Source organism: Mustela nigripes, chromosome 14 (assembly GCF_022355385.1).
Source record: "Mustela nigripes isolate SB6536 chromosome 14, MUSNIG.SB6536, whole genome shotgun sequence".
Classification (NCBI taxonomy): Eukaryota; Metazoa; Chordata; class Mammalia; order Carnivora; family Mustelidae; genus Mustela; species Mustela nigripes.
The window spans coordinates 53212591-53356769 of NC_081570.1; the positions used below are offsets into that span (position 1 = coordinate 53212591).

Genomic DNA, 144179 nt, shown 5'->3' on the forward strand with positions numbered 1-144179 from the left:
ATATGGAGGTGCAGGGGTGCAAAGGGTCAGAAGGGAGAGCAACCGCCAAGGGTTGATGGTATGCAGGATGGACAAGAAGAATCAAACTAGTGTCAGGGAGGCCAAGTGAGCCATACAAGGAGACTTCCAGCTACTCTTTTAGGATGAGCAAGTCCCCAAAAGTCTCAGAGAGGTGCTGGATTTCCCACACAGTTCTGAGAACAGGGGCCCAGAATTTTTTAAATGGATATATATGATATATATTTACAGTATGTGATATACAATATAAGATACTATATAAAGATATAATGTATAACATAATAAATAAATGTATATAAAATGCTAGGAGTTCCCGCATACTTAGATACTTCTGCTTCAAAGATACAATTCAGGCCCTTTTATAAGTGATTCAGAAACCTAATATGGGACTCAACTTCTACCTTGCTGTGAACTCCCCCAGTGTGGCAACAAATCCGTTCAGAGTTTCTTAGAACAGAGAAAATCCAACTGCGATGCTACGGAATGTTGGCTCCTCTGGTGTGTTCTTGGTTCCCCTCTCAGCAGTCTCTTGCTGTGGTTTCTCAGGTTACAGGTACAATTAGTGAGTTAAGGCTTTAATGTATGGGTAGATTCTTATTATTGTTATTGGCTTTAATGTGACTATGGCTTAAGTCTTATTATTTCTGGACTTTAGTCATTACTGTCATCATTAGATCTGCTGCTTAACAGTCATTCCAGGGCCAAAACCAACAAAACACCAGCAACTGGAATACTAAGGACAATATAATCAACTCTGTTATTCAGGAACTCATTAATTCAAATCCCAACTTAGAATTTATTAGAATTTCCCAATTGGATGTGCATTCAAATTTAACTTTGTTTTGTCAGAAGTAAAAGACTTTGCAACGCAAAATAAGAAACAAGAAGATCGTAGGAGGATGTTCACCCAACTAAAGAAAACAGTAGGATGAGAACATTGGGAACTCATTAGAAGTTTCCATTTACTTCAACAATTAGAAGCATGCATGTATACACAAAGATAGCACACTGTATTTTGCTGGCTTATTTTCCTCTCTGTCTTCCTCGTTAGACAGGGCTTGGGTTGAAGGATAGGAACAATGTTCCTGCACAGAGTGGACACTTAGCCTCTGCTAGCTAACTGGTAGATCTTTCCATGTTGCATGGAGGGCTTAGGTATTAGTCATACCTATGGGTTCTTTACCTAGATCTGTGTGTGTGTGTGTGTGTGTGTGTGTGTGTGTGTAACCTCTGTCAGTAGGATCCACTGAACCAGAGTTACTAGTGCAAGAGTTTTGCTGGGGATAATGTCTGTAAAAGATACAAGCAAGGAAGAGAAGGATTGTGCTAGAAGGGGCTCAGGCCATGATTTAAATCTGAGGAAGTCTTGGACAACCTAGAGGGAATCTCTGGAACAAAGATTGTCCATTAGAAGAGTCCCCCATTGGGCAAAAACAATGAGACCCTACTATCCCCACCATGCCTTGGTCATTGTCTGGGATCGCTGAAAACAAGAGCATGTACACATACTGTAATGGGCCGTATTATATCCTCCCCAAATCACTGAAGCCCAGTATCTCAGAATGTGACTGTAATTGGAAATAAGGCCTTGAAGGAAAGAGGTGATTAAGTTAAAATAGGCAAATAGAATGGGCCATAATCGAACCTGACTTGTGTCCTCATAAGAAAAGGAAATTTGGATGCACCAAGAGACAGCAAGGGCCTGCACAAAGGAAGGACCATGTGAGGACCCAGCCAGAAGGCAGTCGTCTGCAAGCCAAGGAGAGGGGCCTCAGCAGAAACCAGCCCTGCTGACAACTTTGATTTGGTTTCTAGCCTCTAGAACTATAAGAAAACACATTTCTGTTGTCTAAGCCCCCCAGTCTGTGGTATTTTGTTATGGAAGCCCTAGCAAACTGATAGAATCCTGTCGCTTTGCAGGAGTTTCCATGTTAGTGGAGGGTAGGAAGACAGCCACCAGCAACGAAGGGGAGTGCAGGGAAACTTGGGCACGCGAAGGAGGGACATGCTACTCAGACTGAAGAGGATGGTGTCAGGAAAGAATGCCCAGGGGTGCCTGGGTGGCTCAGTCAGTTAAGCCTCAGACTCTTGATCTCAGCTCAGATCTTGACCTCAGGGGCATGAGTTCAAGCCCCGTGCTGGGCTCCGCACTGGATGTGGAGCCGGCTTTAAAAAGGAATGCCTGGAAGAAGTGTAGCAGAGGAGTCCTAGGAGTTGAGTAGGGAGGAACTAGGAGGAGAGGAGCACAGGCGGAGGGACTGTCTGGCAGGCCAGCCTGGAGACAGGAAAGAACACGGCGCCCATCGTGGGCGAGTCATCTGAAATGCAGGGATGGAGAAAGCGGAAGCGCTATTGTGTGGTTCTGACACAAGCACACCAGGGGCTACAGGAAGGAGATGTTATTCATGACAACACTGATAATATTTTGCATAGCCCTTTACAGTCTGACAAAACACCTTCTTGTGCCTTATCTGTCCGTGTCAACAGGAGGGTTGAATCATTTCATATGGCAGGCAAATGAGGGTCGAGAGGCTACATAGTTTGTCTGTGGCCTTCCAGGAAGTTAGTGCTAAGGGCCTAACGCTCAGGCCCTTTCCTGCCCAACTCTGCGTGCGATGGAGTGTTAGGGCTGCGCTTCTGTGCCTCAGACCTTGCTCAGAGCCACACACGGGGCAGTGTGGGGACAGGAGTGGCTTAAGTGTGGTGAGTCCTACTGGACAGGAAGGACCTGGAGGAATAGAGCCCCTTGCATAACAAGACCACAATATCCTAAACACAGCACCTCCAGGAGAAGAGTTCTGGCCTCTGTGGAAGTGTGTATCTCCTTAGTCGTTCTGTCCCTAATTACTGTCCAAGGTCTCTTAGTATCAGTCAAATGGATACAGGGTAATACACCCCCACAATCAGCACTGGGGCCTTCCTGCCGCTCAGGCAGGACACCTCCTAATTCCAGGAACCTCATCCAGGGATCGGCATTGCGACCCCCTCTGGAGCTGTGCAACATTGCAGGGGTATCCCCTTTGGGTTGATGCCTCTGAGAGGTGAAAGAAGAATTTAAAAATTCAAGCTGTCATACATAAGAGAGTCTTTCTATCAGGTTGGGACAGATAGTGCTTAAGATCTGGAGAGGGGGAGAAAAGAAAGGTTGAAGCAGACCTTCTCCCTCCTCGCTGTAATCCTATAACAGATGCTGTCAGTCCCCCCATATCCCGGGGCTTTAACTGATGGTCTCTGGCCTAAAAAGAGCTGTCAGTGCCCAGAGGGCATTGCTAGAGGGCATTCTCTAGATGCCAGAGACCAAATGCCCTCCTCTGCTCTAGGCTGGAGCTGCCATGGAGTTAGTGTCCCCAGGAACAGCTCTCAAACATTGTCTAATGGAAATTAGTGGAAAAGTACCCCAACTCCTTCCTTTCTTGTGAGGTAAGTACACTGCTTCCCAGAATTCTCCAGTCAAATTAAGCTCTGGTTGTCTAGAGTGGTGACTTGCTTAATATCACAACTTTTTTTTGGTATCTGTTCCTTCCTGATCTCACATCTGCACTCCCCTACCAGTGTTTCCCAGGGTCACCTCCCAAATACACAACTCACATCTCTGATCCTTGTCTCGTGGTTTGCCTCTGGAGAAACCCAAACTACAGAAACCTTCCCTGTCCAGTAATTTGTTGTTGTTATGTGTATGTGTGTTTTGGTTTGATTTCTTTTTTCCTGCCACTTTGAACATTATGCATAGTGATGGAGAGGAGAAAAGAGAATGATACAGAAATATAATTCATTCACTCATGCATTCATACATTTTTCACTCAGTAAATACCTATTAAGTGTCTATTTCATGCCAAGCACCATGCTGGGGGGCAGTCAAGAAATCTCATTTCCTAGGACTCTCAGAAACCATCCGTCATTCAAATCCCAGCTCACACAGCCCCGCCAGCACTGCCGGGGAGGGGACTGTGTTATGAGAGGAGACAGCGTGTCAAAGAGGTAGAGCCTCAAAAGGGGAGGAGAAGACAGAAGTTCTGGGATTGTGGAGGAGGGGAACAACAAGAGTAAATAAAGGCCGGCCGGCGGTGGGATGGGGATTCACCCATGAAGGGCAAAGGCTCTGGGTGGGCACATGCGTCACCTTGTGAACACCTGATTTTGGGGGACATCTAGTCAGGGCTGAAAAGGGCGTCAGAGGTCATGAGTAGATCTCCTTCACTTTTCTCCGTAGGAAACCTAGAACCAAAGGAAAGACAAAATAATTTCCTCAAATCATTATGCTGTGAGTGTTCTTTCTCTTGAGAGAAATAAGTCTTGATCAGTGTTTCTTAAAGTTTTATTCATTATTGCCCAAGACCCTTTTAAGAATTTTTTCTTAATTACTTCTCCCTAGTGAAAACTTAATACCACAGACACAGTGTGCATCCGTTGTGTACTGTGGGTCTGTGTGCTGTAGACATAAAAAGAGTAAGATGTTCTTTTCAATCCCCAAGAACAAATATTTGCTCCCCTGGGGGCGATATTGCTCTTGTTGAGAATGCATGGGATAGAGAGGCCAGATGCGGACAGGTTACTGAGGCCTTGAAGTTCCTGGATTTGGTGCAGTGTGCAATAGGGACCCATAAGAGCTTCTTTTTTTTTTTTTTTTAAAGATTTTATTTATTTATTTATTTGACAGAGAGAGAGATCACAAGTAGGTGGAGAGACAGGCAGAGAGGAGGAAGCAGGCTCTCTGCTCAGCAGGGAGCCTGATGCGGGGCTCGATCCCAGGACCCTGAGATCATGACCTGAGCTGAAGGCAGAGGCTTTAACCCACTGAGCCACCCAGGCGCCCCCCCCCATAAGAGCTTCTTGAGCAGAGGGATGCAGTGAGGAAAGAGGCGGAGAGCCTATCCCACATAAGAGTGTCCATGAAGCACTCTGTCCTAGCTGCTCTCCCCGCACTGTCAATGTCATTATGAAAAAGGCCAACCTGGCTCTCCTATATCCTTATGGACAGTTTCAGTGTGTGTTCAAACAACTATTATTATAGTTGTAATGTGCCATAACCAGCTTTATTTTTTTTTGTTTTAATTAAACAAGCATTTATATAGAGCTTGTTATGTTCCAGGTATTATGCTAAGCACCATATAAATTATGAGTTCTTTAATCTTATGAGAGAGGTGTAATTATTATACCCATTTTACAGATAGGAAAACTGAGGCACAAAAAGTCTCTTGTCTGAAGGCACATGGCTTGTAATGATAGAGCTGAGATTCCAACCCAAGCCGTCTGGCTCCAGAGTCAGTATTCTGAACCACTGCACTATGATTTGTTAAAGTAGAACCTCTTTGGGCAAGGTGTAACCATAATTCAGTCTACACCCAGTGTAGGGTACCAATATGGATTCATGGACCTCTTGCAATAACTCTAATAGAGCCAAGGACTGCAAGTTGGAAACTGGGGAGCTAGAAGACTTTTAATGTCTGTTTGACTCTTAAGTTCATAATTTTGGTAGAATTTTTAAAAGGGGGTGGGAGTTAAGTCCTCTCAATTTTAGCTCATGTAACTGGAACAAACCAGCCAACCTCAGACTCCCTTCTCAGTAATGAGCGGAAGAGGCATCTTCCTCTGTGCTATCTACAGAAGAAATGTAACACAGGGGCTGTAACTAAGTCATGTATATGAGTCTCTGGTGAAGGACATATGTGCCCTTGAACTTGAAACTGGAGAAGCAATGAAACCAAAATCATATGCTCATGTTTTACTATTTGACCACACTTGAACTTTCTTCTCTCCACGCTTTTGATTGTTACCAATGAATGAGATAAATTTTTTAAATATTTATTTTAGTTCACAGAGGACTCATTTACCTGCTATAATTTATAATTTTTCCCATTAATTTAAAAAATCTGTTCTTTTTTAAAATTTAAACCAAAACCTGTTTTCTCCATGTGATCTTATCCTACTTCTCTAGAAGGGAGTCCAAGATGATGAACCACGAACTAACTCCAGAAGAAATTCCTCTCCAAACCTATCTTCCTGTTGCTTTCCTGTCCATATATTTATTGAACATCTGCTATATGCCAGGCATTCTGGTAGGTGCTGGAAATATCGGGGTCAACAAGTCATAACTCCTATCCTTATGGAACTCACAGATGAGTAGGGTGGAGACAGATATATACAGAAATCATGACAATGTGGGGATATATTAATATACATACCATATGCTCCATGATCTTATCAGCCTGCAGACTTTTGCACATGTTGTTCCAAGACTGGGGATGTACATCCTTGGCATTTTGGCAGGCTGATTCTTGTGGGATGGAGCGTAGAGCACCTGGTAGGGGGATATCAGAGAAAGCTTCCTGGAGGAGGAATGTGTAGGTTGAAACTTAAAGGATTAGAGAGCTTGGATGTCAATGCTGATCTCACTGGCTAAATGGGGTGCCCCCCGCTTTGTGGATCTAGCCTTCTGTCCAAACTGTTATCCTAGCAAAAAGTAAATATTTGTGAATGATGTACAAATAGTACGTCTCATTATCTTGTAATCATCTATAAACTAGCTACCTTGTCCACAAGACTGGAGCTCTCTGAGGGAAAGGAGCATGTACGATTGGTTTATCTCTTCATCTTTATCAGTAAGGAGAGTGTCTTGCCATAATAAGCTCTCACTGTGCTTGCAGATTCAAGGACAGTTGGAGGCATGCGTGGGTGGAGGCATGGGTGGATGGATGGGGAGTGGCTGGGTAGATGGAAGCACAGGAGAAAGTAAGTAACAGTGTCAGATGAAAGTAAGGGGAACAGGTTGGATAACAGGATCAGTGGCACCTTCATGGAGGTGATGACTTTGAGTTGAACCCCAACAAATGATCTAGTGAAGTGCTTTTCAAATTGCAGTGCATTCAGGAATCACCTGGGGATCTTGTTATGGGCCTCCGTGGTGCGGGCTGGGAAGGAAGATGAAGGCAGAGGGGCTGGAAGACACCTAAGACTGTCTGTGAAGGTGTGGGAAACCCAGGCTCTCATGGAGACTCAAGGATGCTTAAAGCAATGGACATGGCACCCGAAGCTGAGATGAGTGAAAGGCAGGCAGAGAAGAGAACTAATATTTCTTGAATAATCTATGTCCACGCCTGTATCTGCCCATCACACTCAATTATTTCCACTCAACAGCCCTGAGGAGGTGCAGAAAATAGAGATTCTTCCTCCTGTCCCTCTCTCCTTCCTTTCTTCCTTTCCACTTTCCTTTTTTTTTTTTTTTTTAAGTTGGTTTGTTCACTATGGTAGCGTTCTTTTAATGCAGCATGGTTGCAGGTTCGATCCCTGATGAAAACACACAGAAAAACATGGTTTTGGGCATCTCAGTTTATGCCATTGATCATAGAGAAAGAGAAGCATAAATCATGAGTACTCGAAAATGAATAAAATATATTGACCTGAAGAAGGAGGAGGAGGAGGAGGGGGAGAAGGAGAAGAAGAAGAAGAAGAAGAAGAAGAAGAAGAAGAAGAAGAAGAAGTAGTAGTAGTAGTAGTAGAAGGAGAAGAAAAAGGAGGAAGAGGAGGAGATTCAGAAAACTAAAGTGACTTGTCCCAGGCCTCACAACTTTGTGGCAGTTGGGACTCCAGCAAGGGATAAGCAGATGTGAAGACCCAAATATGTTGACGGAGGTTCAAAGAAAAGCTTTCATCCCAGTGAAGAATTCAAGTATCAGTGAGAAATTTGGAGTCCTCCTGCACTTACAGAGTCTGAGTCAGTAGATCAGGATTCTGGAAAGGCTAGAATCTGAGAGTGAGCCAGAGCAGGGTCCCAAGGCTCCCCAGGATCCCTGCTGATTCAGGGAGGAGCCCAATCCCATAAAGCGAGGGCTGAAGATAAAGGAGCCCCTTCTGTCCAGGTGCCCAGAGGACTCCATGGTGATACTCACAGGGGAAGAAGCTCATGATGAAGAGTAAGGAGAGCTGGTGAGACAGGAAGAAGGAGTAGAGGAATATTTAGAAAAAAATTAGAATAGAATTTATTTAGAATATTTTAGAAGTGAAGACTGGGCCTTACTTCAATTTTAACAGATTTTCTGTCTCTTGACGTAATAAAGTCTTGACATACATAGATTCTTTTTACACAACTCAATACAAAGGCTCTCCCCAACTCTATCCATTCATTTAATGTTAGAGACTACCTGCTTCATCTCCTAGGACTATAACTTTTTTTTTTTAAGATTTTACTTATTTATTTGACAGAGAGAGATCACAGGTAGGCAGAGAGGCAGGCAGAGAGAGGAGGAAGCAGGCTCCCCACTGTGCAGAGAGCCCGATGCGGGGCTCAATCCCAGGACCCTGAGATCATGACATGAGCCGAAGGCATAGGCTTTAACCCACTGAGCCACCCAGGCGCCCTGGACTATAACTTTCAACCAAGAAATGGTTGAAATAAAAATTTGTCTGTTCTAGGAATGGAATTGATTTATTGAATTTGTCATTAGCAGTATTATTCCAGTCCATTACCTTATGACTCATTTAGTCCCTTTATCAGAAAAACTAGGGACCTACTTAACACTCTTGTTTTATTCAGAGCTCTGTACAAACTAGGGATCAGTGGGAACTCTTTAAGAAAGCATAAAAATAAACCGTATTCTGCCCAAAGTCAAAATGGCAGTGTTGAGAGCATGACCCATGGGCAGGAGCTCTTCAGGTAGGCTAGAGAACATGACAAGTCAGTGGATGGAGAGAGAGCAGGACCTGGAAGACCCACGGTGAAGAGATCACAGGGATTGTGATGGGCATGGGCCCACATGAGGAGAAGCTACCACACAGGCCCAAGGGTTGTAGATGCTGACAGCAAGAAGCGTGGTGGGCAGCATGGTCTGATGATACAAGACCGACCCCTGGGGCTTGTAGGGTCCCGAAGGTGTCTCCTAAGAGAAGAGGTTTTCACTAAGAAGTTTACAGTGCGGACCTGGTGACCCACCATTAGGATAGATATATTTGTTTTGTTTAAGCTTATGTGAATCAGGCATTGTTCTGGGTACTTTTACAAATATGAAGCCATTTCATCCTTGGAGGGAAGTATTGTTACTATCCCCATTTTACAGGCAAGGACATGGAGATGTACAGAGAGCTTAGGTCCCTGCCTGAACCTTAAGAAACATATAGTCCGGTTGAGACACGAAGGTCCAGAGAGTTGAAAATATCTGTGCAAAGCCCAAGAGAAGGAGGAAGGGTTTAGAAGGGCTGTCTCCAGAATCTCAGCCCAGTCCTTTTTAAGCAGAACATCGTGCCCCTTGCTCAAGTGCAAGATTTGAGAAACGAGAGGGTCATTTTTTGATGTCTTCTCTGGTCCTTTGTGCCTCCACTAAACTTGGCCCAAACCATTGGTGCACGTACCCTACTGTCCTGAGAAGACTTGTTCTTGTCTTCCTGGCTAGACCACGAGCTGTCACTGGGCAGTGACCGTGTCTTCCTCTTTCCTCCAAGGGCAGCGGCCATTCATTGCATCTATCACATACTAAGTGTTCTATAATGTCTATTGAGTAAATGAATGGATTACATGCTCAAAAACCCACCCTCATTCTTTCCTGATGGCTGGTGCTGTGAATTTTTCTTTCCCATGCTCTGGAAGCCTGGTCTGGGAGGCATCACCTGTGCTAACGGTAGGCTGGCCATCTCATCAAAGTTTCATGACCGCAGGCTGTGTGGCGCTTGTTCTGGGCTTGGCACTGTGCCTGGGAGTTATCTGGCTCAGTGGTCTTCTGCAGAGCGACCTTGATCTTCTATTTCTCCAGTTCTTTTAATTCTTGGGTCTTGTTTTCCTCACAGAAGCACCAGAAGTTTCAGATTCTTCTTTGTCACTGCTTTTCAGATGGAATGCAATGTCTTGCATCATTATGCTGCATATATGGTGTAAGGAGTTAAGACAGAAATGTATTTTGAGTAAATTAGCAATTTATCAAGCATTTGTTGATAACACAATAAGATGATGCTATATGCTTTGCATCCATGATCTCATTTAATCCTCAAAAACCTTCTGTGAGCTTAGCAGCTTAGAGCTTCTCCCTCTCCCTCTGCTGCTCCCCCTGCTTGTGTTCTCTCTCTCTGTCAAATAAAAAAATAAAATCTTTAAAAAAAAATTCTGTGAAAGAGGTGTTGTCATCCCCATTTTAGAGAGGCTAAAAATGGAGGCTCACAGGGGCTAAATGACACAGCCAGAAACTCTTTCCCAGGGATGTCATGAGGATTATAAGAAATGACAGAACACATTTTGCACTTAGTCTAATGATGTCCACATATGGCACTTCTCTCGAACTTTTGCATTTTAGGGAGCAACACCTGCAAACTTAAGACAAGAAAAAAAAACAGCAAAGAAAAAAATAAGAGAAGGGAGGAAAAAGAGAAAAGATTTCCCATGGTGTAAATCAAGGCAGGACCCAGCGAGCATGCTCCTGATATGAATAGCGAGGGCCCCGAGATCTTCCTGAACAAATAGGGCTCTGCCTGTAGGAAATGTGATCTGATTTTTCCTCTTCCCCTGCCATGGAAAAATTCCACTCCCACCACGAGCAACTCCTTTGGCTAAGAGCCAAGAGGCAATCAGGAGGCCTTTTTTTTTTTTTTTTTTTCTACTCTTCTCCTTCCCTTAGAACACAGAGTTCTGATGGACAATTCCAAAGCTTGGGCTTCCACAGCCCTCCATGCTGTACTCAGCAGGCTGGTCAATTTAAGGAAAGATTCTGTAGTCTGGCCAGAGGGTGTTGGCCTCTGGGTCTCCGTTCTTTCTCCAGGTATATTGCTGTAACAAGCAGACCAGGGGAGCCTTTCAGAGGAGCCAAAAGATTCTCACTTGTTAGAATGGTTTTGAGACTAAAAGCATCACTGGAAGACTTTTATCTTTAAAGTGTGTGTGTGTGTGTACTTTTAAAGTCAGGGATTTCACTCTGAAGTACAAATGTAATGCTAGTTTGCGGCAACAAACTAGATAATACCATTATGCAACAGAGTCAACAACAGTCCTCTTCTGCTTAATCTCTCGCCCTCCTTCCCCCAACAAACGTGAACTTTTGGATTTGTATCTTTTCGCAACCTTATCTATGTGTGTGGGTTTAAATATATCTTTGTACGCATGCACCAGATATATGTACACACATATATGTATTTTCACATATTTAGAGATTTTTGTTGTATTCTTTTGAGATGAAACTATATAAACTCATAAAATAACTTGCTGTTTTTCACCTATATTTCACTGACATTTCTCCATGTAAATACATCTAGTTTTAACTTATTATTTGTATGCATAATATCCATAGTTTAGGATATACTATATTTTATTTCCATATTCCCCCTGTAATACATATCCAAGTGGCTTCCGGTATTTTTGTCTTTCGCCCCTTCAAATAATATTGCATACAAGGGTCATGTATCAATTTTCTCTTTTATTCATACTTTTTGTTCAGTAGAAGATTAGTTCTACAAGTTGAATTTCTGGGTTCACCTGAGGATTTTAGATATTGCCAAAGAGAAAGATTCAGTGCCTAGCAAAACACATAGCCCTTTGGTGATAGCTTTTTCCTCTTTGTTGGACGAGAGGCCTGGAAAAATAATGTCCTTTTCTCTTCCTTCCCCACACCATTATTCTCCTGCAGTAGAACGGGATAATATGTCCTTTGTAATACAGCAAGGAATAAGAATTACCAGTTTGCTGGGTTATTAGAGGATACAAGAGAGGCCCAAATTAAACAACCACATATTCCTCCAATGAGTCTTTTATTTCATTTTCCCCCCTCTTCATGAAAAGGCAGGTAATAGGGGAGAGGGTGCACAGAAGGAAGGATCGTGCGTTGCAGGGCTTCACCAGGCGAATAATTAAATGATGGCACTTCTAAAACCATTGGCTTACAGAGTCTGAATATATCTTCCTTCTCTTTGTAGAACAGAGAAAAGAGGGAGCAAGGCGAATGAGATGAATCACAATGTAAGTCTTCTTTCATTATTAATTTTCAGTATTCTCATACTAGAGACTCATCAGAGTTCAAGGTTGGAAGGGGCCCTAGAACATCTGGTCTGTTTGCCCCATTGTCCCACTGTGTCAGGCCTCATCCTCCTCCGAGTTTCTGCATTCCTCCTTAACATACTTGTATTTGGATAATTCTTTATTCCCTTCATGCCTTCAAAAGAACATTTAAAGTAAAATCCCAAGCTAGACTCTGGGGACAAAGAGGAAAGACACAGGTCCTGGCCTCAAAGAGGTTACAAATAAGGGGAAGAAAATCAGTAGACTTAAAATTACAAGGGAGGGGTGCCTCAGTGGCTCAGTTGGTCAAGCATCCGAGTCTTGATTTTGGCTCTGGTCATGATCTCAAGATTGTGAGATGGAGCCCTGAATCAGTCTCCACACTGGCCAAGACGCCCGTTTAAGATTCTCTCTCTTAGGGCGCCTGGGTGGCTTAGTGGGTTAAGCCTCTGCCTTTGGCTCCGCTCATGATCTAAGGGTCCTGGGATCAACCCTCATATCGGACTCTCTGCTCAGCAGGGAGCCTGCTTTCCTCCCTCTCTCTGCCTGCCTCTCTGCCTACTTGTGATCTCTGTCTGTCAAATAAATAAATAAAATCTTAAAAAAAAAAAAAAAGATTCTCTCTCTTGGGGGTGCCTGCGGTGGCTCAGTTAAGCATTTGTCTTTGCCTCAGGTCTAAGACTGAGCCCTGCATCAGGCTCCCTGCTCAAGGTGGGGCAGGGCGCGGAGTCTGCTTCTCTGTCTGCCCTTTGCCCCACTTATGTTCTCTCTCTCTTGATCTCGCTGTCTCTCAAATAGATAAGTAAAATCTTTTTGTTTTAAGATCCTCACTCTCTTCTTCTGCTCCTTTCCTCCCCTTCTCTCTTTCTCCCCCTCTAAAAAAAATAATAAAATAATGTCAAATAAAATTACAAGAAAATGACCAACATGTATGCAAGTATTAAGGCAACAAGAAACACAGAGAACAAACACCCAACATAGCCACAGCTGGGAGTACAGGCAGTAAGAACAGGCTGGTAAGATTAAGCTGTGACTTTAAGATTGACTAGAATTTTGCCAGCATTGACTGTACAGTACATGAAGCATATACAAAGGCATGGAGATCGGTGAGAACATGACAGATTAAAGTCGTGATTGTGATTGATTTAGAGTAGCAGAAATAAGGTGCCTGGGTGGCTCAGTCAGTTAAGTGACTGCCTTTGGCTCAGGTCATGATCCTGGAGTCCTGGGGTTGTGTCCCATGTTGGACTCCCAGCTCCATGGTGAGTCTGCTTCTCTCTTTGACCTTCTCCCCTCTTATGTTCTTTCTCACTCTCTATCTCAAATAAATAAAATCTTAAAAAAAAAAAAAAGAGTAGCAGAAATATATTTTGCTTGCATGGAGTAATGGAATATGAAGTTGGATAGGTAGGTAGGGTCTAATCTTGAAAGACTGCTATGTTCCTTGCAAAGAAGTGGAGGTTTTATTCTAATGGAAATGAGGAGAATTTTAAGTATAAAGCGACAAGACTGGATACATATTTCATAAAGATCCTTCTAGAATCAGTGCAGAAAACAAGGTCGGGGGGAAGAGACTGGAAGCAAGGAGACCAGTTGGGAAACTGGCAAGCTGGTAAGAAATGGCAAGAAATGGGGGAGTATCTGCATTCAGCAGTGACACTCGACATGGGGAGCCGGACAGTAGATAGAATAGACTGGTCCTATGACTCTTCAGAAAGGGAGGGAAAGGAAGTGGTACAAATTTGGGAGGTATTAAGGTTTCTGGCTTAAGCAACTAGGTAGATGGTGCTTCCCCCCAATTTAGATAAGGAATACTATCCCAGAAGCTTCTTTAAGTGGAAAGGTGATGAGCTCATCTGTGGACATATTGAGTTTGAAGTTCCTAGGATATATCCTGTAGAGGTGTGCATAACGATTGGATACGTGAGTCTAGAGTTCAGAAAAGAAGTTTGGGTTAGAAATATGAACCTTGACATCATCAACTTGGGAGCGGTTGCTAACACCCAAATCATGGCTGAGATCATTCAATGAAATAATAGAGAGTGATCTGAAAAGCAGAGCAGAGATAAAGCTGTAGGAAAATAGTAATACCCCTGTTTAAGAATTAGGTGCCATTCGCTATAACAGGACAAAACTGGAGATATTATACTAAGTGAAATAAGCTGGACAGAGAAAGATGAGTAATGTATGGTATCACTTAAACGTGGAATCTTAGAAAAAAAAAAAGGCAGATTTCATAGAAATAAAGAATAGAATGATGGTTGCCAGAGGCTAGGAGAGAGGGAAATGGGATGATATGAGTCAAATGGTACAAATTTTCAATTATAAGAAGAATAAATGGGGCTCCTTTGGGGCCCAGTCATTAGGTATCTGCCTTCGGCTCAGGTCATGGGATCTAGCCCTGTGTCAGGCTCCCTGCTCCACAGAGAGCCTGCTTCTCCCTCTACCACTCCCCCTGCTTGCCTGGGTAGTTCTGAAATTTTCTATTTATATGGCGACCATTTATTGATCACTTATTATATGCCAGGCGTTATGCTGTCATTTTATTTAATCCAAACTGCAGCTATGCAAGATTACCATTTTACCTTCTAGAAAACTGGGGGTGAGAAGTTAGTTTATGCAGACTATAAGTAGGTTGCAGAGATGTGACTCAAATTGCAGACTTCTTTTTTTTTTTTTTTAGTATTTTAATTATTTATTTGAAAGAGAGAAAACACAAGCAGGGGGAGGGGCAGAGGAAAAGCGAGAAGCAGACAACCTGCTAGGTAGGGAGCCAGACTTGGGGCTTGATCCCAGAATCCTAGGATCATGACCTGAGCTGAAAGTAGATGCTTAATGGACTGAGCCACCCAGGTACCCCTCAAGTTGCAATCTTCTGGTTAAGATTTTATTTCATGTTCACCATGGTTTTGGTAAACCTTTTCAAGGTTGACTACCATCATTCCAGAGTCTCCTTCTTTATTCCCTTCTCATCCATTGGGACACCTGCCTTTGTGTCAAACCAGGTTTGGTTTTGACTGTGTCCCTATTTTTTTTTTTAAGATTTTATTTATTTATTTGACAGAGAGAGATCACAAGTAGGCAGAGAGGCAGGCAGAGAGAGGGGGAAGCAGGCTCCCTGCTGAGCAGATTGCCCGACGAGGGGCTCAATTCCAGGACCCTGGGATCGTGACTTGAGCTGAAGGCAGAGGCTTTAACCCACTAAGCCACCCAGGTGCCCCTGTGTCCCTATTTTTGTTCATTCTTGTGGACACCATCTTTATGACCAGACCTCATTCCTTACATCTGAATCTGCATTTGCACTCATTCCCCCAAGGTCTGGTCCTTCTCACTGGATAGATCTAGGTCCAGCTCACTGCTCTGAATAAAGTACATTATTTTTAAAAATAATAATAACTGTATTTTATATTGTGTCCAGTTTAGGCACTAAGCCCCTATTATTTCTAATCTGGACAACTCTAGGTAGAGTATAGGGAGACAACAATCTTCCAACTTGGTTATGTTGTACCCTACAAATCAGCAAGACTTGCAAGGGGGACATAGGTATGTGTAGTTTTTTAAAAAATCAATTTTCAGGGATGCCTGGGTGGCTCAGTTGGTTAAGCAGCTGCCTTCGGCTCAGGTCATGATCCCAGTGTCCTGGGATTGAGTCCCACATCAGGCTCTTTGCTCAGCAGGGAGCCTGCTTCTCCCTCTGCCTCTGCCTGCCTGTGCTCGCTTTCTCGCTCTCCCTCTCTCTGACAAATAAATAAATAAAATCTTTAAAAAAAAAACCAATTTTCAGATCCTAAGCTTCCACATGTTGGTGCCAAATTAATCTGCCTAACAAGTGACCTGGAGAAGGTGCATGTCCTCTTTTCCCATACCGTTTTTCTCAATCAGTCCTCTTCCCAATTCAAGAAAATAAAGGTGTACGTTCAACTCACCTCAAATTTTTTGGTGCATTACTCTCGGGATATTTGGAAAAATATCAGAACAAAGAGGCAATTCAAAATATTGGTGAAGGTATTGGTAACTGAATGACTCTAATAACTGGATATTGATTCCTTTTTCCAGTCAGATGACTTTGATTTTTTGTTTTTAACAAAACTGAAGGAACACCTAATCAAGTTGATAGTCGATAGATCATTAAAATTATTTTTGATGACATGTAATTGTGTTTCTTGACATACCACTCAGAAGTAGTTCTAAGAACTGAGCGACATTTTTCTAACAAAATGTCCTTTCCTTTCTACTTAATTATATAAACAGGTTTCTCTGTTCTTACTTCTCTAAAACTGAAAAATAGGAATAGAATTGAAATCCAATCTTCTCTATTCTAACAATAGTTGATATTGATCCATGGATTCATGAACTAATTGAAAAAGCAAAAAAACACAAAACATAACAAAACCCAAAACAAAGCAAAACAAAACAAAAAACAAAGCACAACCAGCTCACTGAGAAATGGATTTCCAACAAAATTCGCTTTTGATATGTAATAATTATTTATCCAAATTTCAATAGATGTATTTTTAAAAGAGGTATGTGCAAGGATGATCAACAAATGATCACCTTCACACATAAAACAAATCACAGTAGAAAATAATTTTGAGGAAGAGGTGAAAGAGAAATGGAAAAATTTCCATCCTGCTCACGTGTTTTTAAAATAGGTAATGCAGGGGCTCCTGGGTGGCTCAGTGGGTTAAAGCCTCTGCCTTCGGCTTGGGTCATGATCCCAGGGTCCTAGGATCAGGCCCTGCATCAGGCTCTCTGCTCAGCAGGGAATCTGCTTCCCTTCCTCTCTCTCTGCCTGCCTCTCTGCTTACTTGTGATCTCTGTCAAATAAATAAATAAAATCTTCTAAAAAAGTAAAATAAAATAGGTAATGCAGATATACACTCAGTTTTAATTTTAATTTCCACTGGATACATCTTGAAATGTAGTTTTAATTTTAATTTCCACTGGATACATCTTAAAAAGTGATGCAGCTCTTTTTTTTTTTTTTTTTTTTTTTTTTTTTCAGTCCCAGATTGAATGCAGATAGAAGTGATAAGATATTAGTCTGGTCTCAAAATGGAGGTAAAACCTCTACCTGCTGGCCCCCAGCCAGACTCCAGCTACCACCAGGACAGAAGGAACCAGAGCAGTTGTGAAAACTCTCTGTAGGTATTTATGAGGTTTGAAATTACAGATGATAGTTTGAGAGAACTTTTAGAGAGATGAGGCACACACATACATTGTGTGATGAGACCTCCAATCAAAATGTCCCACGGGCTCTGGTTTTGTGAGTACTTTTGACTTCTGTTCAAGAGGTGAATGCTTCAGGACATCTAGACCAGGTTGTTGGGCAGGTAGTGGAACCCAAGAGATTGTTTCTAGAGAGGATACCCTGAAGGCTGCTGCCCATATAACAGTGACAAAAAAATTGTGTTGGTGGTGTGAAAGAAGGTACAGAAGTCTATAATTTGAGAAACTACTTTGAAAAGTTTAGTAAGATCAAAACCACAGAAGTTATGGAAGACAAGCATAGTAGAAGGAAAAGAGGATTTGCTTTTACAATTTTTGATCACATAGTTGATAAAATTGTTGTTCAGGGATATTACACTATTCATGGGCCTAACTGAAGTGAAGACTCACATGCCCTCCATGAAAGCTCAAGCAGTTCCAATGACTTTTCTTGTCACCGAAATAGTCTCTTTCGAAATGACAAGTGTAGTCTGCTGGATCACAGGAGGTCATGGGGGAGATCCGGCAATTTTAGGTGTCGTGGGGAACTTCTGCCATGTTGGAGGGTGCTTTGCGCAGGGTAGTAACTTCCGTGGAAGAGGGGGATATGGTGCTGGAGGTGACAGCAGCAGAGATAATTATGGACGACATAAAGGTGGGTATAGTGGATTCGGAGGTGAGGGTGGCAATGAAGGCAGATGGGGTCCTGGTGATAGTAGCTGAGGGGGTGATGAGCTAGGATATGCAAACCAAGGTAAAGGATATGCTGGCAGTGGTGGAGGATATAATAGTTATGATGAAGGAGAAAATTTTGGCCGTGATAACTATGCTGGTGGTGGGAACTATAATGGTTTTGGAAATTCTAGTAGACAACAGCAATTGAAGTATGGTCCAACGAAAGGAGGGGCAGTTGGTGAGGAAGCTCAAGCAGTCCCTAGGGGTTATGGATACGGTGGTAGGAGTGGTGGCTATGATGGTGGAAGGTTCTAAAAGCTCAGCAAAAAAGGGCTACAGTGCTTAGCAAGAGAGAATGAGGAGCTATCGGGAAAGTTACAGGTTACTTTGGATTAGTTGTCCCAAATGCATTAGGGGAACTACAAAAATCTGTCATGAAAGGAAGGATGACCATCCATAGCCAGAAGAGTTACTTGGATAGGAAACTTAAACTTAATAGCAGCTTAAATGAGAAAGTTTTTATCAGGTCTGTCATAGCTACAGTTTGCAAAAAGTACAATTAATGATTAACATGCCGTCAGCTAATTAGATGTACCTTCCTGAGATTTTTTTTTTTTTTAATATTTTATTTATTTGACAGAGAGAGAGATCACAAGTAAGCAGAGAGGAAGGCAGAGAGAGAGAGGAGGAAACAGGCTCCCTGCTGAGTAGAGAGCCCGATGCGGGACTCGATCCCAGGACCCCGGGATCATGACCCGAGCCGAAGGCAGCGGCCCATCCCACTGAGCCACCCAGGTGCCCCCCTTCCTGAGATTTTTTAATATGTCGTAGATTTGCCTATTTTTTAAATTGCATCATGCATATTGCCCTTATTTGTAAATTGTGCTAGTCATAAAGGAATAAAAACTTAAGGAATTTTTAAATAACCTCCCCCCAAAGATGATGCCATCTTTTCAAGATGTCAGTATTTACAATATGTGGGAACTTATAGCTCTTGCAATTACTTAAACTAATAATAAAAAATTCTAGGTGTCAGCATCAATGTTATAATGTAAGCAAAAACATCGGAAGACCACGGGTAGAGAGGAAAGAGCACGGGCTTTGTGAATGTCAGTTGTGTGTCCTTGGGCAAGTGACTTTATCTCTCTCGGTTCGGTTTCCTTCTCTGTGCATGCTGTCACGAAAATGGATTTAATAATTAATAATTTATTAATATTTATAATAATTAATAATCCGGGGGGGGCATAAGCCAGATAAGACACATAAATGAGCCTGAAACATGGTAGGTAAGTACTTCATAAATATTATTGCTCTGCTCCTTTTATCAGTGCTGCAAGAAGGTATTGATTGATTCATTCAAAAGTTATTTTTAGCATCATGTATCAGTTGCTATTCTAAGACCTAGAGATACAGGGTGAATAAGGCAAGCAAGGGCTCTAGGACACAGATAAGAGTGAGCTCTCGGAGCCAGATGGTCTGGATTTGAATCTGCCCTTTGCTAGCTGTCTAATCATTGACAATTCACTTAATGTGTCTCTGTTTCATGATCTGTGAAATAGGGACAAGAGTCCCTTAAAGGTTCGCGTATTGAATTATAAAGGAGTTAGGAATATGCCCAGCAGTAAAAGTTAGCTAGGAGTGTTATTCTTCATGAAGCTTGGGGTCTGATGTGGAGAAGGGGGAGAGAATATTTTTCTGTATTTTGCAGGTAAAGACACTGGGGTTCAGAAAGGTTAAGTAAACCATCTAAGTCAAATAGACAGTGGGGGTAGAGAAGAGACTTCGTCCTCTGCTCTATCTGACTTCAAAGCCTACACAATTTCTGTCAAGCTGGGCAGACTCTTTCATGAAGTGTCTTCTCTAGGACATTCCCCGCTACTAAATTCTATTGGTGGGGGAAGGAATTTTAGAATTTCCATTTAGAGGACTTAGAAAAATCCAAGAGCATAATTTGTAAATCTCCCAAGCCCTTCATTATTTTGGGTCCATCTGCTGTAAAGCCTAGCTTCAGTCCCTTTGGGTATAAAAGATTATCCCTCAATCCACCAGACAAGTCATCTGGAAGGAACTCGGAAGGAGACGCAGAAAACTCATTGCTTAGAGGTGGTGATGGCCTTACCTTCAAGATAGTATCAACTATTTGATTTGGTTTACATTTTGAAATGGTGCCATGTTCCAGGCACTTTCCTGCATGAGGAGGCTACCAGATCACAGACCCTTCACAGTTCGTGGAGTCCCACACAGGAAACCAGAAACTCTGGCACAAGGCGGTGCAGCCTACGGTCACGATGAGGAGAAAACCAGCAGTAGAACTCCTCAGAAGGAAGCGATTAACTGAGTAGAAGGGCCAGGTGAGAAGAATACTCTGGGGCCTGAGCCAGGTTCTGGAAGTCTGAGAGGGAAGGACAGTGAGAGGGAAGGGGCTGGAATACACTGTGCAGGAAGGAATTCTGAGGTGAGGCAAGAGGGCAGAGCTCCGTGAGGGCAGGGACTTCCCTTAACCACTTCCCTTATCCACCCTGATGCCTGAAGAGGTGCCTGACACTGAGTGGTACTCATTAATTACTTGTTGGCTAATTGGATGCTAAAATCCTTTGTCTACGCCTAGAGATTCTGACTCAGTCCATCTGGGAAAGGGCCAGTGCCCTGGTAGATTTTTAAAATGCCTCAGCTGGGACGCGTGGGTGGCTCAGTTGGTTAAATGTCTGACTCTTGATTTCTGCTCAGGTCATGATCTCAGGGGCATGGGATGGAGCTCCGCTTTGGGCTCTGCGTTCTGCGCTCAGTGTGGCGTTGGTTTGTCCCTCTCCTTCTGCTCCTCCTCCTTTCTCTCTCTAAAAACAAACAAACAAAGAAACCCACAAGAAACAAAACTCTTCACGTGATTCTACTGGGCCTCCAGGTTTGGTACCACCGAACTAAATGAATGACCTGAACCAAAGTAGATGAGAAAATTTATAGTTTTCCGTGGGCCAAAAGCCACACTCTTTGAAAGCAGCTTGGATGAAGGTGCAAGAGTACTTTCCCGTTTTATGGAAGCCCCCTTCCATAAAATGTAGGAGAAATGTAGGCTTCCAAAAATTTAAAAAAAAAAAAGCCTTGGCAGGTACAGTAAAAATTAATAGTAGAACCTAAGCGATGAGTATGTAGGTGGATATAAAACCTTTTTTTCAATTTAGATTCCTCTCAACTTTTTTTCTTAATAAAATGTTGAAAAAAATTCGCTTGAGCCAGAGATAAAACATGCTAACTGAGTCTCAATGAGAAACTGCCAGAAACCTGAGTTTCATTTAGCCCAGCTTTCTATGAGGAGGCAGAGAGGAGAAGCCGAGGCCTTGCAGATAGCAAGGGAAATGGTGCTGGGTTGGTGTGCTGGCGGTCTCCTTGGCTGGAGCAGAAATAGAGGGCTCTGCTGAAAGTGTCCAGGATGTCAACTCAACTGGAGTCAAGTGACCTTGGGTAATTGATGTGATGTCTCTACATCTTAGATTACTAATAAAGTAGTCAAGTGAATAGCAGGTTTGTTTTATTTTTTAAGAATTTATTTATTTATTTGACAGACAGAGATCACAAGTAGGTGGAGAGGCAGGCAGAGAGAGAGGAGGAAGCTGGCTCCCTGCCAAGTAGAGAGCCCGATGCAGGGCTTGATTCCAGGATCCTGGGATCATGACCCGAGCCCAAAGCAGAGGCTTTAACTCACCGAGCCTCTCAGGCGCTCCATGAATAGCGGTTTTGAGTACCAAACTCACAGAGCTGTTGTGAGGATCAGATGATATAAAAGATAAAAATCAAATGGTTTTCAAAGGCAGATACAGAGACTTTCCAAGAGATATGGTAGGGAACCAGTTTCTGGATCTTAATTTCCTTATGTGATTCTGCTAGAAGGGATTTCTCTGAGGAAATGTTGAGTGATGGGGTGTTATGCTAAGTTTTCCTTTCTCAACTGCCTTTCATAATCCCCGTTATCTCCTTTGATAAAATAAAAAGGTACAACTTGCCTCCATCTTACCATATACCTTGCACTGGGTGTAATCGCCCCCGCCAAGGGCTCCAGGGAGAACTTTCAAAGTACTAGGGTAGGCTAGACTCTTCTAATCTAGGCAGCATGCACCCAAAGCAGGGCTTGTGTTTTTCCTTGATTTATCCACATCCTGTGAAGAATGAAATGTGGCATCTGGAATGGGCTCTTCTGGCCCCTGTTGGGATGTTTTGAATCTGGCTCCACTCCAAAATAAGTAGGGCATGATGACAGTTTTTACTTAACGTCCTCAGCCTTTCCATCCTCTGACTACTGTCAAGGAATCTACCACTTCTGACTGAGAGTCTTGTGACAGCAAACAAACAAAAGGGGGGGGGGGTTGTTGATAAAAAAATTTCAGACAGAATGGCACCTTATATACTTGATTTCATTCAGGAACAAATTCTCAGCAAGGTTCTTCTCTTTCTCACTCTCTGAATTCAGAAGTGAGCTGGTTGTCATGGGGATGTGTCTTAACATGTTTATTTGAATAGAAAACATGTAGTCAGATCTTTTGTGACAGAGAAAAAAATCTGATTTGGCCGGTTGGTTTGACAGTGAAGGGTGACTTTGCTAGTTAGGCAGTAGATGGGTATTTTCCATAAATTGAATGAGCTAAAAATACTGCACCAAGGTTTTTGAATAAAATATGTTTAAATCACGGGACGCCTGGGTGGCTCAGTTGGTTAAGCAGCTGCCTTCGGCTCAGGTCATGATCCCAGCATCCTGGGATCGAGTCCCACATCGGGCTCCTTGCTCTGCAGGGAGCCTGCTTCTCCCTCTGACTCTGCCTTCCACTCTGTCTGCCTGTGCTCGCTCTCGCTCGCTCTCTCTCTGACAAATAAATTTAAAAATATATATATGTTTAAATCACATGATTTAAGAGAGAAGAATTCCTTGTTAAAATTTTTATTACTCAAGGTATTTTGAAATTAATAGTATCTTCATCTTCTAATCCTTTCTGTACATGTTACTTTAATTAAAATACCTCTAGATGGAAAAGTAACAGGTATGATTTTAATAATCATTTGATAATTCTTGAGAAAGCCTTTTTGATACACTTTTCAGAAATCCAAAAGGTGAATAATTGTCATGTCCGGGCTAACAAACACTTTTGCAAGTCAGGTGCTTTCTAATTCTTTGCAGCAGACTTGAGGCAAAAATCAAGTTTCAGGCAACAGATGACTAAAAAATGCATTTTAATGATAGATCACTCTGTGGTTTTTGGAAAATAACTTGGAAGGTGTTCAAATAAATGAATGATGTTGCTGTAGCTAAACTCCTCCAATTCTCATCCCCTGATTTTTGCGAACAAGTTTTCTCAACACCTAACATCTATAAAAATGGAAAACAGAGTGAAATTAATGCTGAATACTGTTTCAGTTTAGCAATAATATTTTTATGAACTAGTTTTTAAAATTATACTTTATCTTAGTAAAAGACATTTATAATAATATATTTTTGTGTCATAATTTTGATCAAAATTAGTAATGCATTGGTCATTTTGATTAGTGATATATGACTAATAATAATAATGATAACTTAATTCCTATAATTGAGTTTTTGAAAAAGGAGTTTAAAAATCACAGGGAATTATCAAAATTAATTTCCGGCTGTGTATTTTTGTTGCCAAATATATTAGGGTAATCGAGAAAATACTTCTAAAAATGAAAAAATATCACCTTGCAATTAAATGGAGGGAAAGCAGGGTGAGCATGTTGGTTCAAGGTGCAGAAGAACTGATGTAAAAATTTGACTGAGTAGAAGAGCTTGTTCATGTAATTTTCAAGAGGATGATGGTGGTTTTTTGATTTGCTATGGTCTTTAAATTTCAATACATTTAAAAGAGTAGTTATAAGTTTTATTTTGAAATTTCAGTCTTATAATATGACTAGAAATTATACCCCTTGCCACTTTTGCATTTATGATGTACAATTTTAATAGTTGATGTCAAAACATGTTAGGATTACATGTTTCAAATTTATTTAGGAGATACTGGGGCATAAAGGTTCAAAGGTCCTTGATATGATGTATGTGAAAAGAATCCCTCCCCCGTCACCTGTTCCTCCTCCTCCTGTGCTTCCTGGCCTAATAAAAGCCAGAAACCCAAATAGCATCCTTACTTTTCTCTCTTCTGCTACATCTGAACAATTTATGCTATTTCTTAGATAATTCTCAGACTCCTCTCTTCTATCTCCCCTGCCACTGTCTCTCCTAGAATATCGTTAACATCTCCTTAATTAGTTGGCCTGACATTCTACCAGGGTATCTGCAAGCAGGACAAATTTATCTTACTAAAATTCAAAATCAATTATGCCACTCTTGTATAACTCAGTGGTTTTCCATTCCCTTAAAGTAAAATCTAACTCCTTAGGACTGTATAGAAATCTTCTCTGATCTGACTCCTACCACCTCTGTTGGCTTTTCTACTCCTAATCCTTCATTCCCTAACCTCTGGTAAATCTGGGTCTTATTCTCCCTCCATATCTCATATCCTTGATGCCATTCCTTTTGCCTGAGATACTTTTGTGCTTTTGTTCTCTTAGCTGATGCATCCTCCAAACCTAACCTCAAGAATTACTAGCCTCAGGGCACCTGCGTGGCTCCATTGTCTGAGCCTCTGACTTCAGCTCAGGTCCTGATCTCAGGGTCCTGGAGTGGAGCCCCGCCTCAGTCTCCATGCTCAGTGGGGAGTCTGCTTGTCCCTCCCCACCCCCTATTGTTCTCTCTCTCTCTCTCAAATAAATAAAAATCCTTAATTTAAAAAAAAGAAATTATTCATCCCTCTGGATAGGTTTCCTTGTCTCTCTTAGACAAGACTTAATAATTTCCCCTTTTCTTTTCTTTTATGTATTTATCCAGTGTGTACCACATGCCTGGCACTCTGCCAGTGTAACAGAGCTGTGGTTCCTCATCCTTAGCCCCTTACCTCCTCTGTGAATCACCTACAGACAATTCCTATGTGTGCAGATCACTTCCCTCATCTTTCTGCCTCCAGGGCAACCTTCTACCAATGAAAAACAAGTTGGTGGGCTAATGCTCCAGGACAATTCCGAAGTGTGTTCCATGCAGTCATTCAGAATGAGCTCCATTTTCCCCACAGAGATGATCCACTCATCCATCTACACTCTGTTAGTTTTTCATTCTTTCCTTTCCCACTTTTCCTCTCCCTCACCATGCTTTCAAAGATCACCCCTCAAAGAAATAACGTGCCTTCAACTCCTTTTCTCAAAATTCTCCTTCATCTGAGAATATAACCCCTATCTCTTTCTTTCACTTAAATGGTTCCTGACAGGGCACCTGGGTGGCTCAGTCAGTTGAGCACCTGCCTTCGGCTCAGGTCATGATCCAGGGGTCCTGGGATTGAGCCCTACATCGAGCTCCCTGCTGAGTGGGGAGTCTGTTTCTCCCTTTCCCTCTGTCTACTGCTCCCCCTACTTGTGCTTGTTCTTTGTCAAATAAATAAAATCTTAAAAAAAAAAAAAAAAGTTTCCTGAAAGAGGCATTTAAGCCTTCTGAACCTGAATTCCTTGTATCTGGTACTTTGTAAGTCAATGAAAATAGGATTCTTTTAACCACCATTGTGTTATCAGAGGTGATTCACAGCCTGGCATGCAGTGGGTACTCTATAAATACTGTTACCTGAATGATTAAGGCAGAATGAGAGAGTAGGAACTGTCTAGTTGCCTGTGATTATCCATAAACAATTATGAAACATATCTTTGGAGTTTTATGTCAGTATGAAATAATACTGGGTTTGCCCAAAAAAGCAACAATTTCCATTTTAGATTATATGAAATTTCAACAAAAAGAATTGTGGTCTTTCAACCACAATGTGAAAACTTGTAACTTTAAAATTTTTCTATGGCTGGGGTGCCTGGGTGGCTCAGTCTGTTGTTTCTGACTCTTGATTTCAGCTTCGGTCATGATCTCAGGGCTGTAAGATGGAGTACCACCACGGGCTCCACACTTAATGGGGGGTCTGCTTGAGATTCTTTCCCTCTGCATCCCCGCATGCATGTGCATGCACTTTCTCTTTCTCTCTCAAATAAATAAATAAATCTTTTTAAAGTCTTAAAATTTTTCTATGACTGAAATGAATTTTTATTATGAGCCTATGTCAGGATGCCTTAACTGCAGGCAATAGGAAATCCAACTCACTCTGGCTGAAATAATAAAGAATTTATTTGTTAATGTAAGAGGAAGTCCAAAAGTAGTTCACGGTTAGTATAGAGGCTAAATTATGTCATCAATGACCAAGTTCTTTTTATCTTTCTGTTCTGCCATCCACACTATTGGCCTCAAACTGATGCTAGTCCCCCTCAAGACTGTAGGGTGGCTGTCCAAAACAATGGGGCTACAAAGACATCTTGTCTGAAAGAACAAATGATTGATTCCCATTGGCTGTTGTGAACCTTCCCAGAAACTTCCACGCAGTTGTTTCCTCATAATTGCTCAGATTTGGGTCACTTATCCATTCCTGAATTATAATTAATAGCAAGGGGTAATTGAAATTCTCTTGGTCTAATCAGGTATGTCAATTGGAGTCTGGGTCAGTTGCTCGAGCTTCATTGCTGGCACTCAGTGAGAGAAAAGGAACAGATACTGAGGAGCCCACAATAGAATCAAAATCAAGGCTTTGGGTAGGTGGTAAACACTTCCTTTCAGTCAATTCGGTATCACGTTGCTTTGCCCCAGTCTTGGTGGAGAATGGGATTTTGGAAATGCCATAACTTTGAGGAAGCATCCTGGTCTGGTTGTTGCCCATCCCCATCAGCGTTCACCGAGACACCGTTGTTTACATCTGGCTTTCAGTCACAGGAGACCTGTCCCTCTCTCTCCTCATGCCACTCTCTTGAGCAAATGGAATTACTCTGCTGAGGCACATGGGGAATCAGGTGAGAATTTTTCATGTCCACTTGGGATTTTAAATTCAAATGCCTTTAGAGGCAAGTCGGTATAGTAGACCAGGTATAACATAATAGGGGTAAGGACAGAAGAAACTAGAGGGCATGCTCCACTCAAAGTCATTCAAAATCAGATTGTTTAAAAATTCTGTGTTTGCTTTCATCCTCCAAGCTGGGACTCAGTCCTGGGAAGTAAACAGGTGTGCATGTCCTTTTTTCCCAACGAATCATTTCCACTTAAATTCTCCTCTGAAAGCAACTGGGTGGCTTAGTCAGTTAAGCATCTGCCTTCAGCTCAGGTCACAATCTCCGGGCTCTTGGATTGAGTCCTACATTAGGCTTCTTGCTGAGTGGGGAGCCTACTTCTCCCTTTACCTGCCACTCCCCCTGTTTGTGTTCTGTCTCTGACAAATAATTAAATAAAATCTTTAAAAAATAAGAAATAGGGACACCTGAGTGGCTCAGTCATTAAACATCTGCCTTCAGCTCAGATCATGATCCCAGGGTCCTAGGATCAAGTCCCACATTTGGGCTCCCTGCTCAGCAGGAAGCCTGCTTCTCCCTCTCCTACTTCCCCTGCTTGTGTTCTTTCTGTGGCTATCTCTCTCTGTCAAATAAATAAAATCCTTAAAAAATAAAATAAAATAAAATAAACAATAAATAATAAATAAATAAATCCTCCTCTGACTCTCCCCTCTCTCCAGCCCAGGAGATTTTTCTTCTCTTTTTAAAGATTTTAATTAATTAATTAATTAATATTAGAGTAAGCAAGAGCACAGTAATGGGTGGGGGAGGAGGGGAAGAGTGGGGGGAGAGGAAGAAGAAAAGAATCCCAAGCAGCTTCTGTGCATTGAGTGTGGGGCTCAATTCCGTGACCCTGAGATCGAGACCCAAACTGAAACCAAGAGTCAGACCCTTAACCAACTAACTAACCCACCCAAGTACACCCCTAGGAGATTTTTCCAGGGTATGGAGAGTAGGAAGTCTTCAACCATTTGCAGACTCCCAAATCAGTTGTATTATATAAACACAAGCATGTTTTCCACTTCTGGGGGCTTAGCCCCCCAAAAAGCCAAGAAAAGCCTTGGTTTCTCTCTTCTGCTGCAATATTTCTTTCTAAGATGATGGGCATAAAATTCCTTAGCTATTACATGAAGAGGGAGAAGGATCATGGGTTGAAATATGGGAAAATATTATTTTGCTGTATTAACTAACACTGCTGTGTGCTATATTTGAAACTTGTCAAAGCAGTAGATCCTAAAAGTTCTCATCACAAGGAAAAATACATATTTTGTACTTATATGAAATGATGGATGTTAGCTAAACTTATTGCAATAATCATTTTGTAATATATGTAAGTAAAGTCTATATGCTCTATGCCTTACACTTACATAGTGCTGTATGTCTGTTATAGCTCAATAAAGCTAAAAGAAAAAAAGTAAAAATATGCTATCCTGTTAGAGAAGAAACAGTGTCCAGAAGAAGAGACTGCTTATCAGACTACATCTGGAATGCTTATTGCATTGCTGTGTATGTCACCTTAGAAGAACATAATCATCCAAAGAATACCCAGTGTGTGAAGGGATTCTGAATCATATTATACGAATATAATCAATAGGAATTCTGCACAACATTTAGCTTTGAAGACTGAAAATGGAAGAGTCAATATAGGCTAACTTATGCTGGGATAATAACTGACCTTAAAAATCTTGGTGGTTTACAATAATGAACATTTGTTTTTTGCTCATGATACATGTCCATCATGGTTCAGACTTTTGTAGGGAGGTGAGGTCATCTTTACTGTGGGAATTAAGCCATTTGCTGGCCATTGTTCAAAGAGAAAAAGGTCAACGGGAACCCCAGCTCTTAAAGTCTCTGCTTTCCTTTGCCCAAATAAGTCACGTGGCCACTCCTGAGATACCAGGGTTGCAGGGGTGGAGGGTGGGGGGAAGGGAGTGCTGTTTCATGAAGGGAAATCAGAACATTTCATGGACAAAAATATAATCTATGTGGAAAGTCCCATGTAATCCTGTTTGGGGATCTCCTGTGGCTCATCTGAACTCCTGGAAATTTGCATAGTGCAAATGAAATCTATTAGATGGCATGGTAATATTCAGTACATAGTAGTTATTATTGTTGTTATTATATTCCATTAAGAAGGGAAATTTTTTTAACCCACTGAGCCACCCAGCCTGCTTCCTCCTCTCTCTGATTGCCTCTCTGCCTACTTGTAATCTCTGTCTGTCAAATAAATAAATAAAATTAAAAAAAAAAAAAAAGAAGGGAAATTTCTTTTTTTTTTTTTTTTAAGATTTTATTTATTTATTTGACAGACAGAGATCACAAGTAGGCAGAGAGGCAGGCAGAGGGAGAGGAGGAAGCAGGCTCCCTGCTGAACAGAGAGCCTGATGTGGGGCTCGATCCCAGGTACCTGAGATCATGACCTGAGCTGAAGGCAGAGGCTTTAACTCACTGAGCTACCCAGGCACCCCAAGAAGGGAAAATTCTTTCCATATGTTCTTCTGAGGCTGAACAGGAGAACTTTCTGGTATTTCTTATATAAGCAGAAAAAACACACTGTTGTGCTAGTTTCTAGCAGGATACCATATTACTTAAGGAATGCCAGGGTAATTCAGAATATTTAGCATAAAGAAGAGATGCTTTGGTGTTCCTGGATGGCTCAGTTGGTAGAGCATGTGGCTCTTGATCTCAGGATCATGAATTCGAGTCCCACATTGGGTGTAAAAATTGCTTAAATAAATAAACTTAAAAAAAAAGAGAGGGCTGGGGCACCTGGGTGGCTCAGTGGGTTAAGCCGCTGCCTTCGGCTCAGGTCATGATCTCAGGGTCCTGGGATCGAGTCCCGCATCGGGCTCTCTGCTCGGCAGGGAGCCTGCTTCCCTCCCTCTCTCTCTCTGCCTGCCTCTCCATCTACTTGTGATTTCTCTCTGTCAAATAAATAAATAAATAAAATCTTTAAAAAAAAAAAAAAGAGAGGGCTTCAGATACGACAAAACAGATGTTTTTAAATTTTTATTCATTTATTTTTAAGATTTTATTTATTCATTTTGAGTGAGAGAGAGGGGGCTAACAGGAGGGAGAGGTAGAGGGAGAAGCAGACTCCTTGCAGAGCCGGGAGCCCCTAGCATGGGGCTGGATCTCAGGACCTGGAGATGACGATCTGAGCCAAAGGCAGATGCTTAACCATCTGAGCCACCCAGGTACCCCAAGACAGCTGTTTTTTTAATATATGAAATTCTATGTGAAAACAAATTACACACACATATAACATGAGGGTAGCCCTAGTAGTAGAATAAATCTGTCTGGACAGGCTTAATTCTTCCAAGAACCTGGCTCTAGTGCCATGAAGTACGTTGTGCTTTGTGGGGGTTGAAGAACCAATAATAGTGAAACTGACACTTATATAATGCATATCACAGGCCAAGCATCGTTCCAAGCCTTGCATGTACTAATTCATGTAGGCACAACAACCCTATGAGATGGGAACTGCCTCTATTCCCATTTTTCAGGTGGAACAAATGAAGCATGGATGAAGGAACTGCTGGTCACATATCTGGTAAGAGGTTGAGCTAAAGCTGACCTTGTCACTCTGTCTCTAGAGCCCATCCTCTTAACCCTTGTGTCAACTTGCCTTTCCATGCTTAGAATTCTCTCGGAAACCCTTATTGAATCAGTCTATCTTAAAACTGGTGACTGCCTTTTTGACCTTTGTTCCTCCTCTGGGTCTTCTGTTCGGCTCTCCAACAAGTGGTATCTTTAAAATGATACTCTGTTTCTACCTTTTTGGTTTGTCTCTCAGAATGACTTGTTCCTAGTGACCTCTCCAACGAGTGGGATCTATGATCTGGATTGGGGATCTAGGAGCCACGTTTGGGACTTGCAGGTTGGGGACTAGCCACATTTGTGGTAGAAAGGTGATGGTGGTGGCAGGCGAGGACAGTTGGAACTTGACCCTAGAGCTGGCAGGCTGGCCTGTGGCCATGTGAAGAACAGAGTGAGGATGCTATTTGAGAGCCAGATCAACAGCGAGCCAAGCATCAGATCCAACGGGTCTGTCAGCAAGACCAAAACCTGGGACACAGCAATGATTTGGCTCTTGGTTGGCGGCAGGATGCTGACAGATGAACTGGCAGGTTCAGGAAGGGAAGCTGTAAGTTAAAAACCTGTGGAGATTCCTGAGAGGGAAGTCCTAGTGAGATGAGCCTTTTATAGCTATCTGGCAGCTGATGGAGCCCACTGGTCTGCACACGAGTGACTTTCTCTTTGTTAGTATTTCTCTGTAGACCAGCAGTCTGGTTCAGAAACCCCCCTTCTGACACTCTTTGGAGCCTCTTCACTCAAGTACTAGGAAGACTGAGTAGGGTTTGTGGGTATGTGGTTTGACCCTGACATGTACGTTCAGATCCCAGCTATGCCACTTATTGGCTCAGGACCCTGAGGGACAAAATACCCAACCTGATCGTGTGTTAATTTCTTTATCTATAAAATAAAAAGATAACAATGTTACTCCAGAGGTCTCTGAATCAGCATAGCACAGTGATTAAAGAGTAGCGGCTCTGAAGTCCAGACGCTGGATTTATGTCCTTAATCTTCCACTAATGGGTCTAGGATCTCAGACAAGTTTCTTGCTTCAGGTTTGAGGTCTGTGAAACGGACACACAATATTAGGCTACCTATGACATAGGACTATTGTAAGAATTAGTATTATATATAATGTACAATATAAATATTCTTTATTGCCCTTACCAGAAGATCAAACTTAAAAGGCTCCCACAAGTGGGACCCAATTCGAATAAACTCAGTATTCAGTTCTAGTCTCTCCAACCAGCTGGAACAGGAAGAACATGCATTCCCTCTGGCAGTTGATTTAGCACAGAGGAAAGACACACCCAAAGGCATTTCGTCTCCAGAAATGCCTACTAACTCCAAGGCAACTTCCAGAAGGAACTCTGCCATTGATTGTGGTTAGGAAGGTGGAGGGAGGAAGGAATGATACAGGCTGGTCCATGCCTACTACCAAATGTATCAATCACAGAGCAAAGTTCTGAGCAAGACATCATCGTTGTATCATTCTATATGGAGGGTAGAGCATAACTGATTGTTATTTTGCTTGTGGGGATTTCACAGGGAGAAAATCAAAGGGGGTAGTTTGACCTCTTCAGCTCTTGAGAGAGGCCCTCTATGATAGACTGTTATTCCAGGAGTGATTTGTAAATTGTTGCTTATGGAGAATAATGGGTCATGCCAGGTAGATAGGAAGAATGTTCATTCCATTCATCCCAGTTCCTTCTGTAAACGCTTGCCCTGGGAACCTGTGTGTCTGAGAGAGCAGGCTTGTCAAACACACGTTAGTGCCTCTTTTCAGCAGCTGGTGAGATGTTACAGGTTAATAACTCGGTGAACTAGTAAAATTGGGGGATGATTCTTTCACTTGTAAGAATTTACCATTGTCACAAACAATGCCATGTTTAGTGCCACCATTTCTTCTCTCAGTGCAAACTTTTGACTTCTTGAGTCTTGAAGGAGTGCCTGCAGGGAGAAGGCAGCAGGCACACAGGGCTGGGTATTTCCCCCCTGCTTCCCATCATTCTCCAGCTTTCTTTTCTGAATCTTGATGTGTTGGAGTAACTAGCCTTCCTTCTGTCTGCCCAGAGAAGCTCCACAGAGGGCAAAGAGAAGTCACTTTGTCCATTCATTAATTCAGCAGTGAGTCAGCTGTACAATAATGTCTGCCCCTCGTGTCTGGTTTCTATGCCTAACTATGTGGAGGCCGTGAGGAAAAGACGAAGGTGCTATGTTAAAGGAGCCTACAGTCTCCAACAAATAGAACAGAAGTCAGCCTGCAAGATAGTGGTGAAGAATTGATAGCTGGAAGAACAGTGGGGGAGTGGGGCACTTAATTTTTGAAGTGGGATCAGTATACTATCTGTGAACTATGGTTGGGGTGATGGCATCCTTTAAAAAATCCTGGTGAGTTATATTTTACAGGTACACTTACAAATACATTAGAGTATGTGACATGCATCCTTGATGATGCAAAAGATAATTTCACATGGGACCAAAGATGATTCTAGGTGGCATGTGGATCTGGCTTTAGATACTATTAAACTGAATGTTACAAAAGGGGTGCCTGGGTGGCTCAGTCATTAGGTGTCTGCCTTTGGCTCCAGTCATGATTCCAGGGTCTTGGGGGTAGAGCCCCATATCGGGCTCCCTGCTCAGCAGGAAGCCTGCTTCTTTCTCTCTCACTCCCCCTGCTTGTGTTCTCTCTCTCACTGTGTGTGCCTCTCTCCCCGCCAAATAAAGAAATAAAATCTTAAAAAAAAAAAAAAAGTATTCCCTTTCTAATTCTATTTTGAGCTATGTGATTACAGATAGAACATTTCATTTAGATGCTATCTGTCTCAAACACCTCTCTATGAGTTGGTAAACACCCTCCCCTCGACCTTTTTAAATAAAGACTAAGTTCAGAAACTCCACAGGCGGACTGTAGAGTCCAGCTAGAACTTGGTAGCCTTGTTTTCCTTTTCTCCTATTTATTTTAGTGTGTCCTTTTACTTATGGTGAGTTGCATTCAGTTTTTTTTAATAAATTATTTAAGCAAACTGAGTTGATACTTAAAGAAACATGATAAGTGGATAAGAACCAAGGTGGTACAAGGTTATGGTAAAACTGTGACAGTAATACGGAAATGACAAATGTTTCCTAAGCAGGGGCACTGCAGTCCAGATAGGAGAATTTGATGAAGGGATGTGTAAGTGAGATCAAACGTGGACTGTGGACTTCACATTACCATCCGGTTAAGTTGCAGGGAGGCACCTGGGCTTGATGTCCATGTGTTAGGAGGGGGAGGGAGATTTGCCAACATTAACAGAGCACTTATTACAGGCAGACTGCTGTATGTTTTTGAAGCTAGATAGATGAATAAAATAGGGCCCCTTCTCTCAGAGTGAGTTTCCAGTTTGTCTCTAGGGGAGATAAACACAGAGATGTACATTCCTCTGTACACTATGATAAATATTACCAACAGCTTAAAACCCCAGGCAAAGGAAATAGGAAGAAATTGATTGTATGAGTGTATATGTGATAAGAATAGCTGCCATTTGTGGAGTATCTTCCAAGGGCTAGGGGATCTGCTAAATACTTTGTCACATTAGCTCATTTATTCCTTACAGTTAAGGAACTGAGATTGAAGAAGGTAAATAATTGTCCCATGGTTAATAATAGTGTTGATGTGCGGGGTGCCTGGGTGGCTCAGTGGGTTAAGCCTCTGCTGATCAAGCCCTGCATCAGGCTCTCTACTCAGCAGGGAGTCTGTTTTCGCCTCTCCCCGGCCTGCCTCCCTGCCTACTTGTGATCTCTCTCTCTCTCTGTCAAATAAATAAATAAAATATTTAAAGAAAGTAATAGTGATGATGTTCACCACTGAGTACTTAATAAATGTCCAGCACTGTGCTACATCCTATATGCACCTTAGCTCATTTAAGACTCCCTACTAGCCTAAGAAATAAATATTATCAGGAAACCAAGACTCAGAGATCAGGAGACTTGCAGAGTTAGTGAATGGTGCTGTTGCAATTTAATCCCAGAGGTGTTTGACTCCCAAACCCATTTCTTCCAGTTCTACTGCTTCCAATCAGCTGCCAGACTATAGGAACCTGATTTGGCTGTGCAGGGGGAAGGTTCACGAAGGGCTCGAGCTTCCAGGCTCGACTAGGTTTCTTTATTCAGTTTAGTACGTCACAACTCTTTCTGTTTCATAACATAAGCTCCTAAACTCCTCAAGCACTAAGTCTTATGACGGTGTGAGTGGCTAATGCTGTTCCCTGAAATTATAAGGTGATGTTGACAAATACATTTCAAAAGCAGGTAAAAGAACTGGGTGATAGGGAAGGTGGATAGTTCCTCTAGTTTGTGAGGGCTAGAAACTATTTCCAGTGGGAACTCACAGAATCAATGCTTGATAGAGACAAAGGGACCTTTGGGAATATTAAATCCAATGTCTGCATTTTAGAACAAGAAGAGGTTAAGGGCCAAAGTTCCCACAGCAGAGAGAGGAGCCGCGAGGCCACACAGCTCCCCATGTCTCCGTGCTCAGTGTGGTAGAGCAGTGGTTTTCAGAGTGTGGAAACCACACCTTCCAAGTGCTGATTTCCAGATTGGCAGCCTCAGCATTAACCCAGGAACTTATCAGAAATGCCCACCTCAGACCCCCAGATTCAGAAACTGCTGAGGAGGGGCTCAGCAAATCTGTTTTAAACAAGCCCTGGGAGGGATTCTGATGCATGCTGAGGTCTGAGGAGGACTGCAAAGTATCCACTATATATGATACAGTGTATGGAGGGAAAGGGAAGGGAGATTTAAGTCACCCCACACCCCCTGGAGCTCTTCTCTTTCTGTTTGTTCCCAGGTGAAGGGCTGGAAGGGCTCAGTGGAAACAAGCTCTTCATGTCTACATCAGACTCCTGAGACATCTGAGACGAGGGGATGAGCCTATTGAACAAATGCTGGGTGGAGGTTGGGGGCCTCCGGTGCTCTCAGGTAGACGGAGGCTAGGCCTTGTCTGGCTGGCTGTCTATGGAGGCGATGCTGGAGGAGGGGGCTTGGGCTGCCAGAGGCAGAGAGAAAGAAATACTCCGCCAGGCTCTTGCTTACTCAGGCCCTCTTCCACCCCTCAGAGGATGCAGCCAGGACTCTAGAAGAGTCTCTTCTCCAGGCTGTCCCTCCCCATTTGTGGTTCCATTCAAAACCTTGCAATGCATTTCCCCAAAGCTCAGCCTGTAGAAGGAGGGGAGGGGGAAGGTTGCAAAGATGTATGAAAGGCTAAAGATTTTTTTTTTTAAGATTTTATTTACTTATTTGACAGACAGATCACTAGGAGGCAGAGAGGCAGGCAGAGAGAGAGGAGGAAGCAGGCTCCCTGCTGAGCAGAGAGCCCGATGTGACTGGGGGTTCAATCCCAGGACCCTGGGATCATGACCTGAGCCGAATCCAGAGGCTTTAACCCACTGAGCCACCCAGGCGCCCCAAGGCTGAAGATATTTTATTCTGAAGGGACGATTTTTATCTGAGGTGGGGAAATAATAGAAACTGATGTGCACTGAGGATGGACTAGAGATTTAGGGGCTGGCAGTTATCACACTTTCGCCAGTAGGAAATGAAGGCTGTGAGGAACGACTGGGTGAGTAGGAACAGATTTAAGAGAATATGGAGTGGGACTGCATGTGGGGCTGGATCCCAGGACTCGATCATGACCTGAGCTGAAGGCAGACGCTCAACGGCTAAGCCACCCAGGCGCCACTTTCCCTGCTTGTATTGCCTCTCTCTCTCTGTCTCTGTCAAATAAATAAATAAAATCTTAGAGAGAGAGAGGGACTATAGAGTGAGATATGCAGGGGAGGGGAGGGAAGATAGCACCCTTTGGACTTGGTGAGTTGTAACTGTAGTGCCAACATCCTGGGCCCTGCCTGAGGTCCTGAAATCAGCTGGCTCTAAGAACTTGAGCACAGGTGAGTGATCACCCCCTCCTTTCTTCTTCGTTAAGGAGTTTGGGCTTTGGAGTCAGGCCCGTGAGGGTTCAAACCGCCGTCTGAACTGTGTGTTCCACCAGGGCAAGACTCCGCCTCTTCGGTTTACAGCTATATGCCAAGCGCCTAAAACAGTGTCTGGAACATGGTAGGCGCTCAACAAACATTTGTTGAATGAATGGCGACACGCCAAGCCTCCTTTCCTCATCTGTGAATACTCTATCTGGACCGGTTGTTGCACAAGGAAATCGCCTAGCCCCGAACTTGACGCACAGTAGGCGATCAACAAGTTGTATTTTTCCTTCCCCTCACCAGCAGACAGGGTCCGCAGGCGATGGCAAGAGAAGGGTGTGTGTCCCCGCGCTCCTGCAGCCCCCGCTGGGTGGTGCGGGGCACGCGAGCCCAGAGGGCGGGGTGGGAACGGAGCGGCGGGGAGGGGAGGGGGCGCCGGCCGGCGACTCGCGCCGAGCGGGTCTCCCCGGCTTACGTAAGGCGCGAGTCCCGCGCGGCCGGCTGGGGCTCGGAGTGGGGGCGGGCGGAGGCGGCGCCGCCCAGCGGGATCCGGGCTGGAAGCCTCGCGGAGCGCCGCGTCCCAGCCGAGGTGCGTGTTTATTTGATTGCTTCGGGTGGAGAGGCGACAGGACTCAGGCTTCCCGTGGCGGGGAGCGCCTCGGCCCAATCTCGGCGGAGGTGGGCGCTGGGCGGTCCGTGCGGGCGGCGGGCGGCGGCGACTCCGGAGGGCTGACAGCCGCTGGGGAGGGGCCGCGGCGCAGACTCCGCGCTGCCCACGTGCGAGGGCCGGGGCAGGGGCTCAGCCCCCAGGCCGCCCGGTGCGTGGGGCGACGGGGCGCGCGCGTGGAGTCACCGCCCCTCCCGGCTTCCCCCTCGGTGGAGCCTGGCGCTGGGATGCCAGGCCGCCTAGCCCCTTCCTCGAACGCCGCGTGGGGAGCGAAAGAGGAAAGGCTGGAGGTGGGCCTGGCTGGGCGGCCCTCTGAGCCCCCGAGGTCGACCCCGCCTGGGGCGGGGACTCGGGACTCCTACGGAATCGCGGCGTGGGGGCGAGGAGGGCGGGGATGGGTAGCGTGGCGCCTTTCTCCGCCTTCGAGCCGGCCCCAGCGCGCGGCTGAAGGGAGGGGTTGTCTTCAAAAGTCACTCCTTCCCCCTGCAGGGGCGCCCGGCGAGTCCCCGCGCGAGCGGAGAGTGTCGGAGGCAGAAGGAGCAGCAGCCGCAACAAAGTTCCCGGGGCTTCTGCGAGGCTGCTGTCCGGGTTGCCTGTTTGCCCGCCCCCTCCCTGCCTGGCGAAGGCAATGGCTTCCAAACTCCTGCGCGCGGTCATCCTTGGGCCGCCTGGCTCGGGCAAAGGCACCGTGTGCCAGAGGATCGCTCAGAGCTTTGGCCTCCAGCATCTCTCCAGCGGCCACTTCTTGCGGGAGAACATCAAAGCGAACACCGGTGAGGGGTGGGGGTGCGGGGGCGAGGGGCGGGGGTGAGCCGTAGCGGGGTCGGGTTAGGTCGGGTCTCCTAGGTCCCCGGGCGCCCTTCCCCCGCCCGCGTGCGGTCGTGCAGGCTCGTACGTGCCTGGGAGCATGCAAACGGTGGCCCACGGCCGTGCGGCTTAACCGCGCCCCTGGAGGAGGCCAAGGCCAGCTGGGAGGAGGTTGGGAGGTGCTCGGGGCTCCTCCCGTCTTGGGGAAAAGCCGGTAACCACTCAGACAGCCGAAAAACCCGAGCTTCCCGCTCGCCTTGCCTCTTTAAGGCAAAGCTCTCTGTGCCCACACCTTCCCCGCGCCCCCGGGGAACTGGCGCGCCCCCTGCTCTGGCCGCCCACCTGTGGGAGTCGGGTCCCGCTGCGCGCTGGGGAACCTGTGGCGTTGCGGGTCTCGCAGCCGCGCGCTATTCCTGCCCCTCCGCGCTGCCCGGGGCCTCCGGACAGAGCCATGGTGGCTTTGCAAGGCCTGTCTGTCCGCGGACGCCTTCTAAGGTAAACTCTCACCACGAACTCCCCCTCCTTCCCAAGCCGGGGCCTGGTGGTTGGGAGACTACGTAGTAGAGGCTCGATCTGATAAATTACCTTTTAAATCCTGCTTCCCTGGAAATGGCTTCTTGAGAAAGTCTCCCTTGGCTGGCGTCAAGGGAGGATTTGGGGATGCAGATCGCCTGATCCTTTCGTCTTTCTGTAGGACCCTTCACCCCTCTCCTTCCACCCCACGTCCACCCCAGTTCCTGATGAACTGGCATTAAAAGGCGCGAGGTGACAGCGCGCTAGTGCGTAACCCTTCCGGGATGCATGTGCTCATAATTAGCAACTTCTTTACGGAAACTTGTTAAACGCAGACGGGGTGCTGAACCTTCGCTGCTGTCCTTGGAGGTGACCAGGGTGGTTATTGCCCATCGGTGGGCTAATTATCCAGAGATCTTCATTACAGAAGCACATATTAGTTTGAAGAGGTGGGCGGAGGACTGTGCTGGAAAACGGCATAGAAGCTAGAAATTAAGAAACATCTCCAAGGCAGAGTTTATTCATTATCTCTTAAGCTATTGCAAAAAGCAAGCTTTTATTTTGATTCTCAGAAAGACTGGGCGTCCTGTCCTTCCCCTCCCCAGCCTCTAACGGTGTAGAGTTTTGTGTACCTGGTCGTAGCTTGAATTTTTTCTCACCTCGGATGGGTCTATTTTAATTTTAATACCGCCTTTAGCTGCATTTTACTCTTTTTGTTTTGGAATGCAGTTTGGGGGAAGAGCAATGTGAGCGGGAAGGCTGGCTCTCAGCCGGAGGGTTTTGTGATTGGCTCCGGTTTCTCTGTGGTAGGGAGCCAGAGGCAAGGTGAGGGGAGGAAATGCAATGGCTTTGAGCCCCTTCCTTAACATTTTGTATACCTGCCTTGGGAACTGGTTTCCTTCTGGCATGAAGGACTGCACCTTGTCCATCCCAGACTGGATTAGTGGTGCCCTTCCCATTTTTAAAGAGAATGTGATGGGAAGTAGCTTACTTCTGAACTTTCTTAGAGGTTTTTGAAGGCTTTCCAGATGTTTTCCCTTATTCTCACTTAAAAAAAAAATTTTTTTTTAACTTGCCTTGTTTTTTTGGATTTTAGTTTCTGTTCCCTTTCACATGCCTTCATATTTCCCAGTTTCTCTCTGCTGTAAGACTGTGACTGTTTAGATTTTGTTTTTCTCTTGGGAGCTAAGTAGGTTTTGCATAAACCAATTTAAAAACCGCTTTATCTGCTAAAGAGAAGAAAAACGGAGGGCAACAATTTCTTTTCAAAGTGGCGTGTGTCTGGTGGACTTGGAGGGTGTTCTCAGATTATTTTTCTCACAGAAGGTTGGTTCTAAGAGTCTTCAGGCTCAGTGCATGGTAAATAAAACATTCCACAGTTTATTTTTCCGTTACCTGCTGTTAGCTTTTAGCTAATTTTCTGGTAGAGAAATACAATAGCCCCTCTCTAGGTGCCCCTTTATTAGAGTTGAAGGTTTGAAGGAGCACATGAAGCACAACAAAACCCCAGGAAGTAAAACGTTGGTGGGAACTTGAGTTGGAAATTACCTCAGGCCATCTGCTCCAACCTTGCTTCCAGCATACTCTTGTCCACACAGCCTTCCTGCAGCCACTGCCTTCTGAAAAGCTGCTCATCCAGGGAAGGAAGGGCTACTCACCACGTTCTAGAAGTCTTCCCTTATCTGCCCTGACAGAATTCATTTCTTTACCCTGCACCTAGCTTGATGATGCTGTCACATGCCGTGTGGCAAAAGTCTGTCTGATTCATCCTGTAGATAACTTAAACCAACCATCTGTTATGTGTGGGACAGTGTTCAAGGTACTGAGGACTGTAGCAGTATTTAAGATAATCCTGTGCCCCTTGTTGTCCCTTCTACCTTCACTATGTTCAGTTCCCACTAAAAGAGACTTCGAGGTCAGGGATATGGATGGCGAAGTACCTGGTGCCTAAAGAGAGTTCAGCAAGTCTGTGTTGAAGGTGTAGGAAAGTCAGATAACCTCCAGTAATTGAGTCCATTCTGTTTAATTAGCCTTGACTTATGGTAAAAGTTTGTGTTTACTGTGGATCTGAGATTAGCCCAAGATAGTTGTCACTCATTGGCTCTGCCTCATCTGCCTGGAGCAGTACTACTAAGACTTAATCAAAGACTTTATTTTATTTGAAGGGTGTTGACCCGGATGCCTGGATGGCTCCGTCAGTTAAGTGTCTGCCTTCGGCTCAGGTCATGATCCCAGGGTCCGGGGATCAAGCCCCACATCGGGCTCCCTGCCCAAGAGGGAGTCTGCTGCTCCCTCTCATTTTCCCTCCACATGTGTGCTTGCAGGCGCTCTCTTTCTCAAATAAAATCTTTAAAAAGAAAAAGTGAAGACCCACACCCAAATCTTTGGTTCTCTTTGGTTTTCTTTAGTACTTTGCTGATGTAAATAGAAGGGATAGTTTTCATAGATTGCCAGGAGGGGGATCCTACACTGTGTCACAAGGAATGTTAGCTTTTCAGTGTATGCGCGTACGTGTGTATAAGCATGTGCATGTACACATGACCCACACTTAGTAGTGAGTCCTAGTAAAACTCCTTATCTCTTCTGTTGAGTGATGGTGATGGAAGCCTCCCTCTGAAAGGATGTGAGAATCCTGCTTTAGGGGTTGGACAAAAAATCACATTATTCTGTACTGGATCTACTCTCTCAAGTGCAGGAAAATTGGCAGATTTCCATTTGGAAGCATCCTGGACTTGATTGGGAGAAACAATGTTCAAGAACAAACCTGTTTCTGCTCTTAATATTAACTGCCGCTCTTGCTGGGGTTTGCAGATGGGACCAGCATTTCAAATTAGACTATGGCCTGAGCCTCTTTTCTTTGAAAAGATGACCTAGTTCAGAGGGCTCAGGTTTTTGTTTTGGGTTTTTTTTTTTTTAATTATTTGTTAAGTATAAATGTGTCTTTTCTTATGTAAGAGTGAAAACTTCCAAGCGTTGAAAGATAGAAAGGTTGTATTCAAGATACTTGACAGAGTTGAACAAGGTATCTAAAATAACTTCAAATAGTTAACCTTTGTGTGGATCGTAGAGTGTCTTGGCGTATTACAGGATTTCTAGAATATTCTCTGTTCATTTTTTTTTTTAAGGTTGGTATAGCCCAGGTCAAGGCATTGAGGGAGCAGAAGTCTAACTGAAGACAAAGCACTTGCTGGCACCTAGACACCCCCTCCCAACCTGGGTGGGACAAGTGTGACATTCTTCCAGGAATTTCCCAACTGTCTTAATACCTTGCTAGAGGGAAAACAACCTTCACTTGACAACGCTAGGCTTCTGGGGTCTTGTAGGTATCTTATGGAGGTCCGTCCTCTTTAGCATATGAAAGTTCTTTTAAAACCCAACTCCTGAGAGTATAAGATCCTGGTGCAATAGCTCTTTGTGCCCAGGGCTCCTGTCCTGCCCTCATGCTTTAATAAACAAATGACCCTTTTGCACCAAAGGCATCTCAAGAATTCTTCAAGAATTCTTGGTGGTTGGTTCGAACCTCACCTGTATTCCAAAACCATATCAAAGGGTCTGACCACTTAGGGGCGTCTCTTGTTTCTACAGGTCCGCTCTACAACTTACTTTGTTCTGGCTTCTTTGAGGGTTTTTATGGGCGTTGGAAGAGAACTATTTGTAACTTTTTTTTTTTTTTTAAGATTTTTATTTATTTGAGAGAGAGCATAAGCAGGGAGGGAGGCAGAGGGAAAAGCAGACTCCCTGCTGAGCAGGAAGCCCGGATGTGATGTCCCCTGAGGATATATTTGCATTGGCCACATGCTCAGCCGAATCTGAGCATACTTCCAGTGTGGTCATTTCTCTTTTTTTTTTCTTTTAAGATTATTTGAGAGAGAGTGAGTCCGTGCACCCACCACAGGTACTGGTGTGAGCACAAACAGGAGGGGGCAGAGGGAGAGACAGAAGCAGACTCCCTGCTTAGCAGGGAGTCCTCTGCAGGGCTCAGTCCCAGCACCCTGGGATCATGACCTGAGCTGAAGGCAGACACTTAACTGACTGAGCCACCCAGGTGCTGCCAGTGTGGTCATTGTTTAAATGACCTATATTGGAGTCCTGCCTTGTAGAAAATTTGGAAAGTGTGAATTGGATTGGATTTTAGGGCACTGAAAAGTTATTCAAGGTTTTGAATAGAGTACTGACATGAATGGATTTACTTTCTAAAAGTTGACATTTGGGATGCTGTGTGAAATGACTCCTGTTAAACAGGAGTAGTACCAATAAGACCAGTATAGACTAGAAGAGTGGACCATGGCTGGGTTGGGCAGTAGTGGTGAAGGCAGAAATGAAGGACTTTAGGAAGTGTATGAAAGCCAAGCTGACTGGACAGAGTGAGTTGCTTGGGAGGGGTGATGGAGAGAAAGCAGCCCACAATCAGCCCTAGGATTTTGGCCTGAGCACCTTGGGTGAATGTACCTTTAGGGTTGGACTGGAGCATGCCTAACCAGTCTGGTGTGAAACATTTGAGTGACTTGCTGTTTAGTATGCTCTTATGAACACCACTGTATGTGATTCATTGGGCAAATATACCTTCTGTGACACCAGTTACTAGAAGTAGTAACTACTTCTACTACTACCAGAGTAGTTTTTAAACTGTAGAAGAAGAAGGGAATTTCAAGCTTAGCTTATGAATACCCAGTCAAGGTCTTGGTATAAAAGTTGATAAGATTTGTTCATGCACCACTTTGCTTACTAAATATTCCGTGTAAATACAGATACAGATATGTATACATTGGTAGACATGTATTTAAATTCTTTTGTATGTTTTTGTGTTTTTTTAAAAAAGATTTTATTTATTTATTTGACAGAGAGAGATCCCAAGTAGGCAGAGAGGCAGGCAGAGAGAGAGGGAGGAAAGCAGGCTCCCTGCTGAGCAGAGACCCTGCGATCATGACCTGAGCCAAAAGCAGAGGCTTAACCCACTAAGCCACCCAGGTGCCCCATTTTAATATAGTTTTTATCCCATCTTTTATTTTTCAAGAAAGTAACACGTGCAGATGGCAAAATTTTCTTAAGGACTTATTTATTTGAGGAGTGCGCACACACACGCGCGCACACACACACACACACACACACAACTGGATGGAGTGGGGAGGAGTAGAGGGGTAGGGAGAGAATCCTCAAGTAGACTCCTTGCTGACCATTGAGCCCAACATGGGGCAGGATCCCAGGACCCTGAGATTATTACCTGAGCTGAGATCAAGGGTAGGATGTTTAACAGATTGAGCTATCCAAGGCCCTGAGGGTAAAATTCTCAATTAATACACTAGGAATGGTGTGGAAAGTCTCTTTCCCCTCCTTGACCCCTCCTTCCCCAGTTACTCTCTATAGGGATAGCTACTAGTTACTTTTCTTGGATATTCATCCAGAGAATTTGCATATATACATACAGTATGTATAGGCAGAGCAGAAGCCTCTTTTTTTAAAAGGTACAAATTTGGGGCACCTGAGTGGCTCAGTGGGTTTATCTTCTGCCTTCAGCTCAGGTCATGATCTCAGGGTGCTGGGATTAAGCCCTGCATTGGGCTCTCTGCTGGGTGGGGAAGCTGTGCGCCGTGCCCCCACCCCCGCCCCCGCCGCAGCCTGCCTCTCTACCTGCTTGTGATCTCCGTCAAATAAATAAAAATCTTAAAAAAAAAAATTAAAAGGTACAGATTTATACTTTGTTTTTCAGGTCTTTGTTTAAACTTAGCAGTATAGATTAGATATTGGTTTCTACTAGCAGATTATCAGTTTACCTCATTCGTTTCGAAAAATGGCCACATGCTCTTATTGTATAGCTGTACTGTAGTTCTTCGAACCAGCCATTCTCAGACATTTTATTTTTTTAAATTTTATTTATTTTTTAAATTATTTTTTTAAAAGTATTTATTTATTTATTTATTTGTCAGAGAGAGAGAGAGAGAGCACGTGAGCGCACGTGAGAGAGCGAGCACAGGCAGAGAGGCTGGCAGAGGCAGAGGGAGAAGCAGGCTCCCTGCTGAGCAAGGAGCCCGATGTGGGACTTGATCCTTGGACGCTGGGATCATGACCTGAGCCGAAGGCAGCCACCCAGGCCTCCCCATTCTCAGACATTTTAGTCCCACATTTAAAACTCATTGAGAACTCTGTGGAGTCTTAGATGCAGATTTCTAGATGCTAACTGTATTAGAAGTTACAAAACTGAGAAAGCTAAAAATTACTATGGATTCATTAAAAGTAATAATAAACCCATATTAACATGTTTCTACGAAAAATAACTTTTCCAAAACAAAATCTGAGAAGGGTAATGTTTTTTTCACATATGCACAAATCTCTTCAATGACTGGCTTTGTCATTTTTTTTTTTTTTTAAGCTTTAGTTTGAGAGAGAGAGGGAGTGTGTGCAAGCATGTGCTCACGTACAAGGGAGAGGGAGAGAATGTCAGGCAGACTCTGGGTTGAGTGTGAGCCCTGCATAGGGTTGGATCTCACAACCCTGAGATCATGGCCTGAGCCGAAACCAACGCTCAACTCACTGAGCCACCCAGCTGTTCTGAAAGCTGGATTTTTATAAATTCAGTTTGTATGCTGCATTGTGTTGGTTAAAGTACTAAAACAATATTTGGCTTTACACAGATGTGTAGTTAGACTTTGAAAAAGGGAACTCACCCCTGAAGGGGTGTTTGTGGACCCTTGGTGTCCTTGGACCACACTTGGAGAACTGCTGATTTAACTAGTCTTCTGTTGATAGAATTTAGGGTATCTACAGTCTTTTGGTATACAAAGCATGCTTCTCCGAACATTCTAGAAAATAGGTCTTGTCAACAAATGTGTAAGTGCCAAGCACTGTTGGCTTGTGGGATATGAAGAAGTCAGACAAGGTCTGTGTCCTTTTTTTTTTTTTTAATGATTTTATTTATTTATTTATTTATTTATTTATTTATTTGACAGAGGGAACAGAAGCAGGGGGAATGGGAGAGGGAGAAGCAGGCTTCCTGCTGACCAGGGAGCCCAATGTGGGGCTCAATCCCAGGACCTTGGGATTGTGATCTGAGCTGAAGGCAGATGCTTAATGACTGAGCCACCCAGGTTCCCCAAGACAGGGTCTATTTCCTGAAGGAGCTTCTAAGTTGATAGGCAGAGGCAGGCAAACTAGGAGAAAGGAATAGAGGCTGAAAAGATGTGCATGTGTAGGTCCTGTAGCACATGGGGAAGTGTGACCCACCCAGCACTGAGGAGGCCGTGGGATTAGGGAATGCTTTCTAGATATGACTGCTGAGCTGAGTTTTGACAGATGAGTTCCGCTACCAGGTCAAAAGATAGGATGGTCGTTGCCACCACATAGCTGCACACTTTCTAGAGCTTTCTTGTGGCCCACAAGAGAGCATTGCTTCTGTGTCTTGATCACATCTTTTATGTTACCATTTTGGTCTTTATTCACCTCTTTACTGTCAAATGAAAGGGTAATTATACCTGCTCTGTATTACGTTTTCCAGCTTTCATTACTTGGGCTTGCCTTTGAGATGCACACATACAGCCACATCATAGTTTATGAAGCTTTTAAACTACTGGTTCAGACTCCTCGAACTCAAGTGGCTGCACCTGATCGTGAACCTAGTAGATTGGGTACCAGACTATTAGCTGCACATCCACCTGTTCCAACGGACATACCGAATTGCCTCGTCCCTTAAAATCTACTGAGTAAATTGTGAAATGGTATTATATTAGGCTAGTGTGCTCTTTAACACTCTTGTGTGTAATCCATGTTGTGAGAAGATTTAGGGACTTGGAAATTGGCTTTTCTTAGTATTTTTTTATGATGGGTTGGATGGCTCGATCATGTATCATGTTTCAGCAAACTAGTTTTTTTTTTTTTAAGATTTTATTTATTTATTTGACAGAGAGAGATCACAAGTAGGCAGAGAGGGCAGGCAGAGAGAGAGAGAGGAGGAAGCAGGCTCCCTGCTGAGCAGAGATCCTGATGTGGGACTCGATTCTGGGACCCCGAGATCATGACCTGAGCTGAAGGCAGAGGCCCAACCCACTGAGCCACCCAGGTGCCCCAGCAAACTAGTTTTTTAAAGCATGAGCAGGTAGTAGAGGCTTTGAATTACTCTGTGCTCCCCCTACCTGCCTCACTTTAGTGTTTAGTTCTCGGGTTAGCCTTTAAGACATGGTATGAAAGGTCTCACTTGTCCAGTTTCTCGAAGTGCAGTTAGATGGCTGATGTTATATTTTAACAGTCTGATCTCCAAGTTCCAAGAGTTCTTGTACTGGTTAAATGACAGGCCTGGCAGCAAATATCCCCTTATTTAGCCAGAAAGGCTGATAGTATTGAAATAATGCAAAGTCATTCCTGCTCATCAAATTCCCCAAAGGCTAGAAATCAGTTATTTTCTGTTCTTCAGCATTTTCTTACTGACCAGCCGCCTGTGACTTTGGCACTTTGTAGTTCTTGTGACTTGGTCATTGTAACTGACATTTGCTGTGGGGGTCGGGGAGGTCGAGCGTGTGCTAGGCCCTGCGCTGGCTAATGTATGAATATTGTCCTCTCGTTCACGCACACATCTACAGAGCAGTTGTTAACGCCGTCATGTTACAAGTGAAGAAATGGCCTCAGAGAGGTCGCCGCACTTGCTTTAGGTCAAATAGCTAGTTAAATAGAGAAGCTGGTATTCAAACTTGGGACTCCCTAGGTAGGGTTAAACTGCCCATTAGGTCATGCAGGGTCTCCAATACCTAGTGAAATATCCCCTTCCTGCCTTACAAATAGCACGGGGTGTGGGGGTGCGTACTACAGCTCATCGGTCCACAAGGACACTGAGCTTCAGAAGGCTCTTCAAGGCTAGGCAAGAGGTATGTGGTTTGTTGTTGTTCTGTTCCTAAAACATTTTTATTTAAATCTAAATAAGGAAACCCTGACTTCCTCCCTCCCCCCAAAAAGAGCTCCGAAAGTTCTAAAATAGAAACTTGACGTAATTGTGAGGAGGTAGAAGTTGCCTTTCATTCTAATTGTTAAGACTTCTAGCATAATACCTGAACCCGCTCTTCTGTTAGTCATTTGGCAGATGCTTCTGTGCCTGCAATAGGTAGGAGGAGGATGCAGAAGTACCCTTGAGGCACTTACTCGGGTTCAAGTTCTAGGTTTCACATGATGTTCCTGTGAGTCACGGTGGGATGTGTGTGTGGGTGAAGTGTTGAGGTCATGGACAAGGTGGGGAGGGCATTGTTCAGGGGTGCCTTTCTCCTGGAATGCCTTTCACACTTCCCTAATCTCTCAATTTTCAGTCTCATTGCTTCCGTGAAGATTTTCCACAGCTGTTGCAGCTACACATCGTTTTCTTCCTGAAATTTGTTAGATGCATCTGTACGTCTAATATGGCATTCCTAACCACCTCCCTGGCAGGTGGTCTGTTCTGTAACATCAGTTACAGTCTCTCAGCACCAGAATCGTAAACTTCTTCGTGTCAGTTCAGTTCAGCAAATGTTGCGATAGCCTATTAAGGCAGGAGGGGAGATGTGCTATAAACAAGGGAAAAATAATGAGGGTAACCCTGTGTATGTTATGCCTTATATCCTGTATACTTCTACCACAAAAATATGGTAGTGCAGTGATGGAGGGTGATTGGGAAAACCACTTCAGCCTGTGATGTGAAGTCGGAGAAGGCCTCTCTGAGGAAGTGATGTTTAAGCTGAGCCCTGAGAAAGGGTAGGAGCCAGGTGTGTGAAGATTTGGGGGCAGACGGGACGGCGTGTGGTGAGACTTCATATAGGAGTGAGCTTTTTCCATGGAGGAAAAGAGACAGGTGTTTCTGGAGTGCTGTGAGTCAGGAGAAGGTAGAAGGGAGGCTGGGAGGATTGGCATAGGGGCTTGAGGGATGATTGGGGGAGTTTGGCCTTGCACGGCTAGTGGATGAGAAGTGGCTGGGGTTTTGTTGTTACTGTTAACTAGTTTTTAATGTCTTAACAGCTTTACTGAGAGATAACTTGAATATAGGAGCATTTATCCTTATAAAGCATAAAAACCTAAAGCATAAGTGTCCTTAGAGAATCCTGCAACCATCATCACATCACTGCTGTCTAATTGGAGAACATTTTCATTACCCCAGAAAGAAACCCTGTGTCCATTAGTAGTCGTTCCCCATTTTCCCCCTCCCTCCAGCCCCTGGTAATCACTAATTGACTTTCCCTTTGTATGGATTTGCCTACTCTGGATATTTCTTGTAAATGGACTCATACAAGATGTGACTTTGTATCTCGCTTCTTTCACTGAGCATGTTTTCAAGGTTCAACTTTGTTCATCGGTGTAGTTATGTATCAGTATTTCATTCCTTTTTATCCCTAGATAATCTCCTGTCATATGGGCATACCACATTTTGTTTCTTGATTCATTATTTAAAGGACACTTGGGTTGTTAACTGCTATGAACATTAGTATACAAATTTTTGTGTGCATATATGTTTTCATCTCTCCTAGGTGTATATACACATAGGAGTGGAGTTGCTGAGTCATATGGTAACACCATGTTTAACATTTTGAGGAACTGCCAGCTGTTTTCCAAAGCAGCTCAACCATTTTATATTCCCACCAACAATGAATGAGGGTTCCAATGTCTTTACATTCTTGCCAGCACTTGTTAATGTATGTCTTTTTGGTTTTCACCACCCTAGTGAATGTGAAGTGGTATCTCTCTGTGATTTCAGTTTATATTTCCCTAAGGACTAATGACACTGAACATCTCATTTGCTGTTGACTATCTGTATATCTTCTTTGGAGAATGTCTATTGCAGATGTGGCTCATTTGTTCCTTCATTGTTGGGTTCTTTATATATTCTGGATACTAGGTATATGATTTGTAGATATTTTCTTCTTTTCTCTTTTTTTTTTAACCTTTTTTTTTTTTAAAGATTTTATTTATTTATTTGACAGGTAGAGATCACAAGTAGGCAGAGAGACAGGCAGAGAAAGAGGAGGAAGCAGGCTCCCCACTGAGCAGAGAGCCCGATGCAGGGCTTGATCCCAGGACCCTGAGATCATGACCAGGGCTGAAGGCAGAGGCTTAATCCACTGAGCCACCCAGGCGCTCCTTTTTTTTTAACCTTTCTTGATGTTTTCCTTAGAAACACACAGGTCTTTAAATTTGATGAAGTCCAATTTATCTTTTTTTGTTTGTTTGTTTCATTGCCTAATCCAAGGTAAAGCCCTTGTTTCAAAATTTGGGACTGGCAATCAGATTACCATTTAAATAGATCATCCAGGCTATTTGGAAACTGGATTGGAAGGTTCTAGAGTGAAAGTAGGGAGAACAAACCAAAAAAAACATCCATAAGTTCTTGTTATATCGGTGTATTCCAGTACACTTGTTAATAGGAGTAAAAAGTGGTCTCTACTTTTAAGGAATTCATAAGGTAAAACATACACCCAATTAATTGTTTTATAAGGCAGATTATCCTGAGTGCTATTTAAAAAAGAATGAATTTTTTTTTAAAGGAACACTGAAGTTACTTGTATAAACTTACTGATTTCTTTTTGTATCTCCAATATCTAACATACAGTTAGTGCTTAATAGTTGTTTTATGAACTTCTGGATGACACAACACATCAGTGAAAGCTGAGGGAGAGATTGCATTAGAACTGAGCCTTGAGGGGATGTGGGAAAGGTACTGGCAGGTCGAAAGTGGGAACAGGATGTTATTGTTGGAGGGATCATATCTGAGAGGAGGTGATTCAAATTAAGGGTATTTTGACTGAAACCTAGAGGTGGTAGAATTATGTAGGCATGGAAATTAGAATAGTCCTTTGCGGGGCACCTGGGTGGCTCAGTGGGTTAAAGCCTCTGCCTTCAGCCCAGGTCATAATCTCAGGGTCCTGGAGCCCCGCATCGGGCTCTCTGCTCAGCAGGGAGCCTGCTTCCTCCCTGCCTCTCTGCCCACCTGTGATCTCTGTCTGCCGAACAAATAAATAAAATCTTAAAAAAAAAAAAAAAAGAATTGTCCTTTGGGACTTAGATGTAATTCCAGATTGAGTTTATAAATAGGAAGGTGCCTGGGAGTCAGTGCCTTCCTCAAACTCCTTTAGTGGCACGATTGTCATTTCTCGTAGGGAAGTATAGTGTGGGTTGTAGTGGAGAGAAAGTGGAGTATACCTAAGATGGTGGCCAACAGTTTTGATCAGGTATAGGGTAGAAGTAATGGAAACGGGGATTTGGGAGATGCTGAGGTAGTGACAGTAGCACGTAGCACCTAATAGAATTGATTGTGCCTGCGAATGCTGGGAAGGGCAGAGCCAAATGCAACCCTTCAAAGGGTTGAGCTTCAACGATGGTCGGGAAAAGTGGCCCCATTTAACGAAGGAGGGCAGTCGGGTGTTGGGGTGATGACAAGTTTAACACACCTGCAGGAAGTTCCAGGTGGAAGTTCTCTGGTGGGTTTTGGTGCAGCAAGTGATAGGCTCCGGCAGTTGGCTGTGAGGCATAGAGGAAATAAGGTTGGGCTTTGGAGTCTGTCATACCTCTGGCTCCATCTCTTCCTGGCTTGGTAAACTTTGGGGAAGTTATTTAACTTGATTTCCTCCTTTGTATGAACCGCCCCCTCACAGGACTGTTGGGAGGATCAGACGGGGTCGTCTCTGTAAAATGCCCGACAAGTAGGAAGGTTCTCTCTTCGGTTTGTTTCCTTCTTCCATGGAGTCATAATACTTTGATTTCTTTGAAAATCTTCTTCAGTAAATGTGGTGCTTTGAATGGAATCACTGGCATAATCCAGTGGGATTTAGGCAGTATATAGGGTGTGTGTGTGTGTGTGTGTGTGTGTGTTGTGTGTGTATATATTATGTGTGTGTATGTGTACCAGTGGAGCCTACAAGCACTGTTTTTAAACTATTAATTGTCTTGTCCTCCTATTTTTTTTAAACTAGTCTTGTTTCCATTCTTGTCCAAACAAAAATACTTACCCTAAAGTTATGTGTGTATGTCTTTTGGAAGCCTTCCTGGACCCAAAATTGCTTTTTAGAAATTGTGCCATCCTCTTTTTTTTTTTTTTTTTTTAAAGATTTTATTTATGTATTTGAAAGAGAAAGCACAGAGACAGGGGAAGAAGCAAGACTCCCAGCTGACTGAGCACGAGCCTGATGTGGGACTTGATCTCAGGGCCCTGGGATCATGTCCTGAGCCAAAAGCAGATGCTTAACTGACTGAGCCACACAAGCGTCCCAAAATTGTGTCATTAAGATGAGCATTTTTCTACCTTTACCTGTTTGTCTGATTGGTTAGATTTTCTCAGGGTCTTTTAATGTTCTGGACTGCTGATACGTCTGATTCGGCTTTTGGTTTGCTTTGTTTAAATCCTAAATTCTAACTCAACTGCTTATGTATTTTTTCTTCTGTGGACTTCTGTAGATCTTGGTAAAAATAGCCAATGTAGTTTGTGGGAGAACTATAAAATATCGATTGCGTATATGAGTACAGCTTCCTAATTTTCTTAAAATGCTAACTATAAATACTGTCTCAGGACACAATTTAGTTTTTCCATGAGGGACATTGATTTTTAACTTGCGTTATTTCAGTGGCTTAGTTTTAAAAAAATCAAGAATCTAGCTTGGAATACAGTGAAAGTGCAAGACTTCCTTCCTGTTGAGCTCAGAGTTTTGTTTTAGTTTTCTGTGGTTTTTAGGAGCTAAACACTATGCATAACAATGAATGTGCTAAGTTTAATTATTCCATTTCTTAATGTCTTAGAATTGGAAGGGATTTGAGTCCTTCTGTCCAAGTGGCCATTCTCTACTGGGTCCCTTCTGTAGCCGCTGACAGCCAGCTCACCTCCTCTGGAGGCAGATTTTTTTATTGCTGGCAGGTCTGGTTGTTGGAAGATCTTTTTCTTTGTACTGAGATGAAAGCCAGTCCTTGAAACGTCATCCGTAAACTGTGGTCCACTTGTCCACCTTCACTCTTTTGGTGTCACACACATTAAATCCAGTAACTCTGCAGACAATTGGAAATAGTTGCTAGGTACCACTTCACTGAATGAAGTCCTCTTTTTCACCACCCTCAAAAGAATAGTCCTCCATGATGACTTTTCTAGATTCTTTTCAGCCTGGTTTCATTTTGATCCTTTTAAACTGTGATGGCCTCCATCAGTAACAACTGGCCAAATATGGTAGGACCATTGTAGCTGTCATGGCTTGACTTCTAAATTCTCAGTGTTTCTGAATAGTGTCCTGCGCTGAGCACGGTAGCTCAGTTAGCCTTGGAGAGCCCGCGGTACGTGAGGCTGTCTCCAAACCTATGGGCAGACACCAGCTACTCAAGGCTACTGCATGCAGTCTGTAGTCCTGTCCTTTGAGTGATCTTCCATCTCCCCCTTGGTTCGTTCTGAGGATGGCTAAAAGTATTAGGGACAAATTAGATAAATACTGGGGGTTTGGTGGAATGGCCACTTAGCCTAAATATCATAGGACATTGATCCATGTGATGAACAAATCATGAGTAAATTGGCCCAGGTTGTCATTAATTATGATTTATTTGAATAATTTTCACGTATTATTTATTTCCTAAAATCGAGGACTCTGATTTTATGCTGAATGCCTTTGTTCATTCAAAGCTCTGAGAGGTGGTGTTTGTCTTTAAGAGTGTGGGCTCTGAGCTACATAGCTGGCTGGGTTTGGAATCTGACTTGGCGACCCTTGCACCGCAATCTTGGGCGAAGTAGGTAACCTTTTTGTGTTGACTCATTTATGAAGGAGAGTAACGGTGTGGCTACCTCACAGGATCTTTTCGTGAGTATTAAGTTAATATGTGCTGGCAGAGCTGAGGCCATGGTCAGGTGAGTGAAGCACTGTCCTTGGATGAAATTTTAAGGGGGTGCCCAGAAAACTCAGTAAGTGAGAGAAGTGGGGTTGTTCAGTGCACTAAAAGGAACAAAACGCAACATTTTAAAAAGATAAAAGACCAGACCTGACAGATTGAGGCAGGACTAAAATGCGTGAGAGTGAGTTGTATAAATGAGTTGGATCGATTTTCATTGTGGATTTTTTTTTTTTGGACTATTTTTGATACTTTAAAATATGACACTAAAGGGGCGCCTGGGTGGCTCAGTGGGTTAAAGCCGCTGCCTTCGGCTCGGGTCATGATCCCAGGGTCCTGGGATGGAGCCCCACATCAGGCTCTCTGCTCAGCAGGGAGCCTGCTTCTTCCTCTCTCTCTGCCTGCCTCTCTGCCTACTTGTGATCTCTGCCTGTCAAATAAATAAATAAAATCTTAAAAAAAAAATATGGCACTAAAATATTAGTTATCTTGATTCCTGGAGTTCGGCGTTTTTGAGTGTCTCAGCCTCTGATCTTAGTTGGCCAGTGTGTGGTGTTAGTTATTAGTGGTTGATTGCAGTGATGTTAGTTTTGTAGAGGAAATGCATTTAAGAGCCTTGTGGAAAGATTCCCCCCCTCCCCCATGACTGCTCTATTAGGTTGTCTCAGGGCCAGTCCAGATCTCCTTGTCAAGGTCAGTTTTACATTTTGAATGACATGTTATGAACACTGCTGGAGCTCAAACCCTGGAGAATAAAAAATGCATGCACTTAGCTTATGTCTAGAGGAATGCAGCCAAGCCAAACAGCCCTGAAACATTGCATTTCCTTCAGGGCCAGGATCAGGAAAGACAGCCACAGATGGTTGGCTGAGCCGGAGCTGGAACTGCTGTTGGGCGGCGTGAGATGTTCGAAGTGGCAGAAACCAGGAACCCTTTGCGGGGTGGGAAGTGGTGTTTCTAGAAGTTAAATTAAGATGCTAGAATCTTTCTCTAATTCTGGTTCTGCTCTAGTTTGCCTTTGGTTATACAGACCCGATACAAACATGTTTTGGAAATCTGTTTCATGGTTACTGGCCAGTGAAAGGCAAAAAAAAAAAAAAAGTTGCAGGATCCATTTTTAAAGCTTTGTTCTTGACAGTTGAAGTGTTACACAAGGCAAGGCAAAGCTGTCTGTTAGGACATGATCCCTATTAAGGTGCCTGCCCGCCTGCTTGCTTTCCTTCTTCCCTGCCTTCCTTCCTTCATTCCTTCCTTTGTCTTTTTTCTTTTTGATACAGATTCATCCCATGTTGCTTTTTTACACAAAGTAGAAGGAGTTGCTCTTAAAAGGTCACATGAACTGGATCTTGCTGATATTTTGCATAAAATCTGTGGAGCCGGATAATAGCACTATAGCAGTTACCATGGACTTGTTCATGTTTAAATTTGCCTGAAGATATTTTATCAATTTTGTTTTGAGATTGCAAAGAAGTGGAATCCAGTGATACACTTAAGAAGTGGAATGAGTTTAAAACCCAACTTTCCGGGACGCCTGGGTGGCTCAGTGGGTTAAAGCCTTTGCCTTCGGTTCAGGTCATGATCCTGGGATCGAGCCCGCATCTGGCTCTCTGCTCAGCAGGGAGCCTGCTTCTTCCTCCACACTCTCTCTCTCTGCCTACTTGTGATCTCTGTCTGTCAAATAAATAAATAAAATCTAAAAAAAAAAAACAACTTTCTTTTGTTGGCTGCCGCCTGACTTTGATGCCTTGCTCTGAAACCGCTCTGCTGTGTGAGTCTGATCATTTGTGGAGACTCCCGGTATCTTCTGGCTTTGCATTGGGAAGAAAAAAAAAAAGAGTTGGAAAATTCTTGTCTCAGAAGAATGTATGTCACCGCTGTACCAATTTTTAGAGAACAGCTGTGGCAGCTGCTTTGTTGTCCTCCATTCATTTGGCAGGTGGAGAAAGTGGGAAAGTTTTAAAGTGAGTTCTAAAATTAGTGTGTCTGGTGGAGCATTCAGTTTCTTGTATATGCTGCTTGGAATAACATTGTGAGCCGATGCAGAGACTTGACAGTAAACTTAGGGGTTGAAACCAAGCGGCCGGTACCTTGGTGGCCGTTGGGTTTATAAGCCAAACATCCTTAGATGTCTAGGAACTTAACGCTTGGAGTAGGGACAGCTGCGGCAGTCAGTCATCGTGAGCTGACAGCAATCCTTGGTTTAATGGGCGGAGTTTAATGTTTCCTGTCCGGTGACTTACCGAGGCAGGCTGGCGGCGGTCTGAGGGTCCTTGGCTTTGCGCAGGATGGAAATCAAACAGGGAAGTGAGAGCAGAGTTTATTGAAGATATAGAGAGAGGACAGATACGGACAGAGCATTGGGGAGACTATGACAGGAGAGAGAGTCTTGTCTTGGCTGGGCCTGGGGGTTTTATTGAGGACTGCGGTCTGGTGTGTGTGCCCTCACAGACATCCAGGAAATGGTCTCCATCAGTCACTTATATCTTGAGCCCCGGGGGTCTTGGTGTCAGGGTGTCTGGAGTCAGTGCTCTTGGAGAACCTTCTTGACAGCCTCTAGATGTTATCTGTCATGCTGGAAGATTCCAAAGAAATCGTTAACTCCTTGACCTTTACAAGGAGGACATGCGTTATCAGTACCATAAGCCTGTGTAGGGAGAGGGTGGAGGTCCCAGCAAGAACAGAGGCAGGAGAATGAGCAGATTCCTGCATGATGAGGTACCTTCAGGTTCTCTTATCTCATGACCAGCTTGTACTTGGATTAGTTAGGCCCAAGGTGAAATGCCATGTCTTCTTCTCTTCCTCCTCACTGTTTCTTTTCTGCTTCTGGGCCAGCTTGCACTTCGTTGTAAAGCGATTTGTCCACCGTAAATCCTGGTTGTTGGTGTTGAATCATGATGTGTGGCATGGGAGTGACTGCACAGCATGGGACAGGCGTTCTCTCTGGTGGGGGTGATCTGTAACTATGGGAAATGGTCCGTGGTGCTTGACGGGTCCTCTAGCATTACCCATTGAATCAGAAAGACCTGGATCCTCACCACTTATGTGGTGGGCACACAGTGGTCTACTCCACCATTTACAGTGCCGCCCACACCCCTATAACCTCTTCTTAGATGTCATGCTTCTCTAGGGGTCTTCACTTCCTTTTCAGTCTTGTAAGGGCCACCCTTTTTCTGCATTCCTTCGTCCCCTGTTGGCCATTACCTATATTTTCTTCTCCCAAAGGACCCCTCATATGAGATGGTCATATTGAGTTTTGGGCATGATGTTTGGAGTGAGTTGATGGGGCATGTTGGATGCCACTATCCTAACACCTGTCAGCCGTTCTTCACACACACCCCCTAGTTCTGTCAGCCCGTCCCCTAGTTCAGAGTTAATGTGTTACTTTCTTGCTCTTTTTCTTTCTGGAGTATTTGCTTGCTCTCTCTCTCCATCTATCTATCCCCCAGCTTTCAGTCCTCCAATACCTGTTACTTTCTTTCGTTCTTTCTTTCTTTTTTTTTTTTTTTTTAAGATTTTATTTATTCATTTGACAGACAGAGATCACAAGTAGGCAGAGAGGCAGGCAGAGAGAGAGGAAGGGAAGCAGGCTCCCTGCTGAGAAGAAAGCCCGATGATGTGGGGCTCAATCCCAGGATCCTGGGATCATGACCTGAGCAGAAGGCAGAGACTTTAACCCACTGAGCAACCCAGGCGCCCCCATAGGAAGGTTTTATAGGATAAAAACAAGAAAGAAAAAGGAAACTATCTGACTGGGTGGGGCCACAGAGTCAACCTTCTTTCTGGTGAGAAGGCCCAGAGCTGGCCTGGCCTCTTTGGATACTGGCTGACAAAATACACTGCTTTTCTGGTCACAGGGAGCAGTTACAGAGGCACAAAAATTATCTTAAGTTTCAGTTTGCTGACATAGGACAGTGTGCACAAGTGGTTCCATCTTGGGCCTAGAAACTTACATCAACGCTATCGTCAGGCACATTTTTTTTCTTATATTTTATTTCTTTGACAGAGAGAAAGAGAGAGGACAGCAGAGGGGAGCAGAAGGCAGAAGAGAGAGGGAGAAGTAGGCTCCCCACTGAGCAAGGAGCCCAACAAGGGGCTCAGTCCCAGGACCCTGGGATCATGACCTGAGCCAAAGGCACATGCTTAAGTCACTGAGCCATCCCATCACCTAAGGGGCACATTTTAAAAAATTAAGTATTGGACCAAACATTATTCTAATCCCATATATGCATTACCTCATTTAATTCTTACCACATTCGGAGGCCGTACCATTATTATTCTTGCTTTGCAGCTGAAGAAATGGATCTACAAAGTGACTGAGCCACGTGCCGGCTGGCTTCCGGCTGGCTTCCCAGGAAGTGGGATCAGAGCCCACACTCAGCCGAAGGTCCAGCAAACCTGCAGCTTCCCACGCCCACCAAGCCTACTTCCACTTCCTCAAGCCATTGATCTCTTCCAGTTCTTCCCACTCTTGAATCCTCTGTTCAACCATCTACCCTCCCCTCTGAAGGAGACCACCACAAGGGCAGGTCTTGTTCAGCTGAGTGACTTAAACTAAGCCTCAAGGTGCAAAGGATTCCTTCAATATTTTTAAGCTGAATAAGTAAATAAATAAAGATGGGATTTTTTAAAAAGAGAAGAAAGAGGGACAGCTGGGTGGCTCAGTGGGTTAAGCCTCTGCCTACACCTCACGTCATGATCCTAGGGTGCTGGGATCGAGCCCCGCATCGGGCTCTCTGCTTGGCGGGGAGCCTGCTTCCCTCTGTCTCTCTCTGCCTACTTGTGATCTCTGCCTGACAAATAAACAAAATCTTTAAAACAACAAAAAAAGCCTTCCTACCTTCTGCCTCATTTTGTAGTTCTCTGAAAGACTGTCCAGTTCATGTAGTGTTAAATGAAACTTGTTTGTACAACCTAAGTTGTCCTCTTTAATCCTTTTTTCTTTAACAAAAAAAGTTTTTTTAGTTTAAGCTCGCAATTGAGAATATACTTACAAATACATAAAACTGACACACCCATCCAAAAATGTACAATATTCTCCCTTTTTGTGTACAAAACACTTCTGTGCATATAATACTTTTTTTAGTTTTAAGAAAGCAAAATAGTGGTCTTGACAGCAGTGTGCTTGGCTCTCTTCCAGCACCTCATATGTGTTAAGTTACGTGCTTCTGGTATTATTTTCCTGTTAACACTCTAGTTAGTTCGTTGGTCATTGATTTTATTCAAGTTCCAGTTAGCTCACATACAGTGGTTTCAGGTGTACAATATAGCGATTGAATACTTCCATACAAGTGTGCTCCTTAATCCCCGTCACCTACTTCTCCTGTGCTCCCACCCACCTCCCCTCTGGTAACTGTCAGGTTGTTCTCTAGAGTGAAGAATCTGTTTCTAGGTTTCTCTCTCTCTTTTTTTTCCTTTTGCTCCTTTGTTTTGTTTTTTAAATAACACATATGAGTGAAATCACATGGTAATTAGTTTTTCTCTGACTTATTTCACTTCGCATAATACTAACTCCATCCAAGCTGTTGTAAATGGCAAGATTTCCTTCTTTTTTATGGCTGAGTAATATTCCATTGACTGACCGACTTCACTTAGCATGATACTCACTAACTCCATCCAAGCTGTACATGGCAAGGTTTCTTCCCTTTTTACGGCTGAGTAATATTCCATTGCACACTTGCACGTTTGTGCACGTATGGTATATATAGAGAGACACCATATTTTCTTTATTATTTTATTTATTTTTTTTTCTAAAGATTTTATTTATTTATTTGACAGAGAGAGAAATCACAAGTAGATGGAGAGGCAGGCAGAGAGAGAGAGGGAAGCAGGCTCCCTGCCGAGCAGAGAGCCCACTGCGGGACTCGATCCCAGGACCCTGAGATCATGACCTGAGCCGAAGGCAGCGGCTTAACCCACTGAGCCACCCAGGCGCCCTATTATTTTAATACCCTGTGTTCTTTATCCCTTCATCCATTGCTGGACACTTAGATTGTTTCCATATTTTGGCTATCATAGAGAATGCTACAGTGAACGTGGAGGTGCAGATATCTTTTTAAGTTAGCATTTTCATTTTCTTCAGATAAACACCCAGAAGTGACATTGTTGGATTATGTGGTAATTCGACTTTGAATTTCTTGAGGAACCTGGATACTGGTTTTTGCAAGTGCTGCGCTCTGGTATTACCTGTCATTCTTCCTGCTGGATGTCACAGGGTGATTGCCTGTCCACCTGCTTCGTGGACCTTTTGCCCCCGCTGGGAGCCATGTGCTACTAGAGCATTAGGAGCGGCTTTGCCCTGCTCCCCTTTCCACCTGCGGGACTGTCTGCTGGAGGCTGGCCAGCGGGGCTCATCTTAGGTATTTGGCTGTAGTTCTCCACCAGAGCATGGCCAGAAAGCCATGAGATAGAAGTGGGGTGGAGGGTGGGGGAAAGGGAGGGAGAGAGGGAAGGAGGGAAGACGCCCTCTCGGGCAGCAGTAGCCACGCACCCTGTGGGAGCAGATGGCAGCAGAGGAGACGGCAGCTTCCCTCACGCTGGTCCGCTGCCAGGATCCCGCATACAGGCAGCCGGCGGGGTGCCTGGCACGGCTGGATCCATACTCAGGGCCTCGTGCGAGACGAAGGAGTTCCTTTTTCTGTTGCTTATTTAAAAGTGAATTTCCTCCCTGTCCTCTGAAAGTACCGAGTAATGGAGTCGTGCCGAGGTCCCAGGTGGGGCGGCGAGTCTGAAGGTCAGTCCTGCTCCTCAGGCTGCAAGTGCCCAGTGTGCTGGCCACCGAGGCCCGCTGGCAGAACAGGAGCCTGAGACGGGAAACGCTGTGGCTCTAAAACTCATTTGGGATTTTGGCACACCTCACAGATGACTTGCCTTTTCCCATGTGTTCCCTTGGCCAGCTTCTGTTGCTTCCATCCCGATCTGCTTATATAAGGCAGCATGTGGTACTGGGCCAGATGTTCATGGTATGTTTATAAATGCATGTGTTCCCCTTCGGGGCCAAAAAAATGCTCCTGACATAAGACATCCAAAATTTTTTGGCTTCTAAGACTCCTGGTATCTTTTTCTTTCATGATCTATTTAAATTCTTAAAATGAGGTTACTGCACTGTTTTATTCTTTGAATCCCTGTGCAGTGTCAAATAATAATTGATCTGTTGGTGTGGGCAGAAAGCTTCAGGATAAAGAATCTGCTGGACTTCCCTTATACTTAGATATTGGATCACCTGCTCTTCCAGTAATGCGAACCCCTTCCCTACGCAGAATCTTGGCTTTTGTCCATATATATTTTTAATCTTGGCTATTATAACAACATACCCCCTGGACCCAGGGGGTACAAAATGAGACTGAGTGAATGTACAGATGCCGCCTGACCAGAGAGAAAAGAGCAGAGAGGCCAAGCAAAACGCTGGCCCTTATTTGCAGGAGGTCTGGCAGGCCAGGTGTGAGGAAGCACCAAGGTGGTGCAGGCCTGGGGTCTGGTCGGACCGCACCCCTCTATCTAGCATGGGTGTGGGGACCCATGCGGGGACTGCCTCTGAAAGCAGGGAGCTGCTCCTTCTCCTCAGCTCCAGTGGAATCTTGGTGGTTGGAAGCAGACTGATGTGATTCTACACATACTGGGCAAGCTGGATCCCCTGGCTCCCACACGTGGCCACAAAACCAGGTGAAGGAAGTTGAAATTCCACCTCAGAGATGACAGAGCTGGTGGGGCCCCTCCATGCAGATGAGGATACCCGAAGCCATGATGTGTGAGGCACGTTGCTGTATTCCATCCTGTGGACAGTGACTTAGAAGCAGAGCTCTAAGAGCCAAGAGGCCTGATTTTCAGCCTGCTGGTAATTCCTTGAATCATCTTGGTGCTCTGCCTCATTATGGAGCCATTCTGATGTGTTTAAAAGGGTATCATCCCATGATAAAAATGCAGATGGCGGGGCACCTGGGTGGCTCAGTGGATTAAGCCGCTGCCTTTGGCTCAGGTCATGATCTCAGTGTCCTGGGATCGAGCCCCACATCGGGCTCTTTGCTCAGCGGGAGCCTGCTTCTCTCTCTCTCTCTCTCTCTGCTTGACTCTCCGCCTACTTGTGATTTCTCTCTCTGTCAAATAAATAAATAAAATCTTTAAAAAAAAATGCAGATGGCAAGAATAAATCAAATGTATGATCTCACATATATGTGGACTATACAAGCAAACAGAACAAAATGGTCCTGAGCTCATAGACGCAGAGAACAAATCGGCGGGTGCCGGATGTGGGGATGGGGAGGGAGGTGCAAAATAGGCGAATGCAGTCAGAAGGTCCAAGTTTCCAGTTATAAAATAAGTAAGTCATGGAGGTATATTGTTCAACATGTTGATTCTAATTAATAATACTGTACTGTATATTTGAAACTTGCTAACAGAATAGATCTTAAAAGTTACCATCAGGAGAAGAAAAGTTTGTAACTGTGTCTAGTGACAGAAGTGAACTAGACTTACTGTGGTAATCATTCCCTAATATCTACAGATATCAGGTTATTTTGTTGTACTCCTGAAACTAATGTTATATGTCAGTTTTAACCTCAATTAAAAAAAACACATTATAGGCTTTTTCATTTCTAATCATAATTAGTGGTAAAGAAGTGCACATTTATACTTTACATAGATTTGAATTCAAATCTAGGTTATAAGAAAGATCTTTTTTTGCTGTGAACCTTCTTTTGACTTAGAGAGTGATTGATTATATAGATCACAGATTCAAATAATGTTAGCTGCAATTTGCTGTGGTTGACACCAATAATAATTGTTCCCAGGATGAGGTAGGTACTGGACCCTAAGGCCAAATAGCAAAGGTCAGGCTTAGAAGATCAGCACTCCATGTAAAGTCACTGCTCCTCAGGAGAGACCTGTGGTCAGCGACTTGATCCCCTGGAGGGGGAGTTCTTCATCCAAAGGAGTAAAGGACAAACGGGATGAAAGTCTTCCTTTATGGTTTCAAAGTTTTGTATTATTTTATATAAAATGAAATATAAAGCCATCTTTGTTACCTTCTTTGGAAATAGTTTACAATCTTTAATGTCTTGTGATTTATCAAGAAGGTTTTTAGGTAAAGCTTATCTTTGTCACACAGACACCCAGAAGAAGATTCAGCTCAAAAAGAGGGAGAGCAGATTTTTGGCAATATAGCCTAGTATAACCTCTCACTTGGGATGACTTCCATGTATATACCTGTTAGTGTGAAAATAAGTTCTTCTCTTCACATCAAACTTTCTGCCTCTTCTGTTAGAGAATATTTTGGAATCTTAATCTCAGAAATCTGTAAGAGTTGACTCATACACATTTTGTGGGTGTTTAAGAATGTCAGCTTTAGGAGGAGCAAACATGCACTTGTAGGAACAGATCCTTGCTTGTTCAGAGGTCAGGCTAGGGATCCAAGTACAACCTGTGCTAAGGATCTTTCTGCACCAGCTTGAATAGGCTGAAGCAAGAAGTGTGAGAACCACTGGCCAAAGGTATGAAATGTCCATTTATATAGTTAAATCAAATAACAATGTTTTGCTTAATTTAGTAATTTATTTTATGCAGTTATTCAATGCCAAAGAATTAAGATAACATTTAAAGGAAACATTGCTGCCTGTAATTCTTACTGTGTGATCGAGCAGGTTTTTCTGAGTCTTAATGCCTTGAAGTCATGACTGTGGTTACTAGGATTGTACAGTATAATACATGTAAGGTAAAGCAGGGGGTTTAATGAGGTGAAAGTTCATCTAATAATCTGTAGGATGTTGGAGACCGGAGGATGAGAGTTTAAAGATGGGATAGTTTTACATCTCAAGTGAAGTGGTATTTATTGATGGTTAAAATAAGATGGTCTCTAGCCTCAAAGGCATTATAACCTGGTGTGAAGGATTTGTAAACAGTCCCGGCTCAGTGGGTTAAGCCTCTGCCTTCAGCTCAGGTCATGATCTCAGGGTCCTGGGATCGAGTCCCGCAGTGGGCTCTCTGCTCCGCAGGGAGCTTGCTTTCCCCTCTCTCTCTGTCTGCCTGCCTCTATGCCTACTTGTGATCTCTCTGTGTCAAATAAATAAATAAATACTCTTAAAAATAAAAAAAAATTTAAAAAAAGAAGAAGAGTGAACTGTAGATAGAAATATAACCACATCTGGTCATGCATACTGTGATGTGCATGGGGTATGCAGCACAGACCCTGTCTTAGAGCTTGGAAGTGTCAGTGCTAGGATTTGAACCTAGGCAGTCTGGCTCTGAAGTGTAAGCTCTTGACCATTACAGGAGGTTCAGACGTTTCTTCTTCATAGCTATCAATCACAAGTGTTAGGGAGTGATTAAAAACCATGTCTTTTTGTACTAAAGGAAAAGAAAGCCTGGCTTTGAACAAGGCCATTTGAAGGGTGGACACCAGCCATCTGTAATGAGTCATTTGAGTTAGGTGCCAAAATGCCTTTCTTCCATAATTTCTGCCTTTAAAGGACTTTGATATCTATTCACAGTGATTTTTTTGGTAAAGCTTACTTTCTTACTAAAAGATTCATCAAAGTGATATCAATGATAAGTAGTTTATCAAATGAAAATTTTCTTCATTTTGTGACAAGTTTGGTGCCAAAATGTTCTTGGGGGGGCAGGCTGGGGGAGTAGAGAACCTGTAGTTTGCAGAATCCTAAAACTGCAGTTCATTTCTCACCATGCCTTTAGGGGTGTGTGTGTGTGTGTGTGTGTGTGTGTTGGCATTCTCATGACAAAACTTTTGGAGAGGGGATGATACTGGAAGTGGGCAGTGGTTTCTACTGGTTTTAGGTAGTGTTATGAGGAAATCAAGTTCTGTTACAGGGGCCTTTCACTCAGCATTTCTAGCTTGAACAATGAAAAGAAGTACATTGAGTATTTACTTGTTTCTGGAGCCTTAGCCAGGCATCTTGGGAATTTGCTGCTTTGTGGACATTTGTCCATCTCTGTCTTCTGTATCCAGTTTGCCCTCACATTATGGGCAGTCAGAAGAAAAAGAGGGTGTGCAGCATGTATATGTTCCAGAGGATAACAGTTGTGTCTCTACCACTCAGCAAGAGGGATAAGGACACCCCCCAGATGTCCTTTCTCCATTACTCCCAACTGCTATCCTGTATCTCATCGTTGTTATTCTCTTGCTTCACTGTATGTGGGTTTGTTTTGTTTTGTTTTTGCCATATATGCCTGTATCCCTTAGCAGTACTTTGAGGAATACACAAGTTTAATTTTGTGACTTTTTGACTTTTATAAAAATGGGCAGATTCTTTAGGCAAGAAGACATAAAACTAAACTTTATTTTTATTTCTGGTTGTGCCAGTGAAAGATAGGACACCATTCCTAAACCTCAGCTTTGTTTTGAAATAGGCCTGTTTGTCAACAGTTCGATGCCTGGCCAAGCCATTAGGAGCATACTAGGGGACGACTGCTGATGCTCCCTTGTTTCCCTGATATGGGGGGCGGGGTGCTATAGCATGGCACGGAGCATCGTTGCTTCGTAAATATTTTTGAGCAAACGGCTGACTTAGAATAGCAAGATCAGTGAACTTCACTTACGATAACTTGCATGTAGTTGTTTTTGATACCTCTTTGTGCAACGGAACTGAACATGTTAAGTCCTCACTGGGAAAGATACATTCCAGTGAAGTGTTTGTACCTCCATCTGATTGTTCTGTGAGGAGTAGCTACCTCTGTTGCAAGAAATTCCGTTAGCCCTGGCCCTCTGGGCGTTGAATGGAGTTGGAATGACCAGTCAGTCTCAAGTGCTTGTTGAGTGTCTGTTTTGAATAGGTGCGGCAGAAACACTGGTGTACCAGATGGATGTGATTACCAGCTGTATGGTGGGGAAGACTGGCAAGATAAATGAAATACGAACCTGAGTGCTACAGAGTGGGAGAACAGGAGCGCGCGCGCGCGTGTGTGTGTGTGTGTGTGTGTGTGTGTGTAGGGCTAATGTCATTTGGGGAAGTTGAAGAGGGAAGAGAGACCTGGGGCTGGAGAATAGAGGTAGAGTGGGGTGTTGCACATGGGTGAAGGGAGAAAGGCTACCAGGCTATAGACGTAGGCACAGGTCAGGTCTCGGAAGGACTTAGAAGCCACCAAATGGACAGTAGTAGATCAAACCCCACTGATGCCTGTTAAGAAGGGTTGCAACATGGTCAGCTGTGCAAGTTGGTCCCCTCTGGCTGCAGGTGGGAAATGGTGGCATGAGGGTGTGGGATATGGGAGAAGAGTAATGTTAGGTGGGAGCTACTGATTATTAAATCCTGTCTTTTGATCAAAGCCTAGCCTTACAGGGAAATAAAATCAGTTTGAGATTTATACCGGAGGCAAAGTGACATTTAGAATCTCAGTAACCACGGCCGTGGGTGGCTCAGTGGATTAAAGCCTCTGCCTTTGGCTCAGGTCACAATCCCAGTGTCTTGGGATTGAGCCCTGCGTTGGGCTCTCTGCTCAGCAAGGAGCCTGTTTCCCTCCTCTCACTCTGCCTGACCCTCTGCCTACCTGTGATTTCTGTCAAATAAATAAATAAAATCTTTAAAAAAAAAAAAAAGAATTTCAGTAACCTAATTATGAGCTATCTCTTTATAGCTGTTTATTTTCCAAGGTTAATATGGAGTCCTGTGGTTAAACCTCTTCGTTCTATCTCCATCTCTGCATGTATCGTGCACGGATTGCTAAGAACAGAGTGCTCTGGCTATTGCAGAATGGTTCCTTTCCCCTCCAGTGGAAGCTTGAGGGGATTTTTCTCCAGTATTGATGACTGTGGGATCCTGGTGGAGCTCCTGGATGTAAATCTCACAATCTTGTGGGGGCCCCTTAGGTTTTCCTGCCTAGCTCTGGTTCCCGAGGTGGCTTCCATTTGTGGGTCTCTGCTCGGGTAATATGTGGCTCCTGTATCTGTCTGTCTGCCCCTCAAATCTGGGAGCAGTGGTTTGCCTTGTGTCCTCCCTTTTCTTCCTCCATCCAAGAAGAGTGGCTTATTTTTCAGTCTATTCAATTTTTTCTTCTTTTGAGGACAGAGCGGCTGTTTCCAAGCTCCTTACATGCACTCCAGCACACACACTTGTTAAATAATGATTTCTCTGTGACTCTTCCACTTCTCTCCTAATCAGTAAGCTTCTCGAAGTTATTGTTATATCTGTATCTGTAGTGCCTCCCATGGTGCCTGGCACGTAGTGGACGCACAGAAAATTTTGGTTGGTGACTGGTGTGTGTTCCTGAGGAGGAGAATCTTGGCTTGTGGTTCTGAGTGATTGGAGTGACTGGGGTGGACTTTGGTAAACTGGGGGGTCTCTTATAGGGTGCTGGCAGGCTTACTGCACAGCTGATTGGGTGTCTTTGACACCAAACACACGTGATATAATTGTCCTTGTGTTGGCACTTTATGGGTTGGTTATTGAAAAAGTACATGCTAAAGAGAGAGAAGACATATTCAGATGAAATTAAAAAGACCTCATTTGCTTTTGCTTAAAGTATTAATAGCAGTTGAGGTATGGTCCCATAAGACTTCATTCCAGTGGTGGACTAAAGTTGATTATTGGACTAAAGTTGGACTAAAGTTGGTTATCTTGAAATTTTAATCCTTGCCTTTGTTAAAACAAACCTCTTTGTCTCCAGTGTCTAGAACTAGGGGAGTCTTACTGGCTTTCTGCAGTTCTGGGCTAGTATTTTCAGGGATAACCTTTCAGCGTTCAGTGGTGAATTAGCTGGCAGATTCTGCCTTTGAACAGCTTCATTTAGTTTGTGACCCATCACCCATTTCTGTTTCATAATTTCATACATTTGTATGGAATGTTACTGGCAAAGTCAGAGGCTGTATAACTTAATTGTGATAACTGTTACTTAATTTTTCTGCCCAACAGAGTGAAATTCTATAAAATTTGGCTGTTGGAATAAATAAAAATCTCGAAATTGAAAATATATATATTTGAATATATATATGAATATACATATATATTTGAAATTAAAAATATATATTTCTTAAAGTTACCAAGATTATTTTACTTTAATTTATATTTAGTAGTAATTGAGTGAAATAGGTTAAGGTGCCCAAAATTTATATTGTTGCAAAATAGGTGGAATGTTGATTTTTCTAATGTATTTAATATAGAAGATGATCATATGTATCTATACATATACACATAATTTTGTAATATATACCATCTTGTAATCTGATGCTTTGTCTTTTCCTTTCTGAGGAAAATTCTTCCAAATGTGGCCTTAATTACTTCTATTCTATTCAGTCTTACAAAATACATGATGGATTTTCTTTTTGGTTGTTATGAAGCCTATAAAACTCAAAGCTGTTGGCCTGTTTTTGGCACTCTCGATGTATTGTTTATTTTTGCAAACGTCCTGGTGGTTTATGACTTAGTGTGTATGCACACTAAGGATTCAGAAGCTCTGTAAGACTATGTGTGTCCACAGCCTTTCTTTGGAATACTGCTTGACAAATTGGAGTGGGTATGTGTGTTATCCAAACATGCTAGCATTAGCATTTAACCATACTGCTTTCTCTTCCAAGCAAACTGGACAAGGGCAGATGAAGGTCCCGGTTTTTGGATGGGAGCCCCTGTCTTCTGACCAAGTGCTTTATCTAGTTTGCTGTCCTAGTGAGTTCTTCATAGTGAGGTCTTCATTCAGATGCAGATAGACCCTTAGGTCAGTCTTGCTTTGGCTTTTGACCTTTCCAGGTTTTCATTCAGATGGGGATTAAGAGGTGGGGTAGAAATTTGACTTTGTATCAGATTAGTTGAAGTGTCCTCGGTCCTGCTCCAGAGAAGATCTACGGTTGCCAAAAATAGTTGGAACAGTATTTTGCACTTAGCGCTTTCTCTTACTTAGTAAATTGGATTCAGATGACCCTGGAAGTCTTCCGCAGACTTATTTTAAACTTGTGTTTGTTGGGTTAACTCAAGGTAATGTGGGTAGGCTGGGTCTGAGGGCCCAAAGGGGGTCCTGCCAGAGCAGCCAAGAGGGTTTTGGACTTAGTGCAGCAGAGAAACCAAAGGGGAGCTGGTAGGAAGTGAGAGAGCAGAGTTTACTGAGGATTTAGAGAGTGTCTGAGAGACTCCGAAAGGAAAAAGAGAATGAGTCTCCTCTTTGCTTGGGGTCTCGGGTTTCTGTTGAGGATGGTGGTCTTGGTCCTCTCAGGCATCTGGGACCTGGATGAAACAAAGGTTGAGTGCTTAGGTGACCTCTGTAAGTCACTTTCTCCCTGGAGCCAGGAGTCTTGAGGTCAAGGGGTCTAGAGTCAGGGATCTTGGAAAACCTTCGTGACAGTCCTGCCCAGTCTGCCCAGTCACTCTGTAGATGTTATGTTAAACCTACTGTGCTGAACGACTTCAGAGAAGTAATTAACTCCTCGACCTTTACAAGGAGCACATACCTTAAGACCTGTGTAAGGCAGTGGTCTCTTGGAGGTCCTAGGAAGAATAGAGGTAGCGAAAAAGCAGTCCTTTCTGGGGTCCTTTCAGTTTCCCTGTCTCAAAGGTGCTCTCTCAAGTGGCAGAATGCTGTCGAATGTCACTTCTGCTTTAGTGTGGTCCCTTGTCTCCTGCTTGGATTATGGTCATAGGCGCCTTTGCTTTCACCATGCCAGCCCAGTCCAGGTGTCACACCGTTGTAGGCATGTCACCTGTGTCCTCACGTAAGGACTTGTATTTAATTTAATGCTCTGCTTTTGCCATTTAGAGATTTTAAATGTTTTAACAGGGAGGCTCCATATTTTCATTTTGCACTGGGCCCTGTAGATGAAGTAGCTGGTTTTGGCTGTGGGAATGGCATTTCTAAAACTATGTACTAGGAAAAAAAAAAAAATCTTTCAGAGTCCATACTCCTTATCCTGCTTGTCTAGCGCGTGCTCTCTCTCTCTCTCCTGCTATGCTAAGTCCCTCCAGGTCCACCAGGCAGCCCTTTGCTTCTGCATTATTGGCTCCTAGTGTTTCCTTCTCCTCATTTCCCATACTCGACCCGGTTCATCTCTGTACATAGTTTAAAATACTGATGAAATAAGATTGAACTGTGAAACCTGATGTGGCCATCTCAAGTAATACAGAGTCATACCTTGTCTCCTGTCTCCCTTGAAAAAGTTGATACCTAGCAAAGTAGAGCCGTATTTGATCTTGGGATCATGTTTCTGTAATAGATGTATGGAAAGATGGGATCGATTTGTGGGGGGGGGGGGTTCACCCATCAACTTCAAAGTGTTTGTTCATTCATTCATTCATGCAACAAATTGTGATGAAGTATCTCATACATACCAGACTATATACTAAGTACTGAGTATATGGTATTGAATAGAGTATTTCATTTTTTCTAAATGAGTTAATAATATTCTGGTTGGGGGAGATAGAATTTAAAAATACATCAATATATAATAGGTATGATGTGGAGTTCTAGAAAACGGTGCAAAGTAGGGTAAGAGACTAGAGGATGATGGGGGAATATCTTTGTCCCTGTGCTGTTTAGATAGGGTGGAAGGCCTGTTTGAGGTGATGCTTAGAGATCTGAATGAAGTGAGGTGTTGATCGATGTGAAATTCTGGGGGAAGGGTTTGAAAAGTCCCTACGTAAGCACATACTTGTGATCATCCAAAAACTAGGAGGAGGCTGGTGTGGCTGGAGTAGAATGGGCAATGGAGAGAGAAGTAGGAGGTGGGGTCAGTGAATGAGGGCCTGATTACCCCGGGCCCTGTGGATCAAGGTGAGGATTTAGGCTTATACTCCCAATGAGAGGGGAAGCCACTGGAGTATTTCAGTTCGTCTGCATTTTAAAAGGCTCACTGTAGGGGGCGCCTGGCTGACACATTTGGTGAAATATCCAAGTTTTGATCTCGGGGTTGTCAGTTCCAGCCCCACACTGGGTGTAGAGATTACTATAAAATAATAATTTAAAAAAAATTTTTTTAAAGGCTCACTCTAGCTGTCATATTTACGCCAAAGATCCATTTCAGATGCTACTGAGAAGTGAACCAAGCTAAGAATTGAGAATTGACTGTTGAAGTAATATGATTCTTTTGGTTGACTTATATGCAAAAGACCACAAAAGCAGTCTTTTAGTTTTGTAGCAGGTTGAGGATTGCTATAAGTTAAAGGACCTACTTTGATCTTAGCTATGAGATCCTTTGTCTATTGAATCTTTGGCCAGTTGTCTGTTCTTCATTATGTAAAGGACACTATGTGTCGTCGCTTTGTTCTTTGAGCTCTGATTTTTCTTTTTTTTTTTAATTTTTAAAAATTAATGTGTTTATTTTTAGATTTTATTTATTTATTTGACAGAGAGAGAGAGAGTACAAGTAGAGGGAGAAGAAGGAGCAGACTCTCTGCTGAGCAGGGAGCCAGATGTGGGGTCTATCCCAGGACTCTGGGAACATGGCCTGAGCTCAAGGTAGACACTAACCGACTGAGCCACTCAGGCACCCTTTTTAATTTTTTATTCCTTAAAGATTTTTTTTATTTGCTTTGAGAGAGAGAGAGTGAGAGGGAGAGAGAATCTGAAGCAATCTCTGCACTGAGCGTAAAGACCAATGCAGGGCACCATCCCACAGCTGTGAGATCCTGATCTGAGCTGAAACCAAGAGTCAGACACTTAACAATCTGAGCCCCTCAGGCGCCTCTGAGCTCTGATTTTGACTAAGCTTTGCCCTCCTGTTAACCACCATGGCCATCTGGGGCCGTTGTTGACCTTTCTTTCCTCTCAGTGACCTCGTGTGGTCTGCCGCCCTCCTCAGAGTTGGCGCATTTGTTCCCAGCAGTGACTGTTGCACTTTTATGTTTTAGTCTTTGTCTTGGAAGTGACAGATGCTGGAGAACTGTACTGGCAGGAACTTCCCGTTCAGTTTAGAAGGGAGAAGTCAAGAAAACCAACACAACTGGTGTTTGCTCTAAGATGACATCTGAGGAGGGTAGCGTTACTGCCGGAGGCAAGAAATACCAGGGCAGGAGCAGGGTAGGAAGGGAAAGGACGATTTGGACACCTTGAGGTGTCAGAGGGAGTATGTTTGGAGCCCTCTAGCAGACGTGGAGAGGCGTGAAGGGCACCTCTGGCATACAGTTCACTTGGTCTGTCACCCTGGAAGATGTATATTTTTTTTATTAAAATCAATCTTAAAGTTTGACAGGTGGGACTAGGAGCCGGCCTCTGGGGCTGGCCTGCCCATTGCAGAGTAGAACAGCACCAGACATTCTAGTTCCTCCAAGCATACGGTCTCACAGTGATTTTTCAGATACAAAGCATACATACCATACAGGTATAGCCAAGAGAAAAAGCGTATGTTCACACAAAAACCTGCGCATGAACAGTTGTTGTAGCACTGTTAATATTAGACAAAGGTGGGAATAGTGCCAGTGCCCGTTAAACAAAATATGGTATATCTATACAATGGAACAATAATGTCCTTGAAAACATTATGCTAAGTGAAGGAAACCAGACACACAATACCACATATTATATGATTCCATTTATATGAAATGTGCAGAATAGGCAAATCTGTAAAGGCAGAAAGTAGATTAGTTGCTGCTGTTGGGCTAGATAGAGGGAGGGGGAAATGGGGAGTGCTTGCTAATGGGTACAGGGTTTCTTTCTGGGGTGATAAAAAATGTTTTGAAATTAGGTAGTGGTGATGGTTGCACATTGAGAATGTATTAAAAATCACTGAGTTGTAGCTTTAAGGCAGTGAGTGTTTTGGTGTGTGAATTGTATCTCAGTAAAGCTGTCCTAAAAAAGATGGGTATTACTTCCTATCCGAAGGTGAAGATCTTAGGAGGATTTAAGGAAAAAACAGATAGAAAGTGCTAAAGCCCAGTGCCTGGTATAGCAGCTTACCTAGTATGCTGAGGTAGTATGTTACTTGGTTAATGATTGTTACTGTTACTCTGCATGAAAGTAACACTGTTTAAATATCAGTAGGGGGCAACTTTTATTCACTGCTCTTCTTGTACGATATTATCTATAACCCAGTATAGAGTCAATAAATAGTTGTTGAATGGATGTAAACATAGGCATGTTTAGCCACATTCCCCAATGTGGTTGTCTCCTGGCGTTTGTTTCCTTCAACATTCCTGAATCAGTGTCATTGGATCTGACTTTGAGATACTTTGTCCAGTAATCCAGTGCTATGGAGCTCTTCGCAGCCCATGTTTCAGTGCTGAAGTTGGAGTTAGGAGTGTAGACTCAGCCTGGGGAAGGAAAGGTTCTACTTTAAATTCACGGTGAAGGTGGGGACAGTGATTTTTGAGCTTTTTCCCCAGTAACATAATTGTGCTTTATGTCTTTACAAAAACATAACTGGCCTGTCAAGAATGTGATTCTTAGTGGTTTATTCTCTTTTCCAGTTCTCTGGAGAGTAGAGGACTTCATCTTGGTTTTTAAAAAAAAAAAAAATCAATTCTTAGAAATTTAACAGGTTTAAACTGATCATTTGTTCTGCTGAACCAACTCACGATTTCCTCATACAAAAAATGGTTATTTTAAAATATGATAGAAGCATTTTTTCTCTAATTTAAAAAAATTCATATCCTTTTATGAACTTGGCCCTCTAATAATAATGAGTTGCTTTTACAACTGTGTCAGCAAGGTGCCATTTATTTATATTGAGGTTCATGAAAAGAAGTAAACCTGCTTGTTATCCAGCATTCTTTCTAGAAGACCAGTGGGAATGTTTTCTTTGGTCCCTAAGGAATGGTTGTGCTTCCCAATGCTCCTTTAGTCTTCCATAAACCATGGCCCATGTCATGGGTCACATTTCCTTGTTGTCTGAGACTGTTAGGGAGCTCTTTGTCCACTTCGGGGCTCTCCTCTGGGAAGGTACCAGGACTTCTGGACTCCATCTTTCATTTCCTGCTTATATCTTCTCTGCTTCATTTATGCTCTTTTATCTGTATGTATCTTCAAAAACCACTTTTATAATCCTTTGGGAGACAAATGGGAGACAGGGCTGCTATTATTGAAACTAGTATTTTAAAAATTACCTCCAGAGCTTCTGCCTATAACTTTCCCTGCATTCTCACAGGGAAGAATGGGAGAGGAGGCAAAACTGTCAGAAAGGAGTCTGTAAGCTTTTTTTTTTTTTTTTTTTTTGCTAGAAGTTGGTGATATGGCAAAGCAGTCCATAGAGAAGGGTCTTTTGGTTCCCGATCATGTGATCACACGCCTCATGATGTCGGAGCTGGAGAGTAGACGCGGCCAGCACTGGCTACTAGACGGTGAGTTGAGCCCGCGGGTAAGCTGGACCTCTGCGGATAGCGGGTTACGCACACTCCCTTAACTTCTTAAGGGAGCGCTGCAAAATACTTTTTCTTCTCAATTTGCAGTCACTTACTTAAGCGTCTTCCAATTTGGTGACATGCTAGAATCCCACTGTGGTGAAGCTGTTCTGCTTCTGTGTCTCCAGACCGCCATCCCTAGAGCCACTGACCTGGAAGCAAATCATATAGAATTCCCATCATTCCCATTGTTCCAGTTTCGATGGTGCTGGTTGTTTCCGTCACTAAGTTGTCATAAGTCTAACTCCTCTTAAATCCAAGGTTCCCATGTTCATAATAGGCCACACAAATTAAAACCACGAGTTACCATTTTTTATTCGTTGGATTAAGAGAGATAGAAGATTTGAAAGTCTTTTATTGAGTGTGTAGGAAATAAATACTTTGAGAGTATGTAACGGGCAACCGTTGGAGGACAGTTGAGCAGTCTTTGTACTTCCTGACTCAGCAGTTCCGTGCCGTCTTTCTTCCTAAAGATGTATCATCAGAGTTGTGTATTTTCAGCATTATTTGTAAACAGCAAGACACTGGTAACAACCTAAGTATCCCATCATAGGAATGCCTCAAACGTTGGTATGTCTGTTAACCAAATAATGCATACCTCTTCATGGGCATGAATAGACCTGTAAGGTGCTGTTGCGTGAAGACGGCTGGCTGCAGGAGAGTGTATGTCATGTCCTCTGTTTATGTAAACACGGGAGGATGTTATGATGTTATTGTATACACAGAGAAATGCATGCATAGGCAGTCTTTGAAAGGATATAAAAATACCTGATACATCCTTTGATACTGTTTGATTTTTTTTTTTTTTTTTTTAACAGTAATACCTGGGGGCGCCTGGGTGGCTCAGTGGGTTAAGCCTCTGCCTTTGACTCAAGTCATGATCTCAGGGTCCTGGGAGTGAGTCCCGCATCAGGCTCTCTGCTCAGCAGGGAGTCTGCTTCCTCCTCTCTCTCTGCCTGCCTCTCTACCTACTTGTGATCTCTCTCTGTCAAATAAATAAATAAAATCTTTAAAAAAAAAAATAAAAAACAGTAATACCTGGACCTGATTTAAAGACTCAGTTTAGTGGTTCCTGAGCTTTTTAGGCGTCTGGGCCTCTAGATGACAGCTGTGATATTTCCCCTAGGAAAGGCGTGCGGACATTCACACATAACACATTGCACAGTTTTATTCTTCGTGAAGCTGAAATTAAGAATCTCCTACTTTAAGTTTGCCCATTATTAAAGGAGAAAAAATGGATTGGATGGATTATTTGTCTTGTTCTTAAATAGCAAGATTCCTTGATATGATGAAAATAGAAACTTGATGAACATGCTATTTCCTAGGAGCACAGAATGGCAGATAGTGAGGTTTATCTGTAAGCATCTTCTTTCCATTGCAGAGCAGTTGTTTTTAATTCCCACAAGGCACTCAATCCTATCTTAATTTGGTGAAACTGAAGCTTCAGCAAGTTGCGACAGGTGAAACCTTGGTGTTTGCCAGCCCCAGGGAAGCCAGAGGCATTATCCTTAAACTGATTGCCTCTGTTTCTCTTAAAGTCTGGAGCCATGAATGTTCACAATGACTAAAATGGTAGGAGGTAGGTTTTTTATATCAGTGTTTCTCAAAGTATGTAATGTGGAGTGTTAGTAATTTCTAGATAAGAAAACAGACCTTGTGTCAAATTGAATATTAAAAATGGCTAGCATTTATTGAGTATTTGCTGTGTGCAGGCATTGTTCTGAACATCTGATACTTCTTGTTTATTCAGTCCCTACAATAACCATATGAAGTAGATACCATTAATCCCCATTTCATAGATGAGAAAACAGAGGCTTTAGGTAACTGCCCAAAGGTAGTAAGTGTCAAAGTTAGACACATTTTTTTTTTACTTAACTGTAAGATGACAGTGCTGTTTAGCTCTTCACAGAGGGAGACATCATGAGGCATCTTCCGCATTGATTTGATCTTAGAATCCTCCCCCTTATTCCCAACACCCACCAAGACCCTGCAGGATTTGCTCTGTGGAACGTTCTTTGTGAAAAGTGTTTTTTAACATATATTCCTCACTTTGTAGGTATTCTGAAAAGTTGGCTATAACGTGGATCGTATCTTTCTATAATTCGAATTTATTTTTTTAAAAGATTTTATTTATTTATTTGACAGAGAGAGAGCGATCACAAGTAGGCAGAGAGGCAGGCAGAGCGAGGGTTGGAAGCAGGCTCCCTGCTGAGCACGGAGCCTGATGCAGGGCTCAATCCCAGGACCCTAAGACCATGACCTGAGCCGAAGGCAGATGCTCTACCCACTGAGCCACCCAGGTGCCCCTAGAATTTGGATTTAGAAGTTTGGAACTTTGTTCTCATGGGACTGGAGGGAACCAGAAGAGAAAAGCTATTATGGCATATGGAGGGTCTGCTCTTAGTCGTTAGGCAGTAATGAATAAAGCTCCTGTTCTGTGTCAGAAACTGTTAGGTGCTATTGATACAATATGGATACATTGCTAGGACACTGTCCCCATTCCTCAAGGGGATTCTATCAGGTGTGTAAAATAGTAGTTACTGATAGCATAATGGAAGCATATATATGTGGTACCCTGCAGACTCAGAGAAGAAAATTCTATTCTAGCAGTGGGGGGAGGGATTGGAACAACTTTACAGAAGAGGAGAAGGAATAGAGGTTCCATAGGTTGATGAATGGGGTTGGAGGGCAGATACTCTCTGCCGAGGGGCAGGTGGACTGGGGAAGAGGAGAAGGATTACGTAGCTTAGTATTTTCCTGGGCCTGTAAGCAGAGACCGGCAGGGTTGAGAAGTCCCTGAGCGGATGGTGTTTGATTCCGTACAAAGATGCTAGAACTGGAAACTCTTGAAACTTTGAGAAGTTGTTGGGAGTTGGTGAGATTTGTTTTTCAGAAAGACTGTTCTGTTAGCCTTGAGGAGGGAGTAGGTGCTGGGACAGGGAGGAGCTGGAGACTAGAAGCCAAGTAAGAGACTTTTGGAATATTTGGACCAAGGGCAGGTTGAAAGCCTGGATTTGAGCAATGGCAGTGGGATGGAAAGGAGAGAATGGATTGAAGGGGAAGAACTGACAGGAGCTCTAATGATTGAGGTTAGCTGCTGCAGCCCTGGTGTTTTCTTTTATTGCCTTCAGATCTTTGAGCTTTTTGTGTCTTTCTTTTTTCTTTTTCTTTTTCTTGGTAAGATTTTATTTATTTATTTGACAGGCAGAGATCACAAGTAGGCAGAGAGAGAGGAGAGAGGAGGAAGCAGGCTCCCTGCTAAGCAGAGAGCCCAATGTGGGGCTCCATCCCAGGACCCCAGGATCATGACCTGAGCTGAAAGCAGAGGCTTTAACCCACTGAGCCACCTAAGTGCCCCTTTTTGTGTCTTTCTTGGCTGTCATCATCTTCCCTGCACTTCTCTAGGCCGAGTTAAATTCTCTACGTACTACACGTGGACTCCCACAAGGTAGTCCTACAATACTCGTTCTGTAGGGACCTGCCAGGATGCGTGAGCTTTGATGCTGCCACGTCTTGACTGGTTTAAATTCTTTCATTGTGAAGCTTGTCACCTTGTGAAGCAGACTTGGTATAAACTGAGAAATCTGTTTTTAAAAAGGATCATCTATGTGAAACTTCTTTGGCAAAGCAGTTAGTGTCTCATCACCATGAACCCGAGTTGGGTGGCAGACTGCCCGCTTGAATCCCATCTCTGCCATTTACTGCCGGTCAGTGACTTTGGGCAAATTTTCTTACCTCGGTGGGCCTGTCATTCCTCATTCTCTAACCAGCCTTAGAAAAGAGTCTGTAAGGATGACGTAAGTGAATATAATGTGATGTCCTTAGAAGAATGCCTGCCATAAAATAAGAGCTCTATAGACAAGATATTTTTTAATTATTATTTGTTCCACTTGATATACAGGTCCTGAATGTTTTTTCTTTTTGTAACTACATGAAGTGTCAAGTTCAGAAATAGTTTAAAAAAATACTGGGTGTGTGTGAAGTTGGAAGTCAGTGTCAGTTATGGAATGCTCCCTGTGCTCTGCTTTTGCCGTAACTTTCCTTCTCAGGGTGAAGAAGTGAATTTCTTTACATCACAGACCTGTTTTTAGCGAAGTGCGTCAGTATCCTTGCTGATTTCGTTTGTATCTTTCTCCTTGAGGCCCCATCTGGTCACTTTTTTCAGTTGTGATTTTCCTTTAAAGCTCTGGAATAAATCCACTTGGCAAAGTGAGGAGTGTTAGGAATGCCTCGTTCTGTGTTCAGCCTTCAACTCCTTATGCTACAGGCCACATGCTCCGCGGAGGACGTGCCTGTTGAGTGTACTAAAGGTGATTGAATGTGAAAAGGTCAAGAAAGGAATTCTGGATAACAGATGACTCATCATCTTGGTCCATATGTCTGTAGAGAGGCATCTGCAAATGGTGGGTGGAAACAAATAGAGCGGATGCAAGCCAAGGGAAGGCCGGAGGGTGGGGTGGGTGGATGGGGTGGCTGAGTGCTCTGTGGTTTGGTCAGCTATGGCCTTGCTAAAAATAGTTCCGCACTACTTTACCTTTGCAGTGTACCTTCCATCTGGGGAAGAAGCACTGCTTTATGTGTCCATACATACATACACACACACACACACACACACACACACACATACATACATATACGTGTGTGTGTGTGTGTGTGTGTGTTTTCTTTTTTTCCTCTTTTCCCCCTCTTTCTTTTATTTTTATTTTTTTTTATAATTTTTTTTTAATTTTTTTTTCAGTGTACCAGAATTCATGTTCCACACCCAGCGCTGCATGCAATCCGTGCCCTCCACAATACCCACTGCCAGGTTCACCCAACCTCCCACCCCCTGCCCCTTCAAAACCCTCAGATTGTTTTTCAGAGTCCATAGTCTCTCATGGTTCACCTCCCCTTCCAATTTCCCTCAACTCCCTTCTCCTCTCTATCTCCCCTTGTCCTCCATGCTATTTGTTATGCTCCACAAATAAGTGCAACCATATGATAATTGACTCTCTCTGCTTGACTTATTTCACTCAGCATAATCTCTTCCAGTCCCGTCCATGTTGCTACAAAAGTTGGGTATTCATCCTTTCTGATGGAGGCATAATACTCCATAGTGTATATGCACCACATCTTCCTTATCCATTCTTCCGTTGAAGGGCATCTAGGTTCTTTACACAGTTTGGCAACCGTGGCCATTGCTGCTATGAACATTTCTCCCCCTCTTTCTTTAATTTCCTTGGAAGTTTAATGTGTGAGAACAGTTCTAAAAAATAGTTTTCTTTAATTTCTAAGACAAATATTCTACTAGAAGAATGGAATGTGCTGTAAACCTTGTAATTTTATTATAAAACCATAGTTTTTGGTTTTGGGTTTTTTTTAAGTCTCACATAAAGAGAGTATTTACTGCTTACTAGGTGATCTTGAGATGAAATCATAGGTAGAAAACAGTAACCATCTCTTTAAAACATATATAAATTCTTCACTTTTTAAAAAAAGGACTGGCAGCTGGGTGGGGCTAGTGGGTAGAGGTGTTAGTAATAGAGTTTTTCATTTCTAAATGTGCCTGCCAACCTGTGTATTTAAACAGTAAACCTGCAAGTTCTCAGACTCAGTCCCAATTTATCTCCAGGTAACAAAATGTAACAGTTGTCTACCATATGATTTTAGGTGAGGTGTCAAAATATTTTAGATTTGCTGTCAGAGTTTGGTTTCATAAAAAGAAGCATTCAGTGTTGGCATTTTGAGTGGAATATAATTTAAACCCTTCATTGGAATAAAGGTCCCTTTGGAAGGAGAGTCGTCCTTTGGTCCATGGTGGTATGTTCCTGCTTGTGGTTCTGTGCAGCTTCCAACACGGACTGACTGCTGCTCTCTGTAGATAATTCCGGGATTTTTACATCTTATTTATTTATTTATCTTAAGCAGAGGGTCAGAGCTGCTTGAATGTGTGTAGTGTTTGTGTGTGTGTGTTTGTTTTCCCTGAGGGTTAAATGATCTCTGACCCATGCTGTTTCCAAGGTATGTCCTTATTCAGTCTTGGGTAAGCAAGTAAAAGGTGGGTGCTAGGGGACCAGACTATTGGTGGCCGTGTAGCCATAATAATCTTCTCCAAGATGAACATCCGTCAGGTTCTGTTTTAAAACAGACTTCACCTTTTTTTCTTTTTTATCATGTTCTTAGAAGAAGGAGTTACAATACCTGAGACCTATGTTTGGTTATACTTTCTAACATGCTTATTAAATATTCAGATATTCTTAAATGATACTAAACAGAATCGTCATATGGGTTGAGTAGCACAGGAAGAGACAATTGCTCAGCAAGGTTAGGTTATGCAGAGTCATGTTGGTGACACCTGACTTGAAATAGAGGACACTCTCCTCTTGTCATAGATACACCCTTACCCAAAGTAAAGCCTGTTCAGACTTCATGTCTAGCTATTGATTCCATTAAAGCTACTGTGTCCTCTTTGTTAATGATCGCAGGCGATTGTGCCAGCTGCTTTTGGTTCTAAGCATTCATAATTCTTCCTACAACTGAGCGTTTCTTGAGCGCCATCCTTGTGCGGGGCACTAACCAAGACCCCACAGCAGAGGAGCATAGTGGGCGGGACCTGCCATCATGGCATTTAGGATATGGTGGTGATCCTTCCCGGGCAGCGAGGATTGTCTTTGGTTTCTATGATTTACCTCCAGACTTTAAGAACTGTGTTTTTATCCTATGACTTCCTACGTTCAAAGGGTCTGACTGAAGAACATGGCAAAGCCTTGGGTCTCTTTTCTTGTTCATTTGGTTGGATTCTTTCCTGAGACCTTGTCCGATCCATGGTGGCTTTCTTCTGATTGATCCCGCTGCTGCTTTGGGATGAGAAACAATTTTAATGTAGTAGGCAACCCTGGCTGTGTTTATTCACTCTGTGATTTTGGAGACTGACTAGATTTTAACAGGGGCCGTATGGAAAACATGTGTATACAGAGATATTTGAACACACCCTAGAAATACTTGGTTCAGAGATCAAAACACAGATCGAGCATACATTTTTTGTGTGTCCCAGTGAGCTTGGCGTTGGTCTAAGGCGGGTATAGCTTGCTTTCTGAGCTTACTCCAGGAAGAGCAAATGCCCCATAAACACTTGCAGTCTAGGACCCTGGGAGCCCCCGTGGAGGGGGTGAAAAGTGAGAGGTAGCACTGAGGAGGAAGGAACTGACTCTAACTTAGAGGTGAGATAGGCAGCTCTTAGGAAGGCTTCCTGGAGAAGGTGACACCAAGAGCTAAATTTTGAAAGAGAATAAATGCACCTTATAGATGCAGGGAACATGTATGCAAAAGGTATAGAGGTTTTAAACAACAGCAGATAATTGGACAGCCCTAGAGCTTGAAAATATGATCATATACAACGTCAGAAAAGTGGGTGAGGGCAAAAGTTAATAAATATGTCGCGAAATTCAAAAGGAGGGCATTGAATAAACATCAAAGTTAATATTAGATATGAGTTAGAAGAAGTTTAAAATGTAAGACCGAGCTGGAAAGAATAACTTATTTTTTAACTTTCTAACCAACAATTTAAAATTAACTAGACTTTTGTTTGTTTTGCTTTGTTTTTAAGTGGGATCTCCATCCAACGTGGGGCTTGAACTCATGACCTCGAGATCAAGAGGCAGTGCGCTTACTTATGATCTCTGTCTGTCAAATAAATAAATTAAATTAAAAAAAAAAAAAAAGGCAGTGCGCTACTGACTGAGCCACCCAGGCAAATTAAATTAAGTAGATTAAGTAGATTAAACCCGTAAATTAAGTAGATTTTTTAACATCATAAATTTAGACCTACTTTAGTTATTAAATTAGGATTTCTCTCTATTTGGGCGTGTCTCATACACTTAGAGATACGCTTAACCCATTTGCTATTGCCACTGAATTAGAAGTCTAGTCTGTGGCCAAACCACCCTGAACGCGCCCGATCTCGTCTGATCTCGGAAGCTAAACAGGGTCAGGCCTGGTTCGTACTTGGATGGGAGAAGTCTATAAAGTAAGGCACCAGGATGAAACTATCTCCTACTTTTAGATGGTAGGGGAGCTTGCTTCCCTAATTCATAAAACCAGTATCTCGGGAATTGGATGAATTACGAATATTCACCCATAGCATCTGAGGCATCCTTTGCTAGTTGAAGTATGAAGCAATTACTGGGCATTTAGTACACACAAAGCAGCATACCGAGAACGCAGTAATGTGGTGGGAAAATCATGGACTTGTAACTATTACTTGAACATCGTTAATGTAGTTTATTAACTGTGTAGTCTTGAGCAAGCATACTTAACCTTTTTTGGATTCTTTCTCCTCATCTGTAAAATAGTGCATATGGCATAGGTTTGCGAGGATCAGCTGACCAATGCAGAACTCTTAGTGGAATCCTGAAACACAGTAGGTGGTCAGATGGTAGTTACGGGTTATTACCAATGTTGTATATACATACAAACACATACTGACAAGGGCATAGATGTCAGAACTTAGAATTTCATTAGTAAATGGCTGAGAAACTTGAAGGGTCATTTTAATAAATAAAGATCATCCTGTTCATCCCTCACTAAGTACACCTGAGGAAACTATAGCTAAACAAAATTCCCCAGCTTCCATTCAACTTTACCCAATAATACAAAACAATGATCTAAAACCTGTTAATTGTCCCATCACTAGTAAGAGAAACGCAGATTTTGGAAAGATGAAAAAATTGATTAGGGTAAGGAGAAGCGTTAGATGTGACAAAGTGCCGGGAATTTTATCTTTTTTACACTGTCCTTATAAAAGTGATACATGAGATTACTGTAAAACATTCAAGCCATATGGGAAAATGTGAGGAAAAGCAACTGGTCACCTGAAACTCCACTAGCCAGAATGAATCAGGGTTAACAGTTGAAAACCATCATTCTAGATGCTGCACATACGCACCTAGAAGTGTGTAAGGATGGCACCATACTTTGTGTACTTTCATTAAAAGTATTTAACTTTACTCAAAATTTTAATAGTAGCAAAGCTAAAGTGAACCTGGAGGAATTCTTACTGAATGGGAGATAAATCTTTCTTCATCACCAGGGATGTTAATTCTTGCAGAGACTCTTGAAGATTAGGAAAGCCATTAAGAGATTGACATACTTGTTTTTTTTATTTCACATTTCAGATTGAGACAGAGAGATACTGTCTTTCTGCAGTGAACAGTAAGAGGATTAATAGACTTATACTTCCTCCCACCTCTTCTCCCCTCCCTCTGTCTCAATTTTCATTGGTTTTTGTTGCAAAAATTTATTAAAAAATTTCTGCTGTACCTTGAATTTCCTAGTTTGTTCGTTTGTTTGTCCTACATCTAAAAGATGTAGGGCTCTGATTTTCTTACCCATTGCCATGTCTCTGTTCCTTTTATTTTGATTAATCTTTTGGTTATATCTCTGAATAGATAAGAAACCATCAAATTATACACTTTAAATGAGCGAATTGTTCTGCATGTGAATTGCATCTGAATTTAACCACGGCTTTTCCCTTCATCATTACCTTGGCTGGGTTTTTGTTTGTTTGTTTGTTTGTTTTTTTAAAGATAGGGAGGTTTTGTTTTGTTTTGTTTTTTAGATTTTATTTATATATTTGACAGAGAGATCACAAGTAGGCAGAGAGAGGGTGGGGGGTCGGGGGGGGGGGGGGGAAGCAGGCTCCTCGCCGAGCAGAGAGCCCAATGCAGGGCTCGATCCCAGGACCCTGAGATCATGACCTGAGCCGAAGGCAGAGGCTTAACCCACTGAGCCACCCAGGTGCCCCTTGGCTGGGTTTTGTTGGATGTTTTCTTCCCTCCTAGCAGAGGGCTCAGAGGTATGGTGTTCCCTGAGTTCTCATGTTTGAAAATGCTCATCAGTCCGCAGTTCAGCCGGCCGTCATACTCCCCGGGTGGTCCTTGTGCCCTTTGGAACTTTGTAGCCATTGTTCCATCTTCTTCAGGCCTGGGTTATTGCTCTGGAAAGCCCTAAGGCCTGTCTGACTTTTTTGAAGATGATTTTTTTTTTCTGTATAGACTTCCTGAGAAATTAGAGTAAATAGACTATTTACTGGAGTAAATAGACTGCCTCCCTGTTGTCTTCTGTCCTCCCCCCTGTAGGTAGTGTGTCCTTTTGATCTCCAGCTCTTGCCTTTGAAGGAGCTGGGCCTGTATGACATCTTTTTCATCCTTTTGTTCAATTTTTCTATTTCAAGGATGCCAGTTCTATCGGATGTTATATTGAATAGTCCTTGTCTTTACTTTATCATATTTCATTTAAAATTTTCACACTTTTGTGTTTCCTTTTGTCTTCATATATGTTCAGACCTCTTTTCTTTCTCGAGGGAAGGGGAGAGCAGAACTGTGTTTCTATCCCATAGCCACTTGAGAATCTCTTTACTTTTTTATACGCTGTGTGTGCTGATGATGCAGGACCTTCGCAGTTACTGTTCCCTCTACTTGCCGTGCTATACCTCTACACTGTCCTGGGGATCGCTTCATTAGATCTCTACACCCATATCCTCTCCTCTCTGGGTCCTAGCTGTACCGTCCTAACTGCCTGTTTCATTTGTTCTTCCTACCTTAAAATGTGACTTATGGATTTACCTGCGTATTTGATATTTTGTACCTTCCTATACCTACAAGTGTGTTTGACACGTAGAAAAAGCTTATAAATACATGCCTGTAGCTGAGCCATGTCAGGGATACTGGGCTTCTCTTCTTTTATTTGGGATAAAAACATGGGCCTCTGACGGAGTCATTTGCAAATTCCTTTTGTCTCAACTGAGATACAGTGGGACCCATTTTCCCCTAATTTATTTATATGGAAACTTTTCTTTTTCAAAGAAAAAGTAAACAGGAGGGGCCTTTCAGCAAAGGATTTACAGTGAACTGCACCTTCCAGCATCTTCCTTTACTGGGAAAGGGTTCCATGGTTCTAGTATATTTTATTTAAGAACAGAGATGATAAGCCACAAGTTTCATCTATATCCTTAAACAGGAAAAATCATTACGTGGATGCCAGAGAATCTCAAAACCACTTGATTTCCCCAAGAATCCCTACCTAATAGGAATTCATTTTCTATTTTCCTAAGCCAGTTTGAAAATCCCAGTTTATGATTTAAAACCAAATTTTCTGTAGTATCTATCTTCTATCACTGGATCCCTCAGTAGTGATGATAGCATATCTAAGTTTTTAAATCATTGACTGCTCCTTGGGAGCAGGACCTGCTTATTGCCGATCTAGGATAAACTCTAGGATATGTAATAGAAGAGTTCCAGGTGTCCCTAGAAGATCGCAGTAAGGAGGAAGTAGGTCCAAAGCTTTCAGCTCAGCAGGAACTGTGGAACTCACCCAGTGATACAATGTAGCTTCATTTCTCTTTGCCAGCATCTGGAGCCCAGCTGTGTCTTATTCTTTTTACCATCTGTTAATAAAAACCGGATGAAGTGGAATATGGAGGTCTTGGATACACGTACAAATAAATATTGTGCCAAAAGATAAGGTAATTATAAGATGTAAGCCAGGAAAGGCCCTCATAAAACAGGTTTTGACGGTAATTAACTTTAAGTTGCTACTGAGGCTTCTAGCCAGTGGTATAAATAGTTTGAACACCTCTGGGTTAGGGAAGACTGTGGAAGAATAACTGCCTGCTTTCATCTTTAATCATTCAGTGATTAATTGTGATGGACAATGACTTGCATATTTGTAACTTGGTTCTTGCTTTCCCACCAGCTAGGAAGAGATGGATGGTCAGAAGCAACCGTGTTGGCCCCAGGTCCTAATAGACGTAGGAAGGGGGCCTGGTGTTGTGTGGCCTTTTCACAAGCTGCCAATCCCAGGCGGAATTTGGAAGTTGCCCTTCAAAACTGCCCTTTTATTTTCATCACACGGAGAGGGCTTGCTTTTCTGCCTGGGAATGTGGTGGTGGACTCTGGCTCTGCGCCCTTCCTCTGGAGGAAAGGCACTCCAAATTAGAAAAACAGAAGTGTCCTAGTTCCCTCTTCCCTTGTTGCTGTGGCACCTCCTGCTTCGGCTGCCCTCCCTTAGGTTCTTGGCATGGCTCAGAGGAGTAGGTGCCAAGGCCCAGTGGCCAGCACTGCTGGGAACATACCATGTCAGGGATTTAACGACATCTTCCTGCATATGGTGAATCTTTTTTTGGTTGGGGGAGTGTCTAAAAAATAACCTCTAGGCACTCTAATTAGTGATGTATAACACGAATTTGGGGAGAAATTTAACTATATAAAATTTCAACTTTCTACATGGATTGACTATTTGATTCATCAGGACATAGCAACCTTTCTAGGCCAGATTAAGAGACAAGGGTGGGGGGTGGATAGCTTGGTCTGGAAGCTCGAAGTAGGTTTTCTATACTCCTGGAGAGAAACCGTGTGATAAGCAGCGTCATGTGTAAAGGGAGGAACACAAACTCTGTGCTTAAGTGGGTTCTTTATTTTACTTTACTGATTGGATTTTCTGGTTTCCTCAACAATTAATGGAATCTTAGGTTCACTTGGATTGGGTTATCTAAGGAAGCTGGAATTCTGCTTTAGTCATTTAGAAAACATGTCTTTGAGGATTACTTTTAGTAAAAATAAAAGCATACCAAAAATTTATTGCAGCTCTCTCTAAATTGAAGAATTATTCTTGCTGCCACCTGTTGACAGAATTTGGGTGTGCATCTAGTCCACTTGGTCAGTAATCCCTGCCCACCAGGAACACCATATCCGCATGGGAATCCGACTGTGTCCCAGGGCACATCAGGAATAAGCACAGCCCCAGCCCTCAGGGAGCTTGAAAAAAAAATTTTTTTTTTTTTAAGATTTTATTTATTTAACAGAGAGAGACACAGCGAGAGGGGGAACACAAGCAGGGGGTAGTGGGAGAGGGAGAAGCAGGTTTCCTGCAGAGCAGGGAGCCCGACATGGGGCTGGATCCCAGGACCCTGGGATCATGACCTGAGCCAAAGGCAAACGATTAACAGCTGAGCCACTCAGTCATCCGGGCGCTCGAAGTTTTTAATAGGGGCTATTAAGCAAGTGTGTTTAAAGATGAATACACACCCACAGCTAGAATGGCAGATTCTCTTGGGTCCACCAATGCAACCATAGCTTATCTAGTCCAAATCACTTCGAATGTACTTAATGTATGTCATCTAAGTACTTTGATGTTGAGAATGTCTATTCTTATTTAGATGCAGATTTTCGGAGCACCTGGGTAGCTCAGTTGGATAAGCATCCGACTCTTGATTTCAACTCAGGTCATTCATGATCTCAGGTTGTGAGATGGAGCCCCATGTTCGCTCTCTGTCTCCATCTGCCCCCCCCCCCGTCCCCGCCAGCCCAGGACATGCGCACATGCTTTCTCTCTCTCTCTCTCTCAAAAAAAAAAACAAAAAACAGATTTTCTATTAAAATATTTCCATGGATCATGCTTTAAGTTCCATATCTACTAATTATTTGTTTCTTTTCAAATCCCGGTATCCTGGCAATTTGAGGTACCAAGGAATTGAATCTCATACCCTGAGTAGATCTTTAGAAGAGAAGGCGGATCAGTGTTAACCAGATGTTAACTAAATGTATAAAAGAGGAACATACCCATATTTTCCCTCACCAGAGTCAAAATGAACATCTCATGCCCTGATACAGGGATATTCTTGGTTGATAATCAGTGGCCAGGGTGGTGGAGAGCCCCTCTCCAGGACCTGTGATCCCCCAGGCCTGGGACTCTGCATCCCATACTTCAGTGAGAGCCCCAGCCCATTGCCAGGGCCCGCTTGTGAGGCCTTTGTGATACCTTCGGAGACTAGGATGCCTGCCACACCTGCCCTGGAAATGACACTGTCTGAAGCTCGTCACTTCTAACTGTGCCTTTTATGTCTGTGATCCTTGGTTATTAAGGGAAAGGTACGTCATCCCTCGGCGTCCTTTTTTCTTCTTTATCTTCTTTTCTTTTTCTATTACTGATTCTCCTCTTCCTTCCCCCTCATTCTTCACTTTTCCACCGTACCCTCTGGACTCCTTTCCTTACAGCCTTCTCCACCGTCCCCCTACACTTCCTCTGACTCCTGGCAGATACTCTCTCTACTTCTGCCTTAAAGAAAACTCGGGTCTCTCCTTGGAGAGGAGGAGGAGACTTACTCTCCGATGTGAACGCAGTCGTGAGCCAAGACTTGCGGGAGCCGAGGGCGAATGTAGATACCTGAAGCAGGGGTGGGTCACGCCAAGGGTCCATAAACTGAGCGTTTAAGGTGGGGATGGACCTGCAGATGCGAGAACAGCAAGGATGTCAGTGTGGCCGGCACAGAGTGATGGAAGGGGACGTGAGTGAGACGTGATAGGACCGAGAGTTGGCCTTCTAGGGGCGCTTGGGTGGCTCAGTGGGTTAAAGCCTCTGCCTTTGGCTCCAGTCATGATCCCGGGGTGCTGGGATCGAGCCCTTCATCGGGCTCTTTGCTCGACAGGGATCCTGCTTCCTCCTCTCTCTCTGCCTGCTTGTGATTTCTCTCTCTGTCCAATAAATAAATAAAAATCTTTAAAAAAAAAAAAAAAAAAAGAGTAGGCCTTCTAGGTGCACAGTTTGGGCTCTTCTTGGGAATGAAGTTGTTCCAGCATGTCAGGGGTGCAGGGCAGCTAGAGGCTGGGTGGTGAGGGTGCTATCTGGATGCTTTGATCTTTCGGTTGAGGCGAGGTGTGTGGGGGGACATTGAGGATCCTGTAGTAATCCTTTTTTATACTCGTGGAGGAGGAGCGTTGTAGAGTGGGCACTGGCAAGACCCGAGACCTGAGTCGTGTTCTGCCGCTGTCCCCCCCCCCCCCCCTCTGCCCCCCCCCCCCCCCCTACTCCCCCTACCCCACCGGCATGCAGGCTCCCTGGTCAGTTACACCGCGGGTGGTGTGTGTTCCTGCTGCACACACCTCACAGGCTTGGTGTGAAGAAATGTCTGTACATGCCTGTAAACAGTAGACTACAACACACAGCTGCATTTGTGCCGTGGCCTGAGAAGCCATGAGTCCACGTTCTTCCCAAGCAGGGTGGCCTTGTCTGGGAATGTTTCCCAAAAGGAGGTGCTCTCTTGGTGGGAAAGACAGCACACGGCTGTCCCCTTTCCTAACTTGGATTCTGTGTAACAGTTAATATAGCCTGCGTGTGGGTTAGTTGCTGAGAACTTTCCTCTGGCTGCTGCCTCAGGATACACTTGGACTGTCAGCTGCTTAAGGCTGAGCCTTTGTACCAGATTGGCCAGTCTGTTTACCTTGAACTCTGATGAAAGCTTACCATGATAAGGTATTGAACTGGATCAGGAAAGTCGGCTTCCGGTGCTTTCCTGTTAAACAGGAGTAGGTGATGACGGGGGCAGTCAGGAGAGTGGGAAACTTGTGGCAGAAGCTGGCCTGGATCAAGCTTCCTTTTGAGTGGGGTGGGGACCAGAATGTGCGGGCTGTGTGGCTCATCACTGGAAGGGCTGAGGTGTCCTTGTGTGGCAGAGAGCCCAGAGCACCAGGGACTCCCTAAACCAGCAAATTAAATAGAGGCAAGTCGTGCTTGTGCACAAGCACAGGGCAGCAGTGCTGTCTTGTGACATGGGGCTCCCAGGAGTGCTCTAGCAAGAGCGACAGCTGCCATTTATTGAGTGCTCACTATGTGCCTAACACTTTATATCTCAAAGATTTTATAAAGATTGCCTCTTTTAATCCTCAAAACAGTCCCATGCAGTAGGCATTACCTTCTGTTATGGGCTGAGTTGTGCCCCCCTAAGTTCATCTGTTCCAGTCCTAACTCTTAGTACCTCATAATTCAGCTCTTTTTTGGAGGTAGGGTCACTAAAGAGGTGATTAAGTTAAATAAGGTCTTGAGGGTGGGCACCAGTGTAATATGAGTACTGTAGTGTGCTTATAAGAAAAGGATTTGGATACAGACACCCACAGAGGAAGAGCCCTGTGGAAGACACAGGGAGAAGGCAGCCATCTGCAAGCCAAGGAGAGAGGCCTCAGAGGAGACCACCTGTCCGGACACCTCAATCTCAGACTTCTGGCCTCCAGGACTATGAGAAAACAAATTTCTGTTGTTCAAGCCATCTGTTCAGTGAGAAAACTAAGGACCAGAGAGAGATTACAAAGTCTTGTGGAAGTTCATGCTGTCAGGGCTGGGTAGAGCTGGGATTGATGTCTGCTTCCAGAGCTTGTGCCCATAACTAACATGTTCCACTGAGCCCTGAGTTTCCTGGCTTACACCGTGGCTTCTCCTCACTTCTGGAAATGCAGCTGGTGCCCGGATCTTTGACTAGGCTACTGTTCTCACTGTTTTCCTGTACTTTTTTTGCCTGCCAAACCACTCTCTTTAGAGGTAAGATCTAGGCTAGGAATGGCATAAACAGGTGGCTTGAGATAGGTAGGGGCTTAGTGAATCTAGAAGCCTTTGGGAATTTTCTTCCCAATTCTCTTGCCATGAAACCGAGGTCAAGAAGACTCTCATCAAAGTGGTTTGGACCTGCTTAGAAGTGCTGTTAGACCTTCCCCCAAATGGGGTAGGTACACGTAGTTAATTAATACTGCACTTGCGGTGTTGCTGTCACTGGGAAGTTTGGCCAGAGTCACCTGGATAACTTTCAGAAAAATACCTAATTCCTGCTCCTAGATGTTCCCTTATAGGAAGAATGGTACAAAATCTGGGCAGTAATAAGCTCTCCCCATCCCACCCCAAGTCTTCCCTGATAATGTTGATGTGTGCCATCAGAGGGAGAACCTTGAAGTTGAGGAATGACTTATTCCTCTTGTTAGTACTTCTAAACCATTAAAATAGTTGCATTTCAACAACATTAACGTCTTAAACCATAACTCTCCCATTTTTGCTTTCATTGTAGGCTTCTGTGTTTTCCTTCGTCTTTCAACTTAAACCTGTTTTGAGGATGGAAGGATATGATGAGAGCCACTGTCTTAAAAGAAGACCTCTAAGCCACCAGAATTAATGATTCTCTGGTCGTTAGCAGGTCTGAATGTGAGCCCTAACTAAGGTAGACACCACCTGACATTTTTGAAACAGGTTCCTTCTGAGTTCAGCTTTTTTCATACAGTTGCATTTTCCACCCATTCCTCCAGAGGGCGCCAGAGTTCAGAAACAATTGTGGGGCTCTTGGGCCAACTGGACTACGAAAGTCCAGGAAAGACCAGGAAACTTTAGCCATAAGGATTTGAGGTTTTATTTGTTGGAGGAACTGTCATGTTCTTGTTCAGAGCATCCTGTTCTTTCCTAGTGCTTTATTCACCTTTCAGCCTCTATCCAAAGGATAAAGAACAGTGTTTTCTTGTCAGGATAGTGGCCCTAGAACCCAAGTCCAGGGTCTGAGGCTGGGAACTTGGGTCTTTAGAGGAGTGAACCCTTAAATTCTTTTGCACACTTATCAGTGTTGACTGCATCTTCAAAACAGGGATTTGTGTGAATTATATGCACATACGATTTTATTAATATATACCTTATAAAATGTACCATCCAAAATGGAAGCTAAAAAGAATGAACATAACAATGCAGCATAGGTTCTCTTCTTTCTGTACTCAGAGTTACTTTGGAAGCCACTGCTTTTGAAACAGTTTTTCTTTAAAAAGGGATTTGGAGGGAAGAACATAGAGATTGATCTTGGGGTGGTTTGGGCCACAGTATCTAACTCAAGTTGTTAATTTGAAGCCTTCAGGAGGAGTTGGTTATACAGGGAAAAGGCAGGACATGACAGTCAGTGAGAGTTCCTTCTGTGGAAGGCTCACTGCCCTCTTTGCTGGGATTCTATATAGAATGTGCGAGGCACAGTACCTGAGGATGACAGAGGGGGTAACGTGTATCTTAAATCCCATTTCAGGAAGCTCGTCTTCTGGAGCAGACTGTGGTGTACAGTGCAAGGGAAGGTGGGCTACCCTTGACTAATAGACTTAGCAGAGGTCCCGGACTTGCCAGCAAACTTCTCTACAGCATCTCCAGTCTGACCTGCAGTGAGCTGTTGGGAGGGAGATGGAGAAAAGGACCTGGTTGAGGGGATCCAGTATTCAGTAAGGAATTTGGTGGAAAAAATAAAGGAGGCAGGCATGGTTTTATCTGGACTCTTCTGAAACTCCTTGCCCATCACCCAGCCTAAGTTGCCATAGATTGAATGAGTCCTGAGGTCCTACCTGGGGCTAAATCTTGCTCCTTGGTGACCCAGGTAGTAGGACTTTGTTACCTAACTGGTAGCTATCATGTATTTGAAGCTCCAGGATACACCTAGGTGCTGTGAAGCCCTGATTCTAAAATTGTTTTTGAACTTAATAGTTGCTTAATAAATTAATGTACAAGCAGTCAAGCCATTCCATAGTAGAAAAAATTGACATGCTGGGTTTACAGGGCTTGACAGAGACCTATATTTCACAGAATTAAATTCAGAATTTAAAATAAGGCAACTGTCAAATAAATATGGCCACCAAATGGAAGACTAGAAGACAGCTACCCTAGTATTACACATAAATGTTTGCCCACTGCCTGCCAGGCATTGCTGTCTTCCAGGGCTGAGGCTAAGTGTGTGTAGTGTACTTAATCTGAGGTAAAGTTTGACCTTTCACTTCCCTAAATGTCAGGTAGTCATAACTTGACCTGACAAGTTATGTTGAGATTTGGAAAATATCTAGTCAGCAGTTCTTTACTTAAGGTATTTTTCCTTCCATTCTGAATGTACTATATGCTTAGTTAAAAATAATTAGAAGAGCAGAAAGGAATCAGCCATCTTGCCACTGCAGAGAAACCACCATGAATATGCTTCCTGCATGATTTCCCAATGTGTGGTGTGGGTGCCTTTTTTGTGAAGAGGATGCTTAGCCAGAGAGTCACTATGGGAGGAAGGAGACAGTACAGGTGGGTGGGTGACTTGGCACAAGAGGCAGCATCTGGACTGCGAGATTGGAAATGCCTCTTTCTCTGTTGAAGCCAGTCCCAATGTGATGAAGGCTAGATGAAGGCAAAGCCCACTGACATCCTGAACCGCGCCCCCCACCCCGGGTGGGACAAGCGTGACATTCTTCCAGGAATCTCCCAACTGTCTTAATGTTAATACCTTGCCAGAGGGGGAAACAACCTTAACTTAACAATGGCAAGGCTGTCTTGCAGGTGTCATATAGGTCGGTCCTCTTTTTAGTATATGAAAGTTCTTTTGAAACCTCCCGTTTTCCTTACTTCCCCCAGTCCCTGAGTATATAATCAGCACTCCTCACTACTCCTCAAGGTCCTGATGCAGCACCTCGTTCTGTCCACGGCTGCTGTCCCTGTGCTTTCATAAGCCACCATTCTGCACCAAAGACGTCTCAAGAATTCATTCTTGGTTGTCCGTTGTGGACCTCACCCCACCTGTATTCCAAAACCACATCAAATGCGTGATGGGTCACAAGAGGTCGGCATAGAAGAATGTGAAAGCAGTTTTGGAGGGAGCAAAATGGAGTCTCTCATGTCAGGCAACCTGTGTCAAGCAATGACCCAAGCAAGCAGTTAAGGTACCACAGCTTGGAGATACTGCCAGGACCAATGTCAGCTGACACCCAGAACTGATAATGAGTAGAACCCGGAGAAGGTCTGCAGAGACCCCAAACCCATAAAATCCCTTTTAAAAGGGAAGGATTTGGGCAGCGAACTATCACACTCTTCAAGCATGACTCCTCTATGTCTGACCACTTTAAAAAGGCAACTGCTGGGGCGCCTGAGTGGCTCAGTGGGTTAAATCCTCTGCCTTCGGCTCAGGTCATGGTCTTCTGGTGTTACCTGTCATGTTGGAGTAACCCTTTTGCCTATGGGAACGTGTGAGTACCTTGGTTAGGCCCAGGAGAGCCAGTGAACTGAGATCTTGCCCTGCAAGGTAACCTTTCCCTCACCTCTGTTTAAACTTGCCTTTTCTTTCCCTGTCGTGACAATCGAGTTGAAGCATGCCCTCGGTTTCGTTCTCACCATTCTTGTGTCTTTTAGGGAAGAGATGTAACTTAATCTATATCCCTTCTGTAATAATTCTGTGGGGGCCATTGGGTAATTTCCCTTATTGGAGAAATTAGAAAATAAGCTCCAAGGGAAGCCTAGAACAAACTCTGTGGTGAAAGCTGTGTTTCTTCACCTGCACCCCCCAATCTGGTGCAGAGCAATCCTTTTATCAAATAGAATAAGAGCAAATTACTAGAAAAATTAAAAGAAAAACACATTCAAGCATAAATTTTGGATTCACTAGGCTTAAAATTACTGTGAAATTGCTATAAAATTCCTAAGTGCATTTTCTCATTTTGCAGTTACTGTGCTAGATTGCAGACCACATGTTGAGTTTTGTAAGATGTAGGGAATGGATGAAAATAGAAGTTGAGGGGTAGCCTGAGAATAATATACTCATCAGCGGTTAAAGCTATAGAAGAACACAAATACAATTTAATTCCTTTGCTGCTTTAACAGAAGAGAGGAAATGGAGGTGATGTAACTTTCCTAAGGTTACGGGAGTAGTTAAGAACAAAGTGAGGACTAGTCTAGTGATTTTCAGTTTAGTGCACTCTGTACTTGGGTCACATGACTCCTTTGCTTATACCACAGGTCAAAGCTAAGCTATAAAGTAGCATATTTTCTTCTATTTTTAAATGTTTGGAGGTCGACATACATTCCTGATCAAAGCTGGTTTCTGGATGGTGTATGTGTAGATTCGATTATTTTGTCAACTGAAAATGCACCATTGACTCCTTGGAATTGGGAAATGTCTTGCATTTGATGTGTTTTGTTTCTGGCATTTAGGTTTTCCTAGGACCTTAGTTCAGGCTGAAGCCCTGGACAAAATCTGCGAGCTGGACCTAGTGATCACTTTGAACATTCCATTTGAAACACTCAAAGATCGTCTCAGCCGACGTTGGATCCACCCCGCTAGTGGAAGGGTATATAACCTGGACTTCAATCCACCCCATGTACACGTAAGGATATACAAAGCATTTTTACGGGAAAGAGGCGAAACTTTTCAGTTGTAAAGTGTAGGAAGGATATGAATAGATTATTCGAAAAAGCAAATCTGCATGGCCGAAAGTGTTTGAACTTTCTTGTTCACTAGTGGTCAAGGAATGCAAATTAGATTTATATCACCTGTTGCTGGTGGGACCTAGAAAAAATGGCACCCTCATCTTTATTAGGCATATAAAGTATTAATAATGTTTTTAAAAAACAACCTTGCAATATACAGTAACATCTTCAAATATACATACTTGATTCAACCCACCACTGGGAGTATAGGTTATGGAAATGAAAGCACCAGCAGGTAAGGTCAAAGACACAATGATGCTTATTTCAGTGTTGGTTTTGAAGAAGAGATCTGAAAACAAATGAATATTATTTATAGGGGATGACTAAATAATCTAGAGATTATGTACATCTTGCAATATTACATACTCAGTAAAAAGAATGACTTTGTGCGATACCGTTTGACCTGCAGAAATACTTCCTCTGGGTCCTGTTGAATATGAAAAACAAATAGCACAGTGATTCCATTTTTGTAAAACAGTGACCCCCCTCTACACATTATCTGTATGCGTGTGTATATGTACTCTCTAGTTTCATAAGAACAGGGATAAATGGTGAGAGTTGGGACTGTAATAAAGACTTGGGGTCAGAGTGGATGGGGTCATGGGAGTGTTGGTAGTGCGGGTTTAAAGGGACTGGGAGGATGAGAGGAATAAACAGGTCCAAAAGTAACACGTGTTTACATGAAATAAACATATGTAAAGGTATATGTTTAAAGAACCTTTTTAAAGTAACACACTCATTTAAAGAATTATTCTTTCTGGTAAAGACATGAATTAGTTCAGTGGGATTCTTCCCTCCTGTTACTGGGTGTTAGGTAGAATTATTTGTAGCCATCCAGATGTGGAAGGGGTGACAGTTGCATCTTACTGGGTTAATGTGTATGGGATAGGTAGGTCTGCATATAGATAGAGTCAATAATTACTACAGAAAACCAACTTCAAGAGGGTAAGGACACCTTCCCAGCTCCTGAGTGCCATGGTTTTGGTGACATTCCAGTGAGTCTTGCTCCTTTGGGCAAAGCACTAGTTGCCATTTGAAGTCTTCTTTTTAAAGGTAATGAATACTTTTGGAATTTCTTTCTTAGGTCTCTTCCTCCTTTCCCTCTCAAGAAGCTAGTACAGGGTAAGAAATGGACGGAGAGGAGAAGAGGGTTCTGGATATGCCTTGACGTTCCACAAGAAGTGCTTCACATTTTAGCCCTGCCTAGACCTGCTGAAGCAGAGATTCTCATAAAGTCAGAGAACCTTTAACACTGAGTTGCTTTCCAAAGACTGGAATACCTAAAAGAACACCCACAGTTAAGAGTGCTCCCTCCAAAGACAGGTGAAAATGCTAGTCTGGGCCACCTCTCCCAGCCACTGTGGCCAAGCTGTCCCAGAAGGAGAGATGCTGTCACCCTAGCACCATTCTGTTCTTTGTAGAAGCAGTGGTTGTATTTATGGGTGCTCTGCGGTCCTGGAAATGACTCTTCTGAGCTTTGCAGCTCTGAGTTAAATAAAGGAGAAGAGAATAAAGGAGATATACAGCTGTCTCCCGCCCCCATCTTGCCTGTTGAGTCAGGGTAACAAGCATGGAATACACGTGATGATTACAGGGCTCACCAATAACTCATAAGTGCAGGTTATGGACCCAAGGCCCTGAGCTGTAATGGAATTTTAGTGCATTTCAGATTTATAGCTGCTTTCTGATTATCCAGTTGAGTTGCCTGAGCCTTTTGGTTCTGTTCTAGCCTGCCGTTTGACAGATTATTCCTTGTGACTCTCTCCCTGGAGGGTAATAGCCATGGACGTGGGAGACACTCACGTGTCCATGTTGTTACTTGTAAGTATAGGTATGTTTCTTGGGGAGGTTTAAAATAAATCAAAAATCAGGTTTTCTAAATTGCAGTTTTTTTGGTTCTCAGAAAATTTTGCCTGATTATTACAGGTAGAGACACCATGCCCATTTTAATCTATCTCTAAGTAAGTCATTATGCAATCTAGGAAAATAACCTGAGTCAGATTAATCTCAGGAAAGAATTTGAAAGTTAGCAGAGGCAAGACTGAGATACCTTCTGCCAGATCAGTGTCCTCCTAAGTAAACCAGTTGGTTCTTGAGACATTGTCTTTTTTTTTTTTTAAGGTCTTATTTACTTTAAAGAGAGAGGAAGCAGGGCGCCTGGGTGGCTCAGTGGGTTAAGCCTCTGCCTTTGGCTCAGGTCATGATCTCAGGGTCCTGGGATCAAGCCCCGCATCGGGCTCTCTGTTCAGTGGGAACCTGCTTCCCCCTCTCTCTCTGCCTGCCTCTCTGCCTACTTATGATCTCTCTCTCTCTCTCTGTCAAATAAATAAATAAAATCTTTAAAAAAAAAAAAAAAGAGAGAGCATATAAGCAGGAGTAGGGGCAGAGGGAGAGAGAGATCTCAAGCAGACATCGTGCTGAACATGGGGTTCAAACTATGGGGGGCTCAATCTTACGACCCTAAAACCATGACCTGAGCCGAAATCAAGAGTTGGATGCTTAACCAACGGAGCCACCTGGGTGTCCCTCGACGTTTTATTTTCCGTATTAACAGTTCAAACTTTAGAAAGCAAGGCGGTTTTAGAAATGTTTAGAGGGCCAGAGTGACGTTGTCTAAAGGTGGTTTGTGGTTGAGGGAAGCAGCATGGAGTTCCAAACTGTAAACTGAAAGTATCATTTTTCAGTGGCACTGAAATGTGTTTGGAAAGATCTGAGAATTTAATAAAGATTCCATGTCAGCTCTCGCGAAGTAAGGTTAACGTGACTATTAAGAGTGTTGACCTCTTTCCAATTACTTTCACTGTTAACCGTTGCCACTTAGGCCTGATTCATCATGCAGTGGGAGTCCAAAAGTAAGTACACGGATTTTGGCACAGGAAGGTTTTTAATCTTTGGAATGGCTCAGGTGTTGACCATATTAACTGGTTTCTCTGGTATTTATAGGGAGTTGATGACATCACGGGCGAACCGTTAGTCCAGCAGGAGGACGATAAACCTGAAGCTGTGGCGGCCAGGCTAAGACAGTACAAGGATGTGGCAAAGCCAGTCATTGAATTATACAAGTGAGTGTGCTTCACCATTTTCCCGGCAGACGCTCAGTCAGAACCACGTGGCGCTCAGTGGGAAGGACCTGGGGCTGAGGCGGGGTTGTGTGTCTTTCACCTAGACAAAACCCTAAAGGCCCAGTTCCTCCCTGGGTGTCTAGGGGAAATGCTGGGGTGGTACGTGGGAGATACAGCCCAGTTCTTTTATGCTGAAATTCTTATAATACAAGGACTGAAACCTGAACATCTCTGTCAGGTTGTAAAATTACGTCTAGGATTATTTTCCTTTTCCTTTTCAAGGAGCTGAAAGAGGGGTTTATGTTTCGACACTGCCACCTGTAAATACCTCAGTGGGACAGAGGATGAGAAGGGACCTTTTGCCTAGATACAGCTAGAGGGAACTTAACCCAAAGAAGCAACACTGTAAGCTGCAGATGGCAAAGTGAGATGGCTGCAGGGGCCAGGGAGCTGTTGGAAGTGAGTGTCAGACCTGGTGGGGGATGTGTTCATCGGGGCAGTTGAGTGACAGTGCCCGTGCCGCTCCAGTCACTTATCCCACAGGGGCACTCAGGCCCAGAGTGGCCAGTGAGCCCTGTTTTTCAAGAGAAGCAGAAATCTGGCTGTGAGTTGAGGGGTAGGGGGGAAATCCCAGTTTGTATCTTGGCAACAAATAACATTCTTAACAGCATGCATACTGAACAAAACCCATTTGCAGACTGCGTACAGGACAGCTGTCTGCAGCCACTACTGGACTCAGTTTTTGACCTTTTAGCTCCCAAATAATTTAGCAAGCCTTTAGATCAGAAGTTACGATCCTGTCATCATGATACGTCCTGTGTTTCACGCTCTGTTGTAAGTAATAAAGGTTTCCCAGTACCCAGGTTTGTCAGTGGTTTGTCTTTGGAAAAATGTATCCTGAGGCAGATTGGGGATTGTCCATATAATGTTATTCTTTGATACATATATTTTTTAAGATTTTACTTTTTTGAGAGAGAAGAGAATGTGTGTACAATCAGGGGGAGAAGCAGGCTCCTCAGTGAGCAGGGAACCCACTTCGGGGCTCGAGCCCAGGACTCCGGCATCATGACCCGAGCCGAGGGCAGATGTTGAACGACTGAGCCACCCAGGGGCCCCTCTTTGCTATGTTTTAAACAGGAGAAGAAGAGGAGGCATCACGGCACGCATGCCAGAACCGTAAAAGCTGTGGTTTTACTTAGGTACGCCGAGTGCGGAGGTTGGCACTTAGCGGTGGTTGATAGGCCACAAGGTCGTGCTGGCTTTATGCCCAGGATCTTCACCCGCCCTCATGTCATGTCAGAGGAAGCCAAAAAGGCCTTCGTGTGTTGGATTTTGTTTTTCAGGAGCCGAGGAGTACTTCACCAATTTTCTGGGACGGAGACTAACAAAATCTGGCCCTACGTTTACACGCTTTTCTCGAACAAGATCACGCCTATTCAGTCCAAAGAAGCATACTGAGCCTGCCAAGTGGAAGAACCAGGAAAATGTCGTCCGTTCAGTTGTGTGTATAGTATCGGTGCTGTGTCCAAGGTAGAAGCTAATGGGGATAGCTCACGGGGTCTTTTCTAGTTTAAATGGCGAACTGAAATGAAAATGAATGAGTAGAAAGCGCTCCTGAAGCGGCTCCTCTATGCCTTTCTCGAGAAGGGTCACCAACACATGCGTACGATGCCTCTGCACGTCTCAAGCTTTTCCCAAGAAAACAAGCCCAGGCCAGGCTTCTGGCGGCATCTAACCCCAACCTCTAGCTGATCTCTGGCCCTCATGTTGTTGCCGTAGTAGCCTTTTTGCGCGTGACGGTGTTGGCCTCTGGTGCCCTCCGTCTCCCGAAGGCTGTTGAACCACAGCGCCAGGCCGCCTTGTCCCGAGATTTCTGGTATGTGCCCTTCCTGGTGACCGTGCGCTTGAAGCCAGTTGCTTTTTGTGGTTGCTTCTCTGGCCTTGAGTGATTGTCCATGATTTATTTTTCCTGTTAGGAGTGATAGTTTTTCTGCATCCATGCTCCATAGAATCTGTCCTTCGCAGACATCCCTGGAATGAAAGGATTTGGTTTCCACTCTTTTTATTAGACTGTATATCTTTTTTTAGCCTCTGTTTTCTCCCAAGGCTATGAAGCAATACAGACAGGTACTGCTTTGATCCCTCTCAGACCTGTTTCTAAGAGCTGAGAGCAAAAGGAGGCTGTCAGATCGCTTCCCACACCAGGAACTGGGCTCTGCCGAGGGCCTCCTTAACGCTGCTGGGCTGACTCTCATGGGTTGACACTGCCCTTTTTTCTTTTATTGTGAAAAAATAAAATCCTCAGAGTCTTTGGGAGTCTTCAAAAAAAATGGGAGATGCTTACCTACATAAATGTTAAAGGATCATATCTTGTGTATGGAAGTAATAAGGCCACATGAAATTACTGCACTAAAAGAATAGTTTAGTTTTTTCATCAAGACAAAAAAACTGTATTTTGAAATGCTGCTAAATATTGATGCTGACAGTGTTTTTCTCCTGTGAGTGACCCAAGCATATTATAAATAGTTGGTAAAGGGAATGGAGCCTTTGGGTTGAAGAGAATGTTGCACTAGCTGGGCCTGGAGCTGAGTAGCACAGCTTTATGATTATGGGAAAACAAATTCTTAAAACTTTTTTTTTCTCTTCCAAATATGCTTTCTGTGGGGTGGCCATTAAGTCTAGAAATAGAGATAATACAGTTTTGTCATTATTTATAATGTACTATCAATAAACCGTTTATTGAAGATTTGCCCGGTTTCCAGACTTGGTGGCCACCTGTTGTAATTCTTGCTCTCCTCTGGGAAGAACAATGAAATTTATTCCTGTTGCCTTAAAAATAAATACCCCTCTTTGGGATTGTCCCTGAAGAAGGTCCTTTGCGATTCCTGGGAGTGACTTCTGTCTAAGTCTTCATACTGGAGGGAAAAAAACCTACCCGTTTCTGCACGCCACTTGTGTTGTACCATATTATTTATCTTCTGAAGACGTCCCAGTAGATCCCTAGTCAGTCCCTGGTACCCGTGTTCCGGATGGTAGTAACTGCATCTTCTGTCCAGATACTGCTCTTGCCGGTTCTTCTCCCTCGCTCCCTTCATGTGACTATTCTTTGACTGTCTTAGGGGATCAGGGTGAAAAGATACGGGTAAGGCTCAGGTGTCCTGGTGATCCAGGCATAGAAAAAACAAGTCTGAAATGAGGAAAATGGCACAACTAAGACTACTGTTGCCATGGAGACCCTTTGTACAAACTAGGGAAAGTAGAGAGTTAAGGTTATTAGGTGGACAGTTCAAGAAAAGAAGTGTGTGCCCTTCTAGAAGCAGACAGATCTTCACAACTCTACCTTTAGTTCCCTTTTGAACAGACTCCCTTTGGAGTTTTCGAGAGAAGTATGGGGAATGGCTGGTCCCTGGTGGCATGCTGTCATTCTCCATCCTTCCCTCCTCTCTGGCAAAATAGACAGTTGTGGGCAGCGTTGTAGCCTCTGGGTGTCTCAGTGCGTTTTCTGTTTCTGAGGTGGTCCAGCAGTTGAGGGTCCTGTACTTGGTGAGACCAAAAACAGACAAACACCTTTTTCTGTGATCTTTGAAAGAGGATACTTATTTCATGCTTAGTGGCCTGAAATGTCTATTTCTGATTTTCTTCAACCAGCTCTCTCGTTTTTCGTCCAATAATTTTGTAAAAAATTAAAATCTTCTTGCAGGTATTTGGACAAAAGCAAAAAGGACATCTTCTCTTGGTCTTCCTTCTATTGACACACACACGGTTCCTTCAGAGTTACACAAAAAGGAAGTAGTCGGGGTGTCTCTAAGATTCCTACCTGTCCTCATATCCCGTGATTCTAGTCAGCTGTGGATTCATTTTGTTTTCCATTACCTGAACAGGCTTTCCCCTTAACTTAGAACTTGGAAACATTGCCATATTTAATAACTCTCTTAACACCAAGGCAGACATAAAATAAGTACCATTTACTGAAGGCCTTTTAGGTGCTAGGTGTAGTTCTAGGACCTTAGCAAACATCTCATTTAATCTTTCAAGCATCCTCTGAGATGGGCATGTTGCCATGTTTATAAACAAAGAAGGCAGGGGTCGGAGATGTGAAGCATCTTGGCTGGGCTTTTGCTGCCGATAACCAGTGCAGCCAGGACTCAACGTGCAGGCTTCCCCAGCTCTGCAGCCCGAGTTGGCTCCAGATGTTTACTCTGTCCTATCCCAACCAAGCCAGGGTGCTGAGCCTGCTTGATTCTGCTTGCATTTCCAAGTGGCCTCACACCGAAGCAGTTAACGTGCCGTTCCACTCTGTATGTGACTGATTCCTTTTTTTCCCCTTTGCTGAAGCAAAAGGAGCTGCTAGAGGAAGGTCCGAGGCCTTGATATTTTATAACTACTCGTTTATAAAGTGAACGGCTGTTGAAGAAGGCTTGGGTCCAGGCTAATCTGTGGAGGAGTCAGGTTCATGTCCCTCACCTACCATTTTGGTGTCCATGGGGTTATACCCTGGAGGGGACCTTTACCCTTGAGCTCCCCCCCCCCCCCGCCAGCTGTCATGCTCTCTGTAGACCTGGGCTGCTGGCAGCTCTCCCGATGCTACTCACTTTTCTTCCCTGTTACTGGAACAAGTCACTCCCTTATTCATACCCCGAATAAGGCTCTGAGGATAAACTGATCCTGCCTGAAGTGCTGGCGGTGAATGGAATGTGATTGAGCCGCTGACATAGAGCCACCCCGGAGTACCGTTTTCCCTATCTTGCATTCCACACCATCCTGATGCTAAGCGCCACATTCACACCTTTGCCTGCCATCTGCTGTGCTGGCTCTGGCATTAGCCAGGGGAGACGGCTTCCTGTCTTCCCTGCCATCCTCCAGCGGCCACACTCGAAAGAGCTCCAGCCCCAGCTGTGCCCCTCTTTGCTAGGGAAGGTAAGGAGAGAGTCATGGGTGAGGGGGATTCTTGGAAGAGGTACTGCCGTGGCTTCTTCCACCTCTTAAATTGTTGTTGAGACAGGATAGTTGTAGGATAGACAGGATAGAAGGGTGCCTGTGTGCAGTCTTAGATAGGATTGTAGAAAATTCGGCTCACTGTCAACTGATTTCAGTATTTCACTGTAGCTGTTGAGCTGACTAAACACCTTGCCAGCTTCTGCTGGGGTTGGCTTAAATCATAAAGACCACAAATTTCTGAATGTGTGAAGACATAGCTGTTCTTAGTAGTGACTGTTGAGTGGTACTTCCTGCCCAGTACATATATACATTGTCTAATTAAATTCTCAGCAATTACCCTACATGACAGATACTCCGATATCCTGCCTCCTTATGTAAAAACCGAAGTCATCCCATTTACTTAAACTTGTGTTTTTCATGTACCTATAGGGATGAATCAGGAAATTCAAAAGGGCCCTTTGTGTACCTTTTTCTCCTTTGAGCACCCAATTCTAAAATGGGTAAAACAGTGTTATTTGTCCCTGTAATCTTTGCCTTTGGCACCCTGGGTCCTGGGGGTAGTGGCACACTGTATATGCAGAGGGCACCCATCTCATTCGCGTTCTGCTGGGTTGCAGGATCTCGGGAGACATTCGTATCTACCTGGTGAATTTCACGTGTTACCTTTTATTTAAAAGACAGTATCTTTTTTTGCCAGAGATGTAGTTCATAAGGCCAAGTTGTGTTCTTGATATGAATTGCTTTCCTGATCAGTTCCCCTGCATTTTTAGTAACTATTTTATTCTTTGTAGTGTCTCAAAAGAAGAATCTAGCAGTGGAGACTTTTTTTTAAACAGGAGTGTGGTCTGATCCTAAGTTATCATCCCTTTCCACCTATAACTGATCCAGTCTGGTTTCTAGATGAAAAGTGTGCAAGACCCAGATGTCGGGAAACCATGAAACCGCATTTCAGCTGTGAAGAGAGATCTGCTTCCTGCAGCTGTTGAGACGAACTCCCATAACAGTTGTTCCTACACGCCATTCCTTATCTTTTTTTTCAACAAGTTGCACAAGTCTTGCCAAAAGAAATGCCATTATCTGTGTGCTTCAGGGAATCCCCCCAGTTGGCTCCGTGTGTGTGTGTGTGTGGGTCTGTGTGTGGGGGAGGGAGAGGTAGGGAGAGAGGGAGATGGAGAGATGGCAAACACCTCCAAAAGGAGGAGAACCCTGGGATAGCATGGGTGTGCGTTCCTTCCTGGCAATCATCAGGCTATTCCAGGAAACAGCGTCATTCTGTGGACAAAAGGTTTCCTCTTTAAAACTTCACCGAGGAGCATTGCACCTTGAGATTCAACCTGGGGTTGGTGTGTGTCTAATTCCATTTCATAAAACCTTTCTTCGTTTTGAAACTGGCTGTAAAGTCGGAAATGTACTAAATAAAAAACTGTTTTGTATTTAATTTAGAGAAGAGTAAAGGGAAGAAAAATAAACCTCAGTGCTTATGTAAGCTTCAAGGTGTTAGGGCTCAGAGGGCTTTTCTAGTTTTATGAGAATTTGTACTACTGATTTTTATATATTCCTGTTTCTGAGATGAACAGATCTCGGGAAATTGTTGCATTACAATGGCGTTTCACTGTGACTCCTCTGAAGCTCCTATCTGTTCTCTAAGCCAATGACAACGTGTCGCTTCGGTTTACCGTCCTGTGAAAAGTCCGCTCCAGTTTCCCAGAAGTTGTGTGTTTACGATGAGTCACTGCATCTCCTCAGTGCGAAAGCTGTCAGCCCTCCTGATTTAGGTGTATGCGCTTAATTCAAAGTTTCTAGACCTATAGTCTAATCTGTACATGCTCTCCTAACTGTTAAATTGTGTTATTGACTATTTTGATTATCTTGCTTGAAGATTGATTCCTCCTTTTTAATTTGAGAGAAATAAAGTTTTTTTCCGCTTCTAACTAGTGAATTTAATATTTGTGTAGCTTTTTACACTTGAGAGTATACGTCTTCAGAGATCTTCTTTATGCCATTCTGCAACCACTTCATCATCAACGGTGTTACCTCCATTTGGCAGATGAGGAGAATAGAGAACACCATGTCGCCTGGCTGCGGTGACAGTTGGTGGCAGAGCAAGATGATGACCGTAACCTGAGACCCCGCTCTAGTTTTCTTTATTGCAACACCACGTTGCCTCACTTCAGAGACACTCAAGCACCTTATTTGTCTAACACTTTATTCTTTATGTATTTTCATAAACATTTTTTAGTTTTGTTCTTGAGATAACTGGATGATGTGAGTCAAATCCCCCTCCATTTTGCATTTGGATATTAGATCTGAGTATGTGAGTCCAAGGTCATAGTGTCTAGGGCTACTCCACAGAAACAGAAAAGTCAGCAGCCCTGGCTAGTGGAAGCTGGGGTCATGGAAGAAATAGAGCCTCTGCAGAAGCCTGCCTACAGTAGGGGGGGTATGGAAGGTGCCCTGGCATCTCCCAACCTCACATTCTCCCGTCTCCTGCAGAGGCCTCCCACTAGCTGGGTTCAAAAGCCACCTGATGTAGGAGCCTGAGGAAGTTTCCACAGGCTTCCATGCCGCTGGAAGGTGAACTTGGATATGAGGGCAATGTGGTAGATTATATCAAAGTTAAAGGCATTCACCCTTCAAGAGAATTTTACTTTTTTCCCCTTTGGCTTTATGCCGGGGTGTACTGATTTGCTTTAGCCTCTGTAATGTGAGCAAAAATGAAGTGTGCCACTCCGGAGCAGAAGCCTGAGGAGCCAAAGCATGGTCAGCAATCTTTCCCTTTCCAGTGAGACTGTCAGTCTCCTAGGGCTCTTTCAACTGGGATCCTAAAATGGATGTTGAGCAGAATTAGTCCATGATGGCGTAATAGTGTGCATGAAAAATAAACCTTTGTTTTTATCATCCATTGGGACTTGGGTGGAGTTTGGTATAACAGCATAGCTTAGTCCAAGCTGACTGATAGAAAATGGGCCTAAGACTCTGTCATCCAGTTATACTTCTCATTCTCTTACCAAGCACTCTTAGACTGTGGGAATGCAAAGATGAGTAAGACCCAGTTTTTGCCCTTGACTTCCTCAGTCTCCTGGAGGAGATGGGAATATACTTAAAACTGCACATAACTATTGAAATTAATAACTCAATTATAAGTGAGAGAATACAGAAGTAGTGACTTTCTTGGCTAGCCAGCTAGACCAAGTAAGGGCTAATACTTGAGCTGAGTGATGCAAGGAAGAGGGAACCCAAACCAAGGGAATGATACGTTGGCAGAAGTATGAGCATCTATGCCTTGTGGAAGCCAGAAAGGTATGAGGCAGCACTGCTGAGATAAAGAGAAGATCAGCTGTATTGGGAAGTTGTGTGGCCTGGTCTTAACTTTGTTTGCACTAGATAGTAGACTATGCCAGAAAGTGACTCATCACAATTACTTGATAAAATTGTACTACAGGTCTGAACTAAGCTGTGGTAGAGCTCAATAAAGAGGGAAGCTGGATTATAACAGGAGTAAAGAAGAGTTAAATGTCTCCAGGGGAGCAACAATGAGGGGCTGAGTATAAGGCTGTGGGGAGGGGCAGACGCTGTGAAGACTGCCTTGTATTGTTTTTTTCTCAAAGGAGAGTCCCTGTTGCTCAGCTCTGAACAGTTTGCACCACGTTGGACTTACTGACCCAGTGCTTCCCAATGATTCAATTTGTTAAGCCAGAAATTGATGTTTTCATGTAAAATCTTACTTTTAAATATTTACAACTTAAATTAAAAAAAAATTCCACGGGTCAAGTAGCACATTAAGTCAATTTGGGGCTTCTGGATTAGAGATGCATGGGAGGTTAGGAATGAGGATCTTAGTGGCTAGATAGATGTGTATGAAGTAAGGAGGTATGATTTGGGTTTTGTTTGTTTGTTTTTTAAGATTTTGTTTATTTGACAGAGATCACAAGTAGGCAGAGAGGCAGGCAGAGAGAGAGAGAGGAGGAAGCAGGCTCCCTGCTGAGCAGAGAGCCCAATGCGGAGGAACTCTATCCCAGGACCCTGAGATCATGACCTGAGCCAAAGGCAGAGGCTTAACCCACTGAGCCACCCAGGCATCCCAGGAGATATGATTTGTAAAGGCAAAAGTATGAAGGTGAGGATTTTCTAACTAGATTAACAAAAAAAAGTGTCTAGTTTTATAGAATTCTGCTCTGTCAGAGAACACCACCTATTCCAATGAATCGATGTTTATTTTTACCCCTTGAGTTCCACTGAATTCTTTTTCCCTTATTCTTTGCAGCCAGTGAATATTCAAGCATCCAATAATTGTGTGTGTGTGTGTGTATATGTGTATATGTATATACACTATTTGTGTGTAATAGAATTGTGTGTGTGTGTGTGTGTGTATAAGCATGCATATATGATAGAAGGTGCTAAAATTTATTGAGGGTTTGCTCTGTGGTTCCAGGCAATAGGCCAAGCATTGTATACCACCTACAAGTAATGAAGCTGAGGTTCAGACAAATGAGGTTATTTGTCAAGACCACTCAAGCAGTAAGTGGTAGATGAAGACTTCAGCTCTACTCCACTTACTACTCAGCTGTTTTTCCTCATTCTAACTCTCACTGCCCAAAGACACCAAGGGACCATATTAAGGGCTCTGCAACCAAGGCACCTTTGGCTTTGGGCAGGAATTCCAGGAGTCAGGGTGGAGAGCCCGGCCGCTTGGAGGTGGCTAGGACTTGAGTTGTGTTGAGTCTCTAGTGGCCAGCTTTTTTCCTAGCCAGAATTCTATGTATTCTTTAACAAGTCTAGAAAGCCTCCCATGGAAAGATTAGATTTCATAGTCCATCAGGAGTTGACACTTTGCATTTCCCCATTTCAGTGCCTGAGAAAAGAAAAAAGGTTTCCTGAGAAAGAAAAATCAGTAATAAAAAAATGAATAGATCATCTTTAAATCAGGACAGATCAGCCACTCCGGTGGCAGGAATGGCCCACCTACACTGACCACTCTAGATCCACTATGTCATAGACATCAACCATCCTGGATACACTTAAGCCACATCAGACTACTCTGGACATGTTGGTCCCCAGACATACCAACTATCCTGGACACCGATTATATACACCCACCACATTATGGAAACATTTTGTCAGTGTGACAGGGTCAGAGAAGGGGGTGCAGGCTAGAATTGCTTAGAAACTTGAATGAACCATCTATGTGGAAAAAACCATTTTTCCTATTTGAAGCCCCACCCCCCAAAAAACCAAACAGCCCAATAATCTAATGCTCATGAAAGTCTCACCTAAAAATTTATAAATGTTGGCATTTGAGGTTAGGTAGCTAAACTCGTTGAAGATAAATGGCAGATGTCTAAACCTTAATCTTTATACACACCTTACAAAAACCAGAGACCAAGGACAGCAAATAAAGCTACAATTAACTCACCACACAACACAATTATATCTACTACATAACAGGAAATAGAAGACTGCAAACTCCGATTTCATTTGAGTGGGAAAATACATACCTGAAATCAGTAGCACCAGCAGTGGAGCCCGTGTGGAAGTGGAGAGGTAGGCAGGAAATATTTGGGGAAAGTAATGAAAGGGCACGGCTTCTGGGAAACAACAAAGGAACTTGAAAGGAGGTGGCACCTCTTAGAGATCTGGTGATGAAGAGGGAAGAATAAAGAAGTTGATGGAAATTTGGGGTTCTACAGAAATAAGAGTTTCATGAAAGCTAACGTACTAAACTCTCCTTAACACTCCTCCCCTGCCCCCCAAAGATGCGCCTTATTAAAGAAATTGCATTTCACTGTACCAACTGAAGAAGGCACTCAAACTAAGAAAACTGGTAAGCCACTCAACTCCTTCAGTCCCGTCTGTAGAAACACCGGATACAGGAAAATCTGAAGTCTTAAAAATCAAGAAAAGAAGGCTGGGGTGCCTGGGTGACTCAGTGGGTTGGGCCTTGGCTTTGGTTCTTGAGACATTGTCTTTTTTTTTTTAAGATCTTATTTACTTTAAAGAGAGAGGAAGCAGGGCGCCTGGGTGGCTCAGTGGGTTAAGCCTCTGCCTTTGGCTCAGGTCATGATCTCAGGGTCCTGGGATCAAGCCCCGCATCAGGCTCTCTGCTCAGCAGGGAGCCTGCTTCCCCCTTTCTCTCTGCCTGCCTCTCTGCCTACTTGAGATCTCTCTCTGTCAAATAAATAAATAAATAAATAAATAAATAAATAAAATCTTTAAAAAAGAAAAAAGAAGGCAGACAACATCCACACAAAGTAACTTTTAAAAGGAATAGATTAAAACTTCTTCAGCCTATGAAAATACTCGAGACCCAAACTTGAGGCAGAAAAAAACCACCACAACTCTCCAATATGAGTCAAATATGGTCAGACAATAACAGACATGAAAAAACACCACAAATCAGAAATTCACAAGTGCAGAAAAAAAGTGGGCACAAAACAAAAGTTTGTGGAATAAGAATTGCCTGAACACAAAAAAGTGAGGGAAAAGATAATGGTCCCCCCAGTTAAGACTAAACTGCAAGGTACACAAAAAAGAAATGATTAAACAAAGCATGAAAAGGAGATGTAGGAACATGAAATGAAAATTTGCCAGAGAATTAAAATAAAAAGTAAAAAGCTCAGAAAATAATAGCTTTAGAAGACAAAGAAGATCTAACACACCTATAACTGAATTATGTAAGAAAAAAAAACCCATAAAACCAATGTTTAAAGCTATAATCTTACAAAAACTTACAAAAGACAAACCCTGAATCTACATATGAAAAACGTACACTGTGGAGCTGTGAGAACTGACTCAATATAGTGAACTTTGAGACATTCTACTATATCTAGGAAAACACCTCTCAGCCTCTGGACAAAAAGACCAAGTGATTCAAATACAAAGCAAAACAACAATGGAGCCACATTGTCAAGGAAAGAAATTGTGAACTACAGGTATTATATCCAGGCAAGCTGACTTTCAATTATCAAGCAAATGTGGCACAAAATGTTTATAGTTGCTGCCACTGGGTGAAAGGCACCAAGGGTAGTATTCTTTTAACTTTTCTGTAGACAGAAATTTTTCTAAATACTAAGTTGGGGGAAATCTCAAGTTAAAAAAGTATTGACTAATTATCTCTCAATTCCTTTCTCCAGCTTCTGGCAACAACTTTTATACGTTCTATCCATGGATTTGCCAATTCTGGACATCTCATATAAATGGAATCATATAAGTGGACTTTTGTGATTGGCTTTTTCACTTAATATAATGTTTTCAAGGTTCATCCATTTTGTAGCATAGATCAATACCTCATTCCTTTTTGTAGCTGAGTAGTATTGTATTGTGTGGATATACAACATTGTGTTTATTCATTCATCAACTGATGAACACTTGTGTTTTTCCACTTTTGGCCATTATGAATAATGCTGCATGAACATTTGTGTATAAGTTTTGTGGACACATATATTCTTAATTCTCTTGAATATATAGCTAAGAGTCAACTTACTGGGTCATATGGTAGCCCTATGTTTAACTTTTTGAGGAACAGCCAAACTATTTCCCAAAGGGGTTTCACTACTTTACATTCCCACCAGCAATGAATGTGAGTTCCAGTTTTTTTACATCTTTGTCAACACTTGTTGTTGTGTCCTTTTGATTATAGCCATCCTTGTGGATGTGAAGTGGTATCCGGTTGTGATTTTGATTTACATTTTCCTAGTGATGTCAAGCATCTTTTCATATTTCATTATTGGTCATTTATATATCTTTTTTGGAGAAATATCTATTTAAATCCTTTGTCCATTTAAAAACTGGGTTATCTTTTTATTGTTGTGTTTTAAGAGTTTTTTTATATATATACTGTATACTAGACTCTTTTCAGATCTAAAATTTGCAGTATTTTCTCCCATTTTGTAGGTTTTTCACTTTTTTTAAAAAAAGATTTTATTTATTTATTTGACAGGCAGTGACCACAAGTAGGCAGAGAGGCAGACAGAGAGAGAGAGAGAGGTGGAAGCAGGCTCCCCGCCAAGCAGAGAGCCCCAATGCGGGGCTCGATCCCAGAACCCTGGTGTCATGACCTGAGCCAAAGGCAGAGGCTTTAACCCACTGAGCCACCCAGGTGCCCTGGTTTTTCACTTTTGAAATACAAAAGTTTTTAATTTTTTAAAAAGATTTTATTTATTAGAGAGAAAGAGAGTATGAGCAGGGGAAGGGGCAGAGGGAGAGGAGAAGCAGACTTCCACTGATCAGGTTGCCCAACACAGAGTTCCATCCCAGGACCTTGAGATCATTACCTGAGCTGATGTCAGATGCTTAACTGACTGATCCACCCAGGTACCCCCCAGTTTTTTTGTTTTGATGAAGTCCAATTTACCTACTTTTTCTTTTGTTGTATTTTTGGTATCGTATTTAAGAAACCATTACTTAATCCATAGTCACAAAGACTTACATTTATATTGTCTTACAAGAATTTTGTAGATCTTATGTGTAGGTCCTTGATCTAATTTGAGTTAATTTTTGTATATGGTGTGAGGTAGGAGGTCCAGTAATTCTTTGCATGATATACAGATGTCCCAGCACGTTTAGTTGGAATGACTATTCTTTCTCCACTGAGTTGTCTTCATTATTTGGTTGAAAATCAACTGGACATACATACATAGTTTATTTCTGGGTTCTTAATTCTGTATCATTGATCTATACATCTATCCTTATACTAGTACTGCACAGTCTTGATTACTGTAGCTTTGTCATACCTTTTGAAATAGAAAATGTGAGTTCTCCAAATCTGTTACCTTTCAAGAATGTTTTCACTCTTCTGGGTCCCTTGCATTTCCAGATGTATTTTATATTTTATTTTATTTATTTTTATTTTAGTGTACTGCATTTTTATAGATTTATTTATTTATTAGAGAGAGAAAACAGGGGAAGAGGGGCAGAGGGGGAGGAAGAGGAAGAGAGAAAATCTCAAGCAGGCTCCAATGCCCAGCATGGAGCCTGATCTAGGGCTCTGTCCCGAGACTCTGAAATCATGACCTGAGCCAAAGTCAAGAGTTGGGAGCTCAACCAACTGAGCTACCCAGGCACCTCTCCATGTGTATTTTATTTTATTTTATTTTTTAAAGATTTTATTTATTTATTTGACAGACAGAGATCACAAGTAGGCAGAGAGGCAAGCAGAGAGAGAGAGAGAGGAGGAAGCAGGCTCCCTGCTAAGCAGAGAGCCCAATGTGGGACTCAATCCGAGGACCCTAAGACCATGACCTGAGCTGAAAGTAGAGGCTTAACCCTCTGAGCCACCTAGGTACCCCTCCATGTGTATTTTAGAATCAGCTTGTCCTTGTCAATTTTTGCAAAAAAGACAGGTGGGTATTTGATAGGGTTTGTGGTTTGATGTGTAGATACATTTGGGGAATATTGCCATCTTAACAATATATAGTCTTCCAATCCATGAACATGTGATGTGTTTCTATTTAATTTTTCTTCAATTTCTTTCAGTGATATTTTGTGATTTTTTAAAAAGGTTGTTTATTTTGAGAGAGAAGTGAGCGAGCATGAGTGAGGGGAGGGGTAGAGGGAGAGAGAGAAAATCTCAAGCAGACTCCTCACTGAGCTTAGAGCCTGATGCAGGGCTCAATCTCATGACCCTGAGATCATGACCTGAGCCCAAATCAAGAGTGGGATGCTCAATTGACCAAGATATCCAGGTACCCTGATATTTTGTGATTTTTACTGTATAAGTCTTATACACTTTTAAAATTTTTATTCCTCAGTATTTTGTTCTTTTGATGCAATTGTAAATGGAACTGTTTCCTTAATATTTTCAGATTGTTCATTGCTAGTGTGTAGACATACAATTGATTTTTATATATTGATTTTGTATCCTGATACCTTGCTGAAATTCTTATTTAACTCTAATAATTATTCATTCTTACCCTCAAGTTAACCCAGATTTGTCAACTAGGATTGACTTCAAGTTGTCCTTGATTCTTTTTGATATGGCTTTGTCAGTGTTTGAACACTGACTTGATTCTTGGCATATGATCTCAGAGACCTCTTGGAATTTCCCTTCTAAGACCTGGTATTAGCCATTTCTCTGCAGAGCTCTAGTTTCCTTTGGTGGGGTATGATATTTAGAAACCACAAAGATCTTGGTACCAGGTGTGCTCATGGTTATTCTAGTGACATTAGACAGAATTAAGAAATATATATATTTTTTCTGCTTTTTATTTTTTTAATTTTTTATATTGAGGTATAATTAGCATACAATGCTATATTGGTGTAGGTGTACAGTATAATGATTCAACAGTTCTGTACATTACTCAGTGTTCATCATAATAAGTGTACTCTTAATCCCTTTTATTTACTTCACCCATGCCTCCAGCCATCTCCCCTCTGGCAACCACCAGTTTGTTCTCTGTATTTAAGAGTCTGTTTTTTTTTGTCTTTTTTCTTTGCGCATATGTTTGTTTCTTAGGTTCCGCATATGAGTGAAATCACATGGTATCTATCTCTCTCCATCTGAGTTATTTCACTTAGCATTATACACTGTAGTAAATGGCAAGATCTTTTCTTTTTTCATGGCTGAGGAATATTCCTCTGTGTGTGTGTGTGTGCGTGTGTGTTCATCAATAACATATCGAAGGACACTTGGGTTGCTTCCATATATTGGCTATTGTAAGTAATGCTGCAGTAAACATAGGAGTGCACATATCTTTTCAAATTAATGTTTTTGTTTTCTTCAGGTAAGTATCCAGTAGTGGAATTACTGGATCATATGGTAATTCCATTTTTAATTTTTTGAGGAACCTCCATTTCCACAGTGGCTGCACCAGTTTGCATTCCTACCAACAGTGCTCAAGGATTCCTTTTTTTCCACATACTCCCCAACACTTGTTTTTTCTTGTGTTGTTAATTTTAGCCATTCTGACAGGCGTGAGGTGATATCTCATTGTGGGTTTGATATGCATTTCCTGATGATAAGTGATGTTGAGCATCTTTTCATGTGTGTGCTGGCCAACTCTATGTTTTCTTTGGAAAAATGTCTATTCAGGACCTCTGCCTAATTTTAATTTAATTATTTAGGGGTTTTGCTGTTAATTTGTGTAAGTTCTTTATATAGTTTGGATATTAACCACTCATTAGATAACATCATATGCAAGTATCTTCTCCCATATAGGCTTTTTGTTTTGTTGATGGGTTTCTTCACTATTCAAAAGCTTATTATTTTGGTGTAGTCCCAACAGTTTGATTTTGCTTTTGTTTCCCTGCCTCAGGAAACCTAACTAGGAGAATGTTTTGTTTTAAGATTACTTATTTATTTATTTGACAGAGGGAGTAAAAGTGGGGGAGAGGTAGAAGCAGGCTCCCTACAGGAAGCCTGGGGTGGGCCTCTTTCCCAGGACTCTGACATCATGACGGGAGCCACAGGCAGACACTCAACTGACTGAGTGACCCAGGTGCCCTAGAAAAATGTTTCTATGAAACAAAAAAAAAAGTTTCTATGGCCAATGAAAAGAAATTACTGCCTATGTTTTCATCAGGAGTTTTATGGTTTCAGGTCCCACATTTAAGTCTTTGATCCATTATGAAATTTTTTATTGTTTATGGTATTAAAAAGTCATCCAGTTTCATTCTTTTGCAAAAACTACTAAGCACTAGGTGTGCTTATTGTTATTGTTATGACATGTTAAGAAACATATATATGTTTAAATTATGTTTTAACATATTTAACATTTATTTTATTTTATATTTATTTATATAACATTTAACATATATTAAAATATGTTTAAATTAATATAAATTAAATATATATTAAATACATTTAAGTTATAAGTTAATACTGCTAGTTCTAATTTAAACTTAAGCATTACAAAATTTTTCCATTCTCTTTTTTATTTCATATCTTTCTTCTTATAGTGAAAATAGGGGTTTTTATTGATGATATATTTACTTATTTGCTTTATCCAGCTGCTACTCCTAATGTTATGTAAATCAACCCATAGTTTTTTTCAGAAGCTAAGATGTTTTTCTTTTTAAAAAATTGCCAGTTAAATAGTGTGCTTGGTGATCTAGTTGATTTTTTTTTTAAAGATTTTATTTATTTATTTGACAGACAGAGATTACAAGTAGGCAGAGAGGCAGGCAGAGAGAAGGAAGCAGGCTCCCCACTGAGCAGAGAGCCCGATGCGGGGCTTGATCCCAGGACACTGGGATCATGACCCGAGCTGAAGGCAGAGGCCTTAACCCACTGAGCCACCCAGGCGCTCCAATCTAGTTGATTTTTTTAAAAATTCTATTTATTTGGCAGAGAGAGATCACAAGCAGTCAGAGAGGCAGGCAGAGGGAGGGGGAAGCAGGCTCCCTGCTGAGCAGAGAGCCCGATGCTGGACTTGCTGGGATCATGACCTGAGCTGAAGGCAGGGGTTTTAACCCACGGAACCACCCAGGCACCCCGTGATCTAGTTGATTTACATTCTAGTGCCAGCTCCTTATCTTCTTGACCATGGGTACCAATCGGCTGACTGGCAGTTGGCTATTGATTTTTATATGCCAGTTTTATATTCTACTATGTTAAGGAATTCATTATTTCTTTGTTTTAGCATTGATTCTCATGGGCCTTATGCTTATAATAATCTGCACATAGTTCTATGCATTTTCCATTTCTTAATTCTAATTATTTTCTCTTGTCTGACTGAATTGGCTAATATTTTCAACACACTAATAGTAGTTAAATAGTAGTGGGGACAATGGCACCCTTACCTTGTTCCTGACTTTAGAAGGAATGCCTCTCATGTTTCTTCATTACATAGAAATTCTTAAATTTCCTATTTCAGAAGCTGGCTATATCTCTTCCATTGATTTTTTTTTCCTAAGAAGTTTTAATGACATGACTATATTATATCCCACTGACTTCTGTGTTGGGTTTTTTTTTTTTTTAAGATTTTATTTATTTATTTGACAGAGAGAGAAACAGCGAGAGAGGGAACACAAGCAGGGGGAGTGGAGAGAGGGAAGCAGACTTCCTGCCAAGCAGGGAGCCCCACACGGTGCTCCATTCCCGGACCCTGTGATCATGACCCAAGCCGAAGGCAGATGCTCAACAACTGAGCCACACAGACACCCCTGATTTCTGTTTTTATCTTTAGTATTTGTTCCTTGTGCTTTCTTTTGAGTCAGCTTGGCTTTTTCTAGCCTTTTGAGTTGAGAATTCAATTCATTTATATTCATTGCATCATTTTATGTGAATTTTTTTTTTTTAAGATTTTATTTATTTATTTGTCAGAGAGAGAGAGAGAGAGAGAGTGAGCACAGGCAGACAGAGTGGAAGGCAGAGTCAGAGGGAGAAGCAGGCTCCCTGCGGAGCAAGGAGCCTGATGTGGGACTCGATCCCAGGACGCTGGGATCATGACCTGAGCCGAAGGCAGCTGCTTAACCAACTGAGCCACCCAGGCGTCCCATTTTATGTGAATTTAAGACTGTGAAATTTCATGTGATTATTATATATCACAAATCTCAAATGTAACATTTTTCTTTAGAATAGCCTTAGAGATTCTTCAGTTTCGTTTTGTGTAGTTTTTTTACACAAAGGCTGTTTCATAAATTTCTATGTGAAAGGGTTTTTGATTTTTAAAATTTTAAAATTTAAAATTTTGATATTTCTAGCATTATTCCATTTTTTTGTATTATTTCTATATTTTGGAACTTTTAAAAAAATGTATTTATTTATTTGACAGAGAGATAGAGATTGCAAGTAGGCAGAGCAGGAGGCAGAGAGAGAGAGGGGAAAGCAGGCTCCCTGCTGAGCAGAGAACCTGCTGTGGGGCTCAATCCTAGGACTCTGAGATCATGACCTGAGCGGAAGGCAGAGGCTTAACCCACTGAGCCACCCAGGTGCCCTATAATAATAATTATTATGGATTTATATTCTTTTTTCTTGTTGGCATTACAGGAAAATAATTTCCATATATTAACATATTCTCTTCCTAAATACTGTTTTTAGTAGTTCACATGTGGACATTATAATTCTTTTATAATTGGATTTTTAACTTTTTTGCTAAGTAAAAATCTGTTCTTCTAATTTATGAACATTACAAATTGATATATAACATTCACATAGTACAGAAAAATAAAAAAATAGTGCCTTTAATTCTTTCATCTAGAGGGTAGTCTTGACTAGTATCATGGTTCCCAGTTTTCTGGGTATCGCCCTACTTAACATAAATGCAACCACAGTTTACTAATCTATAATCTCTCTTTTTTTTTTTTAAACTCAGCAATGCTGTTAACAGTGACAATGACAACAAAAACCCTCCAATCTTATTTTACACCAAAAAATGACCTTGTGTAAGATGAAAGTTTTTTTTTGTTTCAAATTTCTATTGTGAAAATCTTCAAACATATGTACTGGTAGAGAGAGAGAATGGGTCAGTGCGTGCCATGTGAGCCAGCATGCATCTTCAACACTCATCAACTCTTGGGCCATCTTATTTCATTTATATCCTCACCCATTTCCCCACTCTCAGATTATCTGCCGTAATTCACTGAACTCCAGGCTCAATGATGATTCAGAACTTCATGAAGTCATGCACATTTTTCAAGGCCCTTTGCAATCTGGTCCTGACTAACTTTCCAGTTGCTTCTCTTGCCACATCCCCAGTGAGCCCTACACTCAAGCTATTTCAAAGTAAGTTAAAGCCACATCATTCTTCAAACATGCCTTGCTCTTTGGGGCCTCTGTGTCTCTGTATATGCTATTCCATTTTCCTGAAATGTTTTTTCTTCTCTTTTCTGGGTGTCAAACCTTTCTTTACCTCTCATGGTCCAGCTCACATCACCTTATCCATCAGGCTTCTTTAAACTCCTCCTCTGGGGTGCCTGGGTGGCTCAGTTGGTTAAGCGACTGCCTTTGGCTCAGGTCATGATCCTGGAGTCCCAGGACTGAGTCCTGCACAGGGCTCCCTGCTCAGTGGGGGGTCTGCTTCTCCCTTTGACCCTCTCCCTTCTCATCCTCTTTCTCTGAAGTAAATAAATAAAATAAAATAAAATAAAATAAAAACAACTCCTCCTCTGAATATTCCTGAACCACTTTGTACTACTTCTACTTTTGCCCTTATCACATTGCACATTCTCAAGCAGGGTGGGGGCCAGCCTGCCACAGGGCCTGATAGGAGGGAAAAACTTGGTAAACAGAGTCCGTTGAAAATTTTGAAAAGTATGCTTTCTAAAAATTTTTAAATTTTTATTTATCTTTTTTAAAAAATTTTATTTACCCATCCACCAAAGAGAGAGAGAGAGAGAGCACAAGCAGGCAGAGTGGCAGGCAGAGGCCAAGAGAGAAGTAGGCTCCCTGCTGAGCAAGGAACCCAATGCTGGACTTGATCCCAGGACCACAGGATCACGACCTAAGCCAAAGGCAGGGCCCAACCAACTGAGCCACCCAGGGATCCGAAAAGTATGCTTTAAATAGACATAAACATTTAAATCTATAATAGTATTAAGAGAAAATAGAAAAGACTTAGTTTTATAATACTGAAGTGTAAAGCCATTCATAATTAAGACATTTATAAAATAAAAGATGAAGAGCCTTGACTATAATAAAGACTTAAATTTTATGTACAGGAAAATACTCTAAACAATTAAAAGAAGGTATGCCTGGGTGGCACAGTCAGTTAAGCATCTGGCTCTTGGTTTTGGAATTGTGAGATCGAGCCTGATGTCAGGCTCCATGCTCAGTGTGGGGTCTGCTTAGGATTCTCTCTCCTTCTCCCTCTGCCCTTTCCACTCATGTGTGCGCGCACTCTCCCTCTCTCAAATAAATAAATATTAAAGAATTAAAAGAGAAGTGACTAATGTGAAGGAAAATTTTACAGTATATATAATAGAATATTGATATCCTACTGTATAAAGAGCTCCTACAAATCAGTAAGAGAGAAACTCAATAGAAAAATTGTTGAGGGGCACCTGGGTGGCTCAGTGGGTTGAACCTCTGCCTTTGGTTCGGGTCATGATCCCAGGGTACTGGGATCGAGCCCTGCATCGGGGGGTCTCTGCTCAGCAGGGAACCTGCTTCTTCACCTCTCTCTGCCTCTCTTCTCGCTTGTGATCTCTGTCTGTCAAATAAATAAATAAAATCTTTAAAAAAAATGGTTGAAAGATATGAACAAATAATACACAAAAGAAACACAAATGGTAAATAAACATATGAAAGCTGTTTAAACCTCTCTCACCATGGCAGTGAGCACAAAAGAGCCAGGGTGTTTGAATTGGAGAGTTATGGCAAGGAAGGAATTTGATTAATATTTCTAGATATTTTCTTGTGATTTTTTTACTTGTACTTAATTCATATGTGGAAATGTAGAATAAAGGTCTGGAAAAGTATATGTTAAGTAGTTAACAGTGGTCGCTTCTGGGGAAGGCTGTGGAATGTGTGGAGCTTCAACCCTGCCATGTGCCTGGAAGGAGACAGCTTGATACTTGTGAACCCCATTAATGACTCTACACAACTCCAAACTAGAGGTTTGGAAAAACTGACATGTACAAAACAGATTCCTCCTGGGGTGCCTGGGTGGCTCAGAGGGTTAAGCATCCAACTCTTGATTTCAGCTTAGGTCACGACTGCACAGTCATGAGTTTAAGCCAAGAGTTGGGCTCCACTTTGGGTGTAGAGCCTACTTAAAAAACAAAAACAAAAAGCAAACCAACAAAGACTCTTCCTTTTCTTCCTTGCTTGCTGATTCTTTATAAAGAGAGTTTATTGTCACCTTTCTATTATCTCCTCTAGACCAGGGATATGACTAATAAGTGATAGAGTCATCATATGAGTTTCTGATCTTTATATATTTAAGTTTCAGTTGGATTCTTCAGTGGACCCCAAACCCTAATTTATCTCTATTGTTTCAAACTCCTCCTGTATTGAATTTTGTTTTGTCACCAAAGATGTCAGAGAGTAGTAAAGTACACCGATACATTCTCTCTTTCACCATGCCTGACTGTCTTTTGGTTCCAGTCTGAACAGTCTAAACAGAGAGGGTCGGGATCCAATAGAACATGTAGTTCCAGAATGAGACTCTTGGCAAAAATCGGTGGATGGGGAAGCAGATTCATGTATGTGGAGCAAGGTCACACTTTTTTTTCATCATACACAGGCCTCCCTTCTTGGCCTTGGATGCTTCAGTGATTTAGGTAGAAATAAAATCATATTCACATTTACAGCTGGGAGAGATCACTGTCTCGTTAAAAGAATCAAGATTTCAAAAGACTTTGCGTCTAGATCAAAACAATAAAATGCAGTTTAATGGAAATAAATGCCAAGTCCCACACTTAAGTAAAAAAAAAAAAAAAAATCATTTGCAGAAGTACAGAATGAGAGGAACTTGGCTGGGTCACAATTGTTATGGGAAAAAAAAAAAGTGAGATTTTAGATGATTCTACACTAGACTGGACCCTAGCCTAACGTTAAAAAATCTCCCACTCCCCCCAAAACAACTGAAATAATCTTAGCTCCTATAATAGAAATGTAGTATGGTGTTCAGATTAGTGGAGCTCATCATATCATTCGTTCTATCAGCATTGAAAATATTTCCAGATATAATACTAGTGAAAAATATGAATGATATATAGATTATAATACTATTTACGTTAAAAATGTGTGTGTGTAATAGATATGAACTTAGTCTTACATTTACATCTCAAAATTTAGTTGCAGAAGTAAAACCTTCATAAGTGTTTTTTTAATGCACTTTTAAAATATTTTTAAAAATTTAATGAATCCCTTCTCATGGCCATGCATCTTTGTAGACATTGATTATGCAGTATTTGGGCAGTATCTGAAATCCTTGGGAAAATTCTGGGCTCTACTTTTTATAAAGATGTGAAAGAAGGAAATATTCAGAGAGTGAAAAGAGCATAGAAGGAGAAGGAAGGTGTGAAGATAAAAGGCTGGGTGTGGGGAGGGGACAAGAATGCAGATTCTTCAGATGTCAAAGAGCTGTGATGAGAAGGCTCAAGGCAGAACTAAGGCATGTGACTAAATGCTATAAAGGAAGAGCGATCTAAACAAGGAAGGCCTATAACAGTTACAAGTATTCCATTATGGATAGGGCTGAGTTCCCACTGTGTTCCCTGCCAACTGGGAGGATGATGAGGATAATGTGAACAACAATGGTTACTATTTGTTATTTACTAAGTGTTTTTCACACATGATCTCATTTAATCTTCACAACAGTGCGATGAAGCTCAGAGAGGTTAAGGAAGTTGCCTGAGGTTTTAGTGCCCGCCTCATAAAAGAAGGGACAGTCCAGTATGTCTGCTCTCGTTAGTAAAATTTCTTAGCAAAATAATAGTTCAGCTTATTTGAATATCCAGTATAGAGTGTAACAACAGTAAATGTTCAGTGTACATTAGTTGAATGAGAATGAATCAGCATAAACGGGCAAGAAACAGAATGTAATAGGAATAGGTACTGGAAAAAAAAGGGGGGCCTCTGCCATGGCTGTAAATCTTGAGATAAGCCTGATGGACATGAAGCATGTTTCTGGAGTAGCACTATCCGATAGAACTTTCTGCAATGATAGAAACATTCTGTAATTCTGCTCTCCAGTATAGTAGCCACTAGCCACATGTGGCTATTGAGCACTTGCAATGTGGCTAGTTCAACAGAGGAACTAATTTTTAAGTCATTTAATTTAATTTAATTTTTATGTTATTTTTTAAAAATGTTTCATTTATTTGACAGAGAGTTAGAGAGAGAGCACAAGTAAGCAGAGCGTCAGGGAGAGGGGGAGAGAGAGAAGCAGGCTCTCTGCTGAGCAGGGGGCCTGATGTGGGGCTCGATCCCAGGACCCTGGAATCATGACCCGAGCTGAAGCAGCTGCTTAACCAACTGAGCCACCTGGGCGCCCCTAAGTCATTTAATTTTATTAATCAAATTTAAATAGTCACATATAGCTAGTGGATACTGTATTGGACGATGTAGAAGCTTCTATTTCCCTTGCATCTCTGCCCATGCCTGCAAGAAGGGCCCAAGCCTTGTAAATTGTTTGGAGAGCACACAAGGATAACAGTTGTGCTGACAGATGCAGTCTGCTCACCCTGGGCTCACCTGGGTGGAATCCAGGCTGGTTGAGGGATCAGAGGAAGCATCAGCAAAACTAACTTCTCAGGGCAGCAGGAACTTTGATCTCATTGGTAGGATGCCCAGGTGCCCCCAAGCAGATCAGCCAGAAGGCAACTCCTTAGGGAAGAAGTCATGGCTGGAAGGCTGTGTGAGCCTCTCGCAGGACAGGACCGCCTCCAGTCACTCAACTGTCATGACTCTCAGAGTTCACTGTCACCAAGTTCATGTGGACAAAACAAAGACCAGGAAGGCTTATGGAATTTTAGGATGCTTCACTGACCCCTTAGTACATGCCATGGTTTCCCCCAACCTGGTCCATAAAAGGAGTCCCAAATCTATATCTTTCCCACTTAATCTGTACTACCTTCTGCATCTTTCTCCAAGCTTTAACCACACAGGTCTTCTCTGTTCCTGCCTAGAATGCACCAAGTCCCAGTAGACTACCATGATTAAGAGTACAAATTCTGTAGCCACATTGCTAGAGTTCAGAGCCTTCCTTTGCCACTCACTAGCAAGGAATTAACATTTCTGTGCCCCAGTTTCTCCATTTGTAAAGCAAAAATAATAACAGTACTTACTTCAAAAGGTTGCTAGAAGGATTAAATGCACAAACATGCAAAGTGTTTTGTTCACTACTTGACCCATAATAAATATTATGAAGTGTTGGTTATTCCTAGTAGTAACTGTCTTACTATGTTAGTGTTTGTCTGTACCTTGAATATTCTCCCCCCCCCCCCCGTCAACTGGTCGTGCTGCAGTTTTCAAAGTTAATGTCATCTTTTTAGGAAGACTTTTCTTCTTGGTGAGTTTTAATTATCACTCCCTCCCCACTCCCAGTTAAACGTTTTAGCAGTGCTAGTATGCTGGGCTTTTCTTTCCCAGCCCATGTTCTCTCACATGATTATCTGTTTGGATGATGGATTGTTTAATGTCTTTCTCCTCTTTTGGAGTGAAAGAACGATACTTGTCCAGTCGTTCAGAGTTGTGTCCAGGGGGGCTAGTGCAGTATCTGTTCAAGGTAGTTGTTTAAAGAAAGGAAGAATTCATGGAGGCATGTCAGTATCATAGGAGAAGGCAACCCCACATTTCAAATTAAGCTCATAGAACAAGCTCTCTTGAGTATTCATATCATCAAGATCCTCCTCCACTCTGCAACACCTTTCGCTCTATTCGCATAGTTCAGTTCTCTCTATCATCACTAACAACCTACCGTGATAAGAAGCAGAGGTAGTTATTCATAAGAAAGGGAAACATAAACCATCAAATGTACATCAGGGAAATTTGTTCTCAGAGGTGACATCAAATAATTTCATTTGTTTTTCTGTGGCCCCTTGGGAGGTGGTGATCTACAGCACCAGCTAACCTTCCCTTGAAAGTGTCCATCTGGCATCATGTTGCCAGGGATACCCTCGGAGTCCTTGGAGGCTGCGTACAGCCTCTGTAGGTGCATTACTAAGAGGATTCGAACTGCTCTAACATCGCAGGTCTCCATGGCTGGACATGGCAAAGGTGCTTCTTGCTCACATCACAGGCCAACGTGACTGATGGAGAAGGGAAGGGATTTGTTTCATCCACTCATTCAGGAGCCCGGGCCGCCTCTAAATGGCAGCTCTACCATCATTCAGGACTTCAAAGTCAGCTACTGAGCCTCTGACTCCAGCCAGCTTATGTCTGAAGGAAGAGAGCTTGAAAAGTTTTCAGAGGCCAGACCTCTAAGTGGTGGATATCATTTCTCCTCCATTCCCTTAGCCAGACTTATCACATGGCCATGATCAACTGCCAGTTAGGGTGGGAAAGTAGTTTACCTGCTTTCCCAGGAAGGAGAGAGGTGTGGGAATTGGTGAACACCAGCCATCTCTGTCACAAAAGTAAATTGCTATCAGGAGAACACCACCACACAACCTATACAGTGGTGTTAAAACCTCCAATTTTAACTTTGATTTACTTCAACCAAAAATGGGAGCATGTACACATTTTAAGCTTTAAAATCATGCAGGCTTTTCCTGAAGGAATCACACCAAGATCCTAACTTGCAAAGGTACTCTCCAGCAGAAGAGGTGAGGACTGTAAGCCCCGCGGATGAGGCTTCCATCACATGAGTGGCAGCTGAGTTCCTAAGTGAAGCCCACCTTATTCCCATTCACCTTTCACCACCCATTTTAAAAAATGTATTTATTTTAGGGGCACCTGGCTGGCTCAGTGGGTTAAAGCCTCTGCCTTCAGCTCAGGTCATGATCTCAGGGTCCTGGGATCAAGTCCCACATCGGGCTCTCTGCTCAGCAGGGAGTCTGCTTTCCTTCCTCTCTCTCTGCCTGCTGCTCTGCCTACTTGAGATCTCTGTCTGTCAAATAAATAAATAAAATCTTTTTAAAAAAGTATTTATTTTAGCAAAACAGAGCAAGTTCATCAAGCCTGGTGAGGGACAGAGGGGGAGGGAGAGGGACAAGCAGACTCAGCACTGTGGGTGGGATTTGGTGTGAGTCTCTGCACAGTGCTCAGCTCCACAACCCTGAGATGATGACCTGAGCAGAAGTCAAGATTTAGATGCTCAAGCCCCTGAGCCACCCAGGCACCTCTATCACCACCCTTTTTAAAGCTGCCCTAACAAAGTCTTCTTTTGGCAATGGGCTTAACACTTGATACTATTTTTTTCCTTTCTTATTATACAAGTCAGATTAGGGGTGCCTGGGTAGCTCAGTGGGTTAAAGCCTCTGCCTTTGGCTCAGGTCATGATCCTAGGGTCCTGGGATGGAGCCCCACCCACATTGGGCTCTGCTCCGCGGGGAGCCTGCTTCCTCTTCTCTCTCTCTGCCTAGTTGTGATCTCTGTATGTCAAATAAATAAATAAAATCTTAAAACAAACAAACAAACAAACAAACAAGTCAGATTAGTTCAAAGAAAGCTTAAAACAATGAAAGAAATAGCAAGGCAAGAAGAAAAAAATCATTAATAATCACACAACTGGGTTGTCATTTTCAAAAAGGCTTCTGACAAGGAGACTGAAGAAAGAAGAGAGGAACCCCCAAATCACCCTCCCTAAGGCCCTGTAAACCATTCCCATGGCCCTGTCCTTCTCCACCTGGAAAGCTTCCCAACTACAAGTCTGTAGGGAACCACTCACCCCATACTTCATTTCCCATCCACTAAGGCATACATTTAAACTCTGAGCTATGGAGCAAAAATTTTCAGAAAGGCCCTTTGCCCTTGGGTAGATTTTCCAGTTTCCACACAAAGGCTCTTCTCTAACAGAGAAGAGTTGAGTACAAAAACCTTTTGTTATAGCATGTTTGTGTCACTCACTAGAGGAAGGTGAGGATTAGCATAGTCCGAAACATGCTTTATGTCAGACAAGTCCAGATGCTTTATAAAGGTAAATTTACGTTTTATCTCCAAAGTTAACCCCCGAGACAGATATTATTTTCCCAATTTTACAGAAGAGAAAACTAAGGCACAGAGAGGCTAGTAAGTCACCCAGGGTTACCTAGAAGTGAGTCGTTATGTTCCTTTAATCATTCTTCTCCACTGCCCTTAAGCTCCAGACATGATGGAGAAAATAGGGAAGGAGGCTTTCTGGAAAAGCTCCTTGGAAATGGGGTGTTTTCTGGACTAGGTTGGGCTGCATATTAAGTTACAGGTTAGAAAACCTTTCTTGATCATCTCTGGCAGAGGATGTTTCTTGCCAAACCTTAATTCTGGCTTCTGCCTGGTAATCCCAGACCCTGGATACATCTCTCTTGCCCTTCTTAGCCTCGAGAGGTAGTGACTTTATACAGCTGCTACTCTCAGGACTACATCATGCTCATCACTCCCTTGCAGTAACATCCCTTCGTTCTGATGTAAAATGAAACCAGAAGTAATATATCTTATTACTCAATATATCTTATTGAGAACTGCTTTCTTTCCTAGTCTGGTGCTCAGGGCAGAGAATCCCATGAATAATAAGCAAGTGTCAGATGCAAAAATGGGGAGCTTAGTTTATGGAGGAAAGATAGATCTTCAAGTACATTTTTTCCAATACAATATGGAAAGAGCCACAGAGCTATGTGTGATGTATTGTGGGTACACAAGATCAGGGTCAATTAGCCAGGCAAGAATGATGGTTGTCATACCTACGTCTTCTGTGATGTTTAGTCCATCTGTTCGCTGGAGGCCAGTGAACAATAAACCATTGTGTCTAGACCTTCAAGATCATTGATTGAATCCCTTCATTTTTTTTTTTTTTTAAGAATTTACTTATTTATTTGAGAGATAGTGAGTGAGAGAGCCTGAAAGGTGGGAGGGTCAGAGGAAGAAGCAGACTCCCCACTGAGCAGGGAGCCTGACTCGGGACCCGGATCCCAGGACTCCAGGATCATGATCTGAGCCAAAGGCAGTTGCCCAAACGACTGAGCCACCCAGGCGCCCTCAATCCCTTCATTTTACAGAGCAGGGTATGCAAGCCGTGATTTCCTCAATGTTTATTTTCCCTGCCCCATTTGCATCATCCATCTACGCCCCATAGAAAGGAGAAGAAACTGTAGGATAACAATCTCAACTATTCTTTTCCTAGTTGTAGAACTGTGCGTAGTTACTTAAGCTTTCTCTGCCCCAGTTTCTTCATTAGTGCACACAATATTAATCATTCCAGTCATTGGTCATTGGCTCCATTTTATTCAAGAGGAAAGTGATAGCAACCAGTCTCTACCCAATTCCCCACCCCTGCCAGCTCCCAACCTCCTCTTCTCCAACACCAGCCTTCCTTGCTCTCTCCACTCTACTAGGGCTTGTCTCCTGCTGTTGCTCAAACCCACCAGGCTCCGTCCCAATGCCAGACCTTCACTTCTCTGTTCCTTCTGCCTGGAATGACCTCCCTTCAGGTGCCTGCTTCCTTGACTTTGTTCTCTTCCCTCAGGTCTTTGCTCAAACTTTCTCTCTCAACCAAGTCTACCATGTTCATCCTATTTAAAACTGCAACCTGGGGTGCCTGGGTGGCTCAGTCAGTTAAGTGTCCAACTCTGGATTTCAGCTCAGGCCTTGATCTCAAGATTTTGAGGTCAGGCCCCACTTAGGGTTCTATGCTGGGTGTGGAGCCTATTTAAAAAACAAACAAAACTTCCCCAAACTGTAACCTATTTGTTCTCTTCCTTTCCCAAGCAATATCCCTAGTTCCCACACCCTGCTCTATTTTTTCTTTTATCCATACAGTTATTATTTTTTTTTTTTTAGATTTTATTTATTTGACAGGCAGACTTTACAAGTAGGCAGAGAGGCAGGCAGAGAGAGAGGAGGAAGCAGACTCCCTGCAGAGCAGAGAGTCGGATGCAGGGCTGGATCCCCAGACCCTGGGATCATGGCCTGAGCCGAAAGCAGAGGCTTTAATCCACTGAGCCACCTGGGCACCCCTATCCGTACACTTATATCTTTGGGTAAACTTCAAAGCTTACCTACTTATTTCATCTATTGCTTATTATCTGTCTCTCCCATCCCCAATAGAATGGAAGTGCCATAGAACAGGAATCATTATCTGATTCATCTCTTATGAATCCTAAAAGCCTTGATTAGTATTTGGCATCCAGTAGGTGATTAGCTGGTGCTTATAGAGAGCTATAAAAAAATAAGTCACGTTTGTAAAGTTCTTAACATTGTGCCCAGCATGGAGTATTATCAAAACAAGAGCTTACACTTATTTATTGCCAGGTGCTGTTCTGAGTGTATATACATAATAACTCACTCAGTCCTCACAACAGACCTGGGCCCTATTATCTCCATTTACAGATGAGGAAATGAAGCATAGAGATGTTAGTGGAACTTGCTAACATCACTGTGCCAATAAACTGTAGAGGCAGGAGAGTGTGGCAGCACTCATTCCTTTTTTTTTTTTTTTTTAAGATTTTATTTATTTATTTGACAGAGAGAGATCACAAGTAGGCAGAGAGGCAGGCAGAGAGAAAGAGAGAGAGAGAGAGTAGCAGGCTCCCTGCTGAGCAGAGAGCCCCATGTGTGGCTCCATCCCAGGACCCTGAGATCATGACCTGAGCCGAAGGCAGAAGCCCAACCCACTGAACTAACCAGGCGCCCCCACTCATTGCTTTTAATAGCCAGACCATACATCTTTCTCAATAGACATCATTTATACTTTCAGGTCAATTTAAAAATGAATCAGCATTTTTGAGGGGCTGAATTAATACTCTGACAAGGTGCATTATAGTAACATTCTATTGCATGAGGTAGACACACAAACTCCATTCTGGACTTTCCACTTTTTAACTTGCCACCTCACCCCATCTCTGCACCCGCCATCTGCCGTGACAAGTCTGCCTCTCAGGCGATGGATTCAATCCACCCTCACCCAGGCACAGATTTGGCAGAAAGTGAAGTCCAGAGGGTTTTGTTCCCTTTAAAGTTCTGAGATCTTGAAAGTCAGTGCATCATTTGTTAATAAAACACTTGCAAAGTAACTTATTAGATTATTAGAGACAGAGTACTTTCACATATGCTTTCATGGAATCTCTGCATTCCAGGGTAATTGGAATCACCCTGTTGTGAACAGGATAAAGCAAATATTTTCCTCAATTTACAGATGAAGAAAGTGAGGCTCAGAAGAATTATGTGACTTTTGCAAGAGCACTAAAATGGCAAGTAAATTAGACTCAGTCCAGGTCTTGGAGGCCACGCCTGGTGCTCCTTTCATATTACTCAGTGGGAGAGAAAAGCAGAAGATTTAGTTTGAGCATTGAAGGTGCTCACAAAGGTTTCTTGCGGTTTTAGTCCATGATATTATTGTTTTGCCCTTGAATGACTACCCCTATCTGTGCCCATTTCCCCATTTCTCTTACAGAACCCCAATTTCCTGAGCGTAAGCTGATTGCTAATTAGGAGACCCTGGGCATTCACCTGCTGGTTGGGGTCATTCTTCGGCAGCTAGGGGCCCCAGGCTAGCTTGTCCCTGAAGATGACCTCAAATAATTCTGCCTTCCTTGTACAGGCGTGCCGGGTCCTTGCATTAAGGGGTAGAGCTTGACTCCTCTCTAGAACAGCTGAGCCTGTGACTGATTTGACTAATAGTATGTGTAGGAAGTACTTTTGGAGAACATTTGTGCCAAGGCATCTGGAGACTTTTCAGCCAAGTCTTTGAGAGAAGCCCAGCCGTTTCAGTTTCCTCCCTTTTGGAACTCAGCCACTGTCTTATGAGGAAGTCCAGACAACCATGTGGAGAAGAATTGAGGCTCTTGGCTGGGCACCTAGCTGACAGCCAGCACCATCTTGTTAGCTGTGTGGGTGAGCCACCTGAGAAGCTGACTTTCAAGCCCTAAACAACCCAGATGACATCATGTGGAGCAGAAATGAGTTGTCTGCTTTGAGCTCTGCCCAAATTGCAAAATAAATGATTATTGTTGTTCTAAGCCATTAAGTTTTGGGGTAGTTTGTTATGCAGCAAAAGATACTTGAAACAAATGCCTTAGAAGCCCTGAAAACATTTTAGATGAGCAGTTTCTCCTTTTCTCACACAAGGTCCCACTGCTGAAAATGCCATGGTTGGGAGGATTTATGTAGGTATTGCGCTTTAAATCTTGAGTCTATCATAATGCTGTACACTTGGAAAACTTTAGATTGAAAAATAAGTTTAAGTGGAGACTGCCCTTAATTGTTTCCTATGCTAATAATAGTCCTATTAGCACTGCCACTAGGGTAATGAGAAAGAACACCATTAATTCTAATGGTTCCAAAGACACCTGAGATGCCTTTAGGGCAGATAATTTCATTTATATTCTGGAGCTTTTTTGGTAAGGGAGGATGGGCAACAAGACCTTTCCATTTCTCTCTCCACAGAAACATACACACACACACATTTATTCACTGCAAAAAAAAAAAAAATGCCATTCTTTTAAAATCCATCCTTGAGTCTCTAAATGGACATAGTATTATAATAAACTACCATTTATTTTGCCTCTTGGGCTTATTATGTGTTATAATAAAGCACTGCAACCCTCTGAGGTAGGTGCTGTTTACTGTCTCCATCTTTTTTCTTTTCTTTTTTTTTTTTTTAAAGATTTTATTTATTTATTTGACAGAGAGAAATTACAAGTACACTGAGAGGCAGGCAGAGAGAGAGAGAGAAGTCCCTGCTGAGCAGAGAGCCCGATGCGGGACTCGATCCCAGGACCCTGAGATCATGACCTGAGCCGAAGGCAGCGGCTTAAACCACTGAGCCACCCAGGCGCCCCTACTGTCTCCATCTTACAGATGAGGAAAGTGAGCCTTAGAGGAGAGCCTAGGTTCTTTCTGCTAGCCCCTTCTCCCCTTCTCCCCCCTCTCCTCTCTCTCACTCACACACACACACACACACACACCCCCACACACAAGAGAATCTTACATCGCATTGACTTTGAGGACTGTCATTTTCATATTTCTGGACTCAGCTCTGTAAACACAATGATAGGAGTGGAATTAATTCAAGGTTTCTTTTCTTTCTTTCTTCTTCTTCTTCCCTTTTTTTTTTTTTTCCTATGCCCAGTGATCCAGATGTACAAACAAGTGGGCTTGTTTTGCATTTTTGACATTTGAAAAGAAATTCCATGTTGCTAATGCTTATGAATGTGCCTTAGGGCCCTTGGGGGTTTCTACTCAGATCTTTCAGGCTGCATTCTTTTCCCATGGACCCCAGGGACTGTGGAGAAGGCTCCCCACTGGATCTGCCTAGAGCAAGCTGTGACTGTGGGAGTCAGAGGCTTTTGGACTTGTTTCAGCTCTGAGCTGGAGGAGTGCCATGAAATCACATGATGTTTGGACTCAAAGGGCAAGCTAAAGAATGTCTCTCTCATCCCGCCCTGGCCAGTGGAATCCAAGCAGTGAGCAAGGGGCCCCTCCAAGGTGCTGCTTCAGTCCACTGGGCATGCAAGAGCAATGCAAGAAAAAGACAAGTCTCTAAGCCAGGCCCACTGGGGCTTCTATGACTTAGCAAAATCCTAAAACCAGTTAATGAGAGTCAGGACATACAGGGAAAGAGTGTGGTGGATCCCAGAAGGAAACTTGTAGATCCTCTGGTTCATTCCCCTACACTAATGGGAATGAGGGTAGTTAGTGGTGGTGATGAAAATAGTAAGCTAGGAGGAGAGGGACACAATCAGTATTTTAAAGACCATTTGGGTAACCAGGACTAGATTCCAGGTGTCCTAACCCCAAGGCCAGGTAGGAAGTCCTAGGAGCCAAGGGCAACCTCAGTCTAGGGTATTAGTTGGCAGCACATGGGCACTATTTCTGAGCAGCATTGTTAGAGCACTTGTTCTAGGGCCCATTTCTTCAGACTTTAGTCTGGATGCCAAGGAGAATAAGGGTTAGAGAAGAAAAGTCAGCTTATTACTGATAAGAGAGAGAGGATACTCTGAATTTCTACTCTCCTCCCAGGCTTTTCCACTTTCCTTCCTTATTTCATATCTTCCTATTCTCTTGGATTAGAGAAAGAAGAAAATCAGGCTGTCCAATAATTACTTTTAGAGGGACATTTATCTAGACCACTAAGGACCTCATACCAAATCGGAGCATTAATTTAGCTTTCACTGACTGAATTGGGTCTCTGTGCTCCTGTCACCTTTCAAAATTCTCCCCAACATCTACCAGATGATCTCTGGCAACCTGTGGTGAGCCAGGGGTCATGACACAGTTGACTGTAGCCATAAAGGCATGGATCTATGTTGAATCCTGACCCAACTTTGTTTTAGATATTGGAACAACTTATACTAAATTGTAGATATGTAAGTTTTTAAAAAAAATTAAACTTCTTATTTTAAAAATGATTATAGGTTCACATGCAGATGTAAAAAAAAAAAAATACTATCCCACAATCACTTTTACCCATTTTTACATAATGGGAACATTGTGTGAAACTATAATCTAATGTCAAAACCAGTATGTTGACGTCAGTACAGTCAAGGTACAGAACAGTTCCATTACCAGAGGATTCCTTATGTTGCTCTTTTATAGGCACAACTTTCTCCTCATTCCTGGAAACCAGTTCTCTATTTCTATAATTTTGACATTTCAAGAAAGTTCTATAAATGGAATCATACAGTGTGAAACCTTTTGGGATTGGCTTTTTAAGTCAGCATAATTCCCTGGAAATTCATATAGTTTGTTGCCTATGTCAAAAGTTTGTTGTTTGTTACTTTTTATTGCTCATTAATATTTTGTGGTGTGGAGGTACCACAGCTTGTTTAATCATTTGCCCATTAAAGGACATTAGGGTTGTTTCCATTTTTGACTATTAGGAATAGAACTGTTACGAACATTCATGTATAGGCTTTTGTGTGGACGTAAGTTTTCCTTATTTCCAGGATATGTATCCAAGAGTGCAACTGTTGGTCTTATAGTATTTGTTTGTTTAGTTTTATAAGAAACTGCTAACCTGTTTTCCAGAATATTTGTATCATTTTACATTCCTACTAGCAATGTATGACTGATCTAGTTTCTCCCTCTACATCCTTTCCTACATTTGGTGTTGCCACTATATTTCATTTTAGCCTTCTGATAAGATGTATACTGATATCTCATTGTGGTTTTAATTTGCATTTTCTTAATGGTTAATGATGCCGCATGTCTTTTCAAGTATTATTTGCCATCTGTAAATCCTCTTCAGTGAAATATTTGTGCATGTCTTTTGTACATTTTCTAATTGGATTTTCTTAATGTTGAGCTTTGAGAATTTTTTATTTATTATACATACTAGTCCTTTGTCGGATATGTGGTTTGCAAATAGTTTTGCCCAGTCCGTAGCCTTTCTTTTCATCCTTTTAACAGGCTCTTTCACAGACAAAAAAATACTTAATTTTGATAAGGTTCGGTTTATCAATTTTTCTTCTTATGGATCATGCTCTTAGCAACATGGCTAAGAACTCTTTGCATAGCTGTCGATCCTAGAATATTGTATCCTGTTTTTTCCTAAAACTTTTATAGTTTTACAATTAAGTTTGCAATCTGTTTGACTTGAATTTTGTATAAAGTGTGAGGTTTAGGTTGAGGTTCATTTTTTGGCCAATGGATGTCCTATTGTTCTAGCATCACTTGTTGAAAAAGTTATTTTTCTTCCATTGAATTGTTTTCATATCATTGTCAAAAATCACTTGGGCACATTTGTGTGGGTCTATTTCTGGATTCTTTATTCTGTTTCATTGACTTATGTGTCTTATCCCTCTGTCCACACCACACTATTTTGATAACTACAGAGTGATATCAGGTAGAGTGATTCTTGCCACTTTTGTTTTTCTATGGAACTTAGAACTTACGTTTTCTACCATTTTACTTGGGAAGAAATCTCAAACTTACAGAAAGTCGCAAAAATAACAATAGTACAAAATATACCCATGTACTCATTATCCATATTCACCAATTATGAAGTCTCCTTCAGATTTATTTATTTATTTAGACAGAGAGAGCATGAATGCACGCAGGGGGAGTGGCAGTCAGAGGGACAGGGAGAAACAGGCTCCCCACTGAGCAGGGAGCCAATGGAGGGCTTCCTTTTCGGGGCTGGGAGGGGGGTATGAATAAGGGCTAGATCCCAGGACCCTGAAATCATGACCTGAGCTGAATGGAGACACCTAACTGACTGAGCTAGCCAGGGGCGCCTCTTCAGCCTTCTTTAATCTAGAATATCTCCAAGTTTTTTTCATCTTTAATGGCATTGACACTTTTGAAGAATACTGAACACCCCCACCCCCACTTTTAAAGTGCAGTCCTCGTTTGGAGTTTATCTTAGATTTCCTTATGATTAGATTCAGGTTGCTGTGCATATGTGGCCATATATGACAAAGCTGATGTGTCTTTCTCTAGTGTAACACACCTGGATACACTCACATTTCATCTGCCTCCATTTAAATTTTGATCACTATGTGAGGTTATTGTATGATATTTGTTTGGGCCTTAAAAATGGTAATTTCATGATCCCATCCAGCATATAACGTTTATTAAGGTTTTTTCTATATGTGTAACCTGCCCTCCCTGATGCTGTTTTTTTTCACCTGTTAAATGTGGATTAATAATTTCTCTCCCATGAGTATCCTTTGGACGGTTAAATAAGGTCCTGTATGTAAAATCTGACACATAAAAAGCACTCCATGGATACACTTCTTGCAGCCAGAAAGTGTTAAAGGATCTTGGCTTGGATCTTCCTCTCAGACACTCCAGATGATAAGCAAAATCATGACAGAGACAAAGTGCTGGGGGCAGCCTCAGCTCTGCCATTTCGGGTTCCCCAAGGGGAAGACGGGAAAATGCCTCCCACCCCACGGGGTGCGGTGAAGTTTAATAGCACGTATGTAAAAGTGCCGGGACATAGACTGGGTCCTCAAAAATCATTAGTGATTCCTAAGCTGTTGTACGAGGAGAGTAGGACTATCTGCCAGACTTAACAATTAAAAAAAAAAAAAAAAAAATATATATATATATATATATATATAATGTGGGATCATTCTGAGGCAACAGCAAGGTACGAAAAAGCATGGTTAGCGCCCAGAACTTGAGAACTAGCACCACTGAGCCGCTGTGGGCGGATGACTCCAGCTCTCGAAGCTTCAGTTCTACCATGTGTAATTTGGAGATAGAAATCAGCGCGCTTCCCCGGGGATTCCGGTGTTAATTAAGGATGCCCAGCAGTACCTGGCACTCCGTCGCCGTCGTCTGAATGAAGGCGGGGGACTGAAGCGTCCCCCTGCACAGCTGCCTGGCGCTCCGAGGGCTTCCGGAGGGGGCGCCTCGCGCCAGCGTCCACGCCCCGGGCGGCCGCACCCCGCTGGCTGGGCGCGAGCAGCCGCCTCCCCACCCCCGCGCCCCGCCCTCCCCGGCGGCCGCAAGCTCCTCCCCCGGCCGGCGCGTCCTCCCCCGCGACCGCCCGGCACCTGCAGACGCGCGGCGGCCGGGGAAGCGCGAGGCCAGCCTCGGGCGGCGGCGGCGGCAGCGGGGGAGGGGTGCGGGCGCACAGATGGGAGCAACTGAGAAGGGCGGCAAGAAGAGCCGGAGGCTGTTTTCTTCTCTGCGGCCGTGGAAGGCGACCCGGCGGCTGTGGAGGACGCGCTCGGCTCCCAAGGCGGCGCAGGGTGAGTGTGGTCGCGGCGGGGGGACCTGTTACAGCGCGCGGCTGGCGCGGACTGGACTGCGGGAGGGCCGCGGTGGCTCCCGCAGCCGGAGGCGGCATCTCGGGCCCACCTCTCGGTTCCTGGGACCTCAGGGTGGGGGGCGGCGCGACCTGGATGTCTGGCCTGGCCCGGGCGACCCTCCACCCCGACCTTCGGCCCCTGTGACAAGCCCGATCTTCCAGGCTCTCACGGGGCTGCTCAGCGAAGTGCAGGGGCCGGTCTCGGCGCGGTCCCCTTTCTCCTTCTACCCCTGAGCACCTCTCGTTGGGCCAGGTGGTTGCAGTTTGTTTCCTGCAAAAGCCCCTGTCTGTAGGTTTGACTGGGGACGGGAGGAATTCAGGCTGCCTCCGGGACACAGTCTACTCAGGTTTGCGTCCCTCCCAACACCTGGCCGGTTGCCTGCAATGCAGTAGCCATGGTGGGGGGAATGAATCTGAACCCAAGGTTACCTTCAGGGTCTTCGCCATTTGGACCCACCACCTTTCCAACCTGTCTGCGGTGATTTCCTGTTCGCTGCTAAGCTCTAGTCCCCATAAACTACTTTCTAAACACAGTACACCCTGTCCCCACCATGGCCTTTAATCACATTTATTCAGTCACTGATTCACTCCATTCATTCCTTCCACAATCTCTATTGAGCTCTTCCCGTGTGCGGGGGCCTGGGGTGAACAAGATAGGAAAGGCCCAGCTCGTGGCACTTCTTCTAGAGGGGGAAACAGACATTACACCCCTCAGATAGGTAAACGTCCCCATTACAGATTGCTATGTGTGCTGGGAAGGAACCACAGAGTGTGCTGGGAGAGGAAAGAAGGCAGAGTTGCCCCGGCTTACAAGGCAGATGGACAGGGAAGACCTCTCGGAGGCAATGTGATTTAAACGGAGACCGGAACACTGAGTGGGAGTTACTCCAGCATGGAGCCTGGGGAGAGCATTCCTGCCAGTGACAATAACAAGTGGAAAAGGTTCCCAGTGTGCCTGAGCTTAGCACCGGGAAAGTGAGGGAGGCAGGGCCTAGATCAAGGTCTGGGTAGGGCATGATGAGAACAGTTTGGATTTTATTTCTAAAGCGGGCTGGAAGGCTACTGATGTGTTCTCAGCAAGGCTGTGACATGATCTGCTAGCTCACTGACTTGTGTGTATTCAGTGTGGCCATGCCCTCATCTCAGTCTGCCCATCCATCAGGGAGGCTCAAATGCCTTTTCCTCTGTGAAGCCTTTCCTGGGGTTTCTGCCACCTGTAACCTCTTTTTGAATAGGGCCTCTGGCACTGTTCACTGGGTATTACAGATTCCACGTGGGTGGGTTCTCATCTGTTTCATCATTGCCTCCCCTACGTCCAGGCTTGGTACTTTCCAGATACCTGTTTGCTAGACTGTGTGTGTGTGTGTGTGTCCTGTCTTGTCCTTTCCATCTGTTTCTATCATCTGAGAGATGACATGCTTTTTTCTGAGAGACTGACATGCCTTGATTTCTAAAATGGCCGACCTGATGCAGGGCAAAAGCTATACTGCACCCCGGCCCTGTCATTGATACAGCCCTCTGCCCCCCTCCACAGGATTGTTTTTTTTTTTTTTTTTTTTTTTTTTTTTTAAATATTTTATTTATTTATTTGACAGAGAGAAATCACAAGTAGATGGAGAGGCAGGCAGAGAGAGAGAGAGGGAAGCAGGCTCTCCGCTGAGCAGAGAGCCCGATGCGGGACTCGATCCCAGGACTCTGAGATCATGACCTGAGCCGAAGGCAGCGGCTTAACCCACTGAGCCACCCAGGCGCCCCACAGGATTGTTTTGAAGATTAAATGAGTTGATGAGTTAAATGAGTTAATAAGTGTGAAGTGCTGGCACAGAGTAAACATTCTAAAACTAAATTTGACTCAAAGCAAGAATTATCTTTTAAGTATTTATTTATTGAGTTAGAAACAAGCTTTTCTACTGTTGGTAGTTAGACTAAGACTTGGTATTGTTATCTTGCTGGCTTTCAAAGAACATCTTACTGCTTTTGGTCAATGCACAATTAAATCCCTTGCCCATTGCCACTAGACCTTAGTAAGTCTGAAGGCTGACCTCCCTTCTACTTTAGCTTGCCTGAGGAGTTGAAAAGAAGAGTCATGCAACAAGTATTCCTTGAGTGATAATTACATGCAGAATGTAATTCCAGGTGTTGTGTAAATGTTTACAAAAGAGGACTACCTGGATATTTCTACTGTAGTAAAATGGGTTAGAATAAGTCTCCTAGTTCTATAGTGTTTAAAGCCAGTTCTATACTGTGTATACAGTTGTCCTCTCCTCTTTTCTCTGTTTCTGTCCTAGAGGTCACCGGTGGCTTCTTGGAACCCACCGCCATACCACACCTCTTTTTTCTCTTCTTCTTCTTTTTTTTCTTTTTAAAAAGATTCTATATATTTGTCAAGCAAGGGGGAGCAGCAGAGGGAGAAGGAGAAGCAGGCTCCCCACTGAGCAAGGAACACTATGAAAAACTTGATCCCAGGACTCTGGGATCTTGACCTGTGCCTAAGGCACTAACCAACTGAGCCATCCAGGGGTCCCCACACCTCTTTTTTCTTAAGTAGAATAATGGTTGATCACTATTTCTCTACTTCTCCCATACAACCTGGAGATAAGGCCATCATAATGTCTTATATTATAAGACATTATGGCTGCCTCCGGGACACAGTCTGCTCAGGTTTGCGTCCCGCCCAACACCTGGCCAGTTGCCCGCAACGCAGTAGCCATGGGGGGTGGGGCAGGAATGAATCTGAACCCAAGGTTACCTTCAGGGTCTTCCCCATCTGGACCGACCCCCATTCCAACCTGTCTGCGGTGATTCCCTGTTCGCTGCTAAGCTCTAGTCCCCATAAACTACTGTTATACATTACAGTTTATAGAATAGATCAACTACAAGATCTTGTTTCAATCTTGACAGCACACTGGACGAAGGAAGGGCAGATGGTGTTTATTTCTCCCATTTTATAGATGAGGAAGGTGAAGTAAGAGACTGACTTGCAGGAGGTCATATGACTGGTGAGTGGCAAACTCAAGCCTGATTGTCCATACAGCATTCTTTCTGCCACATCTCCCTGCACAAAATAAACATGTTCCAAAGTCTATACTCATGGAGAGAAGTAAAATTGATAAATATCATGCAATAAAAGAAATCCATTTCCCCATTTAATTTTTTTTTTAAAGGTGGCCTGAATTTCTCATAATGATGGGACATCATCTCATAAGTGATGGACACCAATTTGGGTATCTCAAATCATGTGTTTTGGTGCCAGACTCTGATTAGAATCTGACATTAGTAAGTGGCACAGTAGTAAGCTGTGTGATCTTGGGCAAGGTGCTAAATCTTTTAAAAACTCAGTTATATGTCATATATAAAATAGAGATGATAATTCCTATGTCACAATGTTACTGTGATGATTACATGAGTTAATGTATATAAAGTGCCTGGTACACAGTAGTCTACAGGGTGGTAGTTATTATTTTTATTAATTTTAGTCCAGATAGTGTACCCTATGATCATATTCCCAACAATGGTTAGTCACAGGACTGGAAAGCTTAGTAACCTATGGGAATAAAGCATGGTTGGGAAACTCCTTAGGGGCAGGTGTTCCTTCTGTACTAACCAAAAGGTCTTTCACAGCATCTTTTTTGTTCCCACCTTTTTTTTCCACCAGGAGGCTGCAAGTGAGAAGCTTTAGGTTTAGGGGAATCTTGGCATCTTTTCAGCCTAACACTGTGTCCTGAATATAGAAGACATTCAATAAATATGTTTGTAATGAAAAGATCCTTTAGGAGGTCCTATCTATCTATCTAGACACTCACACACACACACACACACAGCCAAAGAGAATGCATCTGCAATTTACTACTAGTAATTGCAGATGCATTCCTGTTACTGTAAGTAAGATAAATACTTAGAAGAACAATTACTGGGTTAAAAGGTATATGCTTTTTTATTTGGAAAAATAGCTGACCTCCATACATTTGTGCTAATCTAGCTCCTACCAGGAGTGTGGGCGATTCTTGCCAATACTGAGAACTGTCAGACTTTTTAATGTTTGCCAATTCCATGGGTGTGAAATGGTACTGCAGGGTTGTTTTGTATTGAATTTCCTTAACAAATAATGAAGTAAAGATCTTTTCACATGAATTTTGGCCATGTGTGAATAAGGCCTATTCACGTCTTTCCCCATTTTTTGTTTTAACTTAATGGTTTGTCTTTTTCTTATCTAACAATTTGTTGGCTTACATGTCCAAACAACTTAAAAAAATATAGCTAAGCATGCAAGCTATTCCAAATGGGAATATGAACAGGCTGTGCCCAAAGGAAATTAACACCCCGAATGCTTCCAAACTTTCTAGAGAACGATATTTTAACAAATATCAAAGCTTTTATGTCATAGAGAAGGGAGTGAACCGTCGGTGGATTGGTGAAAGTGTTTTGTAAGAAGTAGGTCTCGAAACAATGGTGGAAAACTGGCCCTGAGTTTCTCCCACCTGAAATTACTTCCCTGAAATCCTGGTGGGGCAAAGAACTCTTTCCAGAGCTGCAATATTCCATGGAAAGACAGAGACTAGAACTTGAGTCGGTCTCCATTAGCAGATGGTGCTCTCCAGGACAAGTTACTTGGAGAGAAGGATAGGCGATCTGTGGTTTAATCCTTCACTGCCATTTCTAACCATGTACCCACCCCTAAACACAAATCACATTGAGTGGAAATAATGATTACTCCTGAGGGATATTAGAAAGATCAAATGAGATCATAAACATGAAAGGCCTCTGTAAATACAAGGATATTTGCTAGGCTCTGTGAATTCAGTAACACTGTTCCAGAGTGGGAAAAACTCATTGACCTACAATCTTTAGGCCCTATTCTCTATGATCTGTTCTGCATACAGGTGCATGATGTCAAACATTAGTTCTCCAAGTGTGGTCTCCAGACTAGCAGCATCAGCCTCTCCTGGAACTTTTTAGAAACGCAAAGTGCTGGACCCCACCTCAGAACTACCACAGAAACTCCAGACGCAGGGTCCAGCAATCTGTTTTAACAAGCCTTGTAATAATTCTGATATATGCCAACATCAGAATGGTTTGAGAAGCACTGGCCTAGTGCAATGTGCAAAGGCTTTAAAGTCAGCAAATGTGTCTTCTAAAATGTTAACTCTCTCATTTGCCAGCTTATGGCATGAGCAAGTTACCAGGCCCCTCTTGGGCTTAACAAACTCTCATCTATAAAAGGAAGATGGTATCACCTCCCTCACAATGTTGTTTTGAGAACAAAGTATCCTAGCTATGCTACTTTTTAGCTCTGTATCCTTTAGCGAGTCACTTCTTCTCCTTTCTGCCTCATTTTTCTCATCTAAAAAAGATGGAATGGCAAGAGTTATCACGTACGTACTGTTTTACTCTGTGCCAGCCACTGTCCAAAACGGTGCATATTTTTATTTTATTTAATTCTGACAGTAAACTTCTTTTGCCATCTGTTTTACCATGAGAAAACTGAAGCACAGAGAGGTTAAGTAACAAAGTTACACACCTCATAAGCTGGGATTCAGACCCAGGCAGGGTGCTGTGAAAGTCTTTGCTTTCAGTAATGCTTGAAATCTAAGTTATCAATAAACATCTGAAGATGATGGTGAGAAGAGTGCCTGACACAGAGTAGGTGCTCCATGTATCAGTTCCCTTCCTTTGCCTTGTAGCCTGGCTTCATGGGAGCCTCTGCAGCTTTTCTTATACTCATGCTGCCCTCCTGTGTGGTGACCCTCTTTGCAAACCTTCCTCCACCCCCAGGCGGCAATTTTTCTCTCTTTACTTTATGGCCTTTATGGCCACTTGGATGCTCTGAGCAAACCTTCCAGAGGCCTGGTGGGGTGGAGGAAGACAAAGTGAAGCCACCCTGCTGTCACCACCTCAGCATGTTTTTAGAAGAGGGTCTAGGCCAGTCACTGAAAGGTCATTAGGTCTGCCTAATGTGGGACATAGCCTTCAAGCCTCTTTTGCTCTCAAATTTCCAAGAGAATATAAAAACTTTTTTTTGTTTGTTTTTTTCTTCAGTGTAAAATTTACAGCTGGCAAGTTGAACCCACAATATTAACAGCAGCATTTTTTTCTTTCATTTTTGTTTTACAAGGACAATAAAGAGCCTGATTGTTTTTCAGTTCAGGGTTTCACTCATTGTTCTTGAAAATTCTGTTTGGTTTTGCTCTCAATATGGCCTCCCTTACTGGGCATGACTCACTGGTCTAGTGACTCAGAAGTGGCATCAAACAAGACAAGGACTGTGCAGAGCCTTGAAAGGACTTGGTGGCCAGTGGAGCCTGTTTGAGCTTTCGCTAAACCCAGCTATTGACAGAGGGCATCATTTTCCTTAATGGGTGTTTACAGAGATCCTTGGTACCAGTTTCTTTGAAGTGTGGGGTCTGTCGGAGACACTGCTTTGTTTTGGAAAGCTCCAAGGCTTGAGCCCATTCTGGTCCCTCCACTGGTTTGAGGTTTACTATAGGGTGAGACAAGGCTTCGGAGAATTCACCTGACCCTGCTTGGAATGGCCCCAGAAGCAGAGGTCAAAGGCTTTTGTAAATATTATAGCAGGAGGGAAAGTGAAGGCTCTTTTTATTTGAAGAGGACTGCAAACCTCTTTCCACTTAATTAAAAATAACAACAACAACAACAATTAAGGATGGATAGAGACGAACAGATATGTGATAATGCAAATAGAGCAAAACTAGTCAAAGATGTTCACCATGCAATGCCTCCAGCTATCCATATGTGTGAAACTTTTCAAAGTACAATGTTGGGTAAAATGTAGGTACCTCTGGAAATGACCACATTCTTGGAAACAATTGGCTTCCTTTTTAATTTAAGTGGAAGCCCATTTCCCACTTCCTCACTCCTCCTATCCTTAGCCTTTTTTTTCCTGGGAAAGCCTACTTGATTAAAACTCACCTCCTGGAGTGAGGCTGGCAGGGGGTACCTACTCCTTTATGCCAAGGTCTGTACATTCTTTCTGATGTGTAACTCTCACAGCAGCCCTACAAGCTAGTTATTATTTTCTGTAGAAGGTACAGAGGGGTAAATTTGACCCAGGTCACAAGGTAGTAATATCAGTCTCACAGCATTTATGGAGCCCTCACTTTATGTGTCAGGCTTTGTGCCATGCACTTTGCATGTACTAACTTGGTTGAGCTATCATTGTCTTCGTCTTACAAATCAGGGAGTATAAACATAGAGAAGTGTAGGGGAGGGTCTCAGCTTACTTTAGGGGCCAGGACATAGCAGAGCCCATGTTTGAACCATCTCTCCTGCTTTCAAACCCAAGTCTTGGCATTCTTCTATCTAATTAGTAAATCAGCATACCTCTTAGGAACCTCTTGTCCTGAAGCCACAGGCTTCTTGAGGACAGCACTGTGTCTTTCCTAGTGCTCAGAGCAGTGCCTGGCACAACGAATATTTATTGAACAAAAGTGCACAAATGGTGGCTTCTTACCACCTACTTCTTCTCTCCTCTCTGTCCCCAAGGTTGCTCCTAACTGGGCACATTTTGGCCATCCTGGACTTGGTCCTTGGCGATGGAGGAACCTGTTTTTTTGTGGTCTGTGCACCAACATGGCTCATTTGGTGTCCAGCAAGGAGTTCCGGTGAAGGCAGATTTTCCTCACTGATCTTGAGTTGTCAAAGAGAAGCATAAAGATATTACCCACTGCCAAGGAAAGATGGGAACAAAACCCAAATACTTAAGATTTTCCAAAACTTTCAGGGAGTCTTTCAATTGTGGCAGCTAGAAATCAACTCCAGGACCCCTAGTGGCCATGGCAAGCTTTCACTCTACAGCTATATTTGACTCTTGGGCTACAGTAATGACCAGGTGCATGCTAGCAATTAGTTCTTTTAAATGTGCCCAAGTATGTTGATAATTATACCTCACATTTATATAGGGCTTAGTTTGCCAAGTACCATGTCTGTTCTCCCTTTTGATCTTCTGAAAGGCATATGCAGGGCAGGTATGATTAGCCCCACTTTATAGATGAGGAAACTGGTGCCAGAGAGGTTGTCACTACTTCCACCACTCAGTGGTAGAGACTGTCTTCGACCCTCTTATCTCAACTCCCACTCCTGCAGATTGTCCATGTCAGTATTGCATTTAACCCAGCAGTTTCTGGGGAATGAGAGCAACAGGTAGGTTTTCTCCTTGTTGCTCTTCTTACAGCTTAGTGAGGTCCTGAATTGGGGTGTTCATCTTTTTGGATATCAATTTACCCATTTATAAAGGGAAATAACCCTCCCTCCCCATCACCTAGAGTACACCTGGAGCAGAGAAGGTGGTGAGGAGTGAGCACTTAAAAAAAAAAAAATCAGAGTGAAGATATTTGGAAGGGACTATGATGACCCTGATCCATTTTTTCGTAAAAGAAATTAAATGTCACTTCCTCTCACCACCTGTTTAAAATGGCATGTCTGTTCCTTCATTACTGTGCTTCATTTTTCCTCATGGCATTTATTGCCATTTACTGTATGTTTACATTTGTTTGTTTATAGTCTGTCTGAATACTCTCACCAAAATGTAATAGCCACAAGAACAGGATTTGGTCTGTTTCCTGCACTCCTGAGTCCCTAACAGATGGAATTCTACCTGGCACAAATAAACATTTGTTCAGTGAAGGAATGAAGGAACGAATCTGAGCTATGTAATGATTGAAAGTAAGCTGGAATTGGATGATTGAAAGATTTGCTTGAATTTTCCTTGCCCTCTAAGAGAGGGCTCCCATGGTCTTGCTTCCTCATGCCCATTTCTGGCTCATTCTTGACCATCAACTTATGCCCGGATGAAATGGGTTCAGTAATCTGTGTCCATGCAGCAGACATGGGTCACTGTATGCCTCTGTCTTGTAACAGCCTGTGAGCAGCTTGAGGAGTAGGACTAGACCCCACTACTTAGCATGGAACCTGGGCCACAGAGTAGAAGAAATAATTGTTGAATGAATGAATATGAAAAAGAAAACAAAGCACAAGTCTCTTAATTCTCTCCGAAATCATGGTCTCCCTTTGAGAATAAGCTTGGCACATGGCACAGACCTTCCCCCTTTGAACCTGAACCGAATCTCTACAGAGCCTAGGAGGCACCAAACATTTGGTTCCCTTATCTAAGAGAAGGAAAGGCAAGCCTAGACTCCAGATCCAGTTCCATGCCATGTTTTGGAATTTGTGTTTACGTCGGCCTTCATCCCCATCCTTTCTGCTCTAGCATAAGCAAAATTATCACCCCGCACACTGACTTGCAGGCAATTATCAGAGCTCGGGTGCTCCTGCGTTGAGGGACTTCGCCCCTGAGACCGCTGACTTTCTGTGAATGACAAATCAAAAGTCAGGTTTGCAGAATCAGCTGGACTTTCCTGCTCATTTGCAGCAGAGGGAGGAAAGAGAGAATGAAAGATTCTGAAAATAAAGGTAAGGGGCCAACTGCCGAGGGGAGGCTAAAAGATCTAGAGATGAAATGTCACTTCACAGATATGGTTAGTTTGTATTGATGGCCGACTTTAAATTACTGTGTATATCT

At 43.0% G+C, this 144179-nt stretch overlaps 2 protein-coding genes across 7 annotated transcripts in view; both read left to right on the top strand.

The window, feature by feature from the left end:
* The first annotated feature begins 36854 nt into the window (after positions 1 to 36854).
* Positions 36855 to 104359, top strand: AK4 (adenylate kinase 4). Of its 5 annotated transcripts, none has more exons than XM_059374992.1 (6): positions 36857 to 36940; positions 37508 to 37791; positions 73207 to 73326; positions 94153 to 94325; positions 97372 to 97490; positions 98834 to 104359. In XM_059374992.1, the coding sequence occupies exons 2-6, from the start codon at positions 37647 to 37649 to the stop codon at positions 98946 to 98948; spliced, it is 672 nt and encodes a 223-aa protein (XP_059230975.1). In that variant the 5' UTR covers positions 36857 to 36940; positions 37508 to 37646; the 3' UTR covers positions 98949 to 104359. The 5 variants fall into 5 exon arrangements, with proteins under 5 accessions (XP_059230978.1, XP_059230975.1, XP_059230976.1 ...); XM_059374993.1 differs by lacking the exon at positions 36857 to 36940 and adding an exon at positions 36950 to 37029; XM_059374994.1 differs by lacking the exon at positions 36857 to 36940 and adding an exon at positions 37071 to 37308.
* Positions 104360 to 134386: 30027 nt separating this feature from the next.
* Positions 134387 to 144179, top strand: part of DNAJC6 (DnaJ heat shock protein family (Hsp40) member C6) — a 138980-nt gene continuing 129187 nt past the window's right edge. Inside the window, exon 1 of one of the 2 annotated variants that reach the window (XM_059375000.1) lies at positions 134387 to 134585. In XM_059375000.1, coding sequence (XP_059230983.1) covers positions 134471 to 134585 — 115 coding nt within the window. In that variant the 5' untranslated portion in view covers positions 134387 to 134470. Of the gene's footprint in view, positions 134586 to 143904; positions 144071 to 144179 lie in introns of those variants that run through there. The other variant, XM_059375001.1, reaches the window with a different exon arrangement.

Excerpts from the sequence above, each read along its gene's own strand:
- AK4 (XM_059374992.1), top strand. The coding sequence starts at position 37,647 with ATGGCTTCCAAACTCCTGCGCGCGGTCATCCTTGGGCCGCCTGGCTCG. Across the intron at positions 73,327-94,152 it reads CCAGCACTGGCTACTAGACG|GTTTTCCTAGGACCTTAGTT; the intron begins GTGAGTTGAGCC and ends TCTGGCATTTAG. Across the intron at positions 97,491-98,833 it reads CCAGTCATTGAATTATACAA|GAGCCGAGGAGTACTTCACC; the intron begins GTGAGTGTGCTT and ends TTTGTTTTTCAG.